This window comes from Pinus tabuliformis, chromosome 3_2 (assembly GCF_031772625.1).
Source record: "Pinus tabuliformis cultivar Carrire ecotype Pingquan chromosome 3_2, CPIR1, whole genome shotgun sequence".
Taxonomy (NCBI): Eukaryota; Viridiplantae; Streptophyta; class Pinopsida; order Pinales; family Pinaceae; genus Pinus; species Pinus tabuliformis.
This window is the reverse complement of record NC_142302.1, coordinates 1,140,274,932-1,140,419,110: the sequence shown is the minus strand read 5'-3', so window position 1 is coordinate 1,140,419,110 and position 144,179 is coordinate 1,140,274,932. Positions and strand designations below refer to the sequence as shown.

The 144,179-nt window shown below is 41.2% G+C and overlaps 1 pseudogene; it reads left to right on the top strand.

Moving 5' to 3' along the window:
* The first annotated feature begins 62,138 nt into the window (after nt 1-62,138).
* LOC149184749 (E3 ubiquitin-protein ligase UPL7 pseudogene) lies at nt 62,139-122,088 on the top strand (annotated as a pseudogene).
* The last annotated feature ends 22,091 nt before the right edge of the window (nt 122,089-144,179 follow it).

The window sequence follows — 144,179 nt, the reverse complement described above, 5'->3', positions numbered from 1 at the left end:
AAATCCGTGAACAGAAAGTTAAAGATACAGAAAAATAAATCCCCTAGTTTCCAATGCTGCCCCCCTTTTATACAATCAACGGTGAAGTTCTCCAGACGACAAAACGATTGAACATAGCGATCCCTCAGGATCGAAGATCCTGAGTGATCCGCTAAACTGTTAACGCCTTCCTTTACTTGGCCTGTATTTCCGAACTGGCAGTCCTTCATCTCGTTACGAACTGATCTTCCTTGATTTACTTGACCTGGTCTGAACCTTATTTAGAATCGGAGGGACAGCCGTTATCTTCTCATCAAATTCCCGTTTTGCGTTGCGCTTTCCTGCTTTTACCTTTCCCTGCATAGAGAAGACAACTATTAGTGATTGGATCATTTTGGACTCGTTCTTATTGCGTTTACCCTACTTTATAATAAAGAAAAGATTACAACTATTGCTTAAAACATCACTAAATTATTTATTAAAACATACCTTCCCAATGCTCTACACACCCCCCGACTTACTCTGTTTCATGGCCTCATGAAAACGTTATAATTAACGTGGAGAGCAGTAAGAGAATAGGCTAGAGAGGGTACTTCATGAGGGGATCTGTAACCATGATAGGCAACCAGATTATCAAAGAAGTAATGCAACTGATCTGCAGGCATATTATACAAGGCCTGGTACCCCGGTGCAGGGTGCCAGATAATTGGGCTACGGAACCGATATCCTAACCATGATGGTCCAGCTTGCAGAATGCACTGGCCATAAAAGGACAATCGTTCAGCAGCCAGCTCAAAGTTCTCGTATTTGAAGGGCTCCCTGAGCTGGATGCTTGGGGTGGAAATCCGATAACGGAATTTGGCAGCCTCCAAGGCGGAATCTTTAATAACCAGGAAGTATTCTAGGCTATTTCGGATCAACTCCTCATGCATGGGTCCTAGTAGTTCTATAACGCCAGGGTTTCTCATAAGGCTTTTGTGTGACTGCCATAGGCGAACTGGATCTTGAGGCTCAGCCCTGACCCATAGATCTAGGCTGTGCTCCTGCCTCTGAAAGGCATTGTAAGCCCTGAGCCACTTTAACTGGTTGGCCCCGAATGAAACAAAGGCTTGCAGCTGTATATCCCCCACAAAGGGACCAGGGTTTAGGTCAGTTTCCTGCTCAAGCACCATATTGTGCAAATAAAATTCGCATAATAATCGTTGGACCTTAACCCCATAATGTTTGCAACAATCAATGAAATCATTAACAGTATTAATCTGAATGGGGGCACCTGCCCTGACAGCTTTTATTTTCAATCTTAAGTATCTTTCAAGGAGGAATAAAGCATAATTCTTCGCAGGGGCCCTGCAAGTCAAAACATCATCATACAACGAACATACAGTGTCCAATTGTTTAATAACAGCATCTAGTCGACGTGTTACCTTAGCAACCTTTTCCTGTTCCTTCTGCCATCCTTCAAAAGCCTGACTCTCCGATTGACTCATGTTTCTCAGCTGCTGTTGCAGTTCTTCATGTTTTTCCAGAGGGATCCTTTGTTCCTCTAACTGCTCAGCCCTCTGCTGCAATTCTTCGTATTTTTCTCGAGGAATCCTCTGCTCAACTTCCTGTTGCAGCTCCTCATATTTCTCTCGAGGGATCATTTGTTCCCGTAGCTGTTCAGCCTCTTGTTGGGCCTGTCTTATCTCGCGGCGCAAGGCCTTGGTTTTTGGATCCCTTTCCCATGATTCCTTGGAGGCAGGAAATTTCACCTGGACCTTCACATTTCGTCGCTTAATTTTCCCTGAAGGTGGTGTCTCAGTGTGAACTGCTCTATTTTCCCCTTCCTTCTTAACATGTATAAAGGGGTACGGTGGTCCCTCGGTAAATGGGATGTCGTCTTGTGGCTCAGTTTTAATTGGAACGGCAGTTGGTTTTAATGGGCTGTTTGGAATATCAGCCTGCTCCTCTATGTCAATAGGAACGGCATTCTGGTGCTCTATTCCAGATGGAACAGCATTTTGTTCCTCAGTATTAATTGGAACAGCTGCAGGTTTGCTGGCAGAGTATCGACCTACTAGATGCCTATAGGTGCTCTGCCTTCTCCTCTGACAGGACCCAGCTGTATTTGTCCTTCTTTTTCTTCTTACAGTCCTCCTTATTCTCAAACTGGCTTTCAGACTTCGAATTTTCTGCCGAAGCTGGCCTATAATATTCAGCAATTTCTGCTGTTTTCTTCTCAACTTCGTAATTTCTCTCGCCTCGGCTGTGGGCACATGGGCGGCCCTCAGTTCTGCTCTGCTTTCATCAAGGTTTTCTTCTGTCATTCGGGGAACGTCCTGTTCCCGACAAACATTTTCATCCTCCACGCCATCAGCAGGTGGATCTCCTTCTGGAGTTTTGGGAACGGCTTGTTCCTGATTGGTATTCACATTTTCTTTATCAACGACAGGGGGGTTTTCTTCCCCTGCCATTCCATCATGCAATTCTTCACACGTTTCTTCCTCAGAGGGTTCTTCGGAAGGCTCTGCCGGACTGGAGGGTGAAGGATAACCTCTAAGGCTGGCCAAGATGGTGGCCAGCTCTTCTTCCTCCCCAGGGGTTTGCGGATAGCTACCCCCCAATTGTTCCATCTCCTTCTCCTGAATTGGCTGCTCAGTAGCTGCCTCTGGATAGCTGGTCTCCGCCGCAGAGTCATCATTCTTATTTCCTTCTTCAGCTTCTACTTCGTTCTCTGTTTGTTCCACGTTTTCCCCAGGTATTTGTTCTAGCGCTGGAGGGTCCTCTATTATTTCAATCGGCTGGTCAATGTTTGGCTGGATTTTTTCCAGCCTACCTCTTATCTTTGCCAACCGAGCTGACTTTCTAGGCCTCTCGGGCTGTTTGGGTGTGCTGGCCACCTGTTCTTCCACCTCCACCTTTCTGCGTTCTCCAAACTGTTCTGGCGTGCCAGAGGAATACCTTCGCTTTAAGGTAGCACGTCTTTCTTCGGGCAATTCCTTACGTTTTTCTGCATGTCTAGTTGCTTTAGGGGTACATTTTTGTTTCCCCAGCTCTATGCGTTTCTTCGTTTGCTCGGTTGTGCCCGAGGGTTGCTTAGGTTTTGGCGATTCTCTGGGTTTTTTAGGTGTTTCAGAGGTGCTAGCGGGGTGCTTCGCCTTTGGGGATGGTGATGCTGCTTCCCCTCCAATCGCTGTAATAAGTTCCCGCCAGCTACTCTGCTGCTGAGCGAGACTGTATGTCACTATCAGGCGGATTAACCCGTGGTGGCTAACCACTGCGTCTTCATGGTGTGCCTTTTTCAGGCTCCGAGAGGCATCATGCAGTAATGAATTTAACAATGCAGGGAGATTCACAACACATTTTCCTTTTAACACAGCTAAGAGCTTAAGGTGACGCGGCCTTACCACATCTTTTCGTCCTTCGCAGGTGATGTAGCTCTGTACTACCTTTGCCAGTTCGCTCCAAGGTTCTCCCAGTGTTGCCGGCAGCACTCCTTTTCCCTTCACTGTCAGCTTTTGCCCTTCATCTTGGAAGATTTCTACGATCTTTTGCAGTCTTTCTTTCTTTGTCGTCCATATTGGACCTGAGTCTGGTAATCCGGTTACTTCCGCGATTATTTCCTTCGTGACTGCTATCTGCTTCCCATCTACCACTGAGTGTTCTTCCTGCAAATTTTGCAGGAATTCCATGGCCACTATTTCGTTTGATTTGCGCAGGCGGCAAAAATAAGTTAACCACCCTGCCTTTTCTAAGATCTTCCGAGCGGCTTTGGAGACTACGAGCTCGCTCGGCTCGCTTCTGATAGACTTTCCCCCCATGGTTCTGTTTCAGGGTCTAGATGGAACAGCAATGCAAAGAACGTAATTGCGGCAAAAAAGAAAAGACACAGAGCATGCATGAATAATTGATCATAAATAACAACTTTTGCAAAAAATAGCATTGTCATGCCGTTAACGCATATCGTACCTTCGTATCATATCATTTCCGAATGATGTGTTAACACGTGGCCGGTGGAGTAATGAAGTCACCTCCCCCCCGCGCGAAATGATAGGCTGCCTCAGCCGTCAAATAGAAGAAGGCGGTCATCCCATCACCGAGTCATAATGGAACAACTTATAAAGTTTTGCCATGTTTCAGATTAGACAAAGAAATAGCGAGATCGATGCGACAGATAGATCGCGTTTAACATAAGCCTTCGTGATGTGATGCAGAACATAAGGATAGGACGTCTAGCACTCATGGAAAGTCTGAGATAGTCATAGTCGATACCTTTGCCATAATTGGTAATGATAGATGTTCATGTGACGTATCCATTAAGGTGTAAGATATAATTATTACGAGGATAGAAAGAAATATTTAATAAGATCCAAATTGGTGTATATGTTATGACTCCAATACCATTAACAGAGCTCTGCTGCCGACCAGTGTTTATAACCGTGGCAAAGTTGTTTATTTCACCCCGGAACCATAGTCCTTTGTGTAGTTTTGAAGAGCAATTCTTGTCAACATGCAGGCCATCATGCTGGCTTGGTAACCAGATAACCATGACGCCATTCACCAGAGAGGCGCGAAACGTGGGCAGGCTGGCTCGTGATGAGACCCCCTGTTCCAAGGTTTGTTTATATAATGAACCTGTTGGACCATATCCCTGGTGTGGTGGCCATGATGGGAATGCCACTTCGCTTCCAATCTTATGATCATAGTAGGCTGGTTCTTTAATGAAACCCCCTATCCTGCATTTGACAAATAATTTCTTTTGATTTTGCTTTTGCTTTTTTCTTTTGAGATGGACTTTTGCTCTTGTATAGTTACACATAAGGGTGGTTCAGCCCTCCTTAAGAGTGGGAATGGCGGAAGAAGTCTTGTTATCCCAATAGGAAGATATAAATTTTCTATTCTTATTTCCAAGTAATAGTAAAGAAAATTGTAGGAACGTAACATGATGAAGTTTTCCAACAGGGCAGAGGAGGTGAGACTTATGGCTGAAAAAATGATGAGTGTATGGATCCTTCCTTTGTTGCATCAATACTAGGGCTGTTATAGATAGTAATTTGTGATGTGCTGATCTCGATATATCATGCCTTTTATATTTGTTGCATATATAGCTGCTGCTTATGGCCTCAGGAAAAGGATAGACAACGCTTTCTTCTTATAGAAAGGACGAGGGCATACTATTTCTTTTTTACAAGGGAGGGTGGGAGGGTTCTTTTGATGCAATGTCCTAAGATAACAAAAGCACTCAAATGCTGCTTGCTAAAAAAAAGAACTGAAAAAAACACACAAATGTTGCTCCTTCTAAAAAGGAATAAAAAAATTCAAAAGTGTTGTTCCTTTTGAAAAGGAACAGCAAAAATTCAAAAGTGCTGTTCCTTTTAAAAAGGAACAGCAAAAACTCAAGGGTGCCGTTCCTTTTGAAAAAGGAACAACAAAAACTCAAGGGTGCTATTCCTTTTGAAAAGGAACAGCAAAACATGCAGGTGTTGTTCCTTTTGAAAAGGAACAGCAAAACACACTAGTGCTGTTCCTTTTGAAAAGGAACAGCAAAAAGTGTTGTTCCTTTTGAAAAGGAACAGCAAAAAAAATTCAAGAGTGCTGTTCCTTTTGAAAAGGAACAGCAAAACACGCAAGTGCTGTTCCTTTTGAAAAGGAACAACAAAACACACAAGTGCTGTTCCTTTTGAAAAGGAACAGCAAAACACACAAGTGTTGTTCCTTTTGAAAAGGAACAGCAAAAAGTGTTGTTCCTTTTGAAAAGGAACAACAAAAATTCAAGAGTGTTGTTCCTTTTGAAAAGGAACAACAAAACACACAAGTGCTGTTCCTTTTAAAAAGGAACAGCAGAAACACGCACTCGAAACATATATACAAAATTTACAATCTTATATACAAAATGTGGTAATAAAGAATGAACTGCTTACCAATCTATAGGGGAGGAAGTTTTTGCTTCCTCTCCCATCATCTTGATGTTAGTATCTTGGCGTAGCTGCTGGCAAAATGATTCCCGAGTGAGCAGTTTGCGATACAGACGAACTCGGTGGCCGTTTACCTTAAATGTATATCCAGATCCATCGATTGTAATCAAAGTAAGGGTCCCATTGTCATGGACTTTTTGAATCTCGTATGGTCCCAACCATCGAGTCTGAAGCTTCCCCGGGAAATCCTGAAATCTAGAATCATATAACAGAGCCCAGTCTCCTTCGTGAAATATCTTGTTTTTGATGAGCGCATCATGCCACTTGGCTCGCTGTTGCTGGATGAGTGCTGTATTCTGTAATGCAGCGAGCCTTGTTTCGTCCAACTCATTAATTTGCTGTAATCGATTTTTCTGTGCTTCACTTAAATCCAGTCCGACTTCTTGGGCAGTTCGCAGGGTTTGGATCTCAAATTCTATAGGAAAAATGGGTTGCTTTCCAAACACTAAGTGATATGGTGAATAGCCGGTGGTACTTCTCCATGTGGTTCGATAAGCCCACAGTGCCTCCGGTAGTCGGGCGGCCCAATCGCAGCGGTGTGAGGCAACATTTTTTGTCAAAATTGACTCTATTATCTTATTATTGTTCTCGACTTGCCCATTTGCCTGCGGATGGTATGGGGTAGTAATTTTGTTGTGGATGTGATGGTTATTGAGTGTTGCAGCTAATTTATGTCCCACAAATTGTTGTCCTCCATCTGTAACCACTTCCCTTGGAAGACCATAACGTACAAACAAATGGAACAAGAACTGTATTACTGACTCCTCTGTAGCTCTGGGTAATGCCTCCGCCTCAACCCATTTGGTAACATATTCAGTTGCCACCAAAATGTAGGTTTTTTGGTTTGATGGGGGGTTGATGGGTCCGACAAAGTCCAGAGCCCAGCGTTCGAAAGGTTCAATCACTAATTGAGGCCGCAAAGGCATTTCGTCTGCTGGGCCAGGTCGTCCTACACGCTGACAACTATCACAGGCCTGGACAAATTTTTTGGCATCTTTGAAAATTGTAGGCCAGTAATATCCCGTTTGTAATACTTTGTGTGCTGTTCTGCGTTCAGCGAAATGTCCTCCACATGGCCCGTCATGGCAGGCTTTCAAGATATCAAAGATTTCGTCTTCTCGAATACATCTTCTGATTTCCATATCTGCGCCTGTGTGAAACAGATAGCCCCCAACCCACGAAAATCGATTGCTTTTCTGGACGATCTGTTTCCATTCATTGGGAGTTAAATGTTTTGGAAGCTTACCTACTGCGAGATAATTAGCCACATCGGCGTACCAGGGAGTCTGAACAGCGACAACAAATAAGTGTTCATCTGGGAATTGGTCCTCAACTGCTGCTGTTTCAACTGATTTTGGTATTCGTGAAAGAAAATCAGCTACAGGGTTCTCCTTCCCTGGTCGGTCTCTGATTGTAATGTCGAATTCCTGCAACAAGATCAACCACCTGGTTATTCTTCCATTTGTAACAGGCTTGTTTGCTAAATACCTAATAGCAGAATGGTCTGTATACAAAATAACGAGATAGCCTGTAATATAGTGTCTAAACTTATTAATAGCATGTATCACAGCTAAAAATTCTTTTTCGGTGACAGTGTAATTCAATTCAGCCGGAGCCAAATTTTTGCTGATGTAATAGATAGCGTATGGTCTTTTCTCTTCTTCTTGGCCCAAAACTGCACCGATTGCTGTGTCTGAGGCGTTGGTTGAAATTTGGAATGGTAAGTTCCAATTAGGTCCTCTGAGAACTGGAGCTGTAGATAGCAACTTCTTTAATTCTGTGAAGGCTCAATCACATTTTTCTGTCCATAAGAAATCAACATTTCCAGTTAATGCATGTAGAGGTGCGGCAATATGTGAGTAATGTTGTATAAATCGTCTATAATACCCAGAAAAACCAAGAAAACTGCGTACCTCTGTTTGATTAGTGGGGGTTGGGATAAGCATGAGTATTTGAATTTTAGCCGGGTCTACCTGAATGCCAGCTGCTGAGATGTAATGTCCCAGAATGAGTCCTTCTGTCATCATCATGTAACATTTTTCGTGACTCAAGCAAAGCCTGGTAGCGATGCAGCGCTCTAGAACTTTTTCGAGAGTGTCCAGGGCTGGATCAAAGTCGTCTTCGTATGGTGTGAAATCATCCATATAGACTTCCAATCCATCATTAATTAAATCTGCGAAGATGCTAAGAACAGCCCGTTGGAATGTGGCCGGAGCATTACATAATCCAAAGGGTAAGACTCGGTAGGCGAACGTTCCCCAGGGGCAAGTAAAGGTAGTCTTGTCCTGGTCCTCAGGGGCAATCTGAATCTGGTTATATCCGCTGAAGCCATCCAAGAAAGAAAAAAATTTCTTGCCTGCTAAGGTGTCCAATACCTGGTCTATGAAAGGGATAGGGAAGTGATCTTTTTGTGTAGCTTTGTTTAATTCTCTGTAATCAACACAGATCCTCCATTTCCCGTTCTTTTTAGGTACTACCACAAGTGGGGAGACCCATTTGCTGTCAGAAATAGGATAAATAAAATTAACGTCTAATAATTTCTGCAGCTCATCTTTTACAACATCTTTTAAATGGGGATTGAGTCTTCTCTGTGGTTGGCGAACAGGTCTTGCATCTTTCTCGATATAGATATGATGTGTACATAGCTGGGGATCAATCCCTTTCATATCGGGATAGTCCCAAGCAAATGCCTCCTGATACTTTCGTAGGAGCTGGATGAGTTTGGTCTCTTGCTCTGGTGTCAGATTAGCGTTAATATTCAAAGTTTTGCCCGGTTCAATTTGTATTACTTTGCTGTTAGCAACAGAGGTTACAGGTATATTTGGGTCATGGTCATCTTTTAGAGGATCTTCCTCTAATTCGTTATCAAATGCCGCTTTTATCATAAAGCATTGTGTATACGATGTGGATTCTGTTTGATTAATGAATTTATTGATGGCATCATCTTCCGTTTGATCTTTAAAATCTAGCGCTTCCTGGACTGTTAATGGTGGTCTAATATTATCAGTAATATATGAGGCAGGGCGCAGATTGGTCAGTGATATATGAGGTGTGATGCTTGGCTGGGCTGGCGGGTACAAGATTAAATTTTTGATATCCGGCCCTCTGGTTATGGTCATGTTTCCTTGCCGGCATCCAATGTAGGCGTCAGCAGTAGCGAGCCATGGTCTACCTAGAATTAGCGGATGTCCATCTAGTCGGGTTTTTGGATTAATCACCAGAAAATCGGTCGGGTATTCCCAAGAGTCCACTGAAACCATGACATCATACAAGGTGCCTTCTGGTCTTATTACTGATCGGTCAGCTAGCTCTAGTAAAGTGGAAGTAGGTTCTACCGATGTGATTCCAAGCTTCTGGCAGGTTGATGTTGTCAGGATATTAATTGCAGCCCCTAGATCTACTAAAACGTTGGTCAGGGTCTGCCCACGGACTTGAACAGTGACAATTGGGTTTCCAGGATCCTCATATTTGATTGGTGTTTCTTTCCCTGATAAGAGGTCGGATAAGGTGCCGACTACCTGGACTCTATGGTTAGGGGTTATATTTCTTTTTGATTTTCTGCTACACAGGTCTTTTATGGTTTTTGCATATATGGGAATATCCTGTATAGCCTGAAGGAATGGAATTCTTATATACAAGTTTTGGAGTTCTCCCAGAATATCAAAATCCGGATATTGCATTTGTCTCGGAATGGCCAGTCGTTCTGGGAAAGGTGGAGAAGATGTGATTACTTTCTGATGAACCTGGTCTTTACTTACATCTTCTTGTTGTGACGGCTGTTCTATCGGTAACTGGTTTTCAATATGAGTGGTTCTATGTCCCTCAGTTTCTATTATTCGCCCAGATCTCAACTGAAGATCATTGCACTCCTGCAGAGCCGATTCAATCTCGGAAGATTCTATAATTTGAAGAGGTTGAACTGGTCGATTATTTGGGTTAGGGTTGGGTTGGGCTGGGAGCTGCGGTCTTAGGTTGGGCTGGGGATTTTGTTGCAAGGCTGGCAGAGTTGGTTGAGGGAGCGGAATTGATCCTGGTGTTTGATATGTCGATCTTGGCCAGTTGCTCTGCCAGGGTGAACTTTGCGAAGTGGAAGGGGTCCACTGCGGAGGATATGAATTATTTGGCCAATATGGCGGAGGATAAGGAAAGTTTGGCCAACCAGCTTGGTTCATCCAAGGGTTCGGAGTAGGAAACATTTGAGGCGACCAATTTGAAAACGGGTGTTGAGACTGATTTTGCCACATATTCTGTTGCTGAGCATTAAATTGCGGAGTTTGAAAAGAAGAGGAGGGATCTTGAAACATACCAGATTGCCTAGGCTGCCATTGACGACGCTGATTAATAAAATATGCTGATTCTGGTTCCTCTTCTGCTTCTTTGTACACCGCCTTCAAACCAGGAAGCGAGGGACAGCTTTTAGTCGGATGGTCCTTGGTGCAAATAGCACATATTTGAACTGTATCGAGCGTACATTCTTTCTAGCTATGTTTCTTTCTGCACCGAGGGCAGAAAATTGCCAGATTCTGTTCCGCCTCTGCTTGCTTTTGTTTAGCCTGCACAATATCAAGCTGTGTAGTTAATGTCCCCATGATATCAGTTTTAAAATTCTCTAGCAGATTTCCAAGTTCCACTCGTGATACTCCTTCTATTGATGTTCTATTGTCTCTAGTGGAGCGATCATATTCTGCTGGTTTGATCCTTGTGCTGCCTCTTGAGCTCCTGATACACAGATTAATAATGTCAGCAAAATTTTCCTGATAAATGTCTCCTTTTCCCATAATATTCAACGTTTCAATCCATTGCTCTTTCATACCTCTAATCAGTGCAGTTTTCAACACGTTATCGGGCAGAGGTAACGATGCATAGGGAGATCTTTACAAGTTATATTGGAAACGTTCTACATATTCTTCTAAAGTTTCGTTTGGTCTGGCTGACATTTGAAAGATTTCATCCTTTAGTTCTCTTGATCTACAGTAATCCTGATATTTTTTTAAGAAGGCCACTTTCATTTCTTCCCAATTGTTTATGACTCCACCACCTAAACCCATGAACCATCTCAGAGCTGCTCCCTTCAAAGTAGAGGGAAACAGCTTTAGCTTCTGGGGGTCGGTGGTGTAATCGTATCCCCTGCATAACACATCAAATTCGAATAAAAACGCATCAGGGTCTTCTGATGTGAGTCCATGAAACGTCGGGATATGTTGAAGCGGAATTGCCTTCATCGGTGCATTCACAGCGGAATCCACTATGGGATATTGCAAAGTAGAGGTTTGGGTATTTGGCTGATTCTGCGCCATGGAATCAAATATATGCCAGTAATCTTCAGGAATTTCTAAGAGAGTATCCCTTGATTGAGGAGGGGTAATCTTAGCGGGAACTGTTTTTACAGCACTCCCTTTATCAGGGATAATGATGGCCCCTACTGTCTGAGGTGAATGAATTCCTTCAACAAGGATTTTTGCAGCGCTCCCTTTATCCGGACTGTTTAAAGGCTGGTTTGGTTCAATAGGAGATCTAGGTTCCTCGATTTCCCCTGTTTCTCCTTCTCCTTCGCAAAGGTTGCTAAAATTTCCTTCGTGCACTGGTCCAGGAGTCGAATTGTCAAGTTCTTGAAAGTCCTGCTCCTCTGTCTGACTGTGCACCTCAACAAAGGCTTTAGATGGTGATTCTGAGGCCTAAAGGGAACTAGCAGGTTGTTTAGAGTTTACTTTCCTATAACCTACTGATGGCTGAGAGTCGGCTTTCTTATAAATTTCGTCTATAAAGGTCTTTCGTCCAAGGGTCGCCGACCCCTTGGCTTTTTCGGTTTTGGATGGAGGCTTTTGATTCTTTTCTGGCTTTTTCTGCTTAGTCATGCACTCCAATTAAATTACTAAATCAATTCTGCTAGGAAAGCGGACGGTGGAGCAGGGCTTTTACATGCTCCGCACGCAGGTTCTTACCTTCCGTTTTTAAAATCCAGTTCTCCCCTAACAGATTCGCACACTACCCTGTTAAAAGACAAATGGCTATACCCTTCCCCGGCAACGGCGCCAAAATGTGGAGCTGTAACAAGGGTCTTTTTCACCTCTAGTTATCTCACATTACAATTCAATCCGGGAGCGTTTTGTTATTGTAAAGGATATCTCAATTTGAGGCTATTTGTCAGGATAATGTTTCGTAGTATAGATCTAAAGAATACAAGAGTAAACGGATGCTAAGCTACACTAAATTACTTTTGCATAAAGAAATCACACACGCAGCAACTTCGTCAGTCGAGGGTATGGAATTAGTAACCTATCCCCCTAGAAACTGATGAAGGAGTATGGATCATGATCTGGGAGCATTATAGCGTCTGCTGTATCTCACAACAGCCTTGACCCTCCTCTCATGCCACTTCAATAAATGCAAGCGAAAGGAACAGCAAGAAAACAGAATGGAACAGCAACTTCAGAAATGGAACAGCAATAAAAGGAACAGCAGTAAATGGAACGGTAGTAAAGAAACTAAGTCTCGCGAGGTCAAAACTTCCAATCCTTGGCACACACTTACATACAAAGGGAAATCAATCATTTATACAAGTTTGCAGCTTAATCAAATGGAACAGCAAATTATTAAAGACAGGAAACGTCAATCATATATATATCAAATGGAACAGCAAATCATTAAAGACAGGAAACGTCAATCATATATACACGATCTGCGATAATCACCAATAGTCCATTACTCCAATCACCTGTAGCTGAGATATTCTACTTGTGAATTCTGTAATTGATGCAAACAACTCAGATCAACAGTATGCGAAGAATCCTGAAAGTATGATATGAACTTGTTACAGAGATTTATAACAAGAAAGCTACAGATGAATAAGTATGAGACGACATGCAATCATAACAGATTATAAGAAACAAACCACACAAAGCAGAATTGTAATGGTACAATCAGCCAGTGTCCGTTGGAGCCGGGCCCGAAGCTTCCAATGGCGCACTGCCGTAAACTACTTCAGACGCAGGGAGAAATTAACACCAAAGATATTATATTAACTCATCAATGAGAGTACAAAACTAAGTTTCAGATAGACTCAATAGTCTGAGTTCAACTGACAGTAAAATCCGTGAACAGAAAGTTAAAGATACAGAAAAATAAATCCCCTAGTTTCCAATGCTGCCCCCCTTTTATACAATCAACGACGGAGTTCTCCAGACGACAAAACGATTGAACATAGCGATCCCTCAGGATCGAAGATCCTGAGTGATCCGCTAAACTGTTAATGCCTTCCTTTACTTGGCCTGTATTTCCGAACTGGCAGTCCTTCATCTCGTTCCGGACTGATCTTCCTTGATTTACTCGACCTGGTCTGAACCTTATTTAGAATCGGAGGGACAGCCGTTATCTTCTCATCAAATTCCCGTTTTGCATTGCGCTTTCCTGCTTTTACCTTTCCCTGCGTAGAGAAGACAACTATTAGTGATTGGATCATTTTGGACTCGTTCTTATTGCGTTTACCCTACTTTATAATAAAGAAAAGATTACAACTATTGCTTAAAACATCACTAAATTATTTATTAAAACATACCTTCCCAATGCTCTATAGGTATCAACCTCAAGGATACCAACCTCAAGGTCAAGGTCAACCCCAGTACCCGTATTTACCTCAAGGTTATCAACCTCAAGGTCAATACTCAGGTCAAAGTTATCAACCACCTCAAGGGCAATCATATGGGACTGCACCTTACAATTATCAACCCTATCCTCAATCCGGCTATGGATCTCAGTACCCTCAACCTGTTATGGGTCAATACCCTGGAATGTTAGTGTGGGATCCGTCACAAGGTCAACAGATGTTGCAGCCAAGTATACAGTCGGTACCTCAAGCAGGACAACCTGTAGTTCCTGGTCCACCCCAGCAACCGCAACTTGTCCAGTCAAGTGTTCAGACCCCTGTAACTTCGGTAGTTACTCAGCCGCCAATTGCACCTAGTACTCCATCTCAAACGGCTGCAGCAACTACCGCCACATCTACCATACTTACTTCTGGAGTATCGACGGCTCTGGTTTCTACTGTCCCTGTAACCACTCCTCAGACATCTGTACCGTTGTCTGGATCTACGATTCAAACCACAATCCAGATGCCTGTAGGTCAACCTAGTATAAGTACGGTTGTTACTACTCAACCTCAATTTGTTCAACCTCCGTACTAGGGACAGTATCAACCTGGGCAAGCTGTCCAACAACCGGTTTACCAGTATCAACTGTATCCTGGGTACACTTATCAACAACCTCAGCAACCCCAGTACGGTCCGGTTAATCCTAGTTTTCCAGGAGGATATAATATCCCAAATGCGACTCCTGTTCCTAGTTATCCTGGATATCCTCCTCCTGGGGCCGGTATTGTGACCCAGAGTTTTAGAGATCCTAACCGGCAGTACCGTTTATCGCAACTTTGGATTTACCAGACTTGACGCGCCTAACAAACGATCCAATTCAATATCTTCCGTTCTGGCCGTCAATGCCAAATAAGTTGCCCAGCGATATACCCAAGTTCGAAGGTAAGTCTGGAGAGGATCCGTCCAATCACGTGATGACTTACCACCTCTGGTGTGCTTCAAATTCCATCTCGGATGATTCGATCCGTTTACGTCTTTTTCAGCGTACACTCATTGGTCTCGCGGCCAAGTGGTACATTGAGTTACCACGGGCCTCTTTTTACAATTTTAGCCAGTTAGCTACCTCGTTCTTAACTCACTTTCAGTTACCGGTCAGATACGATAACGGTACGGAGTTATTAACTTCACTAAAACAATCAACCTCCACGTATATTTCAGATCACCTTCATGAGTGGAGACATCGAAGAAGGCTAGTGAAAGTTTTTATCCCGGACCAAATCTTAGCTGAATGGTTTGTTAAATCATTATTACCAAGAATTAATGAAGATGTAGCTAAGGCCGGAGTAGTTACTGAGGAGCAAGTCATTGCTCAGGCACAATACCTTGACTTAGTTTACACGCAGTCGGGTACATTACACGAGAAGATTCCGGATCTTCCAAAGTCGAACCAAATCGCTGCTGCTCCTTCGGGATCTCATGCCGCTGACGGTATGATTGGTATCGTGAATACAAAGAGCAAGAAGAAGTCTTCCAAGGCTTCAACTACTCCTATTATCACTTTGCCCGATTCCCCGACAGGAGAGTCTTCTCCTGAACTTACCGCCGATATTCACGCTGTAGAATCATCTACGGCCAAATCAAAAAACGGTGGGAAGAAGAAAGGAAAGAAGAAGGCTAAAGCAGACAAGGCTCCAAAGGAGAAAACTGAAAAGTCGGAAACCAATGATGAAAAGCGCAAACCTCGATATCCTTGTCTTATTTGTGAAGAGGATCATTTTACGAGAGATTGCCCTCATCGGGCCGAGGTAGTGAAAATAGTCAAAGGTTCTCCCACTCCTGCTGTGTTAAAAAATCCATTTCCGGAGCAGGAGAATAAGATGATAGGTTCTTCCTCGAATGCCAGTGAAGAACCCATTTTGATGATGTCTCATGTAAGGATTGCGACTCGATCGCAAGATTATGGTAGTAAGAATCCTGTTGATGGTAAGGAAGCAGAATCTTCTCACTCTAACCCATCAACCTCAGCTCCTGGTTCCGATCCACTACAGATCGAGAAACCTAACCCAGACTTAGTAATTAAACCGCCCGCCAAGGGTGTACTTCGAAGGTCTGCTTTCAATCCACATGCGAGAGCAGCCCAGAATTACAACATTGTTGAGGACTTAGCTGTTTCACCCTCAGCAATGTCGGCGTTAGAAGTGCTGCAATCATGTCCAGCACAACGAAAATTGCTTTTGTCGGCTATAGGAGCTGTTGACGTTCAGGATCCGAATCTAATGATCTTCGATCTAGAAAATAGTACACCACGACTCCCCCATCAAATGGCTTTCCAAATTCCAGTGATAGTCAAAAACAGGCCTATTCATCGAACTGTGATTGATGAGGGAGCTTCTACGTGTATTATGTCAATTCAATGTTGGAGATCCCTTGTTTCTCCTTCGTTGAACCAATCCCCCACCATCCTTAAGGCCTTTGATGGCCGTGGGTTCCATCCGTTTGGTATTCTACAGGAATTGCCTATAGGGGTAGAAGGTAAAACTGTTAGTCTGGATGTGGAAGTGGTTGATGCCCCTCTAGACTACAACCTTCTTTTGGGTCGAAGTTGGTCATATGCTATGACAGCGGTCGTTTCATCGGTCTTCAGAGTAATTAAGTTTCCACACAACGGTAAGATCGTGACTATTGATCAGTTGACATACTTTTCATCCGACCCAGCCTCTTCAGAGAGTATCCAGCATGTCGGTAAGACGACAATCCCTTATAAGGACGTTGGTGTAGGTTTAGTTAAGGATTCCGGTTTACTGGGAACTTTTCCTCTCCCTCCACTCAGCGTAGAACCTTCGTTTGCAACGATTCATATGATTACGTCAGAAAACATTATTTATGATGATCCTTGGTATGTTCCATCTGACTCTGAGATAGACTCATTCGGTAATGCTATGCCTTTGAGTCCATATGAAATTGCTTATGAAGCTCTTATGTCTTTTACCGACTTTCATTCAACCGAAGTCGACCAAATGAATGTGGTCAGTGAAGAATCACTTTTCACCTCAACCTTAGAACGGATAGCGTTTCCCGAAGTCGTGTCATCTGACGAACAACTTCGCGAAATCCTAAGTGTAGACGATCTACCATGGGAAGATCTCCATCACAGATCTTCGTTTTTACCTAAGGTTGATGCATTTGAAAATGATTTTTCATCTATCTTTACCGCTGAATATGTCAAAGACGCTCAGGATCCAACGAAACATTCTGATTCAGAGTTGAATTTAGGGAATATTTCTCGTACTATTCCCATTGATATTTCAGTGAAGCCCGGAATTGAGGAGAACATTCATATAGGTGCCTCATGTACAGAAGAAGAAATCCAAACTTACAAGGCCCTATTCCAAGAATTCCGCGATGTGTTTGCATGGTCTTACGAGGAAATGCAGGGAATCGATCCTGCCATTGTTGTTCATGAAATCAAAACCTACCCGGATGCTAAACCCATTCGGTAACGGTTGCGTCAGATTCACCCTCGAAAAGCGGCTGCGATTAAAGCCGAAGTCGAAAAGCTGTTGAAAGCAGGTTTCATTTATCCGATCCCGTTAATGGATTGGGTATCGAATATTGTTCCGGTCAACAAGAAACAAGGAACAATAAGAATCTGTATCGACTATAGGGATATCAATCGAGCTTGTCCAAAAGACAACTATCCTACGCCTTATATCGATCAAATTATTGATGATTGTGCTGAAAGTGAAATGTTTTCCTTCATGGATGGTTTTTCGGGCTATAATCAAATCAATATTCTACCTGCCGACCAACCAAAAACGGCATTCATTTGTCCATGGGGGACATTTGCTTATTGCAAATTACCTTTTGGGCTCAAGAATGTCGGGGCCACTTTTCAACGGGCGATGTCTTACGCATTTCACGACATCAAGCACATTGTGCAACCGTATCTCGATGATTTGCCTGCTCATTCTTTACGACGAGCTGATCACCTTGACCACCTACGAGCAATCTTTATGAGGTGTAGGCATTATCGAATCCGTTTGAATCCCCACAAGTGTGTTTTCTGTATAGAAACAGGTCGATTTCTGGGATTTGTTGTTTCAAAAGCCGACATTCGCGTCGATCCCTCGAAAGTCGAAGCGATCATCAAATTGCCTCCTCCTTCGAGTTTGCACCAACTCCAAAGTTTGCAAGGGAAAGTGAACTTTTTACGTCGATTCATCCCAAACTATGCCGAGGTCACTAAAGGTTTTACACGGTTGTTGAAACAGAACGTTCAATTCTTTTGGGACGAGATTGCCCAACAATCTTTTGATGCACTTAAACACGCGTTGACCCATGCACCGTTTTTGCATCCTCCCAACTACAACCAGGACTACTTCTTATACCTCGCAGCTTCATATTCCACTATTGGAATGGTGTTAGTTCAAGAAGATGAATTCGGAGCAGAACATGTGATATATTATCTCAGTCGAACCTTAAATCCCACTGAGTTAAAATATTCGCATGTGGAGAAATTGGCCTTGGCAGCCGTTCAAGCTGTCCAGCGTTTTCGTCACTACATTCTTCTCCGTAAAACTACAGTTATTTCGGATTGCAACCCTATGATTTACATTTTGACAAAACAATTGCTAGGGGGCAAGTACTCTAAATGGATCGTTATCCTGCAAGAGTTCGACTTGGAGTTCGAGAAGTCCAAGTCTAAGAAATCCTTAGTCTTTGCGGAATTGATGTGTGATTTCCCGCGTACTGACACAGAAATTGTGGCAGAAGAGTCCATTGCGGACGAATCTTTGTTTCTTATCAGTACTTTAGATCCGTGGTTCGGGGATATAATCATCTATCTCCAAACCCAAACCTTTCGGCCTGAAGCTTCCAAAGAGGAACGGTGGAAAATTAGGTTTCAATCCCAGCAATACAAAATTATTGGAGATACACTTTATCGCTGGGGGGCAGACTTAGTTTTTCGACGTTGTCTAACTCACGAAGAGGCTGAGAGAGTTTTGAATGATTGTCACTCTGGAGCATGTGGCGGTCATATGCCTGGGTATGCCACAGCTCAGAAGGTGTTGCGCGCTGGTTACTTCTGGCCATCTATGTTTAAAGATTGTATCATTGCAATCCGGAAGTGCCACAACTGCCAAGTGTTTGATCGAAAGATGCGCGCACCACCTGCTCCTCTCCACCCTATAATTGCCGTTGGTCCATTCGCCAAATGGGGTATCAACTTTATTACTTGTAACCCTCACTCGGCCGGGGGGCATGCGTATATCATCCTCGCGGTTGATTATTTCACTAAATGGGCCGAGGCGATGCCTACATTCGACGCAAGCGGCAAAACAGCTGCAGTTTTCATATTCAATCATATAATAACTAGGTTTGGTGTCCCACAAGCAATTATTACTGACCATGGAAGCCATTTTCGAAACACCATGATGACTGAACTTACAAGCCAGCTTGGTTTGCGCCATGACAGCTCTACTCCTTATTATACGCAAGCCAACGGTTTGGTTGAGTCTATCAACAAAGTTCTGGTTATCATGATCCGACGAACCATTGGTATTCATCGGTCGAATTGGCACAACATGTTATTTTCGGCGCTATGGGCATACCGAACCTCAGTGAAAACCTCAACAGGGTTCACTCCTTTTCAGCTAGTTTATGGCTTAGAAGCAGTGTTACCCATTGAATGTGAAATCCCATCACTTCAAATGGCTGTCGAATTACTTCCAGCTACTTTCGAAGAGGAGAAACGTTTATTGTACTTAGCTAAATTAGATGAGACTCGACGTGACGCTACATTGGCAATTGAGACTCACGCGAAGCGAATGAAATCTCAGTATGATAGAAATGTGACCCCTCGAAATTTTTCGGAGGGAGACCTAGTGCTCTTATATGATCAAGCTAACGATAAGCTAGGTGCTGGAAAATTCGTTCCTATGTGGCATGGACCCTATATTGTAAAGCGAAAACTAGCAAAAGGGGCTTATGAGCTAGTAGATTTTGATGGGGACTCTTTGGATAAACCCAGAAATGGACTTTACCTAAAGAGGTATTATGCTTAAATGGTGGGTATGGAGAATTTTTAGTTAGGTTAGGTTTTCTTTCTAGCTAGTTTGATTGTTAGTTAGTCAGTGTGCTTAGCTTAGTGAGTGTGTTTTTCATCGTTATTCTGGCTTATCTTCGTTTTGCTCTTGATATTGTAGATGTCGACGCCCCTCCAAACATACATTGGATTTGCTGATGGTGCTTGTCGTAATACACGGAATATCTCTTCCGCAGCTTGGGTTATCTATTCACCCTCTGACGAGTTAGTTTCTATGCATGGGGTAAGCCTCGGTCAAACAACGAATAACATTGCAGAATACAGTGCAGTGGTTGAATTATTATCCGAATCTATTTCATTTGGAATTCGACGTTTGATAGTGAGGTTAGATTCTGAACTTGTTGTATTACAGCTTAATAGAGTTTATGCCATTAGAAATCCTGTGTTATTAAGGTTGTTTTTGAGAGTGCGTCTCTTGGAACGTGAATTTGATTACATTGAATATCAGCATATTCCAAGGTCCTTAAATACATTAGCAGATGCAATTGCTTCTCGAGTGTTGGACAGACATTTACGATAATCATGCAAGTAAATTTAAAAAAAAACATTTCATCATACATGTTAAACAAGATAAGCCGGTAATAGCGATATATATATAGATAGGAGTGTGTCAAAAAATATACATCGTCTTCGATCATAGGTTGAAAAACACCTTATGATCGGCAAAATGATAAGTACAAAAAGAAAAAAATGTCACATGTGTCTACAAAGTGACTAGCCAATCACTGGTGGTGCTCCCTGTACGACACCACTGCACGAGCTACTTTGCGCAAAAATCTCCTCAACGGTCCAGGGACCGCGACTACGTAGCGCTGAAGTCTGATAGGAATATCATCCATAGATGTCTCCGGTATATCCGCCGTCAGACGCTGTAGATCATGCTCCAACTCAGTTAGTACCTCCGCAGCCGCCGCGTCCTGTGGGGCCGGTAGCGGTGCAACTGGATGTCGCCTCTCGAAAAACCGGAGGTTGGCTGGACGCTGTGGACCAACATCTGCATTTTGAAAATTTTACTGTCAGTCTGAGACGATATATATAAAAAACAAAAAAAATACATAATTTGAAAACTCGTGAAAAATAAAGTACCTCTGTCATCCCATTGTTCTCCCTGTGGAAGAACCATGTCCGGATCACCTCGAAAATCTATTCCGGCATACGAAAAATCCTGGATCGCGAACACCTGGTCCTCTAACCAGTGAAAATAATTGTCAGTAAATCGAACAACTGCCGCACCCTCGTCTGGATGCCGGGCCATCATAGCAACCCATCGTACCAGCTTTGGCTCCTGAGGACCCGAAATATCAACAGTGAGATGCTGAGGGATCAGCATTGGTATCCTCTCTAAGGCAAAGCTCACGACTATAGGCCCATATCCAAAGGTCTTTAGTCTGCCGGTCTTTGCCTTGGTCAGTTGGACTTTCAAGTTAGCCAACAGTGCATCACACCAGTTGAAAATGGTGCCTTGGAGACAATCAATTGCCATCCGAAATTGAGACCCAGTAGCAATATGTAAAGTGGCTGAGCCACAAATCCTAGTCACAGTGAAAGCCAAGACCATGAGTTCACGTTGAGAGACATATTTGATCTCTATGCCTTTCTTGTGCTCTCGATCAGGTAGGCACCAATCTGCTCGGAGACTATCAAGGGATTGGCCACCCGGCCTAGTCCCAGCCAGATTGAGTTGCTCACCTCTGTTCGGCAAGCCAGTAAGAAAGTAAATGTCAGCAGGCTCTATCTCGAGTTTTTGCCCGCCGATATAAAAGCATTGTTCCTGAACGTTCCATCTCTCGACCAGCCACTCCAAGAACCTTACCTGAGCTCTCATACCGGGTATGGACCAGTATTTGTATAAACCACATCCTCTTAGGGCATCGAGGGAGGGTTGATGATTGATTGCAGCTTCATCAACCTCCTCATGCTCTCTTTCTCTCCAATCCAGCATGATAAGTGCCCTATACATGAATAAACAGGCATTAAAATTAGTTTTGAGGATTTTCAATGGTTGGTTTGGGAGTTTGGGGTTTCAAAACCCGTGTTTTGCGGAGGACGCACCCCGCGTTTGGCACACAGTGCGCCGGGACGCAGGTGGCCTGAAGGCAACCTGCGTCCCCCGACCTTTTCCCTGTGTAGGAAAAAGTCGGGGGACGCAGGCCAGCCTTTAGGAAAGCTGCGTCCCCCGCAGGGCGGTTTCCAAAACCTAAAACCCCCTAAAAATCAAAAATGAAACATAAAACAAAATTCTAAATGGATGAAATTGACAAGGAGGATGTTGTGAAATACCTGGAAGAGACGGCGTTCGATTCTAACGGTCGGTTTTTCCGCAGCGACCACGGGAAGTTTCTTGTCAAAAGCTCCTTTTTCAACCTCAACAGTCAAACAGTAAAAATGACATGGTAAAAAGTCTTTTTATAGGTTTTTTGGATGAATTTGTTCATTTTTCACCATGGAAAGATGTTTTTCGATGAATTTTTGCCTATCTTAAACAGGTATGAGTAATGTGTCGCTTTTGTGCAGGACAAAGGGACTTAGAGGGAAAATTGTAATTTTTCACAAACAAAATATCAGAGTCATCTTTTAAGCCCTTTTCTGACTCCTAAAACATGAAAAGATTGCCGAGCGTTTCTTTTACACTCGTTAAAACGGAATTAAAAGACGGTCCCCTTATAGCTCTTTTCTGACCGTAAAATCAGGAAAAGATTGCCGTGTTTTTGTCGTTTCAAACTCGATACGGAAATAAAACGACGTGTCCTTGATCGCTTTTTACTTTTCAGGTCAGTGACACTAATCATGAAAGTACTCCTTGGTCGCAAGATCAAGCGGTTCCCCCAGGTATTATTTTATACTTTTTCGGGCTTGAGGGACACAAATTTATGAAAAAGTTCAACTTGGAGTTTCCTTAAGTTTTTCAGACTCTCTAAAATTGAAAAACGCCGAGTTTCTCCTATACTGGGCTCGTTAAACATTTTACAGTAAAGGACCTGTTCAATTACAAACAGGAATGAACCACTCCTTCCTAGGGTTCGAATCAAAACTGGGTTGGACTCGTCCGAAGGATGAGCTTATAATCAAGCATATGTTATCCTCCTCAAGCTTGTTAAAAATAAAGAGGTACTTGCCAGAAATGGTGGGGGAAAAGAGAGAAGAATGAGCCTATTTGTTACCTTTTGTCTCAAAAGAAACTTTATTACCACTCTTGGACACGACACTTTTCATTCACCTGGGTTGGGAAATCTTTTACCTCACAGTCAATCAACCACTTTTGAAAGTCTTCAACCGGGTTCCGGGGATTAACTTTGAGTTATTTAGCACCAAACCATCTGTCGTGTCGTTATGTGTTCAAGAGGTCTGCAAACAAAACTTTCATCTGCAAAATACTTATCATCCATTTGACCATCCCTGAGTCAGTCCTTACAGCAATATTTCTTCAACTTGAACAATGATTTCGTGTTGTGGGCTTGCCTGCAACGAGTCTCTTTCTATCGACATCAACACATTATCTGGAGAGATGACTTAGAAATCATCAGTACCTTGAGGTCTGCATGCATCAATGGCAGGTTTCTCGCCTTTGACGTCAGTTTACATCATTGAATTTCGATCGAAGGATTCCGTGAAATGTTCGACACCAACTCATTCATTCACATCTCATGGATTGTACTGGGTACTTTGAGAACCATTGACATTATTGGTGGTCTCTCTCACGCTTGTTAACAGTTCACATCATCGACTGGTAATCAAGTGGTTTCTACCATGTTCGACATCGACTCATTTATTCGCATGGCTAGAATCGTACCAATTCGAGAAGTAAGAATGAAGACCCTGGATCAAATCTTTACCGTCCAGGCTACGAGGAGTTTTGTATTCATTATCTAAGTAGACTAATCATAAACAGATGGTTGCGCCCATACTGTGTCTACAAAAGTCTATGATTATGATGTACTACAAGATCATTTCTGTATCAGAGTAGTTAGTCTGTTAGTTAAAGTTTTTATCTGAGTATGGGAATGCCTACCTCAGTGATGATATAATCTTATCCATGTATTTTGTGTTGAAAATTGCAGGTTCCAACCAGGTTCTCCATAAGATAATCCTCAAAATGATAAAGCGCTTCACCCTTCCTAGATAATACAAAACCCTAATCTATTCCAGGCTTCACACTTTAGGGGGCAATCTGTTACACTAAAAAATGTCACCATGGCTATTTACAGTCGGTATGGCTCAATCAACAGTCATACTACCCTTTTGAGCAAGTCTTATGCCTCTACTATTCATATCAAACTCCAAGAAAGAGAGAAAGTCTTTATAAAACATGTTTATCTCTGGGTACGCAGGTTCTCTCAAGCCTTGCCTGCGGGTACGCACCTTTTGTTCAGAAGGTCTGCGTCCAAGGACGCTCTGTATCTAAAGGGGCAGGTGCGTCCCTCTGAAAAGGTTAAAATGCGCAAGTTTTATCTTCAAAAACTTACTTGTGGTCATTTCTAGAGCATTCTAGAAGATTCTTGGATGAGTATTGAGCGCCTCCAGATGGTTCATGCACTCCTATCGAAGAGGAACTTATCCCATCAATAAGGGAGTGATCCCATCCAAAGAGGGGACTATCCCATTGATGGTGGACCTGATTAACTTCCTCTTGAGCACTATAAAAAGAGGCATTGAGCCAGAAGGAAGAAGGTTGAAAGCTATAGATTTCTAAGGGTAAATGCTGCAGGAATTAGGACTCCCATTTAGAAGCTTGTGAGGAGAGATTGTCATCTTTACTTGTTCTATTTGGAAGTGGGTGAGCTTTGTCAAAGTAGAGGAAGACTCTTGTGGACCCTGGAAGGAGCTTGCACAACACCAAGGCTCAGGTTGTAATGGTTCCTTTTGATTACCTTTAATGCAAATTGGTCCATTCTTCTCAATAGCATGTTGTTAATGGGTTATTTCATGTACTCCTTGGTCTATATGTTGAATATGCTTTGTTTTATGTTATAATCAGGTGCTATTTAATTGTTTGACTGTTGGTGATTGCAGGTTTTGGAGAACGGGAGGAGCTCATCCGGATCAACAAAGCTTGGACTTCTACAACATCATTTGGACAGAGGTAAGAACGAAACACTTGATTTCTCATATCATAATGTATGTTTAGAGAAGGATAGCTCCAGTTTGTTTTGTTTGTCATTAGAATGTCTTAGACTTCTAGGAAGGTCAGCTGTGTCCGCACCCTTGACTGATTCCGTGTGACAAAGGGGCTTTAGTCCCTTAGTTGGGTAGGTGATAAAATTGTTTTGAGACCCGCATCCTTTTTAATTTAAGTCATAGCAAGTCTTAGAAGTTAACTTTTAATGAAGAATCATTATAAGGGAAAGGTGTTAAGGCAAGAAAAGTCTGTTTCCTGTAATTAGGCGAAACGGGAAGGCTCTGGCTGCTGAGTGCACAAAGACCTTGGTAAGTCTACAGGTTGAGTGCGCGGGCCCCTTCAGCTGAGAACATGGGATAAGAAGTCTATAATTGAATGTTTATACTTAATAAATATAGTTTTAGACGATTTTGTTGCAACTATGCCTTGTTATTTACTTTTGCTAAAGTTTATGTATCTTCACTCTGTGATATTTTTTATGTGAATTAATGCTTATTTACTGCGCGAAACTGGTAGATCTGTAATATTTATGCATGATAATATAATTAAGTACCTTCGTGAAGATTTGGAAGTCATTTCGATAGATCTGCCATAGTTACCTATTCGAAAGGATTAGAGCTGCGTGAAGGTAGTTCTAAGCCATAAAAGCTTCAGGAACACATCACACAGGCCCTTGGATGCAAAAACCTAGTTCTAGCATCCCCCAATACTGCTATGGGTGAGACTGCATCCTGTGTTATGCAGGTTGTTGCTAAAAGGGCTAGCAGTTAGGGTTTTATTGGTTGGTGCAGATAATTTTGAACCTGGGTTAGGCCCCATCAAACCAACAAATGGTTATGTTTCCAGCACTGGGATCTATCTAAGAAATGTGTGATGTTGAATAAATGGTTCCCTACTAAGAAGGAAATCGAAAAGTGGCTCGATCAGAAGTTGCACAGGTTTGCAGCTCAGGAGAACAGAAATCTACATTTATCCAAGGAGTAGTGGTTGAATAGATACCTGTACACAGATGAAACTGAAGCCTTTTTTTTTTCATCCCCTTCGAACTCCACGAAAGTAGGTCATTTCGCGCGTGACTGTCAGAACCCAATGCATCCATCTTGTTAATATTGTAGACAATTTTATCACATGACAGAAGATTGCCCAGTGCTGATAGACAAGATGCAGAAAAAATCACAATAGCCTACGAAGAATGTCCAGATGATGAGGTTGGAGCCTCGCAAAGAGGATCAAAGTATTAATATCATAACATGTAGTGGTATGGCCACAAGAGAAAATAAAGGAAAGCAGCTAGAGACTGAAGGATGGGTGCACAAGGCTGTTGAAAAGGAAGTTGGGTTTAACCTCGAACAGAATTGAGATACCTTCATGAAAGCTAAGAATAACTTTGTTGAAGCTTATACGTTAGGGAGTCAAGAGAAATCAACTGGAAACAGTGAAGTGCAAGACGTGGATCCCTCGCTATTAGCCACTTTTTTGAAAACTTGTATGAAGTTTTTGAGGGATAAGAAGGAAGTGGAAGGGCTCTAGGAGCTAATTGACAATTGTACGAGAAAAATTAAGATTCCTTCATAACATTGCGCTATGAGGAAACTAGGCAAACATAAGAAGAAAATAGGGCGCGAGATGAGGCTGACCGTGCAGATTGAAGAATATGAAATGGATCAAGTCATCCTAGATTTGGGTTCTGATGCGAACATACTACCTAAACAGAAATGGGAGAGGATGGGGAGGACTATGCTACAATGGTATCCTATACAGCTACGCATGGCTAATCAATAGAAAATCATTCCTATGGGGTGCCTATATGGGGTAACAATAGACAATGAAGGAGCAAATGCTCTGGCCGATTTTGAAGTAATTGAAACAGTTGATGACAACAATCCTTACCTTGTGCTCCTAGGAATTGATTGGGCCTTTGATATGGATGCAATAATTAATATGAAGAAGCAAAGAATGAAAATTGAAAAAAATACGCTTAGGGTTATTGTGCCACTGGATCCTATTGAAGGAGTGTGGTACATTGAACCGGTCTGCGACTATGTGGAGGAAGATGACTTAGATCAAATATACAAGATTACTACATGCAATGAAGATTGGATCAATCCCATTGCAAATGGGCGGATCATGTGGGATAGAGACAACTCTTGTACCTCAGACTTAGATGAAGAGCTCGAACATTGGGAGAATAGTTTGCATGAAGTATCTACGCTACGTTGCAATATGATGACAAAATCGTTGCGGTGCATATCAACGGAGGTAAGGAATATCCCACATTATGATGGATTAAATGATGTTAATTTATTCCTTGATGTGTTTGAAAGATACCTGATGAACATGGATTCCAAGCACTTGAACTGGTGTTGCTCGCTACGCCTACCCATTGGTGGGGTACGTAAAAGGATATCTTCGCTGATTGGAAGGAATACAGGCAAATGATGAAGTTGAGGTTTGGATTTGCTAATACCCATATGACTGAAAAATACAGTGGGAAGGATGATCCGTGTGAGCCCTTGGTGTAGTGGACTAAATGTTGGGGAGAAGAGACACAACTAGAATGGGCGCATATCATTTGTCACACCTTAGATACTATTCCAATTAATTGGTACTTGGAAGTGGAGCTACACCATGGGATGACCGAATGGTATATCTTGAGGGAGAATTTCTTATTAACCTTTAGCTTTGAGGATGGATTTGAATGCATTGATGAAGCGCTCAAGGAAATTAAGGCCGCTATCTTTAAAAAACCAGAAGTGTTGATATAATGGATTGAACTGGACTGGAATACATAGTTGTACCATGCGCTGGAATGCTACAATTGTTGGGTGTGGAGCCTGATTATCTTCTGTATTCAAAAGTATCGCCACATTGGACCCCAGTTCAAAATGGGGCGACAACGCTGCCCGAAAAATATTCGCTGCAGGGGGGGTCCAAGGGGGGCAGCTGTGACCCTAAGAATAGATGTAAAATTGCCTTGTAAAAGTATAGTAATTTCTAGTCAATTTGGGCCGTTCATTAGGCGGAGATCTGACGATAGAAGTTATGTTTAATTTAGAGCTTTTTTCCCTAGAAGGAAACCCCTCACTATATATGAGGGAATTGTATTGCGTCTATGTAGATCTGTATTCTTAGTGAGAAAGAGAGAGGAGATTGAGAGCGAAGAGGGTGTTACAGTGGATCTGCTGTAGGTTGTATCTCTTTAGTTTGCTGGATAATATAAAAGGAAGGACTGGTTGTTTCTTCGTGGACGTAGCCTAAACTGGGTGAACCACGTATATCTGTGTCTCTCTTGTTTTATGTGTTTTCTGTGTTTATATTTCTGCAATATTTTATGTATTGCATTGCTTCGTAATATATAATTTTCTAACAATTGGTATCAGAGCCGAAGGTCTTTTTTTGGTTGACAAACTTGCAAGAGAGAAGGATTCCTGGTTCGAGTGGGAGCAATGGCAGAAGATGGTAAGTTTAGGGTCGAGAAATTTAACGGTCAAAACTTCTCGCTGTGGAAGATGCAGATGGAAGATTATCTGTATCAGAAAGATCTGTACCTACCATTGGGTGGAAAATCAAAGATGCCAATAGGTATGACATATGAAGAATGGAACCTTCTTGATAGAAAGGCACTCAGAACAATACGGTTCTGCCTCGCAACGTCGGTTGCCTTCAACATTTCGAAGGAAACAACGACAAAGGGTTTGATTAAGGCGTTGGAGAAACTATATGAAAAACCCTTGGCCTTAAATAAGGTATTCCTTATGAAGCATTTATTTAATATGAAGATGTTGGAAGGTGGATCTGTTGCAGACCATTTAAATGATTTTAATACTGTTACAAGTCAGTTAAGTTCTGTAGGGGTAAAATTTGATTATGAAGTTAGAGCTCTGTTATTTTTGTGCTCATTGCCAGAAAGTTGGAATGGTTTAGTGATGGCCATTAGTAACTCTGTTTCTAGATCTAGTACTTTAAAGTTTGATGATGTTGTCGGTGCTATCCTTAGCGAGGAAATGCGATGGAAAAGCTCCAATGAGACATCGAGTAATGCTTTGAGTGCAGAGTCTAGGGGAAGAAAAATGGAAAGAGGAAAGAGCTCAGGATATCGTAGTAAATCAAGGAAAGGCAGATCCAAGTCCATATCGGGGATAGTCTGCTAGAAATGTGGAAAGAAAGGACACCTAAAGAAAGACTGTAGATATCGGAAGGAAAAAGAAGGAGATGCACATCAAGAAAACAATCATGAAGCAAATGTGACAGGTGAGGTGTTACAAGATGCTTTGATTCTTTCTTTCAAAAATATTACTAATTCCTGGGTGGTAGATTCAGGGGCCTCATTCCATGCCACACCTAATAAGAAATAATTTCATGCCTATGTTCAAGGAGATTTTGGACAAGTCCATTTAGGTGATGATAAACCCTGTAAAATTGTTGGAATGGGTAAGGTTCTTGTAAAACAGCAGAATGGAAGCCAATGGATACTAAAGGAAGTAAAGCATGTTCCATATCTGAAGAAAAATTTGATTTCAACAGGGCAGTTAGGCGGTGAAGGTTGTGTGACAACTTTCATAGATAAAGCTTGGAAGGTCACCCAAGGAGCCTTGGTAATAGAAAAAGGCGAAAAGGTTGGTACATTGTATTTATGCAATGGTATTTCTAACTATGTTAATGCTTTAACTTCGAAAGGAGCAGATGCAACATTATGGCATCATAGGCTCCGACACATGAGTGAGAAGGGGATGAATATCCTTCACTCAAGGAATTTGTTGCCGGGTTTGAAGAATGTTGATTTGGACTTCTGTGAGAATTGCATTTATTGAAAATAGAAGAGAGTTAGATTTCTCAGAGTTGGGAAAGAAAAGAAGAGCGAAAAATTAGAGCTTGTGCATACAGATGTATGGGGACCTGCTCAGGTATCTTCTCTCAGTGGCTCTCATTATTATGTTACTTTTATTGATGATGCAACTAGAAAAACTTGGATTTATTTTATTAAGAATAAATTTGATGTATTTGATACTTTCAAGAAATGGAAAGCTTTGGTTGAGATTGGGACAGGAAAGAAATTGAAGTGTCTCAGATCAGACAATGGAGATGAATATTGTAGCAACGAGTTTGATAGGTACTATTCAAAGCATGGAATTCGTAGAGAGAAGACAGTTCCAAGAACACCACAAGAAAATCGTGTGTCAGAAAGGATGAACAGAACAATCATGGAGCATGCAAGGTGCATGAGATTGCATACAGGATTGCCTTTACAATTTTGGGTAGATGCTGTAGATACTGTTGTTTATCTAATAAATAGAGGGCCTTCAAGTTCCTTGGATGGTGGTGTTCCAGAGGAAGCATGGACAGGTAAAAAGGTAAACTACTCTTTTTTAAAGCCTTTTGGTTGTGAGGCCTTTGTCCATATTAATAAAGAAAATAGAACAAATCTTGAGGCAAAATCAAAGAATTGTACCTTTATTGGATATGGTGTTAATGATTTTGGTTATTGCTTATATGATTATGAAAATCACAAAATCGTTAGGAGCAGAGATGTAATATTCAATGAAAAGGTCTTGTATAAGAATCAGTTGCAGGAAAAGAAACAGGAAAAAGAAAACAAGGAATACACAATTATTGATGAGATCACTGAAAAAGTAATGGTGCCTGAAAATAACAATAATCAACAACCACAACAACAACAACCACCAGAACAGCAACAGGCACCCCAAACACCTGAAAGTGGTGTTAGAAGATCTACCAGGATAAGTAGACCCCTGAACGATACTCTCCTTCATTATATTATTTATTGTTGACTGATTCTGGTGAACCCGAATGTTACGAAGAAGCAATGTAGGTTGAAAGCAGGAAGAAGTGGGAGCTAGCCATGGAAGAAGAGATGGACTCCTTAATGCATAACCAGACTTGGGACTTAGTCAGGTTGCCTGTAGGTAAAACTACGTTGTAGAATAAATGGGTTTACAGGCTGAAGGAAGAAGATGGAGGAAAACAGAGGTACAAATCTAGACTTGTGGTGAAGGGGTTTGCACAGAAGAAAGGTATTGATTTTGATGAAATATTTTCTCCTATTGTTAAAATGACTTCAATCAAAACTATTCTAAGTCTAGTAGCAGCTGAAGATTTTCATCTTGAGTAGTTAGATGTAAATACAGCCTTTCTCCATGGGGATTTGGAGGAAGAGATATACAACAACCACAAGGATATGAGGTAAAATGGAAGGAGAAACTAGTGTGTAGGTTGAAGAAGAACTTGTATGGCTTAAAACAGGCTCCAAGGCAGTGGTATCTAAAATTTGACAAGTCTATGTTTGAACAAGGTTATACTAGATTTCACTCTGATCATTGTGTCTATCTGAAAAAGCAAAATGATGGCAACTATATTATATTGTTATTGTATGTATATGACATGCTTGTTGCAGGGTCTAACATGTAGGAAATAAATGTGCTCAAAAGAAAATTGGTAAACTCATTTGCAATGAAGGATTTGGGAGCTGCAAAACAAATCCTTGGTATGAGAATAACTAGAGACAGGAAAAATCGCAAACTAACATTGTCTCAGAATGAGTACATACAAAAGGTGTTGAAAAGATTTAATATGCACAATGAAAAACCAGTTAGTACACCTTTTGCTAGCCATTTTAAACTTAGTAAGGAAATGTTCCCAAAGACCCAAGAAGACATGGATTACATGTCTAAATTTCCATATGCATCAGCACTTGGAAGCTTAATGTATGCAATGGTCTGCACAAAGCCTGATATTGCACATGCAGTGGAAGTTGTAAGCAGGTACGTGAACAATCCAGGAAAGGAACATTGGATGGCAGTGAAATGGATTCTCAGATATTTCAAAGGTACCACAAATCATGCATTATGCTTTGGTGGTTCTAACATTTCTCTACAAGGATATGTTGATGCAGATATGGCAGGTGACAGAGATAACAGGAGGAGCACTACAGGATATGTATTTACGATAGGTGGAACAGCGGTGAGTTGGGTTTCAAAAATCCAAAGTGTTGTTGCACTTTCAACAATAGAAGCAGAGTATGTTGCTGCTACAGAGGCTAATAAAGAAATGATTTGGTTACAAAGGTTTATGGGTGAATTGTGTAAGGAGCATGATATGGGCACGTTATACAATGATAGCCAAAGTGCCATTCATCTTGCAAAGAACTCAACATTTCATTCTAGGACAAAACACATACAGCTCAAGTACCATTTCATATGATCATTGTTGGAAGATGGAGAGTTGAAGCTGGAAAAGAAACACACTAGCCAAAATGTTGCAGATATGCTAAAAAAAGTTGTAACCAGGGAGAAACTGAGAATATGCTCACTTTCAATTGGTATTCAAGTATGATGAAGAAGGTGAGAAACAACCAAGTCCAAAGAGGAGTCATTTTCCAGCAAATCAAGCAGCGGTGGAGTTGCTATAATCAGTCTCCAAGTGGAAGATTGTTGGGTGTGGAGCCTGATTACCTTCTGTATTCAAAGGTATCACCACATTGGACCCTGGTTTGAAATGGGATGGCAACGCGGCCTAAAAAATATTCGCTGCAGGGGTGGTCCAGGGGGGACAGATGTGACCTTTGGGGAGCCCCCCCCTGGTGGGGGGTTTCGTGGGTAGCGCCCTCGAAGCTAAGAATAGATTTAAAATTGCCTTGTAAAAGTATAGTAATTTCTAGTCAATCTAGGCCATTCATTAGGCGGAGATTTGGTGATAGAAGTTATGTTTAATTTAGGGTTTTTTTCCCTAGAAGACAACCCCTCACTATATATGAGGGAATTGTATTGCGTCTATGTAGATCTGTATTCTGAGTGAGAAAGAGAGAGGAGTTTGAGAGTTAAGAGGGTGTTATAGCGGATCCGCTGTAGGCTGTATCTCTTTAGTTTATTGGATAATATAAAAGGAAGGATTGGTTGTTTCTTCGTGTACATAGCCCAAACTGGGTGAACCACGTATATTTGTCTCTCTTGTTTTATGCATTTTCTGTGTTTATATTTCTGCAATATTTTATGTATTCCATTGCTCCGTAATATATAATTTTCTAACAACAATGTGACTACAGAAGACAAAGAAGAGGATCCACAAAATATCAACATTCTAGAGACCAAAGGACAGCGTGAGGTTGAAGGTCCTAAAGCAGTGAACCCTGATATATCAAAACCTTTGAAGACTAGGAAAGTAAACATTGGGTCTGACGCGCAACCTAAGTTTGCAAAGATATGTGATTATTGGGATGAAGATACAGTTGATAAAGTTGTGGAGCTGTTGTGTGAGTACTAGGACTTGTTTCCCACCAAGTTCTCAGATGTGAAAGGAATAGTAGGGGATCTGGGAGTGATGAAGATCACCTTAAAACCTGATGCGAAGCCCGTGAAATAGAGACCCTACCGCCTAAATCTAAAGTATAAGGAGAAGGTGCGCAAAGAGTTGGACAAAATGCTGGAAGCTAGAATTATTGAGCCAGTAGAAGATTCTAGTTAGGTGAGCCCTATGGTTGTTCAAGAGAAGGAGTAGCAGGGTGAAATCAAAATATGCGTAGACTTGAGAAAGTTCAATGATGCATGCGTTCATGACCCATTTCCAACACCATTTAAAGATGAAGTTTTGGACAATGTTGGAGGACAGGAAGCTTATTTATTCATTGATGAGTTCTCAAGGTACCATTAGATTAAGATCACGCTGGAGGATCACAGCAAGACGACCTTCACAATGGAACGAGGATGCTTCTAGTACACAGTGACGCCATTTGAACTGAAAAATGCGCCCACAATCTTTTCAAGGGTTGTAATTGCAGTGTTTAAAGAATTCATCCATAAATTATTAGAAGTGTATTTTGATGACTGGACTGTGTTTGGATTGGTAAAGTGCCACGTTGCAAGTCTACGCCTTATGTTGGATACTTGTCACAGATACCAAATTTCTCTAAACTTGAAGAAATGTATCTTTTGTGTGCCTTATGGGATATTGCTAGGCCATGTGGTATGTAAGCACAGACTAATGGTACACCCTGTGAAGATAGCAATGATTGCCAATTTAGAAGCTCCAAAGAATGTAAAATAATTGTGCACAAAATTGGGCCACACTGGCTATTATAGAAATTTTATCAAGGCTTATGCAGAAATACTGCGCCAATGGAGAAATTACTGAAGAAGGATGCGACTTTCTACTAGGATGAAGAGTGTCAATGCAGTTTGGATGTATTAAAGGAAAATATGGTGATTGCGCCCATTTTATTATTCCCATACTAGAAGAAATAAATTCATGTTCATGTGGATGCCTCTTATATTACGTTGGGTGCGGTATTGACCTAGCCAGGTGAAGGCAAGATAGATCACCCTCTAGCCTTCGTGAGTAGGAAACTGTCAAAGGCTAGGAAGAACTATTCAATTACAGAGTGTGAAGGATTTTCGATGGTCTACATGATGTAGAAGTTTCAATATTACTTTGCTCTCAAGTACCTCATCAACAAGCCTATGTTGGGGGGGAAGATCTGTAGGTGGTTATTTTTGTTTCAGGAATATGACTTTGAGGTGATTGTTAAGCCTGGAAAATTGAATGTGGGTCAAGATAATCTATCCAGAATTGAGATAGGAGAAGAACCTACTAATTTGGAGGAAGGATTTTTGGATTCACAACTCTTCATTGTACGGGTCTCAGATGATCATTTTGTTGATATAATCCAATTTTTTACTACTGGAATAGCCCCGAAAGGATACTTTACAAAGTAAAAAAAGGAGTTGGTGGTCCACACAGCTGAATTTTTTGTGATTGCGGGACGCTTATATAAGATGGGCACTAATGAAATAATGCAACGATATGTTGTGGAATTCGAACGCTCTAGCATCCTCACCGAATCACATGGAGGAGTGGCGGGAGGACACTATGCATGCAGAGCAATCGTGTAGAAGATTATACACAGAGGATTATGTGGTCAACAATGCGTAAGGATTCTAAGGCATATTGTAGGGCATGTGATGCATGTTAGAGTATGGGAAATCCATTGCGAAGGGATGAATTGCCTTTAAATCCTTAGATTTCATTATGGGTGTTTGACAAATGGGTAATTGACTTTGTGGGTCCATTAAAACCACCAAGGAAAAAGACAGGCGCGCGGTACACTATTACTGTGACGAAGTATTTGACAAGATGGGAAAAGCACAACCGATGAAGGAATATAACACTACTATAGTTGCGAAGTTCTTGTTTGAGTACGTCTTGACAAGGTTTGGGTGTCCTAAGATACTCATGAGTGATAGGGGTATGTACTCTCTAAATGAAACTATTTTTGCGATGCTTGAATAATTTTAGGTTTATCATCAAAAGAGTATGCCCTATCATCCTCAACAAAATGGTATGGTTGAAGAATTCAATAAAATTCTGGAAAAGGCATTGGCAAAGGTTTGAAACGCACAGAGGAATGATTGGGACATGCACATACCAGTGGTCCTATGGGAATATAGGACGATGTGTGAGAAGTTAACGGGGAAAACCCAGTTCAGGCTGGTCTACGGGATAAAGATTGTGATGCCCATGGAGTGTGTTGTGTCGAGATTGCTAATTGCACCATTGATTGATATGGTAGATCACAAGACTATGGAGGAGTGCCTTGCGTAGTTGATGGAATTAGAAGAAGATTGATTTTTAGCAGGATTTCACCAACAGGTGAAAAAGGAGTGTGAAAAGGCATGGCATGATCAACATATTAAGTTGTGCACCTTCAAGGTGAATGATTTGGTCTTACTTTTGGATAGAAAATTCACGAAGTTTCCTGGGAATTTTCAAATGCACTGGCTAGGACCCTATGTAGTCAAGGATATTAAATATGGTGGCATGGTTTAGCTCGTGAAGCTGAATGGGAAATTATTTCCACGAGGAGTCAATGGAAGTCGATTGAAGTTGTATCAAGGGGATCCTTCCCATGCGCAATGAATACATGATGGCAGGACAATATTAGTACTCCAATTGGCTGCAAGGAATTATGGGACTATAAAATACACTGCCCAAAGACTAGGAAAACAAAGTAATAGGGTTGCGCGAGGGAAGCCAGAAGTGCATCAGGAGGAGCTGCGTCATGGAGGATGGTGCTGCATAGATGAATCTAAAAATAGCCGTCGGATGCACTGTAGCTTATTGGATGGCAAAAATACCATTAGGAGGAGTGGGTAGGATGCATTTATGGCACAAATATTTGGCAATATACTGCCAAAGATGCATTTATGATCATAAATTTAAGGGAACGGTCGGATTTGAATTTGAAATCGCCCATAAATATGGCATGTTGGCCTGTAGTAGAACACATTACTTTCTGAAAATTGCTTATGCATTTTATTTCTTTAAGTGTATGAACCAATAATATTGGGAGGAAATTCTTTCATGGATGGAGTTCACAAACTTGCCTTATTGGGGCTGTAAGATCATCCTTGAGAAAATGATTGATCCTGCAGAAGTCGCAAGTTTTGAAGCCACAACCCCTGAAATTGCATCGGAAATGGAAGCTACACCGTTTATGCCTATGGCGTTGAGGTCACCTAGGCCTAAACCATCCACTACTAAGGAGAAATAGAAGAAACCATAGGTTGTACCAGTGAGGTAGTCAACAAGGAAGATCCCTATAGAGGTTCGGCAAAAAGAGAAGATGGACAAGTCGAAACAGCCACACGAACCCCTAGATCTTGATGAAGAGGAGCTTCGTGAAGGGGTTGAAGATTTGGATGTTGAGGAGGGAGAGCCTATCACTAGGCTCCCGAAGTATATCCCTCCATGGAAGGGAAAAGTGAAGGTACCCAAGGATCCCGATTCTGGCAAGTTTATGGTCTCTACACTGCTATTGCCGGAGAAAGTTCCCTTTGAAGGCACGCTCTTAGGGCACATTCCCGCACTCAAAATGGAAGATTGGGATCTAGCTGATCACAATAAATTCCTAGATTTGGTGAGAAAACAAATATTTAGAGAAGATATACTATGAGGATAGCGGAGTCACGTGACTGGAATCCATGAAGTGGGTCACAAGGGTTGAGAAGGTTGGGTTACTAAATTTGCTATGGGTACCAAATTTTAGTACAACCACTATCAACATGGTTTGAATGTGATAATTGCTTACACTTGTTCATGATGGTTTCTTTAGTTGGGAGAGCCCATCCCCATCACAAATATGTTGATCCACCGTATCACCAAGTTTCCCTACCAAGGAGTGGATCTAGCTGAGGAGTTTGGAGGCAAGAGTAAAGAAAAAAAAACTTGCAGATAGAATGAAGAATGAGCTTGGATTGATAAATAAGTCATGTGGATAACCCATATACTCCATCATAGACAAGGCGATGCAATTTTCCACTCATATTTTGGCTTGCAAGGTCACGAGAAAGTGTCACGGGGATGAGGTGCTAGCACCAGTCATTTCATTGGCTGCACAATGCACGAAGAGGGTGCAATACAATAAGGCGTAGTATCTCTGCAAAGAGGTTTTGTTGAATTGTCACAAAGCATAGGACGATAGCAAGGTATTCCATTATGCTTGGATGTTGTTGTTAATTTCCCTAGTTGCATGGAGACTGCCAGAGGATAGTCAGTTCGCTCCACAAGATGTCGATTTACCTAAGGTCGCGAAATTTTCTTCGCTATGGGCAAAAAATGATCCAGAGAGGGTCATGGAGACGAAGATATTCTGGGTGCTAGTCGAGATGGACCTCCGCATGGTGATCAGCCAGAGGCCGAGGCTGTCACCTACCCTATTTGAGTAGTTGGAGGCCTACACGGAGTTTAAAGTGGATTTTTAGAATGTATCCATCCATGTGAGGTGTGATCCTAAGAAAGTATGGTACAAGTTGTCACACTTAGTAATTGACGCAGATGTACAGGAATTCATGGGAAAATGTCCAAGTTAGCGATGGTAGCAATTAGATCTTAGCGCAGGCACAAAAAAGACTGGGGAAATTTCCTCCACCCATGCCATAGTAGCACAGAAGCAAAAGGAATCTCAGTAGACTACCACTCGAGAGAAAGCAGTGTAGAAAAAGAAAGAGGTTGAGCAGGAAACAACCCAAGAAAAAGTAGCATAGAAAAAGAAGGAAGTTGTTGCTAAGGAAACTGCTGACAAGGAGCGCATTGCGAAGGAGGTGTTACACAACATTTTGTCACTGTCCCTGTACTCCCTTTTCCTTGATCCTGGAGGACCTCTACAGTGAACCCCACATTCTTTGCCTCCATGAAGAAACTCCCATTGTGTCCCTCTTCATGAGTAGATCAATCCCCTTTTGCACCATTTCCACTGAAACTTCTGGTTTTCCTAGTTTACAAGACCGGCGCTAATGAATGTCATCTTGTTGGGGCCTGACCCAGGTTTAGAGGTGATTTAGCCAAACAAATTCCCGTACTACTGGCCCTTTTGGCAACAGCCCGTTGAGCACGGACTGAGGTCTCACCTGAGGTAGTATAGGAGGCTGCTAGAACTAGGTTTCTGCACCCTAGATATGTCTAATGATTTTCGGTGGTCCGCGGTTTGACCCTGCGTGCACGTCACTACGCGCACTTATCAATACTACGCAGCCTGCGATGCTGTCTTCGCGTAGCCCAACTCGGGGCCCAATCTATGTTATTACCCAATTCCTTACTATTAAACCGATATTGGTCAATCACTTGGCTTATTAGTATGTGTCTAGTTATATTTAACAATGTTCAACATTCATATAAGTGCACGCGATAAATAAAACAATATAATTAAATAGGAAATAACACAGGAACGGATACACAAGATTTGGAATCAAACTTCTCTTTATTATTCTTCATCCTTGGTTACAGACTCGACTCTGCCCTGTGCACTTAACTGCAGGGGTCTACGCACTCATCTACGGACTCTACTAGGTCTCTGCACAATTAGCTGCAGAGCCTATTCCTACTACTACGACCCCAAGCACTTAGACTTTACTCTATGCTCGCTATCTTCTAGACTCCATTCATTTCCATGTATCTCTAATTATCTTTACAACTTAGAGCCTCGCTCTATTTATACAATCCCATGGTATGCGGACCATGGGTAGGCCGACACTACATTCAAAACTTAGGGCGGACAACCCTATGACTCTAACATACAATTTGCGCTCTGCGCCCACAATTCGCGAAGTTTTTACAACAATAATACTCAAAACATGGGCTTTGATCCCCAAAACATGCTGTGGGGGGGATTCCATTTCCAACAGGCCCCCAACACAAACATCATGACTCATCCTCGAGTCACTCTTTCAGCACGGTGATCTTGGTGCGGAGTCCCTCCAGCTAGTCCCAAATGGCCTGAATGTCGACAGCACACTAAGCTGCTGCCTACTGAACCTGATGCATTCTTTCTTATAAACCCTCCATCTCCAGAGTGTTGTGCTACATCTGTGCATTCATTCCTTGAATCTATGCAAGCTTTCTTTCAATATTTGCCGTGATTGTGAAGGCTTCATCAATCCATGGCTGGACGCGCGCTTTTAGAAATGCTTCATTGTGGCATGCCGCGTCCACTTGCTCTTTTATAGCCTTGGCCTGCTGCATCCTTGCAATTCATTGAGTAAGGACTATTTTCTATGTAGTCCCTCTAATGCGATCATATTGTTGCTGGAGTTTGCATGCCTCGGTCTCCAGACGTTGAATGTTGGGGTCCTCCTGCAATGTAGTGAGGACCTCCAATGCCTACTCTAACAAGTTGGTACAATCGCGAACTGCACCTCCAATCTCATCCATTCCTGCTACAATAGAGCTGGTGCATTGTTCTCTAACTTCTGGGGGAGTGTAAGGCTGCACCTTTAGCCACAGCTCGGCAATTTGGAGATTCAGCTCCAACTGCACTCTTGTTATTTCCTCACACGCGTTACGGACTCCACTTGCCAAACAGTGGATCCGCACTTCTGTTGGTAGGTCAGTTGCAATGGACAATGTGGGGACGCACTGGAAAGTGTCATCAATTGTCTGTACCAACTGTTGGTTCTGGGACACCAACTTGTCCTGCTGCAAGATAAGCTATTATATATTAATCTTTTGCTCACTCAGAACCTGGATCGCGCAGCTCTCTTTGGCACGGAGTTATGCTATTATCCCATCCTGCAGCTGATAAAGTGTGTCACAGGGAAGGGAAACGAAGTTAAGGCTAATGCCTTTCATTGTATTAAGCATCACCCGATCCATTGTGCTCTCCGAGACTAGCCCTCCCTCTGGCAAGGTTATCGTATTGGCCATCTTCGCGTGGAGCATCTGTTCTGCTACTGACATGCCAACTACAACGTGGGTAGACAAGGTACCCTCCTACAAGAGCCACACTTGTAACTCGTGCAGCTGTTCCCTTAGGGCCCCCAACACAGTCTGCTGCTCCGTCATAAATTCTTGGAGCACTTCACTAGTGACATCGCGAACCTTCTTGCCGATGTCATGGAGATCACCTTCAGTTAAGGTGATTGGGTCGATGGCTAGCTTTGAGGCCTTGACATTCTTTCTTGGGCCCGATTTTTCTACGATGTGTGACCGCTTGAGCTGTGTATAGGTGGTCCCTGGGTCTGCACTCTCTTCTGCAAGTTCTATGTCCTCTACCTCTTGCCCTGCAGACATTGCTTGGCCTTCCTCTACCCGTATTGCGGCAGCCTTTGTTGTCTGCGGTGCTACTACTGCTTCGGTAGCCTTCTTCTACTCCACGGCTGCCTATGCCTCTTCGCGGATGGCCCTAACCTCGACTTCTACTTTTTCGTTCCACCTTCTCTCGGCCAGTTGGGTGACGTGCAACTTGGCATCATCCTTCCTTTTCTACACTGTTGTCTTCTCCAACTCCGCCAAATCTAGGGCACGCCACTAAGGAGGCCATGTCTCTAACACCATAAATATCACATCATCAGTGGCTATGAATGTATGCTTTATCCACTGTTGCACAGAATCTTTTCACGCCCTGATGTAGATATTGTGCATGTTCGCCTTGAAATCTGCAAAACTCTGTAGACCGTTGTGCACCATGGGGAACAAGTGTGGCCTCCTATTAATGCACATTCGGATGCTCGCCTCCATGAGCACCCAAATAATCTTGGTATCACGAATCCATTTTGCGTCCTTGGTGGCCCAGAGTGAAGCATACCTTTCGGTCTCTCGTAAGTCTTGGTCGATGCTTGGGAACGGGCTGTCCTCTGGCAGTTCTCCTACTACCAGCAAGATGGATAAGAGAAACCACGTGTAGTGGAAGGTCTTACCTTGTTCCCTGGCCTCCTGATAGTTGAGAAAAAACTCTTTGCAGAGGAACTCGGCTGAGTTGAACTAGACCCCCTCCGCACACTATTCGGCCAACGCAACCACCGGCATTGGTACTTCATCGGTGCGACATTTTCTCATTACTTTACCGACCATGATTTGGGTGGCTACACGCACCCCTTTATCCTTGATATTGGTGATAACATAACCCCTCTTTTTCTTCTCGAGCTTATATTTTGTCTTCATGGCCTCTGCGAGAGCCAAGTCGCTACTTTTCCCTACTATCATCGCGGGGTCCTTTCCATTACAAGGAAGCCGAGAAATTTAGTGGATGAGATTTGTCATGATGGGAATAGGCTCCTCCATCCATAAGTACCCATCATGCACCAGACAAAGCAGTTGCCTGATGATGAAAATGGTGGTGGGTGCGCGGTGGAAATGTGGTATCCATAGCAGATGAAGCAACCCGGCCTTTTCCACACCGCACAACCATTTTCACGGCTCTAATGTTATTGTCGACCCTTCCATATTCTATTTCATCAGGTACGCCATTTCTAAGTATGGGAACTTCTTGCTGTCCGTAAGGTCCCAGTTGTTGAGTATGGAGCATGATTGTTTAGAGGTCTTTGTTTCAATCGGATGTATACCCCAAGAATTTTATAAACCCCTCCACGTGGGGGGGGTGCGAGGGCTAGCGGTCCCCCAGCGGGGGTTCGGGGGTAGTGCCCCCGAAGCTACAAACAGATGTAAAATTGCCTTGTAAAAGTATAGTAATTTCTAGTCAATCTAGGCTGTTCATTAGGCGGATGATCTGACGGTAGAAATTATGTTTAGTTTAGGGTTTCTAGAAGGAAACCCATCTCTTTGTATGAGGGCATTGTATTGAGTCTATGTAATATATGAGTATTCTTTGAGCGAGAAGCAGAGAGGTGAGACTGTGAGAGAAAACAGAGGATATTACAGTGGATTTGTTGTAGGTTGTGTCTCTTCATTTTGCTGGATAATAGAAAGGAAGGACTAGCTGTTCGAGGTGGACGTAGCCTAAACTGGGTGAACCACGTATATCTGTGTCTCTCTTGTTTTATCTATTTTCTGTGTTAATATTTGTGCAATATTTTATGTGTTCCATTGCTCCGTAATATATAATTTTCTAACACCAGTCTTCAAATTTCAGGGTGGGCAAGCGTCCTAGAAGCGGACCCTCAAAGGTAATTCCATTGGGAGGAGCGGGGTCTAGAGTGCACTCTTCGTTGCATCTAGATCCTTTGGTATTTTGGTTTTCCCTTTCCACGGAGGGACATACTCGAGCAATTTCACTGTAGAGTGAAACGGTTGGATGCCTTCCTCCACGTCTTCTTCTTTGTCTAATGCGGCAATCAGAGCCTACAATTCCTCCTCCTCTTCATCTGTTTCAATGGTGACTATCTTGCCTTTTTCTTCCATTGATAACTTATTGTGCCACAGATTCCTCGAGGACATGCGTATCGGTCCCATTGCCTTCTTATCTTTCTTCTGTCTCAACATTTGGGGTGATTTAGGGATTTCTGTCATAGCCCCAGTGCCTTTGGGAACATCGTGGACCATGGGGGTCTGCGTGGCCTCACTGATGGTTCCTTCTTCAATGCTGAACCCATCCTTAGTGGCTATCATCATTTATTCACTGTATGTGGTCTTTTGCGAACTTAAAGGTTCTATTATCGCTCGGTTCTCAACGCTTTGTGCTCTATTCAACCGTTCAAATCTCAATTGACCAAGTGTTATCTGTTGGCTAGCCTTTGGAGCTTTATAGTGCCTTTTGAATTCAAATTCGACTGTTACCCCCAATTCCAGGCCATAAATTCTTTCTTGGTGGCATATTTTCCGAAATCTTGCCCATAACTCCTGTCGTAAATGCCCGCCGCCTACTCCATTTGGCCTCAAATTGGATATCTCGTCATGAACAGTGACACCAATGGTATCTTCCCAGCCTATCCGTGCGGTAGCGTACCCTCCCCCTGCACGAGTGTGAACCTTGTGATAGGCTATTCCTGCACACACCCGTCGTAGTGTGCAGCTCCCAGGCATAATAATTTATAGTCCTGCACTCCCTTTCAACTGCCTGGAGTGCTAAGACAATTCTTCCGACGACTAGTTAGGTAGTTGCACCACCTATGCGAGGCTCCATCTCCCCCCCCCTCCCGTATAGTCCACGAAAAATCCTCATTTGTCCTCGTGGCAGTCAGCACTGCGCGCTCTACTATATTTAGTGTGCTCCCCTGGTTACTGCGTTTTGTGATATGCAGTCCTAGCCATGGCAGCAGACTAATTAAATCTCAGCGATAATCTTCTAGTTCATTAGTATGATCATCCATACCTTGCCTTGCCATCCTTGGTTTATCAACAAGAAATGCTTGCTTGATCTCATTTTCCAGCCTTTTTACCTCTGCGTCCATCAAAATGCTTTTATTTCTTAGCCATACCCGGTCCTTTTCCAGTTAGTGAAGTCTAAGATTCCCTTGCCGAATGGCTTCCTGAAGCGTTTTGTGTTCTATTTTGCGTAGCTATGTGATTTCCTTGTCCTGGGCTTCATGCACTGTCACACCTGTGGGTACTATTATGTGTGGATTCATCTTCGCATGCTCCTCAGAGATTACGGATCTTACTTCATTCCGCCTCCTTGGAATTGTTTTCATGGTCAAGGTTTTGCATATGGTCCCATAGGCCCATCGAACCGCTAGTACGCGTAGGTCCCAGTCAGTGCATCTCACTTGGTGAACCTTGTTCAACACGTCACACATCTTGTCGAATGCTTCTCCATGGATAACCTTTAGTGCGCTTTGCCTTTCCTACCATTGCATTGTGTTCCGATTCTTTATCCCTGGAGTGGTGTGCGCTTGGGCGGGCTACATGTCATATTTTTATACCCATCGAGAAAGGTGGGCGCATACGTTGTTTTGCCCCTCATAACTGGCTCTTATCCATAGCTGGGGTTTTCCAAATCGTAGGCTCATCCTCCTTCTACATTCACGCAAATCCTTGAAACTCTGCCAGTGCGTACCCCACCATCTTGTGGGCGTAGTGCGCAACGCCCATTTCAGAGCATCAAAACGCTGTTGTTCCGATACTTCGCTCTCAAATTTGTTCAGAAAGTCATCCATTGCTATCAACCCATCATACCTTGGTAGATCCCTTATCTCCATGGTTATGCAGCATAGTGGTCTTATCATCATGTTGCAATTAAGCGTTGTTACTTCTTGCAGCTGATTCTTCCGTCGCTCTATTTCTTCATCCAAATCCGAAGTGTAGGAGCTTTCACGCTCCCACGAAATCCTACCATCTGTAGTTGGATTCACCCAATGTTGTTCTCACACGATTATCTCATAGATGCAATCAAGATCATCATCATTGTCATCGTCGTGCACCGGTTCAGTGTATCACACTCCCTCGGCCGGATCTAGCGGTACATATACACGTAGTGACTTTTTCTCAAAGATCATTTTGCTCTTCTTCAGATTTATGACTCCGTTCATATCAGTGGCCCAATCTATGCCCAGTAGCACAGGATAGGGATTGCTATCGTCGACAATCTCTATCACTTCGAAATCCGGCAACGCGCTCAAACCTTCAATATCCACTGTTACCCCTTGCAATCTCCCCATGGGGAAGATCTTCTGTTGGTTCACCATTTGCAATTGAATATTAGACCATTGTAGTGTGGTTCTGCCCATGTGTTCCCATGTTTGTTTTGGAAATACATTTGCATTTGATTTGAGATTCAGGATTACCTAATCCATTTCATACTTGCCGATTTGCGCAGTCAACCTCATTTCCCTTCTTGTGAGCAATGCATGCTTTCCAATTTTCCAGACCACACGTAGTTCTCTTGACCCCATGCACCTAGTGATAAGTTCCTATAGTCTTTTTACTGCCTTGCTGTCACGCAGCAGTTTCATGCATGTATCTAGAAAGGTAGTGAGCATTGAAGGATCCATCCCAAGAGATTTGACATTTGTGGTTGGATTTACCCAATCTTGCTCCCGTGCGGTTATCTTGTAGATGCAGTCCAAATCATTGTCATTTTTGTAGTCGCGCATTAGCTCTATGTAGTGCGATCCTTCTGTAGGGTCTAAAAGTACCACTACGCGTAGTGACTTTTTCTCAAAATCATCTTGCGCTTCTTTAGATTTATTACTCCATTCATGTCAGTGGCCCAATCTATTCCCAATAGCGTGGGGTATCGATTGTTGTTGTCAACAATATTTATCACTTCAAAATCTGCTAGCACGCTCACTCCTTCGATATCTACTGTGATTCTCTGCAATATCCCCATAGGTAGGATCTTTTGTTGGTTTGCCATCCACAATTGGATAGGAGACCATTGCAGCATAGGTCTACCCATGCACTCCCATGTCTGCTTTGGAAGGAAGTTCGCATCCGATCCCAGGTCCAGAAGCACTTGATCCATCTCATATTCCCCGATCTGCATGGTTAATCTCATTTCCCTTCCTATTCGCGTCGTGTGCTTCCCAAGCTTTCGGACTATGCATGGTTCTCTTGGCGTGGTCCCAACGCATCTAGTTATGAGTTCTTGTAGCCCCTTTATAGCCTTGCTGTCGTGCAGTAGCTTCATGCATGTCTCCAAGAATGTATTGAGCATCGATGGGTCCATTTCTCGCTCCAATCTGTCTTTACTTCCTGAAGTGGAGGCATCAGCGAAGCTCCTCTTGGCTTCCATCAAGGTCTCCTTAGCGCACTCCAAATCAAATTATGGTTCCTTTGTTGGGGCCTTGCGAACCCAAGTACTTTCTTCAGGATCCTTTCCTTTGTCATCCCCTATCATAATATCACTCTAGAGCACGATATTTACATTAGGATCTTCCTCGTGCGGCTCAGAACTCATCATTTGTAGGTTTTGAGTCGGGGGAGGTTGGAGTGCTCCTTTATCGCACAACCTCGCTATCAGTGTTGGACAGTCCTCTATCTCATGATCAAACAACGTACATTACAAGCATTATGGTCATGTTGAATTCGTACAATCGTAGGCATAATGTCCTGGCCCTCCGCAATTGTAACATATCAGTTGTCCGTGACCTCTTCCTGGTCCCATTCCACCTCGTCCTCCTCCGCGCCCCTAAAATCTAGTGCGCGCCATTCCTGTGTTTTTATTGAGGGCCCATGTTTCAGCCTGAACTCTGTAGGTAGGATTTCGATCCATCATTATTTCATAACTTCTATAGGGGCGCTCATCATGTCCTACTAACCTGCAGAAATTACAAAGCAACTGCTAGGAATTCTACGTATACTTTTGTAATAAATGGTAGTTATCTGTAGCATGCTTTCCTCCTATCTGACAAATCGTGCACCATAACACAGGCACCGCACTTGGTCCTGATTGTGCCTCTGGTCTTAGTGGAATTGGCCCTCCTCTCGGCAGGTAATTCGTGAACATCGGGCAGTGGTCCTTGTCGTGCCCCTGGCCCTTGCATTTTATGCACCATACCTCGTCACACACTTTGGGGTGAGTCGTCCTGTCTTGTTTCAAACTCTGCATCTCAAGGCACAAGCTTTTCAACTACACGTGAATCTGCTACGCTCCCAAGTTAGGATCATGTATTGGAGTCTCATGTAATCTCATCGCGACCTCCAAAGCCTCAGCTTGAGTGGTTAGCCTTTGTTGCAATAGTGCATTTCGTAGATGCAGTGTTAACGATGCTACAAACCATTCACGTGTTTCCCATTTATTAATGTCATGTTTGCTTTGGGAATTGTGCACTTCAGTATTTGATCCAACTCCCACGTGGTTTCTCCATGGTAGCATTATGATTTCCTTGAATCCAATGATCGATTGTGCCTCTGATTTTGGCCTGCTAAATTCTTTGTTTAGCATACCGTGGATATCTGCTATCCCCGCATTTGGTTTGTTATTAGAATGCTTAATGTACCAAGTCAGCGCGTGATCCTACAGAGCATTGACCAATGTTGTTATTGTCGTCTGTGACACCCTGTTCTTCCTATACAACTTTTATCACGAACCAAAACTGGTCTAGATCTTCATTCCCTACTCCCTTGAACACCGGTAGCTTTATCACGCTAGCCATATTGCTTCGCAGTGGTGGTGGAGGTGGTATGGGCGAAGTTAGGGGTGAATATGGTGAAACTGGTGGTGATGTGGGTGGGGGTGGTATGCGCGGAATTCTCTGCCTTATCAAATTGATCGCACTTCTTGGCGAAACCTTCGTGAGCTCTTCTTCACCCCCTCATGGAGGTGAAATCAAGGGGCTAGTTTCTAGTTTTGTGCTACTTTCATTTCTATAGATTCTCCCACTCCACATAGCCCCAAACATCAATTTATTCACATAACCCGTTTTTCACACAGTAGCATTTTAATCCAAGTGTTCAAGGATTTAACGTACTTACCTCGTGGTCCCTTGAGGAAACTTCGTTCTACCTCGCTATAGCTTACTGAAGTATCTACTGCAAATTCAGTGATGAATCCTCCTATGATTTGATCAATCCAGTGATCGACAGCATGCACGATCTTATCTTCTGATGCTTCCAGTCTGCGGACCAATTCTGGAGTTCACACAATAGGTTTGTCTAGTTTACACCTTCCTTGGCTATCTGCTAGCTTCACGATCCACTCATACAACTTAGTAGGGAAGGATGCAAAGAAATATTTGTGGATCTCCGTATACAAGTAGCAATCTAACCACTCTTCCTTTGATAGTCGCAGATTCCTATTTTCCTGCGTCGCGAACTCGTGAATCTTTTTGTCCAACCACTCTTCAATTCCTTTCTTTGTCGTATTCCAGTGATACAATATCAGACATTTCTATGCAAGTCCTGGTCCTGGCAACAGAGCCATTTGTTGGATTGTTGGGACCTAACCCAGGTTTAGAGTTAATTAGCCAAACAAATCCCTATATTACTGGCCCTTTCGATAATAGTCCGCGGGGCACGGACATAGGTCTCACCCGAAGTAGTATGGGAGGATGCTAGAACTAGGTTTCCACACCCTTGAGATGTTTGAGAGGTTTGACTGATCCTTTGTTTGTTCCTATGCGTAGGTGGCTTCGTGCACCTTCTGTTCCTCATGGCCGGATACCCTGTCTTTGTGCAACCCTAACCAGGGGCTGTGCCGCTCTTTGTGTTATTACCCGAGATCTTATTTATCTTCCTATACTAATTAATCCCCTTCACCTACTTAAATGTCTTAAGTTATACTTAATAATAGAAAGCATTCATACATGTTCACGTAGTAAATAAACAATATACTTGCAAATTATATCCAATCATGCATTAAACCAGGAAAAGATACATAGAATTATAGCAAAACTTCTCTTTATTGATTCTTCCAATGGTTACAAACTCAACCTACCCTGCACACTCAGCTACAAGGGTTTTTTCACTTAGCTATGGACTACTAGGCCTCTGCGCACTCAACTGCAGAGCCTTATCCTACTCTATGACCCACAGACACACTTTACACTTCGACCCAATCACTTAGACTTCTCATGCTTCTATTTTATTCTTTTTTCTTAGTTCTCTTTCACACTTAGAGCCTCGCTCTATTTATACAATCCCATGGTCCATAGACCATGGGTAGTGTTATAGACATTTTTGTGCGTTACAGCTATAAGCATGAAATGTCCATAATCCAAGGGATCCAAAGTCCCTAAACATGTTTCTCCTACCCCTAGAGGAACAAGGCTAACAAACCACAGCAATTCACAGAAGTTCTCCACTAGAAACTGCTCAAAAACAAGTCAATTCAGGATCAATTCAGAAGCTCCACTAGTTGCCTACGTTGAAATGCAGAGGTTACACTGGCCAGTTGCATTGCAACGCAGGTGGAAGCACTACCAAGGTGCGTTGAGCGGGAAATGACAAATGTCAGGGTCTCTTGTCAGAGGTGTCAAGACTGTGGAAGCTTCCAGAATCTTCCTCCATGACACTTGCCTTGCTGAGTTCGACTAAGTGATGAGTAAGAGGCTCTGAGCCTCCACGTGGAAGTAAGAACTGACAGAGAGAGAGGACACTAGTCAGATCACAAGCTAACTCATCCTCACTCCAAACATCTATATATGGATCTCTTCTTCATGAGATCTAGGAGGCTGGAATTTTGTTATTGCAAAGAATTGCTATTGGTTTGAGATTGGAATCATTGGGTGCTTAATGCTTTGAAGGGAGGTGAAGATAGGAATTTCATTTGCTGGGAAGGAGATGCTGGATTGGAACTCTCTTGGTTGTATCTCCTCCTGAACCTTGTTGTTCATCAATAAAGCTATCTTGGTTTCTCCTATATGCTGATGTGTCTTTGATGTATGATTGCATTAGTGTATTTGGTTTACTTCTAATCCTGAACTAGTTATGAATATGAATCTATGTCTTTGTGTAGTATTCCGTTCTTGTGATCTTGCAGGAACCTGTTGAAGCTGGGCGAGTGAGAAGGCAAGTAGCTGGGAACTCCCAAAGAGAAGAGAAAACTGGATCGAGGGACAAACGAAAGACACTGGTTAGTCCATCTATCTCTCTTCATTCTCAGTTCATAAAGGAAGAATACTAGAATAGTTGTTTCTGTTTGTTGCTAAGGCACTGTCACACCTTAGGTGGATAGGATCGTCCTGCATAGGAATTTTTCCCCACAACAAATTGGTGACTCCACTGGGGAGATCTGTTTAGTCATTTTATTTGTGTTTCTATCATTGTTTGTTTCATAGACTCAACAACAACAATCGAACTGCATCTGCTATTCTCAGATGCAAAGTAGACAGCTGCTGCTTTGATCCAATCACTGGATTTGTCTATGATCTGAACAATGGACTCACAAATGATTTGATGATCCTTTGTGATAGATCTTAGCCCTCCTTCAAAGCATCCCTTTGATTGTACCTTGCTTTTTGCTTTGATTCGGCCTGAAACTGTAGATTAAATAGCAAACCGTGACCCAGAACCCAGTGAGAACTCTCGTTTATCCTTCAGCGCAGACTCTGTGAAGAGACTCTGCATTTCAACACAGTTCCCGTGAAGGCTACCTGCGTTGAAATTCAGTTTCCCTGTTATACAGGTGCGCTGATCTAGTTAGGCCTTGTGCATCTGGGGTTCTCTGCTCTGTTTTGCCTTGTTTTGATCTCTGATTTTTGCATCCTGTAACCAGCATAGGTACCTGTCTAATAGCCCCTTTTCTCTGCTTAAATTCCGCCTCCTTTTGTACAAAAGACTGTGAGTGTTTTTATGTGTTTGTGACATCATTTATAGTTTCCCTTTGTAAGAGTGAAATAATCATCCTGTAGCCCTTGATTCAGATCTGTTGATTGTGATCTTAGGAGAGAGTTCATTGGCTATTTGCAGTTGGTTATACATTCATTTTTGCTTTTGGTTTGAGTTTGTCTCTTTTGAGTGTCAAAACAAGTATTCATTTCGAAAATTGTTAAGTGTTGTAATCTCTTCTACCCTTTCTGATTTTGAAAAAGTAAACTTCTTTGTATTTGTCATTTAAAAGCAAATTCAAAGTTGTGCAAAAAGATTTCTTTTTAGGCATCAATATTAAGAAAGCGGAAAACAAACACCTGCATTGTGCATTTGCATCTTGATAGTTTGCATGATTGATTTAGGGAAAGTGCGTTTAGAGTGTGCTGATTGCTCTCTGAGAAAAGATGGTGTCTTTCTTTTCCCTTTGTAGCTAGGATTTTCATTGTTGAAAAAGAGATAAAATTTGCTTATCATCTTTTAGATTGCATTTAGGAAGTTGTCTATACATCTCGTGGTGAACCTCAAAAGGCAAACTTCTAAGAAATATCAACATAAAATAAACTAAATGAACTTAATAACGCTTTGTAACATAACACACAACATAGAGGTCTAGGCTAGAGACGTGTTCCGGCGTCGTAAAGTCTGGTGACTGTCGATCTCGCTGATGGTGGGTGATTCCTCCTGAGGGATGATAGCGCTAGTATGGATTGTGCTCCCACGTACCGTCGAGTATATATTGGGAGTCCCTTATAGGCATAAAACCTTTATCCTTAGGAAGCCGTGTCGGCCGCCCTACTGATCGCAATGCACTGAACACAGCATTCAGGAAGATTGACCGCCCGTACCTTAAAAATTATTTTGCGGTTTTGCGAAAAGTTTGGTACACCCTCTACCTAGAACTCCAGAGCAGTTCCTTTTGGCCTTTTTCAGACTCTATAACGGAAAAAGTCCATCCGAGCATTTGTCACTTCGGGCTCGTTAAAACATCGAAGGTGACTAGAGTCATCTTTAGCTTTTTCTCGACTCTTTAAAATTGAAAAATCAAGTTGTGTCTAAAGCGTCATTAAAATTTATTTTAACGGAATAACAAATCACCCTTATTCCCGCGTTGATCTTTCAGTTGAGAAAATGGATCCCTCCAACCAAGGAATTCCCCTTGGTGGAAATCCTAGTCCCTTCTCCTCTTGGGGAGATGTTGGAGCGCCCCATATGGCCACATTGTCACTTCCAGGATTGACAATCGGCTTGCCTGTCTGGCTCTTCTCAACTAATGTTGTTCAAAACACCACTGTTCCTGAACAATCGAATCAGCAGTTAGACTAGTCCAGAGCTGCCCACCAGCCTTCCACTTCCTATAATTCTTCCTCTCCTCCTTCCTCTTCGCATAATGGAGCTGGCCAAGCCAAAAGCCAAGCTCCTAAGGAGAAGAAGGAGAAAAAGAAGAAAGAAAAGAAGAAGAAGGAGCCAAAAGCGACTGGGGGCAAGTGAATGGCGTCTAATGAAAATCCACACACTGCACTGACCAGGCCTAAATCGCCATGTGTCATATGCAAGGGAGACCACTTTCACAGAGATTGTCCTTGCATCCCTCGGATACTAAGGGACTGGTCTCCCCACTTGCACAATTCGGTGGCGTCAACCTCTGATAGCCATGTTGATAGCACACCGTCAACTAGTGAAAGTGAAGCCACAGGAGAGAGAGAGAAAGCTAAATTTCCCTGCAAACTGTGTGAAGGCGACCATGCCATCCACCGTTGTCCCTTCTTAGACGAGGCTAAAAGAGTTTTGGAAGATCGCCTAGTTTTACCAGTGCAACTTCCTCCTGGATATCAAAAACTCCTGCCAAGTCCTTCACCAGTTGAGAACCCGGCTGGCCCGCTCAGGTGGTCAGCCGAAGCACCTATCATTGAGGATGAACCGTCTGAATCCATACCTGACGAAAGTCAAAAGGTTGAGGTGGCAGTTGACCCGGTTTTTCCTTCAGAGGCTCTATCTTCGAATGATACCATCACAGAGGAGAATAAAGACGACACCGTCCAAATTCTCTTCATCAACACAGACTCCGACGAACAAGGGGGCAATTTTCCCATTCCTTTATCGCAGGAAGGAACTTCGTTAGAGTCATACCCGGCCGTCTATTCGGTCCCACCACCAAGCAACCTAGTTGTATCCTTCGACTGGAACCAACTAGGTAGACCCCGGTTGCCGGCAAGCATACCATTCAGAATTATCATTCAAATATAAAGAATGGTAATGGCTGGCACCATCATTGATGAGGGGGCATCTGTGAGTATCCTTTCCTCTATTGCTTGGAAAGCGCTTGGTTCGCCAGCGTTTTTGCCTGAAATGAGAAATCTGACAGGCTTCGATAAAGGAACCAGTCGACCTTTAGGGATCCTCCCCAATGTACCCATAACATTGAAAGGGAAGACCGTTCAAATGAACGTGATGGTCGTTCAAGGACCCTTGGATTATAACCTGCTCCTTGGACGAGACTATATATATTGCATGGGAGCCATTGTCTCCTCACTCTTTAGAGTAATGTGTTTTCCGCACGAAGGAAGAGTGGTCAAGCTCGTGGACCAGCTTTCATTTCCCAGATCACGCATCGCAAATAGTCATATACCATCCCTAAATGGTCTCTTCACACAAGAAATGTCTCAATCCATGGTCCGTCCTCCCGATGAGCGCGAGTAATTCGGAAGGATATGACTGGAACCCAGGGGGCATGCATCCTGGTCTGCTTCGACAGGAAAACTTTGGGTATAAGGTAGGTTTCCGTGGGAGAATATGACTAGTCCATACCCCGTCCGTGGTTGGAAGTGGGGTTGTTCTGGAATAATATTCTTTTGTTAAAGTTATGTGTTTGGCGCTCGTTGTCACTCACCTTTTTCTATCTCGGTAGATATCGCCGAAGAAGTGTTTTGTTTGAAAGATTAACAGAACAATCTTTGGGTAACCTGAAAGAGGTAGGTCTCTCTCGGTAAAACAATTGTTTTAGCAGAAGTGAAGTAGAGGTAACCTTGAAACTCTGTTTTATGCCTGGGGGCATGCGAACCTTTTGGAGTGCAAGCAAAGAACGGTTATTTATCTGTTTTTTGGGTTAGCCATTTCCTAACTTGCATAAAGAAAGGATGCGGAGCATAGCTTTGGTAAGGCGCAAGCTCCATAAAAAATGGGATCTTACATGAGACATTCTTATCATATGGCTGGATAATCGAGCAGTTTTAGCACACAGTTCATGCTCGTTAAAAAATAAACGCAAGATCCGAGCAGTTTTAGCACATAGTTCATGCTCGTCAAAAAATAAACATAAGATCGAGCAAATGTTTCGACCCGCGTTTAAGCTCGTTAAAAAATGAACTATTCCGATAAATAACCACCGTGAATGTAGCGACATCAACCATTAAAGCCTTGGTCGTGTTTGCCCACCACCTCCACTTTTCCATTGGCCGATCATTCACCTCCATATGATTGTTTACCCATTTTGAAGAACAACTGCGAAGAGTGATTTCACTAGCCATCCTTGTGACACTGCCGTGATTTGGAAATTCCAATCCTTCCCTGGAATCAACGGCTACCCCTTTTTATCACTCATTCCTTGAAAGATGAGTCTTATTTAAGCTCTTTTCATCTGACTCGTAAAATATGAAAAGATTGCCGAGTTTTGGCCTTCCAACTCGTTAAAGTGACCGGAAGAGCTATCCCTCCTCTAGATTTTAATCTTTTTGGACTTGAGGGATTATTGCACAAAACGATCGAGCGCTTGTTTTATTTGGCTCGTTAAAACTATCGAAAATTCATCCCTTCTGTATTGTTTTATACTTTTTCGGACTTAAGGGATTAGATGACGAAAAAGGACTTTTTGAGTTAACTTTATGTACCTTTTTAGACTCTCTAAAAATGAAAAGGACCGAGTTATCCTTGTCGTTAGACTCGTTAAATGCATTAAATAGCGACAAACTTGTCTTTAGACGAGAACGAGTTTCCCTATCGCTAGGCTCATTAAAACATAGCGATGGGCTTGCCCGAAGCGCAAGTTATAGAACAAGCATATGTTATCCTCCTCAAGCTTGAAAAAAATAAAGAGGTACTGATCAGCAATGACTGGGGAAAAATTGGGAGAAAGTCAAGAAAACTTTGATCGTAGCAAGTCACTCTTGAACATGACACTTTTCCTCCGTACCACAATCGGGTTGGGTTGTTTCATTCACCGGTCACATCACCATGGTCTCGCCATACCATCCATACTTGGGGTAATGCTACCAATCCATCGCATCAGTGTCGCCATATGTTCAAGAGAAGTCGTTCAGAGAAGTCACCTGTGTCCCATCCACTACCATACATTATACTCTTTCATGACCGCCACCCTGAATCATATGTCATCAGATCGTTTTCACCTCCATCAAAATCATTAGCTCCGTTCCGTGTCATCGATGTGGGATTCATTAAGGCCCTCCTTTGACAGATCGCTTCTTGTCGACATCAGCTCATTATCCAAGAAGTTGATCTAGGAACACCCCCTTCAGTACTTTGAAGCTTGCATGCCTCAATGGCAAGTTTCTCACTTCCGGCGACAGGTATACATCAATGACCTTCGACCGAAATATTTTGCGTGGTGTTCGACGCCAAGTCCTCTATTCACACCACGTGAATTGTACTGCAGTACCTTGAGGGTCATCTTCATTATTGGTGATTCCTCTCGCGCTTGTTAACAGTTTACATCATTGACTGGTAATCAAGCGATGTCTTTCCATGTTCGACTTCAGAGCAATTCTCACATGGATCGACTTGTACTTAGAGTGAAGATCGGACGAGATTGAAGACCCCGGATCTAGTTTCATCCATCCGGGCTGCGATATATATTTAGAAAATAAAGAAATGGAAATGTACAGCTTTGCAGCACAAATAATCATCCTACCAAAAGGATGATGGCTCTTTCAGAATCATCAGTCTATCATCAGACGATTGTCTGTTATATGTACATGAAAATGAATTTATAAAGCTGAGCATGGGAATGCCCGCCTCGGCTAGATCATGAAAAAAGTATGAAAATAATGGATTGTATTGTATTGTATTGTATTACAGGTCTCCTCCCAGCATTGAAATAACTTTGGATCCTCCTAATAAAGCATTTCACCCGATAAACGGCCTCATACTTTAGGGGGAAACTGTTATAGACATTTTTGTGCCTTACAGCTATAAGCATGAAATGTCCATAATCCAAGGGATCCAAAGTCCCTAAACATGTTGTTCCTACCCCTAGAGGAACAAGGCTAACAAACCACAACAATTCACAGAAGTTCTCCACCAGAAACTTCTCAAAAACAAGTCAATTCAGGATCAATTCAGAAGCTCCACTAGCTGCCTGCGTTGAAATGCAGAGGTTACACTGGCCAGTTGCATTGCAACGCAGGTGGAAGCACTACCAAGGTGCGTTGAGCGGGAAATGACAAATGTCAGGGTCTCTTGTGAGAGGTGTCAAGACTGTGGAAGCTTCCAGAATCTTCCTCCATGACACTTGCCTTGCTGAGTTCGACTAAGTGATGAGTAAGAGGCTCTGAGTCTCCAAGTGGAAGTAAGAACTGACAAAGAGAGAGGACACTAGTCAGATCACAAGTTGACTCATCCTCACTCCAAACATCTATATATGGATCTCTTCTCCATGAGATCTAGGAGGCTGGAATTTTGTTATTGCAAAGAATTGATGTTGGTTTGAGATTGGAATCATTGGGTGCTTAATGCTTTGAAGGGAGGTGAAGATAGGAATTTCATTTGCTGGGAAGGAGATGCTGGATTAGAACTCTCTTGGTTGTATCTCCTCCTGAATCTTGTTATTCATCAGTAAAGCTATCTTGGTTTCTCCTATATGCTGATGTGTCTTTGATGTATGATTGCATTAGTGTATTTGGTTTACTTCTAATCCTGAACTAGTTATGAATATGAATCTATGTCTTTGTGTAGTATTCCCTTCTTGTGATCTTGCAGGAACCTGTTGAAGCTGGGCGAGCGAGAAGGAAAGTAGCTGGGAACTCCCAAAGAGAAGAGAAAACTAGATCGAGGGACAAACGGAAGACACCGGTTAGTCCATCTATCTCTCTTCATTCTCAGTTCATAAAGGAAGAATACTAGAATAGTTGTTTCTGTTTGTTGCTAAGTCACTGTCACACCTTAGGTGGATAGGATCGTCCTGCATAGGCATTTTTCCCCACAACAAGTAGGTCTATCTAGCCGACATTACATTACAAAAACTAGGGTGGACAACCCTGTGAGTTTATTATACTTTCGTGCCCCGCGCCCGCAATTTGTGGAGCTTTTACAACAAAATTTAGTCAAAACTTGGGCTTTAGGTCCCAAAACATGCCTTGGGGGGATTCCATGCCCAACACATTTACTTTACCTTTTCTGGCTACCTTTCTCATGATTTCTCTACCACCGCCCATTTACCTCAATGGACCAAACCAGCCCAACCAACTATCATAGTCTTACCTTCTGTTGCACTTAATTATGCATAAAGATTCATCTTAATCTTACATTACCTTTTGGGTACCACAAAACTCTCCCTAAGCTCCATTAATTTTTCTCTTTCCCAACCAATTCCCAAGACTAAAAACATAAAAGGCAAGACAAGAAACAAATGAGAAGAAAACCATGAAAACAAATAACAACATGACTCCACAACAAAGTGGCATGATCATGCACTAGACATAACAAAAATGAAAATCAAGCACAAGAAAATAACAAAGACCAAAATCACAATACTAAAAACAAACACCATGACTCAATCCCCATGGTTCCCAAGGAAATCTCAACCTGAGCCTTCTTCAAGATTTAGTGGCAATTTCCTTTGCCATGCAATCCCCTTGCATCATACTGCCATAAATACATAATTGTAAGTGCATATATAACATAAAAATACACCAACTACCTTATCTTGTTGTGCCAATCACATTACCTTGTATCTGATCACATTTGTGCCATGTCTGAAGGGACTCCAATTATCTTGACAGATCCACCTATAACTAGAGACTAGCTAATATACCTGTCAAGTACATGTTCATGAATATAGCACATATCCACATAATGTCAAACAATATTAAGGTTAGGAAGACTCCCTGTATGCAAAGCACTTGTTTGTTTGGAATTAGGGTTTCCAAACATAACCAAAGGAATTCATGCCTGATTCCTTTCCTTTACCATTTTACTTTGTTGCAATCGAGGCTTACTATGTGATGTCACATCACCCAACTGTTAGGTATGTAAACACATCAATTATTACCTTGTCATACTAATGCCAAGCATATTACCCTGCAACTGCTCACACATGTCAACCACATGTTCCAAATATCAATACAATCATATCTGTCAATTTGAAATCAACTTTTAGCAAGACTAATAAACATGTCATAACCCATAGTCAACTCATAATAATTAGACATAATGCTACAACTATCACTTACTATACTCAAGTACATATCAACTATCTCAACACATATGTGTTAGTACAATCATCTTAAAACAAGATCATTCAAACACATATATTATGCAATTCATCAAACATTATGTTGTCGCTAAATATTGCACTTACAACCAAAGTGGAGTAGGAAGCAAGGAAAGCTCCCTAAAGACAGCCAATGTGTTGATTGTATACCAGTGCATAGGACATCTTAAATAGAGGAGTGCTTGCAATATGGTATGAGAGGGGTTTGCAGCACTCCAATTGTCACGAAATGAAGATGGTAGTAAGAGGGTTGGGTTCAATATGCCTTTAATGAGGGAGATTCAATCCAACTCATGAATCCAAATGTGGGGGTTATATGGAGTAATCTCAAAGAGAAATGGTTTCTTCTTTTGGTGGCCTATACGTGGAAATGAGACAGTTTGAGCTAAAGTTTAAGTGGTGAAGGAAAGGGGGAGGAGAAGGAGGAAATAAGGTGCAGAGGGTTGTAATAAACATAGTCCTCAGCCACTGTATTTCAACAAAAACATGAAAGAGTAAGAAGGTGGAATGGCAGCAATAGGGGGAGTTGATGTAAAGATTCAGGATGCATATTAATGGGTATCAGACTCTATTTAATATTTGAGGTAATTATAAGCCACCACAGGTACTATAGGCTACTCTCACACACGAGTAAATATGAAGGAATACAGGTACTACATGCATACAGATAAAAAAAGTAATTCTATGGTCTTGTGCAGGTACTCTCTTCTATTAAGCAGTGAAGACAAATCCATTTGTCAGCCATAAACATAATAGCTTCCTTAACATCGTTTTAAGGAAGAAATACATAATGAAATGAAGTTACAAGAGGGAAAACTTACTGCACATCAACCATGTTTGGAATCAATAGAAGAATTTCCATTAGTCTCAAAGGTCCAATAACCATTTCGTACATCTAGTAATGAAATCAGTGAAGCCCTCCCATAAATACAACAAATTGAGCCCAAATCGACCTCACAAAGATCAACCCTCACAGGTCCGAGAATCTCTATAACTCCCCAGAACCAAAACCCCCTTTTTTCTAATATTTCTTCCCCCGTTTTATAAGAAGAGAGGGGAACTATCATTATAATTTACAAAAAGATTTGAAACCAAACCCCAACTATCATGCTAGATTGGTTGTCTAGGCGCTGTTATAGGCTACGATTCCCCCATCAAGATTACAATGGGATCAAATCCATTTCTTTAATAAATACATAAATAAATGCACAGAGAAGGAGAATCGAGAGAGAAAGGAGGAGGTGTCCCCTTGCTGCTTCAGTGGAGGCCTTTGATCAAGCCGTGTTCCTACTGTCATAGGCTCTTTTCGGCTGCTTGAGGCGGTTTATTGATGTGTCGACCGACTTAAGTCAATTCTACCTTAAATCGCTTTGGCGCTGACTGATAGAAGTGTGTTGTAGGTCATCTTTATATAAATCTGCCCATACTCCTCGTTAAACACGTAGTTGTTGACCCATTAATCTTTCAAAACTCTTTGTATAGTGCTATCAGTGCATCATGGCGTGTGATTCAAATTTATTTAAAACAGGAAACAGGCGGGCATTTAATTAACTCTTAGACCAGATTTATTATATCCCCTTTGTTATTTCTTCATATGACCACAGGTAGAGACCAGGGGCTTATCTTTAAAGTGCTTAGGCTCTCAATAACCGCGTGGTGGGGATTTTTTCTTTTATCACACAAAATGTCGCATTGGCCGATTTCCCAAATGCGAAATATTTATAAACTATAGCTCATGAAATATTGTATCCGAGGCCCTTCCTTATCGCATCACAATCATCGATAAGCCTGAGACCTGATAACCTGTTGACCACATTACTGCCATGTGTCACCCTGTGAGTGGTGCCACATGGCACCCAGAAATAGCCAAATAGGACCCTTAAAAACACCAATAACGAGTGACATGTGTCCACCTGCCACGTCATCTCTAAAATTAGCTACCATGTCAGCTTGGTGGACCAATCAGAGGCTACCACGTGGCTCCCTAGAGGAGAGAGAAAGAGGCCCGCCGAGCCCTGTTTTTCCCATGCTTTCCTTTTTATTTAAAAATCAGCCCTCCTCGATGACTTTGGTCCATATCGTAATATCAGCAATTTTTTATAGTTTCAGAACTATGACCCTGCCGATTGTTGATGCCACGTGGAGGGGTGAGAAGGGGAGGCCTGGCCCTTGGTTTTTGCGGTCATTTCCTTTGTAAATCAGACTTGGCCCCTCCCGATGGTACAACACTATATTGCAATCGGCCACATTTGTGTTGCCTTAAGCCTTAAAAACCTGTTGATCATCAATCACCGATATGCGATGTGTCTAGACCCACCAACTGCTGATATGTGATTGCGATTAACTATCCCAAGTCCCGATTGCAATTTTTCTTCAATTCTTAGCCATTTTTTGGGTTTTCTAAGAGTTCTAAAGGGATTCTTCAACATGTTCTAACTTTTGATCCTAGAACCCTTTTTTGGACTTCTATATACCACTGGAAATATGCACTAGAGAGGGTCCCATCTACTTCTCATATCTCCTGTGGCTCAAAATTTGGCATAAAAAATCACTACTATTTTGCTTTTGAATCCACTGGTGACTGAAAAAGTAGTGAGTGACAACATTGGCTCCTACTGGGGATAATGCCTTTCTTGCAAGGTGTTGAGAACCTACAGACGAGTATCCTTCACCATTGGGCATGGAGTCAGTAATAAATGCATCTTTGTAATTATAAAAATATCCATGGGACCCTTCTTTATCCATATACATGCAAAAAATAAAAACTCTAACAACTGAAAGTAAATGTTCAACTGGTGAGCTTATTTATGTACAGTGCTTAATTTAGCCAAGTATGTTCAACTCTCCAATAGAACCAGACCAACATTAGAGTACTAGACCACATGCCTTCATACTGCTGAAAAAGAAAGATTAAAAAAGCATGCAACATGAAAAATCTGCAGATATGGAACCTGATACATGCTGCTGAAATAACCTTTGTTGTTGGCTAAAGAATAGGTTCATATACTTAGCCACAGGGTCATGGAATAGACAATGAATGTTTGCAACAACCTCTTCTTCACATACAGTTTGTTGACCAATATCCTCTTGGCTAGGGTAGCCACAAACATTATCCAACTCCTCAGCTTCAGCCTTTTCAAGAAAAATTGGTTGTTGATCTTTCACTGCCTGGTTTTCAATGGAGCCATATTCTTGGAAATCTGCAACAGAATCTTCAGTATCTAAACTTTAAGAGTCGTACATTGGAGGGTCTATTGAGAATTCTTGGCAGGCATATTGCTGCAGTAAGCAACAATAGACTCTACGTGGAATTTTATCCTTGAGTTCTTCTTGAAACACTTGTTGTTGGGAGATTTCTCCCCACTTGTTGGTAAACAACTCCTTCTACACCTCCATGACAATTTCTTCCTCCTATGAATCATATGAATCATAGATTGGAGGGTCTATTAAGAATTCTTGGCAGGCATATTGCTACAGCAGGAAGCAACAAACTCTGTGTGGTCTTTTATCCTTGAGTTCTTCTTGAAACACTTGTTGTTGGGAGCTTTCTCCCCACTTGCTGGTAAACAACTCCTTCTGCACCTCCATGACCATTTCCTCCTCCTATGAATCATATGAATCATAGATAGGAGGAGGTCCTTGATCCTGCTCTTCATGTGAAAGATATGCATCATGGACTAGAGCCTCTTTGTTGACCTCCTGATGGGCCTCTTCTTCTTGTTCAACTTCCCATAACTGGGAGTATGGTAGCTCTGCCTCACTAGACTCTCCATCAGAGTCATATTCATCATAAGAAGGAGAAACATTAGACTCAACTGAATAAGCCCTCTGAGAGTTTATTTTCAGCTCAATGGTGTTTCCTTCTTCTCTTTCTGGCTCATAGGGTGATGCTTCTTGATGTGAGTAGATGCTTTCTTGGAGAGGAGCTCCACCAACATCTTCAGTAGATTCATCAACCTCAGGATTGTTTTCATCATTACAAAGTGTGCAACAATTTTCAAGTAGAGAATTTTGTGGATAAAATATCTTATAATATTGATAGAATTTTGTATGGAAATATTTCAAGGAAGATATGCTTCCATGAGGTAGTGTTTTAAACCAGACCCTAGCATCTCCTTCTAAAGACAATTTGAATAACTTCATTTGTACATCTTCAAGAAGAATACCTCGTTCCTCCATGCATTCATGAAAGTCTTTGAGGTGTTGGTTAGGTATTTTCTCTGAGTTCTCACTAAATTTAGGCAAATAGGTGTTCCACTCATGATATGGAGGGACATGATTGGGAAAACCAACAATAGAAGAAAAATCCAGTGGTGCAAATTGGTTGGCCAGGAATGCAGGAAGGGCCATCTTGAAAACCTCCCTATATGATTGATTTCAGCTTCAAAAGTAGGGAGAGTTTTGGGATTTTGTAGCATCAGAGTGAGTATGAGGATGCTTAAAAGGCTATGATGATCATAACAGAGATATGGACAGTGGAGTCATCAGGTTGTTTACCATAGATTTGACAGTGGAGTTGCTAAGGTGAGAGATCTTCAACCCACACTTCCTATGCTCACCTAACAAAGGAAATGAAATGTTTTGTCATACCCATAGAAAAATATTCTAATCCATTCCCTCGCGATGGCACCCGAAAGATTTTGGTGCTAAATCTTGCACCTACAACACAACTACAGCAGGAGGCAAGGAAAGCTCCCTAGAGACAACCTAGGGGTTGATTGTAGACCAGTGACTAGGACATATTAAATAGAGGAGTGCTTGTAACATGGTATGAGAGGGGTTTGCATCACTCCAATTGTCACAAAATGAATATGGTGGTAAGAGGGTTTGGTTCAATATGCCTTTAATAGGGTGATTCAATCCAACTCATGAATCCAAATGTTGGGGATATATGGAACAATCTCAAAGAGAAATGGTTTCTTCTTCTGGTGGCCTACACATGGAAATGAGACATATTGAACTAAAGTTGAAGTGGTGAAGGAGAGGGGGAGGAGAAGGAGGAAATCAGGTGTAGAGGGTTGTAATAAATAGAGTCCTCAACCACTGTATTTCAGCATAAACATTGAAGAGTAAGAAGGTGGAATGGTAGTAATAGGGGGAGCTGATGTAAAGCTTCGGGCTACATATTAATGGGTATCAAACTTTGTTTAATAGTTGAGGTAAGTCTGAGCCACCACATGTAATGTAGGCCACTCACAGACACAAGTAAATATGAAGGAAGATAGGTAATACATGCATAAAGATAACATAAGTAATTCTATGGTCTCGTGCAAGTACTCTCTTCAATTAAGCAGTGAAGACAAATCCATTTGTCAGTCAGAAACATAATAGTTGCCTTAACATCATTTTAAGGAAGAAATACACAATGAAATGAACTTACAAGAGGGAAAACTTACTGCACATCAACCATGTTTGGAATCAACAGAATAATTTCCATCAGTCTCAAAGGTCTAATAACTAGTCTGTACATCCAATAATGAAATCAGTGAAGTCGTCCCATGAATACTAAAAATTGAGCCCAAATTGGCCTCATAGAGATCAGCCCTCATAGGTCTGAGAATCTTTGTAGTCCCCCAAAACCAAAACCCCCCTTTTGCTAATATTTCTTTCCCCTTTTTATAAGAAGAGAGGGGACTATCATTATAGTTTACAAAAATATCTAAGCTTGAGCCCCAACTGTCATGCTAGACTCGTTGTCTCGGATCTATGACAGGACATGTTTCCCCCAAAAATATTACAACAGGATCGAATCCCTTTCTTGAAGAAATACAAAAATAAATGCATAGAGAAGTAAAATCGAGAGAGAAAGGAGGAGGTGTCCTCTTGCTACTTCAGTGGAGGCCTTTGATCAAGCTGTGCTCCTACTGTCATAGGTTCTTTTCGGCTGCTTGAGGCATTTTATTGATGTGTCGATTGACTTAATTCAATTATGCATTAAATGGCTTTGGCACCGACTGATAGAAGTGTGTTGTAGGTTGTTGGCTTGTGGGGGCCTGACCTAGGTTTAGCATTAGTTAGCCAAACAAATCCCTACACTATTGGCCCTTTTGGCATCAGCTCGTAGAGCATAGACCGAAGTCTCACTTGAAGCAATATGGGGGGATCTGGGTGATGAGCCTCATCATTGAGTAATTATATGCGCCTTAATTGACCTTAATTCACCTCCTAGCTTAGTCAAACCAACTATTCTCACAACTTACTGCATACTTTTGATTATATTTTGTTTATGAGATGATTAGAGTTGGATATTTTTATTTGTGGTCTGCTATGCATTTAATGCAAGAATAAAGGATAAAAGCAAGGAAAATGCAGGGATAAAAGATAAAAGTAAAGAACTATGGTAAAGACCTTGGTAAAAACTCTAATGGGACAAGGGAGAGGAATTATAGGAGGTAAATCCTCCTCAATTACTGCCCCTCCATTCGAATATGCCTCCATCAGCTGAAAGTACAAACAACCAAATCAGGAGTACTAGAAGGCAACTAACCAAGTGAAGGCACAAACAACCAAATTAGGTGTACTAGAAGGTAGCCAAGCAAGTGAAAGTATGAGTTTATCTTGAGTTGGGAGACAAGCCTCCCTACTAGAAGGCAGTCGAGCTAGTGAAAAGGACATCACGATTTTATCATTGAATTGGGAGTTGTGCCTCCCTAATTTTGAAAGAATTCATTGGAGACGTAGATGTATAAGTAGAGAGGCTTAGGACCTCAGTTTTTTTAGTCACTCGTAGTCACCAAGAGTTAGGAAGAATTTGGACTTCTCACTGTAGAACTCTACTTTGTTTTCAAGCTGCAAGTCTTGTAACAGTTTCTGATTTATAATGAATATGAGTTTTATTTTGAGCCAACACTAAGTTAACTCAATGGGCTGAAGCTCTTGGGTTAGGGCCCAACCCTAGCAGCCAAAGCTCCTCTTTATTGTATTGTTATGCTAGCATAGATTCCTATTTTCTATTCATTTTCTTAATTAGATGCATGTTCATTACAACAATAGCACAGATTCATGGTTTCCTGTTCATTTGCTTAAGTAGTTTATTTCAATTATAGCACTAGCATAGCTTCATGGTTTAGTTGTTTATTTGCTTAAGTAGTTGCAATATCATTATAGTAGTGTAGAGTAGATTAGTTGTATTTCAATTTGCTTCATTTATGCTTTCATTCAATTAGCAAGTTAGAAAAGAAAAGATGCACAAGGTTTCCCACAGGTGTCTCGGCCTCACCTCCTCCCTCTGGGACAATGATGTGAGGAAGAATCCCTGGAGCAACCACAAAAACACAGGGTTTTGGTTTTCAGAGGGAGTTTTTTGTTTAACACAGTCACTGGGTTCACTACATTGTTACTCTGTTCCTTTCATGATCATCTTCTCCTTCACTCTCTTCATGTCATTTGATCTCCTTCATATCCCTTTCATTCCCCCTCAGCATGAAATACTTGGGTGGAAGCTGTTAATTCATAGTTTAACTGGTTTTTACCCATAGATTTCCTTTCATATCAAAACCCGACCAATCACTTCCCGACTCACTTTTAACGCAAACTTTTTGCACTTTAAATCCCCACCATCAATTTTCCTCGTCAGACCCGACGGTATTGCACACCTGCTCACCTACTAGCTCAGACAAGTCTCCATTGTTGATCTTCCTAGCCAGATCTGATCCCTATCATGCCATATCGTGTGGATTTATATCCGATCGTTATCCGCCCAAGGGCACGTGATAAAAGTGGTTCCCCATGCTACGTGTCGCCCGAGGAGGCTAATCACGTAAAATTATAGAAAACCACTTACAACGTTAAGGGCACATGATAAAAAACTTATCACCCTCTAAACCCACTCCGTCATTTCCACACATTTTCTTCTCCCCCTTTAACCTCCACCGCTGATCTACCCCTTGATCCGATGGTTGTCGCTTCACCTGATTGCCAACTAGCTTGGCTGATCTCCACCGTTGATCAGCCCCGCGTGATCTAACAGTTGTTGTGCCATATTGCGCAGATTTCTGTCTGATCGTTATTTGCCCGAGGTCACACAATCAAAGTGGTTTCCCTATGCTACATGTCGCCCGAGGAGGCTAATCACGTGAAATTTCAAAATAAAGCTTATGGTTTTGAGGGCACGCAAAATACAGCTTGCCACCTCCGCCAACCCGCTACCATTTCCACATGTTTCTTTTGCCCATGATCTAATCTCCATCGTCCATCTACCGATTAATCATGTCCATCCATCTCTTGACTTAGCCTCCATAATATAATCTCAGCCATTCATCCTGTTAGTTAACCCTGTTCGCCCATCTACTACATCCCCTCCTGTGATCCGATCTTAGTCGTTTGTTTGCCTTTCACCCCACTGATCCAATGGCTCTTATGCACAGTTGCTCATTATGTCCTCTTTTGACCAATTTTCATCTCTAACTACTCTTCTTCTTAAATACAGACTTAGCTTAGTTTCCTTTTCTTACCCCTTAGTCTATTTTTGATTCTTTTACTTCTGTAACTTAGAGAATTAGCATTAGATTAGTGATTGATCTAGTACTTCTGCTTAGCATAGTTGTTTAATTGGTTAGCTAGGGTCTGGTGTGATTTTAACATTAAATGATTGTTTTCTTCATTACTACAGTAGAGTAGCTCTCCCTTAGAATAGATTTTCTCTTCTTCCATCAAAATCAAGCTTCTTATGACCCTATAGAAGTATGGCTTGGAACTCCTGGGATCTCTTGCCAGATGAGTAGTGACAATAGGCAGTGCTTTCACTTCTACTTGTGCATATAGCACTGTCACCTACAAGTTTGTACAAACCCCAGGTTGATAAGTAAAGCTGGTAACCCTAGGAGTTGCAACATTCTTGCTGCAATACTTTAGGCTCATCACTTTTTGGTGCCATTGCCGGGGAGGTGTCAGAGTAGGATGTGAATTACTGCCCCTTCTTCTATTTCTAGTCTCTAACTTTCTTTTCTTCTACTTCTAATCTTCAATTTTCTTCCATTAGTTTATCTATGCAAAAGTAATCTAGTTTCTTTCCTTCGTTTGTCATTTATCTGCTTTCCTTTCCATTCTGCAATCAAAAATTTTTATTTAGCAAGTAGTTTCCTTTTTGTTAGTAGTTTTTCATTCAATTAAGCAATGTCATTCTGCAAGAAGTTTTCTTTCTGTCAGGAGTCTTTCCATTCAATCAACAATTTCATTCTGCAAGTAGTTTTCATTATGTTAGTATTTTTTCATTTAATCAGCTACTGGCTTATTGGGGCCTGACCCATGTTTAGAGTTAATTTAGAAAAACAAATCCCGATACTACTAGCCCTTTTGGCAATAGTCCGGGGAGCGCAGACTGAGGTCTCGCCTGAAGTAGTATGGGATGGTGCTAGAACCAGGTTTCCGTACCCTCGATATGTCTGATGAGTTCAAGTGGTTCATGGTTCGACCCTGTGCGCAAGTCGCTTCACATACTTTCCCGTACCTTGCAGCTTGATATACTGCCCTCACACAGCCCTACTCAGGGTCCAAACACTACAATTCTATGTTATTAACCAAGTCCTTACTAGTATTCCAATGTTAGTTGATTATTTTAGCCTACTTGCATGCTTTAAGTTATACTTAACAACATAAACCATTCATATAGGTGTGTGCAGTAAATAAACAGTATATTTGCAAATTATATCAAACATGCATTAACCCAAGAATAGATACATAGAATTATGATAAAACTTCTCTTTATTAATTCCTTCCTTGGTTACAAACTCAACTCTGCCCTGCGCACTCAGCTGCAGGGGTCCGCACACTCAACTGTAGACTACTAGACCTCTGCGCACTCAGCTGCAGAGCCTTCTCCTACTCTATGACCCAAAGACACAATTCACCTTACTTCCTTAGATATTTTTCCTCTCTACCCTTCTATATCTCTTTACACTTAGAGCCTCGCTCTGTTTATACAATCCCATGGTTCGCGGACCATGGGTAGGTCTATCCAGCCGACATTACATTACAAAACTTGGGTGGACAACCCTATGACTCTATCATACATTTCGTGCTCCGTGCCCGCAATTTTCGGAGTCTTTACAACCATATTCGGTCAAAACTTGGGTGTAGGTTTTAACCCCGTACATAAATTACCTGCATACGAATTATAAAACATAGAAAATAAATAATGCGAGAGCATAACACATAAAACACATATACACAAAGATTTTCCCTTGGATCCAAAAACCAGGACTACCAGCTTGATTTTTCATTATGTTCCTTTCAATGTTACAATACATATTTATACATGTCAAAGCATCCAATACCATGGACTAAAAATCATCATGTCCAAAACCATGGACTGAAAACCATCGCGTCCAAAATCATGTGCGAAAATCATGCACAAAACCATAGGTAGGTGCCCAACCTAACATAGAGTCCAAAACCAAAATTTTCCGGGGCAATCAGTGCAACCCCCCTATGACTCCCCCCGCTACGCAATTCGTGCAACGTGGGGGGACTCTGGCCCCCTTCTAACCCCCTGGTTAACTATGTGGGCTAGCTGTGGAAAGAATATAACACAACCCAACATTCTCCCACTTGTTGTTTTCTTTCCACATGGGGCCACAAGAGAGCTTAGTCATTTATCCAGCCCTGCAATGCCCATTGTTTCTCTACACCAAGAGAACTTCTCTAAGGTCACAGATTTTGTCAATGCATCTGTAGTATTCTTCAAAGTGTCCACCTTTACCAGCAACACCTTTTTGTCTTCTATCGTATCCCTCACAAAGTGATACTGAACATCAATGTGCTTTGTCTTTGAATGGTAAGCAAGGTTCTTTGCCAAGAAAATTTCACTTTGGCTATCACAGTCTATCCTTATAGCTCCCTGTACTAACCCCATACTTGAACACAATCTCTTCAACCAAACTACTTCCTTGATTGCATGAGTGGCTACCATGTATTCTGCCTCTGTAGTTGATAGTGCCACTACAAATTGTTTCTTACTCATCCAACTGATTGCACCTCCAAATAGGTTAAGCACATACCCACTTGTAGATATTCTTTGATCCAGATCTCCAACCCAATCTACATCAACAAAGCCACGAATATCCAACACTCTGTCCAATCCTAGTCTTCCTTGGTAGCAAAAATCATAATCACTAGTGCCATGCAAATAGCTGAAAACCCACTTCACTGTTGTCCAGTGCTCCTTCCCCTGTTTTGACATAAACCTGCTCAATACTCCCACTACATGTGCAATGTCTGGTCTAGTACAGACCATCGCATACATCAGGCTACTAACTGCACTTGCAGATGGAACACGGGACATGTCCTCTTCCTCTTCTTGTGTCTTGGGACACTATTCAATAGATAACTTTACACCTATAGGAATAGGAACCTTCACTGGTTTACTATCCTGCATATTAAACCTCTGCAATATTGTCTCGACATACTTCCTCTGGTTTAACCATAGCTTCTTATTTGTCCGATCTCTTTTAATTTCCATGCCCAAAATATAGTTTGCAACACCAAGATCTTTCATGTCGAATTTGGAGGACAAATGGGTCTTCAAATCCTGGATAATTTCTTTTTCATTTCCAACCAGCAACATATCATCCACATAAAAGACCAGATGAATAACACGGTCACCAGTTAATTTAAAATACACACAGTGATATACTTTTCTTTTGGTGAAGCCAAGTCCCCGTATAAATGTATCAAATTTATGATACCACATCCTTGGTTATTGTTTTAACCCATACAGAGACTTCTTTAACTTGCATACCAGTTCTTTCTTACCCTTCACCACAAAGCCTTTAGGTTGCTTCATGTAGATCTCCTCTTCTAGATCCCCGTGATGAAATGTTTTCTTCACATTCATCTGTTCTACCTCAAAATAAAAAGCAACAACAACAAATAAAAGTAATCTAATAGATGTTACCTTGGAAACAGGAGAAAAATATCACCAAAATCAATTCCCGACACCTGGGAATAACCTTTTGCTACCAACCAAGCTTTGTATTTCTCCACCTTTCCTTCTGCATTTGTCTTCTTCTTGAACACCCATTTTCTGCCAATGGGTTTCCTTCCAAATGATAACTCCACCAGATCCCAAGCCCCATTTTTGTGCAAAGATGCCATTTCATCAACCATGGCTTCTGTCTAGAGTTTTCCATCCTCTGAATCTATTTCTTCCTTCATAGTTCTGGGATCATCATCAGTAATAGATAAAGCAAAATTTTAATAGAAAGAAAATGGACTATACCTTTCTGACTTCCTTCTTTCTTGAACTGATCTTCTCACACCTAGAGTTTGTGGCTCTTCATCTTCTGATTCCTCCTCTACTGTAGAGTCTGATTCTTCCTCCTTTAGATAAAACTCTATCTTATCAGGTTCCTTTGGTTGGACTTAATGTTTAATAACACATTTCACCTCTCTGAACACCACATCTTGGTTGTACAAAACCTTCCTTGTTACTGGATTCCAAAGTTTATAACCCTTTAAACCATCCTTATACCCAATAAAGATGGACTTTTCAGATTTACTATCCAACTTGGTTCGTTTCTCCTTTGCAACATGTACATATGCATCACATCCAAATACCCTCATATGTGAAGGAGAGGATTTCTTACCAGTCCATATCTCTTATGGAGTCTTATCCTCCAACACTAATGAAGGTGATCTATTGACCAGGTAACATGTTGTCTTCTCCGCCTCTGCCCAGAATTCCTGTCTTAACCTAGCACCACTGAGCATGCTTCTTTCCCTTTCCATCAACGCCTTGTTCATTCTTTCTGCAACTACATTTTGCTGAGGTGTATATGGAGTAGTCTTTTGCCATGCTATACCACACTTCTTACAGAATTCTTCAATTTTGTTACTGCAAAACACTCCACCATTATCTGTCCTCGGCACCTTTATCTTCTTCTCTGTTTGGTTTTCCACCAGAGCCTTAAATTCTTTAAACCTTTCAAAGACTTCCGATTTCTTTTTAAGGAAATATATCCATGTATTCCTTGAGAATTCATCTATAAATGATACATAGTACACAGACTTACCTAGTGATGGAACCTTCATATGTCCAAACACATCACTATGAACAAGCTCTAATATTTGTTTCGCCCTCTTACCACCAGAGGGGAAACTCACTCGATTATGCTTCCCATATACACAATTTTCACAGAAATCAAAATCCAGAGATCTATTACTCATACCTTCTACCATACCTTCACCATGAAGTATTCGAAGGCCCTTCTCTCTAATATGTCCAAGCCTTTGATGCCACAACATGGTATTCTCTCTAGAGACCACTAGATTTGATGCACCACTTTTAGGAACCACAGAACTATTGCACCCATGAACAACAGTGCTACCTTGCAGCTTGTACAGAGTTCCAATCTGAACTCCCCACATCAATACCAGTGCTCCCTTAACCATCTTGCAGGTATCCTTCTCAAACATTGTTTTTACACCTGCATCATCCAGCTTGCTTACAGAATCAGATTTCTGGCCAATGCAGGAATATGTATAACACTCAGAAGTGTTCTAACCCTTCCACGACCAACTATTCTAGCCTTCCTATCATCCCCTAAGAAGACATTACCACCATCGTATTTCTCATACTCGTAGAACCACTCTCTATGGGGAGTGAAGTGAAAGGATGCACCTGAGTCAATCAACCATGCCTCATGATCTATATGTGTACTTGAAGAAGCCAAGTACACATCCCCACCTTCATCTGAGGTGGTTTTCGCCTCTACAGAAGGAGCATCATCAAATCCCTTTCCTTTGTCAAAAGCTTTAAATTTATAGTCACTTTTGTAGTTTCCTTCCTTTCCGCATTTCCAGCACACCACCTTTACAGGTTTTCCTAGAGATTTAGATCTCCCTCTAGATTTAGATCTCCAACTCCATGAATTATTTTTGTTTCTTTTATGGGACCGTCCTCATACAAACAAGGCATCACCATTCTGGCTCTCCATATTTTTCCATCGCATCTCCTCCATCAGCAAGGATGAGACTATTTCATCAAACTGCAAGGCAATTGCATTGCTACCTATTGCAATAACCAGACTATCCAACGAATCTGGTAGAGAACACAACAAACTAATGCACTTAGCTTCATCTGAAATTTTGATATCAATGGATGATAACTGGCTTACCACAGTATAAATGCACTCAGATGCTCTGTCACCGAGTCTCCATCTTTCATCCTTAGGTTATACAACTTTTTCCGTAGGAACAGTTTATTCACCAGAGACTTAGATCAGTACAAAGTCCCTAACTTGTCCCACAAAGCCTTCGTTGTAGCTTCCCCTGATACATTCAGCAAAAATGAATCTGAGACACACAATCGTATTGTGCTCTTTGCCTTCCGATCCAACTTCTTCCATTCTTCATCAGAAATTCTCGTTGGTTTAGTACTTGAATCTACTGCGATCCACTGATCTTCATCCACCAACAGATCCTCCATCTTGAGTTTCGACAACTGAAAACTCTAACCATTAAATTTCTCGATCTATAGCTTTCCAATGCTCGCCATCTTCTTTCACTACCAGAATCGATCCCGTAGATCTTCCACTGAATACGATCTACCACAGGCCCAACTGAAACCCCTCAGCAACAAAGGCGTCCCCTTGAAGCCAAAACAACTTTGATACCAAATGTAGGTTTTAACCCCATATAGAAATTACCTGCATACAAATTCTAAAACATAGAAAATAAATAATGCAAGAGCATAACACATAAAACACATATACACAGAGATTTTCCCCTAGATTCCAAAACCAGGACTACCAGCTTGATATTTCATTATGTTCCTTTCATTGTTACAATACACAGTTATACATTCTGAACCATCCAATACCATGGACCGAAAACCATTGTGTCCAAAACCATGGATTGAAAACCATCGCGTCTAAAACCATATGCAAAAATCATGCACAAAACCATAGGTAGGTCTACCCAACCTAACATAGAGTCCAAAACCAAAATTTTCCGGGGCTTTGCCTCGGACCCCATAGAGTGGGGTTACCTACAGCCCTCAAACCCCCTATGACTCCCCCTACTACGCATTCAGTGCAACGTAGGGGGGCTTTGCCCCCCTTCGTACCCCGCGGTTAACTACATGGGTTAGCCGTGGAAAGAATATAACACAACCCAACATTGGGTGTTGAGCCCCAAAACATGTCTTGTGGGGGATTCCATGCCCAATAGGCCCCCAACACAAACATCGTGACTCACCCTCAAGTCACTCTATCAGCACAACGATCTTTGCACAGATTCCCTCCAACCATTCTCGAACTGCGCAGATGTCAGCAGTGTACTGAGCTACTGCTTACTGGATCTACTTCATGTGTTGTTCCGAGACCTATGTGTCTGAACCGCTTATCTACATCTGTACCGATATCTGCTGCATATGTTTATAGTCTTGCGCCTTTTTCTGGATCCTTGGAGTGCAAAGATTGTGCTTCCACGGTTAGTCAGATATTCGGGCCACCCATGTAGGGCTTTAAGTTGCTGTCATTCACCTTGCTTGGGAAAGGTTCTCCATTTAGTTTGACCAGTTGTACTGCACCTCCATCTGTGACCTCCTTAACCATGTATGGTCCTAGCCAATGGATTTTGAACTTTCTTGGTAATTTTTCAAACTTACTGTCATATAGTAGCACTAATTCATTTACATTGAAGGTGCGCAACTTAATATGGCGATCGTGCCAGTCCTTTTCACGCTGCTTTTGTACCTACTAATGAAAACTAGCGAGGAACTGTTCCTCCTCAAGTTCTTCCAATTGCATGAGCCTTTCTTCCAGAGCTTCGCGGTCCGTCATACCTGTGAGCATGGCTATTCGTAAACTAGGCACAATATACTCCATCGGCATGATGACTTCCTTGCCATAAATTAACCGGAAAGGTGTTTGTCCCATCAGTTTCTTGCATGTTGTCCTATAAGCCCATAGTACTATAGGTAGGCGCAGGTCCCAATCATTTCGATGCATGTTGCATACTTTGTTTAGCGCAGTCTCCAGTATTTTGTTGAACGCTTCTACTGTCCCATTGGCTTGTGGGTGATACGGTGTGCTTTTCGGATGATACACCTAGAACTCTTCTGTGAGCGCGCTGATGTTTTTATTCAGGAAATTTGTACTGCGATCACTCATTAAGATCTTCAGACAGACAAATCAGGTCAACACATGTTCAAGCAAAAACTTCACAGCCGTAGTGGCCATGCAGTCTTTGACCAACTACATTTCTGCCCAACGCGTCAGGTACTCCGTCGCAATGATGATGTAGTGCGCGCCCATTTTTCCCTGGGGTTTGATAGGTCCCACAAAGTTGATTGCCCACTTTTCGAAGGGTTGTAGCATCATTTGTGAATGCAAAGGCATCTTGTCCCTTCGCGATGGTTTACCGGTCCTTTGACATATACCATAGGCCTTACAGTGTGCTTTTGAATCCTAATGAAGGGTTGGCCACCAAAACTCTTTGTGGAGAATCTTTTGTGTTGTTGCTCGTCCTGCACAATGTCCTCCTATAGCGCCCCATGTGCTTCTGCGAGGATCTGACTTCATTCAAATTCAAGTACATACCTTCGCAATATCTCATCATTTCCCATTTTGTATAGGTGCCCTGCGATGGTAGAAAAATCCTCCTCGTGCACCACCAATTCCTTCTTCTGTTGAATGGAGTACTCCTTCGGCGTAGTCCCTGTTGTTAGAAAGTGGATTATATCTTTGAAGTTTTTGTCTGCAACGTGCACAACAAAGAGTTGTGCATCAGGTAATCCTTCCTCCAGACTAGTAGGTTCCTCACCTATCTCAATATGCGACAAGTGATCTGGTCCTACGTTTAGTCATCCAGGCTTTACCATGACCTCAAAGTCATATTCTTAGAACAATAAATGCCACCTACAAATCCGTCCCCCCGACACAGGCTTATTGACCAAGTATTTTAGCATGGAATGGTCTGTATACATCTTGAAATGTCCTCCCAGTAAATAGTGCCAGTATTTTTGGAGCGCATACACCATAGCCAATCCCCCGCGTTCGATTGTGGAATATTTCATTTTGGATTTGGAAAACCTACAACTTGCAAACACGATAGGGTGATCTAGGCCCTCTCCACCCTCTTGTGTTAGCACTTCTCCCAGCGCTATGCATGATGCATCAACATGAACATGGAACTCCTCATCCCATTTTGGGAAGACCAAGACTGGGGTGGAGGCCAATTTCCTCTTTAGGACATCTAGGCTCTTCATGCACTCATCGTTCCAGCAGAATGTGACATCCTTTTTCAATAGTTTCTCCATTGGTGTAGCGATCTGGGCATAGCTTTTGATGAACTTTCTATAGTATCCTGTGTGTCCCAAGGTAGCATGCAACTGTTTCACAGTTCCCGGTGCTTCCAAATTCAGAATTACTGCAATCTTTGCGGGGTCTACCATTAGTACCTGTTTATAGATCACATGTCCTAGTAGGTTCCCAAAGGGAATGAGGAATGTAGACCTCTTAAGGTTAAGTGCAATCTGGTGTTGTCAGCAAGTATCCAACATCAAGCGTAAGCTTCCTACGTGGTGCTCAACCAATCCAAAGATAGTCCAATCATCTAGATAGACCTCCAGGAATTTGTGGATATATTCTTTGAAGGCAGCAAAAATTATCTGCGAAAATATGGCTAGTGCATTTTTTAACCCGAACGGCATGATGGTGTATTGAAAGCAGCCCCATTCAATGGTGAAGGTGGTCTTGCTCCTATCTTCCGATGCAATTTTGATCTGGTGGTACCCTAAGAACCCATCAGTGAAAGAATATGCTTCTTGTCAGCCAACATTTTCCAATAGTTCATCTATGAATGGGGTCGGGAATGGGTCATGTAGGTAGGCATCATTCAACTTCTTGAGGTCCATGCATATTATTATCTCACCCTTCTACTTTTTCTCCTATACTACCATAGGGCTTACCCAGTCGGATTATTCCACCGGCACAATAATTCCGGCTACGAGCTTTTTGTCTAGTTCTACATAGACCTTTTCCTTGTCCTTCAGATTCAAGTGGTAAGGCCTCTGCTTAACTGGCTTCGCGTCAGGTTTTAGGGTGATCTTCATCATCCCTAAATTGCCAACAATCCCCTTTAAGTCCATAATCTTGGTCTGGAATAAATCTTGGTACTCACGGAGTAACTCAGCGACCTTATCCATCGTGGCATCATCCCAATAGTCACTGAGTGTTTTATACTTTTGTTCAGCCTCCATCCCAATGTTTACCTACTTTCTTTTTACCGGTGCAGTGATGTCAGGATCTTCAATCAATGGTCCTTGAACCTCACGATAGCTGTTATTTTCTAGAATTTTGATTTTTCATGGATCTTCATCATCCTCCTCAATGTTTACATTGTAACGCTCCAGCGTGCAAATCAGCTGGGTTGCCCATTCTGGCTGCAGCACTTCCATTGGCTCCCGAGGTATTTTGAAGATAACTACTTTTACTGCTTGCAATGCATCATCAACAATATCCCACCAACAATCCTCAAACATGAAGGTTAACAGGAATCCTTCACGAAATATATCCCATTCGCTCATGCCATGGCAGAGCTCTATCTCAGTATACTAGTTCATGGGTATGATATCCAGGGTGTGACAAAACAGGTGCACCCATTCAAGTTGTGTCTCTTCCCCGTAGACCTTGGTCCATTTCGCGAGGTGCGCATGTGGATCATCCCATCTGTCATACTTGTCTGTTAGCAATATCTAAGGCTTTCCAAATTTCGTGCGCATCATCCTTTTGCATTTGCGCCAGTCCTCAAAACTTCTTTGATGTGTACACCAGCATCTTATGGGCATAGCGCACAGTGCCCATTTCAGAGCGTTGAAACGTTGTTGTTCTGGTACTTCTCTTTCAATTTTTTTCAAGAAATCATCCACCTAACTCAACCCATCATACATAGGTATATTTCTTGCCTCTGTTTCCATACAACGCAACAACCTTGTCATCATGTTGCAGTTAAGCGCGGTTACCTCATGCAACTAGTTCTGCCATTGTTCTATCTCCTCGTCCAAATATGAGGTGCAAGAGCTTTCACGCTCCCACGAAATCCTACCATCCACTGTTGGATTCACCAAATCCTACTTCGGAGCAATTATATTGTAGATATAGTCTAGATCATCATCATTGTCATAGTCGCGCATAGGCTCTATGTAGCGCGATCCTTCCGCAGGGTCTAAAGGTACCACTACATGTAGTGAATTTTTCTCGAAAATCATCTTGCGCTTCTTTAGATTTATCACTCCATTCATGTGAGTGGCCCAATCAATTCCCAGTAGCGTGGGATAGGGATTGTTGTCATCAAAAGTCTCTATCACTTCAAAATTTCCAAGCGCACTCGCACCTTCGATATCCACCGTTATTCCTTGCAATCTTCCCATGGGTAGGATCATTTGCTAGTTCTTCATTTGCAATTGAATAGGAGACCATTGCAACGTGGGCCTACCCATGCGCTCCCATGTCTGCTTTGGTAGGACGTTCGCGTCCGATCCTAGATCTAAAATCACTTCATCCATTTTGTATTCCCCGTTCTGCGTGGTCAATCTCATCTTCCTTCCTGTTGACGTTGTGTGCTTTCCTAGCTTCCAGACTATGCATGGTTCTCTTGGCGTAGTCCCAGCACATCTAGTGATGAGTTCTTGTAGTCCCTTCACAACTTTTCCGTTGCGCAACAACTTCATGCATGTCTCCAAAAAGGTAGTGAACATTGATGGGTCCATTTCCGGTTCCAGTTTGTTTTTAATACCTGATGTGGAGGCCTCCATGAAGCTCTTCTTAGCTTCCATGAATGTCTCCTTAGCGCGCTCCAAACCAAATTCTAGTTCCTTTGTTGGAGCCTTGTGAACCCAGACACTTTCTTTGGGTTTCTTGCCTTTGTCATCTCCTATCCTAATACCACTTCGGAGTACGCTATTTACATTTGGGTCTTCCTCACGCGGCTCAGACCTCATCATTTGCAAGTTCTAAGTCGGGGGAGGTTAAAGCGCTCCTTTTTCACGCAACCTCGCTATCAACGTGGGATAATCCTCCATCTCATGACCAAATTGGGTATAATATAAGCATGATGGTCTTGTCAGATTTGTACAATCATGGGCATAATGCCCTAGCCCTCTGCAATTGTAATAGATTAGTTGTCTGTGACCCCTTCCTAATCCCATTCCACCTCGACCGCACCCGCGCCCCTGAAATGTTGTGCATGCCATCCCTACATTTTGATCGAGGGCCCATGTTTTAGTCTGAACTCTTTAGGTAGGAGTTCGATCCATCATCAGTTCATAACTTCTACAGGTATGCTCATTATGACCTATTGACCTGCAGAAATTACAGAACAACTGCTGGGAGCTCTGCGTATTCTTTTGTAATAGATGGCAGTTATTTGTAGCATGCTTCCCTCCTATCTGACAAATCACGCACCATAATGCAGGCGCTGCGCTCGGTCCTGCTTGGGCCTTTGGTATCAATGGCATTGGTCCTCCTATCACTAGGTAGTTCACAAATATTGGACAATGGTCCTTGTCATGTCCCTGGCCTTTACATTTTATGTCATGTCTTGTTTCAAACTCTGCATCTCAAGGCACAAGTTTTTCAACTACACTTGGATCTTTTGGACTCCCAGGTTAGGATCTTGTATCGGGGTCTCATGCAGTCTCATTGCAATCTCCAAGCCCTCAGCCTGAGTGGATAGCTTCTGCTGCGATAACGCATTCCTTAGATGTGGTGTTAGTGATGCTACAAACCATGTGTAATGTTGCCCATCCGTCAAGGTCATATTGGCTTCATGAATCATACACTTCAGTCTTTGATCTAGTTCCCAGGGGGTCTTGCCTGGAAGCATTGTGATCTCCTTAAATCTAATAATCGACTGTCTCTGATTTTGGCCTACTAAATTCCTTGTTTAGCGCAGCTTGGATATCCATGATCCCTGCATTTGTATTGTCATTGGAATGCTTAATGTACCACATCAGTGTGCGATCCTACAAGATGCTGACCAACGTTTCTTTCTTTATATTGTCATCTGTGAATCCCTGTGCTTCCCATATAGCATTTACCATGAACCAAAATTGGTCTGGGTCTTCGTTCCCTACCCCTTTGAACACCAACAACTTTATCGCACTTGCCATATTGAATTGTGGTGGTGGCAGAGAAGGTGTGGGTGAAGACGGGGGTGAGGATGGTGAAACTGGTGGTAGTGTAGGTGGGGGTGGTATGCGTGGAATTCGTTGCTTTATCAGACTGATTTCAGTTCTTGGTGAAACTTTTGCGAGCTCTTCCTCACTCTCCCACAAAGGTGAAATCAAGGCACTAGACTCTAATTCTGTTCTACCTTCATTTCTGTAGATCCTCCCACTTTGCGTAGCCCCAAACATCAATTTATTCGCATAACCTTCTAATCACCCAGTAGCATTTTAATCCAAGTGTTAAAATATTTAATGTACTTACTTCGCGGTTCTTTGAGGAAGCGTCGTTACACCTCGCTATAGCTGACTGAAGTATCTACCACGAACTCAGTGATAAACCTTTCTATAATTCGATCGATCCAATGGTCCACAGCATGTGTGATCTTATCTTCTGATGCTTCCATTCTACGCACAAATTCTGGAGTCCACACAATAGGTTTTTCGATCCTACACCTTCCTTGACTATTTGATAGCTTCACGATCTACTCGTACACCTCAGAGGGGAAGGAGAAAATTTCATGGATTTCCATATATAAGTAGCAATATAACCACTCTTCCTTTGATAACTGCAGATTCCTGTTTTCCTGTGCCATGAACTCGTGACTCTTTCTGTCCAACCACTCTTCAATTTCTTTCTTTATCATATTCCAGTGACACGACATTAGACATCTCTTATGTAGATCCCAGTCTCAGTAATGGAACCATTTGTTGGCTTATTGGGGCTTGAACCAGGTTCAACGTTAATTTAGCCGAACAAATCCCAGTGCTATTGGCCCTTTCGACAACAGTCCATAGAGTGCGTACTGAGGAATCACCCGAAGTAGTATGGGAGGGTGTTAGAACTAGGTTTCCACACCCTGGAGATGTTTGATGAGTTCAAGTGGTCCATAGTTCAACCCTGTGCGCAAGTCACTTCGCTCACTTTCTCGTACCTTGCAGCTTGATATACCGCCTTTGCATAGCCCTACTCGGGGTCCGAACAATGCGCTTCTATGTTATTACCCAAGTCCTTACTAGTATTCCAATGTTGGTTGATTATTTTAGCCTACTTTCATGCTTTAAGTTATACTTAACAACATAAACCATTCATATAGGTGCGTGCAGTAAATAAAGAGTATACTTGCAAATTATATCGAACATGCATTAACCCAAGAATAGATACATAGAATTATGATAAAACTTCTCATTATTAATTCCTTCCTCGGTTACAGACTCAACTCCGCCTTGTGCACTCAGCTGCAGGGGTCCACACACTCAGCTGCGAACTACTAGGCCTCTACGCACTTAGCTGCAGAGCCTTCTCCTACTCTATGACGCAAAGACACAATTCACCTTACTTCTTTAGACCTTTTTCCTCTTTACCCTTCTCTATCTCTTTAGACTTAGAGCCTTGCTCTATTCATACAATCCCATGGTCCGTGAACCATGGGTAGGTCTCTCCAGTTGACATTACATTACAAAACTAGGACAGACAACCTTGTGACCCTATCATACATTTCACGCTTCGCGCCCGCAATTCTCGGAGTCTTTACAACCATATTGGGTCACTTGGGCGTTGAACCCCAAAACATGTCTTGGGGGGATTCCATGCCAAACATCAGTAATTTCCTTTCTACAAAGTACTTTCCAACTTTAAATCTTACAAAAACCAACCCAAAAACATTTCCTTTCATGCCTCGTAGGAATAGGGATAATTCAGGAAAATTCTTGCCAAATGCCCCCACTACCTCTAACAGTCAACCTTCTCTATTATTCGGTGAATGTGAATTGGAAGAACCTTTAGATGAGAAACCTGACATATTTGAAGAACCTATAGGTGAAGAAGAAGAGGAAGAACCCATTCCTATTAACCAATGGCTGAAAACCAAGATAACAGAGGAGATAGAGAGAGAATTGAGGGTGTCTTCCCCATAAGAGAAACCAATGGGGACACTAAAATGAAGAATATAAGCCCCTCTGCTCTACCTCATTGCTATGGCTTGACCACAGAGGACCCTGACACTTTCCTATTTGATTTTTCTATTATATGCCAAACTTATGACTATACATAGGATGAGCAAAAGTTAAAACTGTTTCCATCTACCCTCAAGGATGCAACATTGCGCTGGTTCATGGGTTTACTTGGAGATAGCCTCATAACTTGGGCTCAGATGCAATAGGCCTTTAACAAAAAATATAGGGACTATTGTAGGTCAAAGGACACTAAATAAGAGATTTTTAGGATGACCATAGGCTAGGATGAATCCTTAGAAGACTATGAAAAAAGATTCTAGCTCAGTTACAAAAAGGCCAGGTGCACACTTGACCCTGAGTCGCTGAAGTTGGTCCTTCTTAGAGGGGTAAGGGAGGATATCCTAGATACCTTGCTGTTGCACAAAATATTATCACCATGACATTCTGAAATTGGTGTGAGTCTATCACCACTCATACTTTCCTCCTTTGCAAGTCTTAAACCTCAGTTCTTCATGTCAAGCCTTGAAAATAAGAGAAAGCCCTTAAAAGTCTCTAAAACTCTGGTTCCGCACTTTCTCTTAGCATTACCTATGGTCCCTCACCTAATGGTCATGTCCCCTGTGCACCTGACTGCTCTGTCTCTGTGTAATGGGTGCAAACCCCTGAAAAAGTCAAAAAGGCGCAAGTGCATTCTTAAAAACTCACATTGAGTCATTTCTAGAAGCTTCTAGAAGGAATCTTGAGGTGGCAAGTTCGCTCCTTTAAGGTTCATGCATCCCATACCTTAAGGAGCTAACCCCTTGATGTGAGGAGATTATCCCTTGGAAGGACGACTCTATCCCTTCATAGGTGGACCTATAACCTCCTTCCTTTGCACTATAAAATGAAGCATTGGGCTGGTTACTTGGGAGGTTGAAAGCTGAAGATTTTTGAGGTGAAATGATGTTGGAACTTAGTCTTCCTAATTGAGCTTTTGTGAGGAAAGATTACATACCTTGTTGATCTAATTTGGAAGAGTGTGAGGCTTGTCAAAGTAGAGGAGGTTCCTGTTTCGGACCTTGGGAGGAGCTCGTACAACATCAAGGCACCAAAGGTTGTAAAGTTCTTCTATATTCAAAGTTAATACAATCAAGTTTATTTTTCTCAATAAGCTGTGTTTTATGGTTTATTTCATGGATTCCTTGATCACCATGATGAATATGATTTATTATATTAGCTATGCAGGTGTTATTTTATGTGTGCTTTTTTGTGATTGTAGGTTCTCAAAAGGAAACTCTTTTGGATGTTTGAAGCATCGCTGCCACAAACTAGCATTAGACTTAAGGTAAGGTCTAAAACACCTCTTTAGTTTTTATTAATGAATCACAATATGTTTAGAGAAAGGTAGATTTGCTTGTCCTGCTTGTTGCTAGATATCTGTTGATACTAGGGAGATCGGTCTTGTCCACAAGAATGATTTATCCGGCAAACAAATTGGCAACGAGGAGCTGAATTTGGTTTTTTTATTTTCCTTTTTCTTTGACTTGAGAAACTTGTCCTTGTTTTTGGTTTTTTCTTGATGTGTGTGGGATTGGGTAGTTTTTAGGATCTTGATTCTTTTTGTTTTTTCCAAAGTTTACAGGGAACCTCACTTTCTTTTTACAGACAGTGCAGACCTCTCCGCATTTTTCCTTTAGTACACAGAGCGGTACCACATCGGGTTCTACTGGAAGCCTACGAACCCTGTTAAAATTTTTGAAAAACCTTTAATGTTTTCATCCAGTTAAGTCTAGTTTTTATTTTCAGCTTTTAGTGTCTACCCAGATCTGCATGTGTTCTATCAAGAATTTCTTGTGAGTGAGTTCCAATGGCATTTTTGTTTTAGGTGATTTTCTAGAAGTTTTGCGTGCCTGGATTGATTTTCGCTTGGTATTTGTAGTGACTCAGAGATTAGAAGCCTAAGAAACCTTAGATTACCCTAGTCTTTTTTGTCTTCTTGATGAGTCTGACTGATTTTTGAAATCTTCCCTTGCTGAGAAATAGATTTCGTTTTCTCTTTGCAAAGCTTTGAACAAACTTGCTTGTAAGTTTTGAATTTCATTTTTATAAAAGAAAACATAGTTGGGTGTTTTTTGATTGATTTGTTATTCTAAACGAATTAATCCTTAGTTTACTGAATAACTAAGTAAAACGTCCTCAAAATGATTTAAAGCTTTTATTTCAATTAGGTTTTTAGAAGTTTTTAGATCTCAAAATTAGTTTTTTATAGTTTTGAGTGTTTTCTAGAAATTGTAGAATCTCTTTTGAAAGAAATTGTTTTCTATAGTTTTTTAGTGTTGAAAAGAAAGGGATTTTTTGTGAGCATAGTTAGTAGTCTCGTTTTGAGTTTATTGAAAAAGACAAAAAATATTTTCTTTTCATTTACATGTTGAAGGAAAGATTTGTTTTTCAAAGAATTGCATTCTCAACTCTTTCTTTTAGCTAGAAATTCATTGAAGGAAAAATGATTGTTTATCATCTTAGGTGCATTTTTTTAGTGTTTTTGGAGTCGAGTCTTCACACCATCAAAGTTTCATCTCCATACCTATTGACTTGAGAAACAACCCATAAAAATAACGCTTAATTAAAATTGATCTAGCAATCTTTTTATTTCTATGGCTCTTATCACCAATATAGCTTAGGCTAGTATCTTGGAGTGAGGAGTAATTAATTATATCTTGCGGTAGGAAATAAATCCAATTGTAATTGATATAATTTGGGAAGATCCTCTTAAAGGAGTCAATCACAAGATCATGTTCGAACCTTTGAGACAATCAAGTCTGTCTCATTGGGAAAGATAGAAGATTTATGCATATTAAAAATGGTAAACCTCAGATTAACCATTGTCGAGGAGCCTGGGGTCACTTGTTGGTAAACCTCGGATTGATCATGTCGAGGAGCCTTCAAGGGGATTGAGCTTTGTTACTCTACCCTTGCACATAGATCGGATCTTAGACTTTTCCCCCAGTTGTATTTGTTACTGTTGTTATCCTTAGTGACCATAATCTTAAGATTCTTTCCTAAGGTGATGGTGAAGGACAGGTCTCACTGTACCTGGAGCAGACGTCGACTAGACTCACTTGGACTCTTTGGGGGGTTCTCTTCACTCGAGATGGTTTTGTTAAGAAACTTATACCAGTCTATTTCATTAAGAAGGTTGTCGGGGTAACTGTTCCAACTTCCCTTTCTATATTGAATTCTGCGACGTTGGATTTCATCACCAACTGGTGTTTTTGGTATGGAAAGTTACTGTTTGTGTGTGGCTTGAACTCTTAGATTTTTTAGGCATGTGATTCAATTGTTTGGTTCTTTAGAGACTTTAGGTGGTTTTATTGAGATTTTCTTTGTTTGCGTGTGAAGTAATTAAATATTTAATCGAGGTTGAATTACCGAGACACTCCCGTAGACTTCGGGGGCAACCTCCCAAGTATACACCAAGCCAGCTTGAAGGGCTACGAGCTCTTGTATCACCTAGTGACAGTAGAGTTGGGTCACCGGAAGCCGGAGAGTCTTCTTTAATTATTCATCCTGATTATCAAGTTCAAGCAACAAAGTATATTTCTAAACCAATTTCATTTTCTGAAGTTACTGGTAGTATTTCTTCTACTAGTGAATTAGCTGAAGAACCTGAAATTTCTAAACCTGAAACCGAACCTGCTGCTACTCCATCTTTAGGATTTACTTCTCCAACTTCTAGTGGTCCTAGTTCACCCAGGGTAGGAAGTATCATTACCCAAAATCTTCCTTCTGGACTCATTTCTATTGAAGAACTTGTTAGTCCGGAAGAAGATATAACTCTCCCTGAAAATCAATCAACTTTAGAACTTAGGGAGCGTGAATCAATTTTCTACAATCCATTTAGAAGTGATGCTTGGTACGTCTCATTGACCAACTTTTTATAAAATCTTGGTCTTAGTTTTTCACCACCTCGAATTCCTTTTCATCCAACACCTAGAGGTTATTATCCTCCATTAAATATGTCAAGACAGTCATCCATGTTTTCCCAAACACCGGAAACATTTTTATATGGCAGTCCTTCTGTTCCTTCTGGGTATCAGCCACTCACTGGTACTTTTTCAGGAGCATCTCCTCAAACAATTGAATATGGGATATCAACTGGTAATAACGGAACTCAACCGTTGAGCATAGAAGAAATCCTTATGATGTCTGGTACTATTCCAAAATCCACAACCTCAAGGTAGTCAGTTACCACCTGGAGGGCAACCTCAAGGTAGTTAGTTACTGCCTGGAGGACAACCTCAAGGTATTCAATTACCGCCTGGGGAGCAACCTCAAGGTACTCAATTACCACCTGGGGGGAAACCTCAAGGTAGTCAGTTACCACCTAGGGTCAACCTCAAGGACAGTACATACCTTCGGGACAATACATACCTCAAGGTCAACCTCAGACTCAGTACATACCTCAAGGTCAACCCCAGTATCAATATATACCTCAAGGTCAACCCCAATTTCAGTACGTGCCTCAAGGTTATCAACCTCAAGGTCAGTACCCAACTCAAGGTTTCCAACCACCTTCTGCTCAATCATTTGTACAAGGAGCTGGAAATGTACCATTTAATTATCAGCCCTATGCTCAACCCGGTTATGGCCCTTCATATTCTCAACCTTTTATGGGTCCATACCCCAGAATGAGCATGGTGTGGGATCCATCTCAAACTCAACAAATTTTGCAACCTAATGTGCAGTTGTCATCTTAATCTAGACAACCTTTGGTTTTCGGTTCAACCCAGCAACTTGTCCAGCCTACTATTCAAACTTCTGCACCTGGTGTGGTTATGCAGTCTGGGCCTAGTTCACCTCGAACTCCACCTCAAACAACTGCTGTAACTACCGCAACAACTGCTACAACTTCTGTTCAATCTACCCCACCTACTTCTGGAGTATCGGCAGCTTCGGTTTCTACTGTTCCTGCATCAACTCCTCAAGCCTCTTTACCACAGTCGGGACCTAAAATTTAGACTTCGATTCAGATACTTGTAGGACAACCTGGTCCAAGTACGGTTGTCACAAGTCAACTGCAATTCAATTATCAACCGTACTAGGGACAGTATCAATTCGGTCTTGCTGTGCAAAGCCTAGTTTACCAATATAACCCGTACCCTGGATATACTTATCAACAACCTCAACAACCCCAGTTTGGTCTGGTTAATCCTGGTTTTCTGGGAGGATATAATATTCAAAATGCAAATCCAATTCCAAGTTATCCTAGATATCCTCCTCCCACGGCTGGTCTTATGACCCAAGGTTTTCACGACCCTAACCGTCAGTTACTGTTTATTGCAAATTTGGACTTGCCTGATTTGTCGCGCCTTATGAACGATCCAGTTAATTATCTTCCGTTTTGGCCGCCAATGTCGAATAAGTTGCCCAGTGATATCCCGAAGTTTGAAGGTAAATCAGGAGAGGATACGTTAAACCATGTGATGACTTATCACCTCTGGTGTGCATCTAATTCCATTATCGATGATTCAATTCGCTTACGTCTTTTTCAACGCACTCTGATTAGTCTTGTTCCCAAGTGGTATATTGAGTTACCACGAGCTTCTTTTTATAATTTTAGTCAGTTAGCCACTTCTTTCTTAACTCATTTTCAATTTCCTGTCGGATATGACAATGGCACGAAATTATTAACTTCATTAAAACAGTCAACATCCACATATATTTCAGATCATATTCATGAATGGCGACGTAGACGACGTTTAGTGAAAGTTTTTATTCTGGATCAAATTTTAGCAGAATGGTTCGCTAAATCATTACTACCTAAAATCACTGAGGATGTAGCTAAGGCAGGAGTTGTTACTGAAGAGTAGGTAATTTCTTAGGCTCAGTGCCTTGACCTCGTTTATATGCAGTCGGGTACTTTGCACGGAAAAATCCCCGACCTTCTGAAACAAAATCAAATAACTGCAGCTCCTTCAGGGTCTCATGCCGCTGATGGTATGATTGGTTCAGTTAGTACAAAATCAAGAAGAAATCTTCAAATAATTCTTCTCCTATTATAACTTTACCAGATTCCCCGAAAGGAGACTCTTCCGCTGAAATTCCTGCCGATATTCATGTCGTAGAATCATCTGCGGCCAAATCAAAATCCGGTGGTAAAAAGAAGGGGAAGAAGAAAAATAAACAAAACTCAAAAGAGAAATCAGATAAAACTGAATCTGCTAATGAGAAAAGTAAACCTTGCTATCCTTGTCTCATTTGTGACGAGGAGAATTTTACAAGAGACTGCCCACATCAAGCTGAGGTTGCCAAAATCATCAAAGGGTCTCAAATCCCTGTTGTCTTGAAGGATCCTTTTCCTAGTCAAGATAGTAAAATGATTGGCTCTTCCTCAAATGCCTCAGAAGAACCCACAATGATGATGTCTCATGTCAGGATTGCGACGCGATTGCAAGATTATGGTACTAAAAATCCTATTGGTGGTAAGGAAGTAGAATATTCTAATTCAAACCCATCAACTTCAACTCCTTCTGGTTTTGATTGGCTATAGATCGAGAAACCTAACCCAGACTTCGTAATCAAACCACTTGCTAAAGGTATACTTCGGAAGTCATCTTTCAATCCTCATGTGGGATCTGCTCAGAATTATAACATTGTTGAAGACTTAGCTATTTCCCCTTTAGCAATGTCGGCTTTGGAGGTGCTGCAATCATGTCTAACACAGCCTAAAAAACAGACCTTGCTTTAGGACTGTAATTGATGAGGGAGCTTCTACGTGTATTATGTCGATCCAGTGTTGGAGATCGCTTGGTTCTCCTACACTCAACCAATCCCCAATGATTCTAAAGGCTTTTGATGGCCGTGGGTTCCATCTTTTTGGAGTTTTATAGGATTTACCTATAGGGGTTGAAGGAAAAACTGTAAATCTAGATGTGGAAGTGGTTGATGCCCCTCTAGATTACAACCTTCTCTTGGGTCATAATTGGTCTTATGATATGTCTGTTGTTGTTTCATCAATATTTCGGCTTATCAAGTTTCCTCATAATGGAAAGATCGTTACCATAGACCAGCTGACTTATTTTTCATCCGACCCAGCCTCTTCTAAAAGTATTTAACATGTCCGTAAAACAACTATCCCTTACAAGGATGTTAAGGTAGGATTGATTAAAGATTCTGGTTTACTAGGAACGTTTTCCTTTCCTCCTCCTAATGTATCGCCTTCTATTGCAACTATTCATATGATTTCATTGAACACTATTGGTTTTGATGGTCCTTGGATCGTACCTTCCGATTTTGAGGTGGATGCATTTGGTTTTGCGATGCCTTTGAGTCCCTTTGAAATTACATATCAGGCTGTACAGTCATTTTTTGACCCTTTTTCAACCGAAATTGATCCAATAAATGTGGTCCATGGAGAATCACTTTCAATATCAACCTTAGCTTCAACAAATTTTTCTGAGCTTGTTCATACTGATGAGCAGATTTGTGAACTTTTGTCTGTTGATGATTTACCATGGGAAGATCTTCATCATCGATCTTCATTTTTACCTGAGCTTGATCATTTTGAAAATGATTTTTCATCTATTATTACTACTAATTATGTCAAAGAACCACATAATCCATTGCAAAATCCTCATTTTGAGTTAAATTTTGGAAATATCTATCGAACGGTTCCTATTGACATTTCAGTTAAACTCGGAACTATTGAAAACATTCATATAGGTGCTTCCTGTACGGACGATGAACTCCAAACTTATAAGCCCTATTTCAAGAATTCCGCAACATGTTTGCCTGGTCATATGAAGAAATGCCAGGAATCGATCCATCAATTGTTGTCCATGAAATTAGAACTTACCCAGATGCTATACCTGTCCGGCAATGTTTGCGTTAGATACATTCACGCAAAGCTGCTGCTATTAAAGCTGAAGTTGAGAAATTATTTTGAGCAGGTTTCATTTATCCAATTCCCTTAACGGATTGGGTATCGAATATTGTTCATGTTAACAAAAAGCAAGGAACGATGAGAATATGTATCAATTATAGGGATATAAATCGAGCTTGTCCTAAAGACAATTACCCAACCCCCTATATCAATCAAATTATTGATGATTGTGCCGGCAGTGAAATGTTCTCCTTTAAGGATGGTTTTTCTGATTACAATCAAATCAACATACTCCCTGTTGATCAACCAAAAACGGCTTTCATTTGTCCATGGGGAACATTTTCTTATTGCAAATTACCTTTTGGATTGAAGAATGATGGAACAACTTTTCATAGAGCTATGTCTTACGCATTTCATGACATCAAGCACATTGTGCAGCCTTATCTTAATGATTTACCTGCCCATTCATTAAGTAGATCCGATCATCTCACTCATTTACGAGCAATCTTTATGATATGTAGACATTATCGAATTAGGTTGAATCCACAAAAATGTGTTTTCTGTATAGAAACGGGTTGTTTACTGGGATTTGTTGTTTCAAAAGCTGGCATTCATGTCGATCCCTCAAAGGTGGAAGCTATTTTCAAATTACCTCCTCCTTCGACTCTTCGCCAACTCCAAAGTTTGCAAGGGAAAGAAAATTTTTTACGTCGTTTCATTCCTAACTACGCCGAGATAAAAAAGGGCTTTACCAATTTGTTGAAACAGAATACTCCATTCTTTTGGGATGAGATAGCTGACAAATATTTTGATGCACTTAAACACGCGTTGACCCATGCACCATTATTGCATCCTCCCAACTACAACCAGGATTACTTCTTGTACCTTGCCGCTTCTCATTCCACCATTGGGATGGTTTTAGTTCAGGAAGATGAATTCAACAATGAACATGTGATTTACTATCTTAGTCGAACTCTAAATCCGACTGAGCTTAAATATTCGCATGTGGAGAAATTGGCCTTGGCAGCTGTTCAAGCTGTCCAAAGATTTCATCATTACATCTTATTACGCAAAACTACAGTAATTTCTGACTGTAACCCTATGATCTATATTTTGACCAAAAAATTGCTAGGGGGTAAGTATTCCAAATGGATAGTTATCCTATAGGAATTTGACTTGGAATTTGAAAAATCCAAGGCAAAGGAAACTTTGGTTTTTTCGGAACTGATGTGTGATTTCCCGCGTGTTGATACTGAAACTGTGGCGGAAGAGCCCATTGCGGACGAATCCTTGTTTCTTATCAGTACTCTTGATCCATGGTATGGAGATATCATTGTTTATCTCCAAACCCAATCTTTTTGGCCTAAAATTTCACGATCTCAGCGACAGAAAGTACGTTTCCAATCCCAACAATACAATATAATTGGTGATACACTCTATCATCGTGGGGCGGATTCTGTTTTCCGACATTGTCTAAACTCATGAATAAGATAAAAAGGTTCTTAATGACTGTCACTCTGGAGCATGTGGCGGTCATATGTTTGGGTATGCCACAGCCCAAAAGATATTGCGCGCTGGTTATTTTTGGCCATCTTTATTTAAAGATTGTATCTATGCAGTCCGGAAATGCCACAATTGTCAAATTTTTTTATCGTAAGATGCGTGCTCCACCTGCTCCTCTCCACCCTATAATTTTCGTTGGTCCTTTCGAAAAGTGGGGTATTGACTTTATTACATGTAACCCTCACTCGACTGGGGGGCATGCGTATATCATCCTTGCAGTATATTAATTTACTAAGTGGGCCGAGGCGATGCCTACATTTTCGGCAGACAGCAAAACTGCTGCAAATTTCATTTTCAATCATATAATTATTAGATTAGGTGTTCCTCAAGTGATTATTACTGATCATGGGAGTCATTTTCGAAACATCATGATGAATGAACTGATAGATCAACTTGGCTTGTGTCATGGTAGTTCTACTCTATATTACCCACAGGCTAATGGTCTGGTTGAAACTATCAATAAAGTTCTAGTCACTATGATCCAACGAATCATTGGTATTCATAGGTTGAATTGGCATAACATGTTATTTTCAGCACTTTAGGCATATTGAACCTCAGTAAAAACATCAACTGGTTTACGGTTTGGAAGCAGTGTTACCCATTGAATGCGAAATTCCGTCATTGCAAATAGCGATAGAATTACTCCCAACCTCTTTCAAAGAGGAGAATTGTTTGTTGTACTTATCTCAGCTAGATGAGAATTGACGTGACACTACATTAGAAATTGAAACTAATGCCAAACAAATAAAAGCTTAGTACAATCGAAATGTTACACCCCGTAATTTTTCGGAAGGAGACCTAGTCTTACTATATGATCAAGCAAACGATAAGCTAGGGGCTGGAAAATTTGTACCTATGTGGCATGGTCTTTATGTTGTTAAGCGAAAGCTGGAAAAAGGGGCCTATGAATTGGTAGATTTTGACGGTGTCTCTTTGGGTAAATCCAGAAATGGTATTTATCTGAAGAGATATTATGCTTAAATCTAGGTGTGGAGATTTTTGTTAGATTAGTTTCTTTCTAGCCGGTGTGTTTAGATTAGAAATGTGTGCCTAGTTTAGAGAGTTTTTTTATCATTATTCCTACTTATCTTGATTTTACTCTTGATATTGCAGATGTCAACGTCTCTTCAAACATACATTGGTTTCGCTGATGGTGCTTGTCGTAGTACATGGAACATTTCTTCCGCGGCTTGGGTTATCTATTCACCCTCTGATGAGTTGGTATCTATGCATGGGGTAAGCCTCGGTCAAACAATGAATAACATTGCAGAGTATAGTGCAGTGATTGAGTTATTATCTGAATCCATCTCATTTGGGATTCGGAGTTTGATTGTTAGGTTAGATTCTGAACTCGTTGTATTACAGCTTAACAGAGTTTATGCCATTAGAAATCCAGAGTTATTAAGATTATTTTTGAGAGTTCGTCTCTTGGAATGTGAATTTGAATACCGTGAATATCAGCATATTCCAAGATATTTAAATACATTAGCAGATGCAGTTGCTTCTCGAATGTTTTGGACGATTTGAAAACAAAAAAAAAAATAGTTAAAACTTAGAAATTGTTGAGAATGATTTTACCTGAATCATCCCACTGCTCTCTTGGTGGAAGATTCATGTCTAGGTCACCACGATAATCCATCCCAACATATGGAAAATCCTGAATCACGAAAAGTTGGTTCTCCAACCAACGAAAATACTTAGGTGGAAATCAAACTACCTCTGAACCCTCCTCAGGATGACGGGCCATAACTGCAACCCAACACATTATCTTAGGCTCTCGGGGAAGTCCAACCTCAATGGAAAGCTATTGTGGGACCAACATCGGGACCCTCTCTAGACCAAAGCTCACAACTAGGAAACCATATCCAAAGTTTTTTAGTTGTACGTTCTTTGCTCTAGCTAGTTGGCCTTTTACATTCACCAACACAGCTTCACACAAGTTGAAGATGGTGCCTCGATAACAGTCTACTGCTATTCGCATTTGGGATCCAGTAGCTACATGCAGTGTTGTGCTTCCACAGAGTCTCGTGACAGTGAACGCGATAACCTTAAGTTTAGGACGGGCGATAGTATCGATCCATTTGTCCACTGTTTGTTCATTGTAAAACTCTAATCGGAGACTAGCGACAGACTGGCCACCTGCCCTAGTCCCGAAAAGAGATAATTGTTCGCCTCTCTTGGCCAAACGAGTCAAAAAATATATGTCCTCCAGCTCAATTTCGAGCCGATGGCCACCAATCATGAAACACTGGTCCTGTATGTTCCACTTGTCTACCAGCCATTGCAAAACGTCTACTTGGGCCCTCATGCCGGGTATGGCCCAGAATTTAAATAGTCTGCATGCTCTCAATGCATCCAATGTGGGTTGATGATTTATTGCGGCTAGGTCCACATTTTCGTGCTCATGTTCCCTCCAAATAAGCATTTTGTATGTCCTACATTGCGGAAATGGAAAAAATTGAAGTTTTAAAACCTATTTTGCGGGGTCCACACCCACTAGTTAGGGACAGTGCATAGGTCCACACTTGTCCTTAGCGACAGGTGCGAACTCTGACTTTTTCCTTTGTAGAAAAAAGTCACGGTCCGCAAGGTCCACATGTTGCACCTGCAGACCCCCGCGAGCGGATTTCTAAACTAATTTTTCCCTCAAAAACCAAAATTGAAGCCTAAAAACGAAATGAAAATAGTTGAAATGCAAGATAAGGATGATGTGGATTACCTGGAGCTGACGGTTTTCGATTCCAATAGACGGATTTTCCGCAATCTTCATAAGAAGTTTCTTACCCAAAAGCTCTCTCTTCTCACTCTGAAGTCAAACGGTAAAAATGAATTTAAAAAAGCCCTTTTTATAAGCTTTTTTGAATAAATGAATTTTTTATTTATTTATTTATTACTTTAAAAAGGTAACATTTTGATGCATTTTTATTTATCTTAAACATGTATGAGTAATGTTTTGAGTTTTTGTGCAAAATATTGGATTTTTCAGGGAAAATTGGTCATTTTCAACAAAAATCCATTGGAGTCCTCTTTAAGCTCTTTTTTGACTCGTAAAATATGAAAAGATTGCCGAGTTTTTCTTTTTTAAACTCGTTAAAATGGAATTAAAGGGACGGTCCACTTACAACTCTTTTCTGACCATATAAACATGAAAAGATTGTCAGGCTTTTATTGTTTCAAGTTTGATATTGGTTATAAAATGACGTGTCTTTGATCGCATTTTTACTTTTTCGGATCAGGGACACTAATTATGAAAATTACTCCTCGATCGTAATGGTCAAGCAGTTCTCTCAAGTATTATTTTATACTTTTTCAGGCTTGGGAGACACAAATTTACGAAAAAAGACATCCATGGAGTTTTCTTAAGTTTTTCTTCTGACTCCCTAAAATTGAAAAACACTGATTTTTTCCTATACTGGACTCGTTAAAATTTAACAGTAAAGGACTTGTTCAATTTTAAAACAGGAGCGAACCACTCCTTCTTAGGGTTCAAATTTTAAACTAAGTTGGACTCATCCGAAGGATGATCTTATAACCAAGAAAATGTTATCCTCCTCAAGCTTGTCAAAAATAAAGAGGTACTTGCCAAAAATGGTAGGGGAAAAGAGAGAAAAATGAACCTGTTTGTTATACTTTGTGTTTTAGAAAAGCATATAACCACTCTTTAACACGACACTTTTTGTTCACCTAGGTTGGGAAATCCTTTGCCTAACAATTAATCAAACTATATTGAAAGTCTTCAGCCAGTTTCTAGGTATTAGCTTTGGGTCAATTGTCACCAAACCATCTGCAGTGTCATTATGTGTTCAAAGATCAATTCAAATAAACCATTCATTTGCAAAATATTTGTCATCCATCTTGACCATCCCTGAGTTATTCCTTGCCAAATATATTTCTTCAAACTTGATCTATGATTTCGTGTTGTGGGCTTGCTTACGACAAATAGCTTTTTATCGACTTCAGCTCATTATCTAGAAAGATGATCTAGAAATCGTCAGTACCTTGGAATCTGCATGCCCTAATGGCAGGTTTCTCGCCTTCGACGACAGGTTGCATCATTGACCTTCGATCAAAGGATTCTATGACATGTTCGACATCAGCTCATCTATTCACATTTCATGGATTGTACTGAGTACTTTGAGAGCCATTGACATTATTGGTGGTTTCTCTCACACTTGTTAACAGTTCACATCATTGACTGGTAATCAAGTGGTTTCTACCATGCTCGACTTCGACAAATTCATTCACATGGATAGAATCATACTAGTCCAGGAAGTAGAAATCAAGACTCTAGATCTAGTTTCCACCATCCAGGCTGCAAGGAATTTTGTTATTCATTATACAGTGAACTATTCATAAACATATGGCTACGCCCATACTATGTCTACATATGTCTATACTTGTGATGTATTACAAAATCATTCCTGTATCAGAGCATTTTAGTTAGTTTTCTAGTCACTTTTGATCTGAGCATGGGAATGCCTACCTCAGCGATGATATGTTCATATATATATTTTGTAATGAATGTTTTTACAGGTTCCGACTGGGGTGTCCACAGGATGATCCTTGAAATGATAAAGTACTTCACTCTTCTTAGATGACAAATGCTATCCTCATCTATTACAGACTTTGCACTTTAGGGGCAATTTATGCACAAAATATTGTCACCATGACATTTTGCGATTGGTGTGATTCTATCACCACTCATAATTTCCTCCTTTGCAAGTCTTAAACCTCAGTGCTTCATGTCAAGCCTTGAAAATAAGAGAAATCCCTTAAAAGTCTCTAAAACTCTGGTTCCACACTTTCTCTTAGCATTACCTGCGGTCCCGCACCAAATGATCATGTCCCCTGCGCACCTAACTGCTCTATCTCTGTGTAATGGGTGTGGACCCCTGAAAAAGTCAAAAAGGCGCAAGTACTTTCTTAAAAGCTCACTTTGAGTCATTTATGGAAGCTTCTAGAAGGAATCTTGAGGTGGCAAGTTCGCTCCTTTAAGGTTCATGCATCCCATACCTTAAGGAGCTAACCCCTTGATGTGAGGAGCTTATCCCTTTGAAGGAGGACTCTATCCCTTCATAGGTTGACCTGTAACCTCCTTCCTTTGCACTATAAAATGAAGCATTGGGCTGGTTACTTGGGAGGTTGAAAGCTGAAGATTTTTGAGGTGAAATTCTGGTGGAACTTAGTCTTCCTAATTGAGCTTTTGTGAGGAAATATTACATACCTTGTTGATCTCATTTGGAAGAGTGTGAAGCTTGTCAAAGTAGAGGAGATTCATGTTTCGGAACCTGGGAGGAGCTTGTACAACATCAAGGCACAAAAGGTTGTAAAGCTCTTCTATATTCAAAGTTAATACAATCAAGTTTATTTTTCTCAATAAGCTGTGCTTTATGGTTTATTTCATGGATTCCTTGATCACCATGATGAATATGATTTATTATATTAGCTATGCAGGTGTTATTTGATGTGTGCTTATTTGTGATTGCAGGTTCTCAAAAGGAAACTCTTTCAGATGTTTGAAGCATGGCGGCCACAAACTAGCGTTGGACTTAAGGTAGGGTCTAAAACACCTCTTTAGTTTTTATTAATGAATCGCAATATGTTTAGAGAAAGGTAGATTTTCTTGTCCGCAAGAATGATTTATCCAGCCAACACTTGCATTTGTTAGCAAGAGGAGATATCTACCAGCTACCCTATGAGGATATCAAGACTATCTTTAGAAACCATTCTAGGACAACCAGGAAAAAGGGTAGGAGTAGTCAACCTATGGCTAGTACATCATCTTCTAACTCATCCATCAAGGGTGAAATTAGAAATATGTTGGAGGACTTCAAAAGTGAGATGCTGCAAACCCTTTCCTTGCAATCGGATACCAAGAATATCAAAAGGAAGCAAGAGGAATTAGAGAGAGCCTTGGCCATCTTTTGTCCTAGATGCACCAGAAGGCATCTTAGGAATGAATGTCCATTGAAATATATTGATATTTTCTCAGTCTGTGAAGAAAACCACTCCACAGAAAAGTTCCCTTCTTTACCTGGACTCAAAGCTGTATATCAAAGATCTGAAGGGTCATGGAGCAGCTTTGCTACATCAACCAAAGGAGACCTCCTGGGCCTAGACCATACTAGTAGGGTATGCAAGGATCATCCCATGCATATTACATACCCAACCAAACCACAACTATACCTTCTTGGGGACCCCCTGCTCATCCTTCCTAGTCTGCACACCCTCCTTGGTCCTATGCACCTTAGTATCATCCCCATCCATCCAGCCAACCATTTCAACCTTACATTTAGCCACAACATCAGTGGAATACCCCACCCCAGGGGCGTGTTGAAATGTGGCAACAAGAATATTCCAATTTAATTTGTCCTTGAATTAAATTGTGAATTAAAATCGAATTTAGTCTTAATAGCTACTTGAAAATAATTGATTAATTCATTTTGAATTAATTAGTTGGAGAAATTCAAGTTATAAGTCTTTCTAAATTCATGCAAGAGTTATCCCTTAAATTAAGGAGATAAGATTGAGTTATATTTGAGTTGTAATTAGTTAACTCAGTTTACTGAGTTAATTCTAACTAAATTAGTTCCGAACTGTTTGAGGAACTAATATAGAGTTAACAGTCAGTTGATGCATGCATGCACTCAACTAGTGTACTCTAGTTAACTGAAGATTCCCTCATCAGAAACTCATGCATGTCTATTCTAAGAAAGACCCGGTTGATATTAAAGACAAGGACAGTTTACTATCAGTTGCATGTGTTTTCTTATAAATAAAACTCATGCATGCAGTCAAGGCATCATTCCTTGAGGATTGCACAGTTCTGACAGTGTGTGAGATTAGAGTGTTCCACTTGGTTGAAGGTGAATCATCCCAGAGGAACAACACAAGGAAATAGGAGCTTGGAGGGCAGAGAGGAAGGATGGAGAGAAGCCAAGATTTCCTGTGAGCATCTGTGAGGATTGTAATGAGAGCTGGCTAGCTGCGAGAGCTAAGGCTTTGTATAATTCCTATGTATTTCCACCCTGTATGAGAATATAGATAGTGGGGTTTTTAGCTGATGCTTTCCCCAAAGTATTTTCATGTGTATTGTGCATTGATTCTTCTTCTTCTAGTTATATTGTTCAGCTCGATATTTAAGCTTCAACAAATTGATAGTAGAAGTAGGTTATAGTATTCTACTTTGATTTATATTGTATTATCGGGTTAACTTGCACCAGATTTTCTACATGGTATTAGAGCTGGATTTGTAGAAATTTTCTACAAGGTATCGGAGTTGTGAACAATATAATGAGAAGAGAATTTGAAGTTTGAAGTTCAAGGTTGCAGGTGCAAATCAAATTCATATCGTACTTCAAGGTTGGCCAATGACGTTCTATGGCTTGAAACTCGAGTATGCCTTGGAAGGTAGCTCGAATTACATAGCATGAAAAGATAGAATGGAGGTCGTATTAGAAGACAATGGCTTGAAGGAATTCATTGATCAAGAAATCCAAAATTCAGCTTCAACTAATGCACAAGAGTTGGCTGAGTGGAAGAAGTGTGTGGCGAAGGTGGGATGGATCATCCTTGAGGGAGTTTGAGACCATATTGTCTCGAGTCTCCATGGGAAGGATACTCCATTTTCAATGTGGAAGACATTGAAGGACCTCTACTAGAACAGTAGCAACCAGAGGAAATTCGCACTCAAGGATAAGCTTCGAAGAATCAATATGTAGAAGGGAGATACTATTTTCACATATCTGAACAAGCTCACCACCTATAGAGATGAGCTTGGCAGTGTGGGAATAACTACTGTCGATGATGATATGGTGAGCCTTGCTCTCCTTAGCCTTCCAAAGAGTTGGAATAGCTACCAGGACTCTGTGAATGGAAGGGAGAAACTTTTGGATTGGGAATGACTGTGATCGGATCTAATGCAGGAGGAGATCAGGAGGAGCACACGAGATGGTTCTTCATCTAAGAATTATGATGAATAAAATTTGGCTTTAGCGAGTAAGGCAAGGAAAGGGAAGGGGAAGGCTTCCAATTCCAAATCGAATTATTCTCATGGAGGGAAGAAGGGTGACAAGTCTAAAGTGAGATGCTTTAATTTTCATGAGATGGGACAGTATGCGACTAATTTTCCATCGTAGAAGTCCAAGAAGGGATCCTCGGAAGGATCGGAAGGTGAGGCATTAGCCTCTTAGTTCGAAATGGGCTTTACCCTCATTGCATGCATGGTGTCATCGATGATGGGTTGTGTCTAGTATCTTGACAGTGGATCCTCATTCCACATGACCAGTGATAGAAATTTATTCAGTGCCTAGGAGGAGAAAGACCTCAAGATGCGCATAGAGATGGGTGGTGATGGAAGGTATAGTGTTTGAGGAGTGGGAATAGTTGCTTTTAAGAGGGAGCATGGAGCTCCTATCACCTTGATAGATGTGAAGTATGTGCCTGGACTGAAGAAGAACTTGGTATTGGTCGCAATGTTGGAGGACAAAGGCTATGATGTTGTCTTCAATAAAGGAAAGGTGTTCCTAAGACACATAGCCATGGGTTAGACCAAGGGGATAGGACTTTGGGTGAAGAATATTTATAAAATAGAGGTAGATGATTGTGAAGCATTGAGCATGAAAGAAAAATTGGTGCAAAGCCAAGAAATTAGCGAGTTGTGGCACATGCGGTTGGGCCATTTGCATCATGGGGCTTTGAAGATAATGCAACAGATATCTACAGGACTTCCCGAAGGTAAACTTGAGCAAGTTAACACATGCAAAAGTTGTACCTTGGGAAAGTACACCAAGTGTTCCTTTCATGGTCGAGACAATCAAGCAAAGGCTATCTTAGAGTGAGTCCATACTAATGTGTGTGGACCATTCTTGATGGCATCCATAGCTAAGCAAAGGTATTATTTGATTTTCATTGATGACTATTCTCCTAAATGTTGGATTTATTTCGTGCAAAAGAAGGAACATACTTTCACAAAGTTTTGTGAGTTCAAAGCTTTGGTCGAGAAAGAGTTAGGAAGAAGATCAAGGCCTTGAGAAGTGACAATAGTGGAGAATACGTCTCTCAAGAGTTTAAGGACTTCTGTGCAATGGAAGGAATTAAACGAGAGTTGACAGCACCCCATAACCCACAGCAGAATGGGGTGGCCGAGAGGAAGAACAGAACTATTGTAGGGGCAACACAGGCAATGTTTCATGACCAAGGCCTACCACTTCACTTGTGGGTTGAGGCATGCAACACAGTGGTCTATTTGCAGAATAGAAGCCAACATTGCATACGTGGGATGAAGACACTAGAGGAAGCTTTGTCTAGTAAGAGATCAAATGTGGGTCACTTCAGGATCTTTGGCTCATCTGTATATTTCCACGTGACAAAGGATGCACAGAAGAAGCTTAAGCCGAAAACAGAGTTGGGGATACTTGTGGGGTACCTTGATACACCTCACAACTATCGGGTGTACTTGCCTACCAGTCGCAAGATAGTAGTTCGCAAAGATCTCAAGTTTGATGAGCAGAAGGCCATGCGATTTTCCCTTGAGAGGGAACTCCAAATACAGGATGTGGAGGAACTGTTGGTTCCTGAGGAGGAGGAGCCTTAGACTGATGTGGAGCAGCCACATGCAAAGGTTCCAGGAGTGGAGACATCCACTCAAGCAGAGTCTTCCAGAGATGGACGAAAGAACACAAGAGAAGCTGACAAATTGTTGGAGGATGTGAGAGAGAATATGGGAGCACCATCTTCTTAGAGCAGACAGAGGAGGTCACCTGAGAGGTACACTGGATACATGGCCCTTTCTAGGGAATGTGTTGAGACTGAGCCATCTTCCTTTGAGGAAGCAGTGCAACAACCGATTTGGGTTGATGTTATGGTGGAGGAGTATGACTCCATATTTTGTAACAATGTTTGGGACGTGGTTTCGAGACTGGAGAACAAGTCAATTGTGAGTTCCCGTTGGCTTTACAAGGTAAAGCAAGCTTCTAATGATGGGAGGATCATGTTGCTGTAGTATATTTTGACAGAGGAGCAAGATGATGACATTTTGACAAAGGCATTGTCAAAGTGTAAATTCGAGTTCCACAGAGACGGGATAGGGGTGATAGATAATCCTTTCTTGTTGAGAGGGAGTGTTGAAATGTGGCAACATGAATATTCCAATTTAATTTAACCTTGAATTAAATTGTGAATTAAAATCGAATTTAGTCTTAATAGATACTTGGAAATAATTGATTAATTCATTTTGAATTAATTAGTTAGAGAAATTCAAGTTAGAAGTCTTTCTAAATTCATGCAAGAGTTATCCCTTAAATTAAGGAGATAAGATTGAGTTATATTTGAGTTGTAATTAGTTAACTCATTTTACTAAGTTAAGTCTAGTTAAATTAGTTCCAAACTGTTTGAGGAACTAATAGAGAGTTAACAGTTAGTTGATGCATGCATACACTCAACTAATGTACTCCAGTTAACTGAAGATTCCCTCATCAGAAACTCATGCATGTCTATTTTGAGAAAGACCCAGTTAATATTAAAGATAAGGACAGTTTTCTATCAGTTTCATGTGTTTTCTTATAAAGAAAACTCATGCATGTAGTCAAGGCATCATTCCTTGAGGATTGTGCAGTTCTGACAGTGTGTGAGATCAGAGTGTTCCACTTGGTTGAAGGTGAATCATCCCCGAGGAACAACATAACGAAATAGGAGCTTGGAGGGCAAAGAGGAAGGATGGAGAGAAGCCAAGATTTCCTATGAGCATCTGTGAGGATTGTACTAAGAGCTAGCTAGCTGTGAGAGCTAAGGTTTTGTATAATTCCTATGTATTTCCACCTTGTATGATAACACAGATAGTGGGGTTTTTAGCTGAGGCTTTCCCCAAAGTATTTTCATGTATATTTTGCATTGATTCTTCTTCTTTTGGTTATATTTTTTAGCTCGTTCTTTTATCTTCTGCAAATTGATAGTAGAAGTAGGTTATAGTATTCTGCTTTGATTTATATTGCATTATCGAGTTAACATGCACCAGATTTTCTACAGGGTGGAGGTCCCAATTCAAAAATGTTCCAACCCTATTGCCTCCACCACCTACCCAACCACAAATCCTGCACTTTTCTCCACCTAAGAAACCCCATGTTATGAACCCAACTCAAGAAAAGATAGAAAATATAGATCAACGCCTTAGAATTCAGCCTCTTCGAGGGGGAAACCTCCTTTACATTACATAAATGAACAATTCTTGGGTGATACAAATGACAAAACCTCCTTTCTATATATAGAAGTCTAAGGAGTCAGAATATAACCCAACTGACCTAACAATAATAATATAAAGCCACAAAAATAACAATATAGGGTTTCTATGGGGAACAATAATAACAATATGGGGATAATAGGGGCACAACAATATTAATAAGGGATACAACTACAATAGTAATGGGGTAATCACTAGTATTATAGGGATCTAACATGCCCCTCTCCTTCAAAAAAGTGTTGTCCTCAACGCTTGAGTAGTTTTGGATGCTTCTGTATAAAATTCTCATCCTCCCATGTGGAATCTTCAGCGGATAAGTTCTTCCACTTGATGAGATACTCTGAAATTGATCAATTTCTTAGCTGTCTAGTTCTTGTCTCTATGACTGCTTCTGGTTCCAATATAATTTCTCCTTCCTCGTCAAGTTCTGGCAATATTGTTTGAACTGGGAGCTTGTCGCCTATAACCTTCTTTAAACATGAAACATGGAAAACTGGGTGCACTCGAGAAGCTGTAGGAAGCTCCAATTTGTATGCCATAGTACCAATCTTTTGCAACACCTTGTACGGACCATAATACTTTGGTGATAATTTATTATCCTTCCTAGCTTGCTTCAGGGACATTTGTTTATATGGCTGTAGCTGTAGGAATACCCAATCACCTACATCAAAACTTCTTTCGCTGCGATGTTGATCTGTCTGTTGTTTCATTCTATTCTGTGCCAACACGAGGTTATCCTTTAAGAGTTGGAGGACTTGTTGTTGATGTTTGATGTGATGTTCCACTGCTTGAACCTTAGAATTTTATCTTAAATATGATGTGATGGATGGTGGCTGATATCCATAAAGTGCCATAAGTGGGGTCATTTTTGTTTTTGTATGGAAGGATGTGTTATACCACCATTCAGCTAGAGGCAACCATTTGACCCATTGTGTCTATTTGTCAGAGACAAAGCAATGAATATATCCTTCCAGAAATTTGTTTACTATCTCAGTTTTCCCATCAGATTGAGGATGATAAGATGAACTATGAGCTAACTAAGTACCAAGACAAGAAAATAATTCTGTCCAAAAATTTCCAGTGAAGATGGGATCTCTGTCACTTACAATAATCTTTGGATTTCCATGTATCTTTTGAATTGTTTCCATAAATGCAGTAGAAACTTTACTGGCTTTAAATGGATGTGATAATGCACAAAAGTGTGCATACTTGGTAAGTTTGTCAACTAGCACCATGATGACATTCTTTCCCTCACACTTGGGTAAACCTGTGATAAAATCTATTGAAACCTCCTCCCAACGTTGGCTTGGAATGGATAAAGGTTGTAATAGACCCAGGGTCTTAATTGTTTCAACTTTATTTTGTTGGCAAACCAAACATTCTGCCACAAAATTTTGAATATCTGACTTAAGGCCATCCCAAAAAAATTCCTTCTTAACCCTGTGGTAAGTTTTTAAAAATCCTGAGTGCCCTCCTAAGGGAGAAGTGTGCAATTCAATAAGAATCTTTTGTTTGAGTTGGGAATTCTTACAGAGGTATAAACGATCTTTGCACCATAACGAATCATTTTTCCAGCTAAATGTATCAAATGTACTGGAATCTTGTTGTAACTTTCGAATAAGTGCCCACACTTCTTCATCATTCTTCCATTCCTCCCTTACTTCGTTCATCCAATCGGGTTGGATAATAGAAATGGCGCACAACAATGCTTCCACATCCTCATCCTTTCTTGAGAGTGCATCTGCCACCACATTTTGCTTCCCTTTTTTGTAGATGATTTCAAAGTCATAACCCAACATCTTTGTGACCCACTTTTGTTGCTCTTCCAAGGATAATCTTTGTTCTAAAAAGTATTTAAGGCTATCATGATCCATTTTTACCTTGAAGTGTCTTCCCATTAGGTAGGGTCACCATTTCTTAAGTACATGTAATATTGCCAACATTTCCTTCTCATAAATAGCTTTGTGTAAAAACTTTCCCTTGATTGGATGACTTTCAAAAGCAATGGGTATTTCATCTTGCATTAAAACAACACCAATTCCATTTCCTGAAGCATCACATTCCACAATAAAGGTTTTTGTGAAGTCCGATGTAGCTAAGACTGGTGCTTGGCACATTTCCTCTTTAAGATGTTCGAAGGCATTTGTTGCTTCTGGAGTCCATGAAAATGCATCTTTCTTCAATAATGTTGTTAGAGGTGCTGCTATTCTCCCATAATTCTTAACAAACTTGTGATAATACCTTGTCAACCCGAGAAATCCTCGAAGATGCTTTATGGATGTGAGGATTTTCCATTCCTTAATGGCTTTAATTTTGCTAGGGTCTACCTTAACTCCTTCATGAGATAAAATATGACCCAGATATTCCACCTCTTGTACTCCAAAGAAACATTTGGATCTTTTTTCATATAATTGTTTCTCCTCCAATAGTTGTAGCACCCTGTCAACATGTTCAACATGATCCTTCCAAGACTTACTGTAGATTAGTATATCATCAAAAAATACTAACACAAATTTTCTAAGGAAGGGTTTGAAAATGGAATTCATCAAACCTTGAAATGTAGAAGGTGCATTGGTAAGGGCAAAAGGCATGACCAAAAATTCATAATGACCCTCATGAGTTCTAAATGTTGTTTTTGGAATGTATTCAGTCTTCATTCTGATTTGATGATATCCTGAACGAAGATCCAACTTGGTGAAGTAAATTGATCCATGCAATTCATACAGTAATTCATCAATGACAGGAATAGGAAACTTATCTTTGATAGTGAGCTTGTTGAGCTCCCTATAATCCAGACACATGCACCATGATCCATCCTTCTTGTGCACCAATACTACTGGAGCAAAGAAAGAACTTTGACTAGGTTGAAGTATACCAGCCTCTAGCATTTCTCCAACCATAGGTTCAATTTCACTCTTTTGGGCATAGGGATATATGTACGGCCTGATGTTTGGAGGAACACTTCCTGGAATTAGATGAATAGCATGATCATTATCAGGAATAGGTGGGAGACCTTTGGGAGTCTCAAATACCTTGGAATGATTTTCTAAGACTTTTTGAAGATCTGGAGAAATATATGATTCTGATGTGGAAACATCTAGCAAACATAATTGTGAAATTACACCTCTTTGTTCCCTTTTTACAAGCTTTGTCATACCGTTAGAGCTGATTATCTATCCCAGTTTCCCTACAATACCCCTTAATTCAACTTCCTTTCCTTCCGCATAAAATTTCATGAAAATTTCTTGAAAATTAAAAGATATTGTACCCAAGGATTGTAGCCATTGGACTCCTAGTACAACATCAGCACCTCCCATTGGAATGGAAAGCATTGGGCTAGTCAATACATATTCTCCCATGGATAGCTTGATATTATGACATTTTCTATAGAAATTTATTGTTCCTCCATTTGCAACCATCACTTGACACTCTGGTCTTGGATATAAGAAGCAATTCAATTATTTTTCTACCTTACATGAATAAAATTGTGGGTACTTCCTGAATCAATCAACACTATTACCTTTTTCTTCTTGATTTGTCCTTCTATCTTGATGGTTTGAGGAGTGGTAATTCCTGCCAATGCATTACAAGATATGGTTGGATTCATTTCTTCTTTATCTAGGCTTTGTTCCTGGAGTATATCCTCTTATTTTGACCTTTCTTGCTCCTTTTCTTCTTCCTCTTCACAATCTATGTAGAATAATTTCTTCTCAGCACACTTATGACCTTTAGTGTATTTGCTATCACAACTGTAACAAAGCCCTTTTGCTCTTTTTTCTTCCAATTGTTGTGGTGTCAACCGTATAGGTTGTGGAAGACTAGGGGCAACAACACTTCCATCTTTATAGTTGTGAGTGGTATGCTTCCTGGTTGCCATAATTTTGCTTTCCATTTTTCTTTCTAACCTGAATGCCTTCTCTAATGAATCAGGTTCCAAAAGGAAAACATCATGTTGGATATTATCCTTTAAAGTCCCTATGAACACATCAGTCCTATGCTTCTCTGGAATATCTTTTACCCTTATGTTCAATTTTTGGAACTCCTCAATGTGCTCCATTATTGAACCCTTTTGTTTGAGACTTATCAATTGGCTAAAAAAAAGTGTTGCTTTTTGTATCCTCATAATGTGCTGTCAATTCTTCCGTAAAAATTGCCCAAGTGATAATTTGTTTACGAGAGCAAATCCATTGATACCATAAGAACTGATTTGGTTCCAAATATAAAGTTTCAATACGTACCTTTTGTGTGTTTTGCACATTATTGAGATCGAAAAATTGCTCCATCTGTAATATCCATGTTGCGGGATCCTTGCCATCAAACTTCTTCATATCGATTTTTGGAATATGGTGGGTCTTTGATCCAACATTAGAGTCTATGAAATCATGATTAACATTTCTTTTGTTCTCACCATGAGTTTCCTTTACTACCCTTTCACCATTAGTAAGCATTTCTTGTAGAAACTTTGTCAGATCTGTCTTCAAATCTTCCATGCTTGTCTTTAAAAAATCCATCTTGGCTTCTACACCTTTCTTTAAACCATCCATCTTAGCTTCTACATCTTTCTTTAAACCATCCACCTTAGATTCTGTTGCTCTTTGTGCAAGTGACACTTGTTGCACTTGGCCTCATAATTTTGATATATCATGTTGCATTTCTTCTTGGTCTTCATGAGTCATGCTAGAGCTTTCAGGTTTCCTACTAGGTGTTTTCATTTTCTTCCCTCGGGTCATCAATTACTGATAATAATGCTTTACTATTCCCTTTTAATTCCTTCAAACTAAATTTTTAGACCAAGCTTATGCAAAAATTTAAAAAAAACTACACACCTTTTTTCACTTTGTAGGAGCTTGATATTGAATTTGATGTATCTCTGTAATTTCGAATTATCTAGTTCTGAAATTGCAACCTGCAATAGCCCTCTATGTCCTATTTCTAATGCCACCAGTCTGATCCAAATTGGATTCTCCAGGGAAGATTTATACCAAATCTCCCACAGTGACCTGATTATAGACTAGTTCAGCAGAGTGAACTTGTACGACGTGCCACGAGTCATTATTTCAACCTTTGGCTCTAAAAAATATATACAGGAAAACTACAGTCTGACCTATTTTTGTACCTTCTTACGAAATTTCAATCCAATGCTTAGAGAGAAAGTTATGATGATTTTTCCCAGGTCACTTGTTTGGAATGTAATTCAGGGGTCTGCAAAAAGACCAACTTCCTCAAATCATATCTCCGCAAATATAGCACGAAAAGCTCTTAAATTCAGACCCAAGATTCAGCACGATGTCTTCTCAAATGGGTTTCTTTTAGCTTCTGAAACGTCGCACAAAAAACGTTATAGCGAAAATGCCACGATGACCTTTTTGGAGCAACGAAACCCTAGAATCCAAAGCTCTGATACCAAATGTTATGAACCCAGCTCAAGAAAAGATAGAGAAGATAGATCAACGCCTTAGAATTCAACCTCTTCGAGGGGGCAACCTCCTTTACATTACATAAATGAATAATTCTTGGATGATACAAATGACAAAACATCCTTTCTATATATAGGAGTCTAAGGAGTCACAATATAACCCAGCCAACCTAACAATAATAATATAAAAGCCACAAAAATAACAATAGAGGGTTTCTATGGGGCACAATAATAACAATATGGGGACAATAGGGGCACAAAAATATTAATAAGGGATACAACTACAATAGTAATGGGGTAATCACTAGTATTATAGGGATCTAACACCCCAGATGCCTGCCCAACCAAATCCAAACCCAAACAATACACAAGCTCAACAAGGATACAGTGGAGAGACATCATACCCAGCTTATGCTGTAGAAATCTAGGAGATCAACCTAAGATCTGGGAGAATTCTCCCAGATAACCAACCTCCATCTCTAGATAGGGAGGTTGAGGAAGAAAGAGAGGAAAGTAACCTTAAAGAAAATCCACTCTTTCCTGAAATATTAACCCAACCACTCCAGCCTACCATAGAAGAAACTAAACTTCTGGGAGAATTGAAGAATCTATGTGTAAACATCTCCCTTCTCCAAGAAATCAAAGATGTTCCTATCTACGATAAGTTGATTACGGAGAAGTGCTTCAAGCATCCAGGAAGAAGAAAAATGGATTCCCCTACCATTAATGTTATTGGGCAATTATCTAACTTAATGTTGGGGAAGATAATATGTCCAAAATACTTAGACCCTGGAAGCCCTATAGTAGATGTGCACATCAATGGCACCATTTTCCCACACACTCTAATTGATATTGGGGTTGCCATTAATGTGATGACCAAGGACACCATGCTCAAGCTTAACCTCCAAGGGTCATTAAGGAGGACCATATCAGTTCTGCAACTTTCAGACCTTTCCACAGTCACCCTTGAGGGAATTGTGGAGGATTTGATGGTGTCTATTGACTCCTGGGAGTACCTTGTAGATTTCCTAGTTCTCCAACCTAAGGCTAAGCTTACTGGTTACCCTCTCATCGCTGGGAAGCCATGGTTGGCCACAACTGATGCCTACATTAGTTGCAGAGCTGGGAATATGACCATCAGGAATGGGCGCATGTCGAAACAATTAGTCTTATACCCTCCTACTCAACCCTCCCTAGAACATGATTTACCTTTATGGTTGGAGGAGGAGGAAGAAGATGAGATTTATTCTGCTCAAATTTATGCTTTGGAAGCAATCATTAGAGGAGGACAATAAGAGGAGGATGACTTCATTGAACACCTGCTCCAAAGTGCAACTCCTATTTCATTACCATTAGAAGGAGAAGTAAAGGAAACACTAAAAAATCATCAAATTGACTTATGCTTGCCTAATTTCAACCCACTCCGAGTCAAAACCATAGAATTTAGCACAAAGAAAACTTTTCAAATCAACCCATCTCTGTCTGCTCTTGAAGAGGAAAAGCTATGCAATATTTTGAAAGAAAACCTAGAAGCCTTCGCTTAGAGATACAAGGAAATGAAGGGAGTACACTCCTCAGTGTGTACTCACTACATATACATCAAGGAAGGTTGCAAGCCAGTCAATCAACCACAAAGGAGAATGAATCCAACCGTTAAAGACATAGTCAAAAAAGAACTGCAAAAACTATTAGATGCAGGGTTCATTTACCCTATCTCTGACAGTGAGTGGGTCTCTCCTTTAGTGTTAGTTCCCAAGAAGAATGGTAAGTGGGGGATTTGTGTCAATTATAAGGAGTTGAACAAAGCCATAAAGACGGATCATTTTCCCCTATCATTCATTGACCAAGTGCTAGATGACCTAGCAGGGAAGAATTTCTTTTCTTTCCTAGATGGATTCAGTGGGTACGACCAAATCCAAATCTGCCCAGAAGACCAAGATAAAACCACATTCACCTATCCTTGGGGTACTTTTTCCTATAGGGTCCTTCCTTTTGGCTTATGCAATGCTCCTGCCACTTTCCAGAGAGCAGTCTTGAGTATTTTTGCTGAATTAGTACATGATGCTGTAGAGATCTATATGGATGATTCAACACCTTATGGTTGTGATTTTCAAGAAGCCCTAACTAACCTAGGCAAAGTGATGCATTGAAATGAACCTATCTATCAATTCAGAAAAATGTGAATTCTTAATGACTGAAGGGATTATGCTAGGTCATTCCATATCTAAGCAAGGACTACAGGTGGACCTAAACAAAATAGCCATCATCCAAAGGGTCCAACCTCCACAAAATCAGAGAGATGTCAGGAGTTTCTTAGGGTTAGCTAGATGCTATAGAAGGTTCATAAAGGAATTTAGCAAGTTGGCGTCTCCTTTGTTTGGTTTTTTGGACAAAGTTTCTAAATTTATATGGTAAAAGAGCTGTCAAGAGGCCTTACACATTCTAAAGGGGAAGTTAACCACTGCACCAATTCTCAGAGGCCCAAACTTGGCCCTCCATTTTCATATTCATGCTGATGCCTCACACAAAACTATAGGAGAAACCTTAGGTCAAGTAGAGGATAAATTTCCCTACACCTTCTATTTTACCATTAAAAACCTGTCAAAGGCTGAGTTAAAGTATACTGTGACTGAAAAAGAACTCCTGGCTATTGTGCATTCATTGAACAAGTTTAGGCATTACATTACAGGCTATCAGACATTTGTGCATATTGATCATGATGCAATTAAATATTTAATGAACAAACCAAATGTAAATGCTAGAATCATAAGATGGTTACTTTTATTACAGCAGTTTGATCTAACTATTGTTGATAAGCCTGGTAAGGAGAATGTTGTTGTTGACTTTCTATCTAGGATGAATCTTCCTGCAAGTGAAGAAGGAATGGTGGATAATTAGTTACTAGACAAGAATTTGTTTGCTATTTCAGTGCTCTCCCCATGGTTTGCTGATATAGCAAACTATTTGGTATCAACACAATTCCCACCAAACCTACCCTCTAGAGAAAAGAGCAAAATAATCAAGAAAAGTTCCCCCTTCACCTGGATTGGGGGCAATCTATTCAAAATTGGCCCAGATCAGATCTTGAGAAGTTGTGTCAGGGAAGAGCAAGTTTTTGACATCCTTTTGACCTATCATGATGGGCCTTGTGGAGGTCACTTTGCGGCAAAGAGGAAAACATTCAAAGTGCTGCAAGCAAGCTATTATTGGCATACTCTTCATCAGGATGTGAAAAAGTACATTATTCATTATGATCGGTGCCAGAGGATGGAAAAGCCTACTCCAAGAGATGAAATGCCCCTACAACCTCAAGTGACTTTCGAGCCATTTGACAAGTGTGACATCACCTCATTGGGCCTATCAATCTTCCCTCAAAGAAAAAACAACACATTATTGTGTGCACTAATGACTTGACTATGTGGGTTAAAACCAAGGCAATTAAGGCAACAACACAAGAGAAGGTGGCCGAATTCTAAGGGAGAATGTATTCTACACATTTGGGTACCTTAGAGAGCTGCTCACAGACCAAGGCAACCAGTTTACCTCCAACATGATTGAAGAACTGCTCAAGCATCACAAAATAAAGCATAGGACCTCCACTCCTTATCATCCACAAGCTAATGGGCAAGTGGAGGTGACCAACAGAGCACTGGAGAACATCCTAACCAAGGTAGTGAACAACAGTAGAAAGGATTGGGTAGAAAGACTAGTTGAGGCCACCTGGGCCTATAATATGACATGGAAGACCACCACTGGATTTACAACCTATGAGCTGGTCTATGGGAAAAAGGCTTTGTTGTCCATTGAATTTGAATATAATACATTGAGTATGGTAGCCCAACTAGATTTGGATCTTAGTCATGCACAGAAAGAGAGACTGTTCCATTTAAATGGCTTGGATGAATTCAAAATGCAGGTCGTCCTCCATACAGAGATAGTTCAGCTTCAGAGGAAAATCGGGCATGACAAGCATATTAAGAAGAAGCAATTTCAAGAAGAAGATTGGACATTTTTATATGATTCTAGGTATAAATACGTTAAGGGAAAGCTAAGGACAAGATGGTTGTTACCCTATGTGGTGGAAAGATGCCATGACAATGGTTCAGTGCAGATCAGAACTATAGATGAAGAAGTCATTCCATTACTAGTTAATGGACACAGATTGAAAATATACTAGAGGCCTTTATCTAAACAAGAGTTCATTGACAGTATCAATAAGACAGTGATGATGGTGGAGCAAGTTTAAGCTCCTCCCTCATTAGGTAATTGAAAAATAAAGAAAAAAAAATAAGGATTCAGGTGAAAACCTCCATGAGGCACCTGAGTCCCATCTTTGGGTTGAAAACCTCCATGAGGCGAACCAAGGATGAGAAAAATGGAAAGAAAAAGAAGATCCCTGGGTGAAAATCTTCCTTTAGGTGCCCAGGGCCAATAGCTAGGGTGAAAACCTCTTTGAGGCAACTTAGGTGTTTTTTTTTTTAATAATATAATAATAAATAATAAAAAAACAAACAAACAAACAGAACAAACAAACAAAAACAAAAACAAAAAACAAAAAACAAAAAAAGCAAAAAAAAAAAACAAAAAAACAAAAAAACAAAAAAAACAAAATTGTTATTTGCAGGAGGATGAGAAAGACAATCAGGGAGAAAAGAGAAAATCCAAAGGGAGCCCTACCTCACATATGTTCATCTCCTCCACTCCTTACCATGCATCCCTCCATAAATTCCATTGTTTTTCACTTCATTGCTCCAATTCATGTGAAAATTGTGTTTTTCTACAGGATCCCCTGACTCATAGATTAGTTAGATCCCCAAAATTCATTCTAGACATGATCTAACCCCTCACCTCATCCATTACCATCATCCCTACATCCACACACACTCCTACTCTCTCTATCCATTTAGCAGCATCAGCTCTACAGTCACAGACACCATCAGTAGTCTTCAGAGGATGAAGAAAGATGACCATATTGTAGCAGCAGTAGCATCAGATATGCAGTCAAGAAACCATCAGTAAATAGCAGAGGAGGAAGAAGAATGACCATCAAAAACACCTCTGATATTTGACAACTGCAGTGTGGCATTAAGGCCACAAGTAAGTATCCTACTCACTCACTCATATGCATCATTTGATCAAAAGTTGTAAAGGTTAAGAGGTAGTTGGTTTGTAAGTAAAAAGGTGGCCAGTTTCCTCTAGAAAGCTAGTGGATTACATACACAGGAAACTCTATTTTTTTCTCAAATAATTTTCTTATTTCCTCCTCAAGCCTCACAAGCAAGATGCTCATCAAGTATATCTCATGTGAGGGTAGATACAGTGTCGTTTATGGCTACCATTTTAGAGAGCTTGAAGAATTAAGATTTGGGGTAGAAACACCAGTTCACCAAAGACTCAGCATACCCTATTTTCTGATGCAATCACTCATGGACTCCAGCAGCAAAGAAAAGACAGGAAATTCCCAACAGTTAGTTCACCATGGGTTGACCAGAATCCTCATTGAGGATGCCCTACAAAACCTCAAGATCCCTATAACATGGTTAGTATTCAAAGACATAACATACCAGTAGAGGTTAACATCAAAACCCTCATCTATGAAGTTAGTCCTTTTGTCAGTAAGGAGGAGGCAAAACAAGAAGAAGCATATACAGAGCTAGATGGGGATGAAATGGATGAGGAAGGAACTAATACAAAGGATGATGCTGAAACAAAAGAGAAAGAAGGCATTGGAACAAAGGAGGAGACAAAGTAAGAAATTGATAGAGATGAGAAAGAAAAAATAGAGAGGAAGAAGGCATTGAAACAAAAGGGGAAGAACAAAAGGAGGAGTCACCTAGGGTGTCTCCAGAGGTCCTTGAGTAGAAGGCAGTAGCTACCATCACTGCTCTCAGCACACCAGTCAAGCAAAAAAGGGAAAGGAGGAAAACCCCTCTACATTTCAGAACAAGAAAGAGAAGCAAGAAACAAAAGAGCTAAGTGGCTTCAGGGATAGAGAAGCAACTGAACAATCAAATCCCATGGCCCTAATTAGCACCGATAATCTAATTGTATATAATCCTTAGCTAGCACCTAGATATCTTGCTGCTCAATGGCAAGTAATTTCACATTTTGAGGATATGTTTAGGCTACCAAGAATTGATAATATACATGCCTGCATAAGGAGATGTAAAACACTGCCACATAGCTTGAAGATCAGAGAATATCAGTGGGAAAAAGTAGAAAGGAAAGCAAGCTTCTATAAACAAGAAGTAGAGACCACAGCAAAAGCATGAGATGTCAGAGATGCTACCAAAGCCACTAAGTTGCTCAGAGGATGAGGAACACTTTCAGTAGCGGGTGATGATGAGCATCATCATTGAGTAATTATATGGGCCTTAATTGACTTTAATTCACCTCCTTGCTTAGTCAAACCAACTATTCTCACAACTTATTGCATACTTTTGATTATATTTTGTTTATGAGATGAGTAGAGTTGGATATTTTTCTTTGTGGTCTAATGTGCATGTAATGCAAAAATAAATGATAAAAGCAAGGAAAATGCAGGGATAAAAGATAAAAGCAAGGAACTATGGTAAAGACCTTGGTAAAAACTCGAATGGGACAAGGGAGAGGAATTACAGGAGGTAAATCCTCCTCATTTACTACCCCTCCATTCGAATATCCCTCCATCAGCTGAAAGTACAAACAACCAAATCAGGAGTACTAGAAGGCAACCAAGCAAGTGAAGGTGCAAACAGCCAAATCATGTGTACTAGAAGGTAGCCAAGCAAGTGAAAGTACGAGTTTATCTTGAGTTGGGAGCCAAGCCTCCCTAATAGAAGGAAACCGAGCTAGTGAAAAGGACAGCACGAGTTTATCATTGAATTGGGAGTTGTGCCTCCCTAATTTTGAAAGAATTCGTTGGAGACTTCAGATGTATTAGTAGAGAGGCTTAGGACCTCAATTTTTTTAGTCACTCGTAGTCACCAAGAGTTAGGAAGAATTGGGACTTCTCACTGTAGAACTCTACTTTGTTTTCAATCTGCAAGTCTTGTAATAGTTTCTGATTTATAATGAAGATGAGTTTTTTTTGGAGCTAGCATTGAGTTAACTTAGAGGGCTGAAGCTCTTGGGTTAGGGCCCGACCCTAGCAACCAAAGCTCCTCTTTATTGTAATTTTATGCTAGTATAGCTTCCTGTTTTCTGTTCATTTGCTTAATTAGATGCATGTTCATTACAACAGTGGAAAAAAATTCATGGTTTCATGTTCATTTGCTTAAGTAGTTCATTTCCATTACAACACTAGCATAGCTTCATGATTTAGTTGTTTATTTGCTTAAGTAGTTGCAATCTCATTACAATAGTGTAGAGTAGATTAGTTGTGTTTCAGTTTGCTTCATTTATGCTTTCATTCAATTAGCAGGTTAGCAAAGAAAATATCCACAAGGTTTCCCACAGGTGTCTTGGCCTCACCTCCTCCCTCTAGGACCATGACATGAGGAAGAAACCCTGCAGCAACCCCAAAAACATAGGGTTTTGGTTTTCACAAGGAGTTTGTTGTTTAACACAGTCATTGGGTTCACTACATTGTTACTTTGTTACTTTCATGATCATCTTCTCCTTCACTCTCTTCCTGTCATTTGGTCTCCCTCATATCCCTTTCATTCCCCCTCAGCATGAAATACTTAGGTAGAAGTTGTTAATTCATGGTTTAACTCGTTTTTACCCATAGATTTCCTTTCACAGCAAAACTTGACCAATCACTGCTCGATTCACTTTTAACGCTGACTTTTTGCACCTTAAATCCCCACCGTCGATTTGCCTCATCAAATCTAACGACTTTCGCACACCTACTCACCAACTAGCTCGATCAAGTCTCCACCATTGATCTGCCTAGCCAGATCCGATGGCTATCATGCCATATTGTGTTGATTTATGTCCAATCGTTATCCGCCCGAGGGCACACGATAAGAGCGGTTTCCCCATGCTACGTGTCGCCCGAGGAGGCTAATCGCATAAAATTCTAGAAAACCACTTACAACTTTGAGGGCGTGCGATAAACAGCTTACCACCCTCTAAACCCGATCCGTCATTTCCGTACATTTGCTTCTCCCCCTTTAACCTCCACTGTCGATTTTTCCCTTGATCTACTAGCTTTTGCTTCACCCAATTGCCAACTAGCTTGGCCGATCTCCATCGTTGATCAGCCCCACCTGATCCAACGGTTGTCGCGCCATATCGCGTAGATTTCTGTCTGATTGTTATCCACCCGAGGGCACATGATTGTTGGCATTATGATACATGTGTTGTACTTGATGGAAACCCACTTGTAGCATAACAACTCACCTATATATGGTAACTAGATGAATCTATGTAACTAGATGAATCTACAAGAGAGATATCAGGTGTGACAGAATGCATGGTAGTTGTGTTTACAGATGTGACAAAATGCAGGGCAGTTCAAAGGAATCAATTCAGAAGTAATATGGAAAATCACATTATAACAAGTCTATTTAGAGGGAACAAAGTAATGGTACAAAAAAAAAAGGATGAAGGAACAAAGGACTACAGATCAGAATCAAGAAATTGAAGAAAGAGAATGGTTTAAGAAGTATACGTTGGTTCACCTTGTCCAACTAGCATATACACACGGGCTCATGGAAAAAAAGAAGTGTATATGTATGCATGCACTTTCACAAAAGGAAAAGCGCATATGGGATGGAAAATCAAGGTTTTGGTCTGAGGTATTGGTCCGAGGTATTGGTCCGAGGTTTTGGTCCAAGGTATTGGTCCGAGGTATTTGGTCCGAGGTATTGGTCTGAGGTATTTGGTCTAAGGTATTGGTCCTAAGTGTTTTTGGCCCAAGGTATTGAGAAAGCCCTAAAACTATATAAGGAGGAGAAGATCAAAGGGATACGTGCACAAGTAATGAATATCTTATGAAGTGTTAGATCAAAACCAAATATGCATGTTATGGGTTTCTGATGCTTTTCTTGATCTACACTAAATGTGCACTTGAGCATTTGATGATGGATGATATCTAATGATGGATCAGGATCATAATGAATTATCATTATGTGATTTGATAATGGATGGGCTAGATCTGATTTCTATCACATGTTTTATCCTTTATATGTGATGATCTGGGTATGTCTGAAGTCGAGAACTGTAGCGAAGTTATAAGTAAGTATTTGCAGATCTATATGCTGGTTCGCTTTGGTGAAGGTGCGTATACACGTTGGTTCGGCTCTTCCAAGTAGCATATACAAAAGAAAAGCTTGATTTTCAAGGATGACTGGTCTATCATATCAGTGTTGCTATATTACTGTTGTCTGTCAATGAAGTCTTCTCAGATCTGAAAGTAAAATTGAATGTGTTAGAGTCAGTCCTTTGGCCTTCCTTCAGTGATCAAAATGGGACTCTTATTATGTTTATTCTGTTAGATGTTTTGTACATGAGTTTCAATACAAATCATATCCTAAGCATGTTCATTAGAAGAAGCTAGGAAAGAGATTTCCAATGGTATATCACACTCCCAAAACCAGCTCCTGGATCAGAAGATATGACTGAATGAATGATTGACTCAAAAATCTCCCATGCAGTAGTTCATGTATTGAATGATGGCTCTAGTCAACTAATGGAAACAACATACATGGCTCAATATCCTCTGGTGGCTCTTCTATTACTGGCTCTTCTATTTCCTTTTCTTGCAACTTGGGAAGAATAGGTGTGGGAAGAATCATACCCTTTAGTCTCTGATCTAGCTCCTAGGGGGTCTCACTTGGAAGCATCATTATTTCCTTAAACCCGATAATCAATTGTGTCTTTGATTTTGGCCTGCTAAATTCCCTATTCAGTGCAACCTGGATATCTGCGATCCCCGCGTTTGGATGGTCATTAGAATGCTTAATATACCATGTCAGTGCACGATCATATAATGCGCTTACCAATGTTTCCTTATTTATATTGTCATCCATGACTCCTTGTGCTTCCCATAAATCTTTTACTATGAACCAAAATTGGTCTAGATCTTCGTTTCCTACTCCTTTGAACACCAACAATTTTATTGTGCTCACCATATTGAACTGTGGTGGTGGCAGAGGTGGTGTGGGTGGAGATGGGGGTGAAGATGGTGAAATTGGTGGTGGTATGCGCGGAATTCGCTACCTTATCAGACTAATCGCACTTCTTGGTGAAACTCTTGCGAGATCTTCCTCACTTTTTCATCGAGGTGAAATCAAGGGGCTAGTTTCTATCTCTGTGCTACCTTCGTTTCTATAGATCCTCCAATTTCACGTAGCCCCAAACATCAATTTATTCGCATAACCCACTTTTCACATAGTATCATTTTAATCCAAGTGTTCAAAGATTTAATGTACTTACCTCGTGGTTCTTTGAGGAAGCATCGTTCTGCCTTGCTGTAGCTGATTGACGTGTCTACCGTGATTTCAGTGATAAACCCTCCTATAATTTGATTGAGCCAATGGTCCACAACGCACGTTATCTTATCTTCCAATGCTTCTAGTCTACGCACCAATTCTGGAGTCCACACAATCGGTTTGTCGAGCCTACCATTGTTCCTTCGATACTCGCGGATTCCTATTTTCCTGCACCACGAACTCATGAATTTTTCTATCCAACCACCCTTCAGTTTATTTCTTTTTCAATTCTAATGACACAACATCAGACATCCCTTATGCAGATCCCGGTCCCAGCAACGAAACCATTTGTTGGCTTGTTGGGGCCTAACCCAGGTTCATAGGTGATTTAGCCAAATAAATCCTGGTACTACTAGCCCTTTCAGCAATAGTTCACGGAGCGCGAACTGAGGTTTCACCCAAAGTAGTATGGGAGGGTGCTAGAACTGGGTTTCTGCACCCTGGAGATGTCTGATGAGTTCAAGTGGTTCGCGGTTTGGCCCTGTGTGCATGTTGCTAAGCGCACGTACCCATACCTTGTAGCCTGTGATGCGGCATTCACGCAGCCCTACTCGGGGGCTGAATGTTGTTATTACCCAAGTCCTTACTAGTATTCCACCGTTTGTTGATTAACTTAGCTTATTTTCATGTGTAAAGTATAATTAGCAATATAAATCATTCATACAAGTGCATGCAGTAAATAAAAAATATATTTGCAATTGATATCCAACATGTAATAACTCAAGAAAAAATACATAGAATTTGGATAAAAATTCTCTTTATTATTCTCTTCTTCGGTTACAGACTCGACTCTGCCCTACGCACTCAGCTGCAGGGGTCCGCGCACTCAGCTGTGGACAACTATGCCTCTGCACACTCAGCTACAGAGCCTTCTCCTACCCTACGACCCAAGATACACTTAGACACTTGCTCTGTGCTTCTACTTCCTTATCTCATACTTCGCTCTCCTTCCTTTTCTTTTACACTTAGAGCCTCGCTCTATTTATACAATCCCATGGTCCGTGGACCATGGGTAGGCTGACATTACATTACCAACTAGGGCGGACAACCCTATGACTCTAACATACTTACACGCTCGCAATTCGTGGGGCTTTACAACATCATTTAGTCAAAACATGGGCTTTGAGCCCCAAAACATGTTGTAGGGGGATTCCATGCCCAACATCCCTTTTGTTAGATAGATCTTGTTGATCTCTGATTTTATCTACGAATATTTTAACTTCTGCCTCTATGTTTCTTTCACGATCACTTCCAATATCTTCAATATTGCATGAACAAAGAAAAGTATCACTAGAAGACCAAAAATTTGTACCTGATACTTCATTTGCTTGTTCATCTTCAATCTGAGGTGATTCTGAATCTGAATACTTACTTCCACCTAACGGCCAATTGTCTCTCCTGCTATCATTGTTCCTTTGAGATGTCTTCTTTTTCTGAGGCGCTTTCTTCTTTAGCTTCTTTCCCATTGTTTCTATGGATCTCCTTCAAGTGATCAAGCTTCTACAAAAGGACCTACTCTGATACCAATTGTTGGAAATAATACTGAGAGGGGGGGTGAATCAGTATTAGTCAGCTCTATAACTTTTTCTTTTCATACTCAAATTTATATATGCTACTTCAATGAAGGTAACTCGCGTGTACACTATACATTGCTGACCGTGATATTGTGGGTGAAAGGTCTCACTGTGCGACTGGAAATATTGCAGAACAACTTCGATATCAGTGGGATGCACATTTAACTCAGTCGGAAGATATTTCTTTGAATGCAAAACAAATATCAGAAGATATTGTAAGACCCTTTCTTTTCTTCATATGTCGGCCAGCCAAACGATATTAGAAGGTTGATGGAAGAGATGATGATCAATGCATGGTGATGTGCTTCAGAATACTTTTGCAAAGCATTAACTATGTTGATCCAAAGAAAAACTTTTTCTCACTAGCATTTGGATCTGCTGAAGAGTGTACCAGATGGTTTTACCAAGCTCATAAATTGTTTTCAATTTGCTCCTCTACTCTAGCCAAATATAGATCTCTATCTTCTAATGTGGGAGGTGAAATAGCTTTGGCTATCACCCTAGAAATGCGTTAATGGTTGCCCTAAACTGACATAAACACTTGGAAGAACTTTTTAAAAGAATGCATGGGAGATGGAAGGCTTGTTGTATGGAATCTGATAAACTGGATAGAAAATAGAAATGTCGGCCTTTATTCTTCAGTTCGTCAATACATTATGACATGAAATAGTGCAATGAATAGGAAAAACAAGGATATTGTATAGACAGATGAAACTTTTATCATTACTGCAAGTGCTATAACCATGGTCCTTTGTCCTTTCCATTCTATGCCATCAGATTTATGTGAAAGTGTCTTTTCTACAAATCAAACAAATTGTCTCGAAGGTTATGATGCTAGAGTTAAAAGTGTAGCAGAACATTTTTGTGTATATATACTTACAATTTCTTATCTCACACAGATGCTTCATGTTGCATTGTTACCTGCTCTTAAACATTCATAAACTTTCTCTCCATGTTTGAGAACAATGGTGGTAATGGCAGATTTAAAAGGAAGTTATCTTCTTGGAAATGACAAATTTGGATCTACAAAAGTTTATGGAGATTCCAAGTTCTGCTTGGGCTCTGACAAATGTTGTTAATTTGACATTAGGTTCTATCAAGAGCCCTGAACATTCTGGATAGCTTGTGGAGGGCTTATGTTGTAGAGAATATGTGTTCGCTCTTTCTTGTATTTTAGAGAATTTGATGCCATGGATTGAGAAAAAACGACGATCAAAGCGGAAAGTAAATGAGGATGAGGAAGAATATGATGACCATAGTTCTAGTGTTCCCAAGCACCATTTTTGAGTGGCATAGAAAATGGGGATGGATTTACTGAATTGACTTCATCGCTCATCAAGTATTTGAGGCCAGTCTCTCAGTAGTGGCATCTACACTAGCTTCTAGCTACAGTGAAAAGGGAGGGTTCTTCTATGCATGAAGTATATCTGGGTCATGGGGGCTTAAAGACAAAATTGGAACTGCAAGATGTTGCCCAATTGTATTCATACCTGCTTGCTACCTTTTCTTCCTTGAATTACTTTCGTGGACCTTTGCCTATTCTCAGTTTATTAGCTTTCACTCAAGGATTTTTGTCACAGTTGTGGGAGTGGTTAGAGAGATTTCTTATTTACAAGAAGGATGGATTTACAAGAGTTTAGAAGCAATTCCAGACCAATCTAAGTGTTGGTGAGAACCAAATTCATGATATAGTTGGCAGAAAAGAGGAAATTTTGATCAGAAATGTAAGCAATAAATGGGCCTCTGCCTTTCTAAGAATGAAAAGGAAGTCTTCAAATGGAGATAGCAGTACTGATATGTAAATATGACTCTCTTCAGAAATATACTGATAAAGATGATGCATGCATAGTATGGGACTTGGAACCTATGAAGAAGGGTCCTCAGGGCATTCCAAAAGATAATTCAACAATGTTACTTCTATTTTGTGTGACTTATGCCCACTTGCTTATGGTTCTTGATGATGAAGAATTCTATGAAAAATAGGCTCCTTTTACACTAGAACAACAAAGAACAATTGCGGCAATGCTTAATACAATGGTATACAATGGCTTTTTGAATAATTATGGGCATCATAACAATCCTTTGATGGATGCAGCTGTTAGGTGTTTTTACTTTTTATATGAAAGAGATTGTAGATGTAGTTTCTGCCCCCCATCTCTATGGCTTGCTCCTGCTGTCAAATATCGTCCTCAAATTTCTGCAGCAGCTAGAGCACATGAAGCTGTGTCAACTTGCTTGAAGTTGGGAGACTCATCCATGCCTTCAACGATGGGTTATTTGGTCACAACTACTCCACATGTGTTTCCTTTTGAAGAAAGGGTACAGATGTTCCATGAGTTTGTCAAAGCTAATAAATTGGCTCGAAGAATGACAGGGGAGGTTGTTGGACCTAGGCCAGGATCAATTGAGATAGTAATGCTTCGTGACCATATAGTGGAGGATGGATTTTCACAATTGAATCCCCTTGGGTCAAAATTGAAGTTCTGTGTTAATGTTTCATTTGTTAATGAGTGTGGCCTTCCAGAGGCAGGGTTGGATTACGGAGGTCTCTTTAAGGAATTTCTCATGGATATGGTGAAGTTTGCTTTTGACCCTCGGTATGGACCGTTCCTGAAAACTTCAACAGATGAGAGACTGCTATTTCCAGACCCATCAACAAGAATCCTTGCAAATGGGGTGCAGATTATTGATTTCCTCGGCAAAATTGTTGGCAAAGCTTTGTATGAGGGAATTTTACTAGATTACTGTTTCTCTCATGTTTTTGTCTAGAAACTGCTAGGCAGATATAGCTTCCTTGATGAGCTTTCTGGCCTTGATCCAGAATTGCATCAAAATCTTGTGTACCTGGAGCATTATGAAGGGGATGTTAGAGACCATGCTTTGGATTTCACAGTAACAGAGGATGTTTTCGGAAATCTAGTAGTTATTGAGTTTAGACCGGGTGGTGCTAATATGACTACTACAAATGAAAATAGGCTACAATATGTACATGCAATGGCAGACTATAAACGTAATCGGCAGATCCAGCCACTAATAAATGCATTCAATAGAGGATTATCAGATTTGATTTCACCATCGTGGCTGAGCTTATTTAATGCAAGGGAGTTCAATCAATTGCTTTCTGGGGGAGAGCATGACTTTGATGTTGATGACCTAAGAAACAACACTCGGTATACAGGTGGTTACTCTGAGAGCAGTCGAACTGTTAAATTATTTTGGGGAGGATAAGTTGCGGCCTAGTTTTGAAAGAAACCTTGCGTATTGGTTCCAAGGATTCTTGTTTGTTTTGTCATGCTTACAATGAGAGCCGAAGGCCCAGCTCAGCACCCCTACGTCCACAACACACACAAGGTCAAGAAATCAAAATCCAAGCCAATCTAGTTGTGGCGTTGTGCTTCTGGAGTGTGGCCCTACGCACAACGCTTACACATGGGAAACAAACAGAACAACAGGTCGATCAAACAACTCCAAAATTCGTGCAGGCAGGTGCAAGGTGGTAGTCAAAAGGAAGATTTTGTGGAATATGGTTCCACACCTGAAGGAGTAGATATAGTAATATTAATCCACTTGGAAAACCTTCACATAATTTGGGTTTTCAAAAACTATTTCTCATGGTTCTCGAGATAGTTTGGGATTTTAGTTGAAAATTAGTTTATAATAGAGTTTTATGATAGGATTTTGTTTTTAACTTTTTATTTCCTATGTTAAGGAAATAAAAATAGATTTGTAATTTAGTATTATAGGATTATTTTTAAAAGATAGTTTCGATTTTTGTAGCAGAAGGAGGTTTCTTGGGACTGTGAAAAGTTTCTCCTGAATATTATTTTAATAAAGCAGTTATTACCTTTTGGACCTGGGATCCATCATGGTGTTAATGTCTAGTATGTTTTTCCTATAATTCTCTTACCCATTTTGTTTTTATACCTTGTTAGAGCATTATCTAAGAGATGTGTTAGGAATTCATCTGTACATGGTGCCCCTTTCATGATGATTTTGTTATTATATGTAATGGTTGTCTTTGTAGAATTCATCCTTTGCTAGATTCTCTGTTGAGAAACCCCATGTTCCTCTTTTGTCTAACACTGCTACTGTAGATCCATCCCCTATTTGATGCCTACAGGGCAGCAGGCTTTCTCTCCTATTCTTCTCACATTTTCAATCTTTAATCTAGCTAAACGTTTCACTTACGTTACCCCAAGTTTTTCGGCAGAAACTGGCATCGACTCCAAAGCCCAATGGTCCTTTCTCTTGCTGTATTCAACCCAAAAACCTTTTAAACAAATCCCCGCACTCCATAGTTAGCCTAAAATTCATTTATTTGTAGCCATATCTTGTTGGCAAAGAGAGATACCTCTCTGGTCTGGCAGGGCTAGATGCCATATCAAAAGCTTGGTCTGTGGTTACCTCGGAATTGCCTCTTCTCAACCTTGAGGTTCATTCTGAGTGATAACAGAATGCATAAAGAGTTTGTGTCTCATTGATTAATTGATTGAGAAAGAAGGGTGATCCTTGTTGCTATCTATTTAGAATTCTGTAATATGATAGTAGATCTTCATAATGTCACTGATTGCTACAGTTTTGGTTCATAGGTTTTATGATTCAGTATCTTTAGAGGTATATGCAGGTTGGGCAAAAGGAAGTGGCGAATACGCGCAAGTTTCTTCATTAAAGGAGCATATACATTCTGACACATGACTTTTGAGGTTACAGTTAGTTCTGGTTGTTGGTGCAAGTGTATGGGTTTCTAAGGAATACTTATATCTAAAGTATATTTTATGATGCAAGGGCTATGTTTGTGATTTCATCTAAAATAGTTTGTGCACCTTGAATTCAATGTTGGATCAGGATCATGAGACCTAAAGTGACTTATTATTAGATGATCTGATATTGGTTGGGCTATATCTGACTGTGTACACCTGTTTTATTCTTTAAATGTCGTGATCTGGGTTTGTCTAAAGTTCGGAAGTGCAACAAAGTTATGAGTTGATATTTGTATATATATACCCTAGTTCGTCTCTTCAAAAGTGCGTGTACACATAGGTTATACCCTTCAAAATAGCATGTAAAAAAGAAAAGCTGCTTTTTTAGATCTGACTGATCTATCTGATCAAATTTTGTTGTTCTACCGTTGTCTATCAATGAAGTCTTCTTAGATTTGAATGTAAAGCTGAATGCATAATGAGGCTGGTATTTGATTGATTGATTGTATAAGTGAGAAGAAGTGATCTTTGTCGCTGCCTATGTAAAGCTCTGTAAGTTGACATTAGATATTGAGTGTATTGCTAGCTGGTATAGACTTGATTCAAAATTTTATGTTTGCAGTAGTTTTGAAGGTATACGCAGGTTTTATTAGGGGAGGTAGCATATACACGCAGTTTGGGTTCATCCAAGTAGCGTATACAATCTGATGCATGGTTTTTGAGGTTATAGCTGGTTTTGAATGATGATGTAGGTTTCTGGGTTTAGCACAGTGTTTTGGTATTAGTGATCTGATTGATCATATTAACTGAATGTCGGTTGATGCAGTTTAAGTTTAAAAAGTTTTTAATGGGTCCAGTATGAAAATTGGATGAAACGTGGCCTTCAGATTGTGGTGTTGTGATCCAGGAGTATCTGGTCTGAAAATTTATGAAACATTGTCCCTAGAGGAAGAGAGAAGGTCATAGCCTTTTGTAGGTTGGCGCCTATGTAGTGGTAAACATATCGGCCAGTACAAAAGCTAGAGGGGTTGTAGCTCCCTTCCAGTAGCAGTTGGAAAACAAGAGAAGGTTGTAGCCTTCTGTAGGTGGGTGCCTGCGTACTGGTATGAGTCTACACCAGTACAAGATTGTAAACAGATTTTTCTTATATTAAAAGAAGACAGCGGTAGGTGGTTTTTGTCCCGCATTGGGTTTCCACCTTAAATCTTGGTGTTCATGTGTGTTGCTTATATGTGATGGTTTATTTAATTATTACTGCACATGGTTACTATTTGTATGGTTAATGAAATACTGATGCATTGATTAAAGATCAACATATGATGAATTAAATGAATCCTAAGTCTGTTGGATATTCATTCGTTGCTTTAAAGACAGTTGCGTGTACACGCGAGTTACCTTCATTGAAGTAGCATATATAAATCTGAGTATGAAAAGAAAAAGTTATAGAGCTGACTAATACTGATTCACCCCCCCTCTTAGTATTATTTCCAACAATTGGTATCAGAGTAGGTCCTTTTGCAGAAGCTTGCTCACTTGAAGGAGATCCATAGAAAAAATGGGAAATAAGCTAAAGAAGAAAGCGTCTCAGAAAAAGAAGACATCTCAAAGGAACAATGATAGTAGGAGAGACAATTGGCCGTTAGGTGGAAGTAAGTATTCAGATTCAGAATCACCTCAGATTGAATATGAACAAGTAAATGAAGTATCAGGTACAAATTTTTGGTCTTCTAGTGATACTTTTCTTTGTTCATGCAATATTGAAGATATTGGAAGTGATCGTGAAAGAAAGATAGAGGCAGAAGTTAAAATATTCGCAGATAAAATCAGAGATCAACAAGATCTATTTAAAAAAAGGGATGTTGGGCATGGAATCCCCCTACAACATGCTTTGGGGCTCAAAGCCCATGTTTTGACTAAATGATGTTGTAAAACCCCACGAATTGCGAGCGTGGAAGTATGTTAGAGTCATAGGGTTGTCCGCCCTAGTTGGTAATGTAATGTCAGCCTACCCATGGTCCACGGACCATGGGATTGTATAAATAGAGTGAGCCTCTAAGTGTAAAAGAAAAGGAAGGAGAGGGAAGTATGAGATAAGGAAGTAGAAGCACAGAGCAAGTGTCTAAGTGTATCTTGGGTCATAGGGTAGGAGAAGGCTCTGCAGCTGAGTGTGCAGAGATCTAGTTGTCCATAGCTGAGTGCGAAGACCCCTGCAGCTGAGTGCGCAGGGTGAAGTCGAGTCTATAACCGAAGAAGAGAATAATAAAGAGAATTTTTATCCAAATTCTATGTATTTTTTCTTGAGTTATTACATGTTGGATATCAATTGCAAATATACTATTTATTTACTGCATGCACTTGTATGAATGATTTATATTTCTAATTATACTTTACACGTGACAATAAGCTAAGTTAATCAACAAACGGTGGAATACTAGTAAGGACTTGGGTAATAACAACATTCAGCCCCCGAGTAGGGTTGCGTGAATGCCGCATCACAGGCTATGAGGTACGGGTACGTGCGCTTAGCGACATGCATGCAGGGCCAAACCGCGAACCACTTGAACCCATCAGACATCTCCAGGGTGTAGAAACCTGGTTCTAGCACCCTCCCATACTACTTCGGGTGAAACCTCAGTTCGCGCTCCATGAACTGTTGTTGAAAGGGCCAGTAGTACCGGGATTTATTTGGCTAAATCACCTATGAACCTGGGTTAGGTCCCAACAAGCCAAAAAATGGTTTCGTTGCTGGGACTAGGATCTGCATAACGGATGTCTAATGTTGTGCCACTGGAATTGAAAAAGAAAGAAATTGAAGGGTGGTTGGATAGAAAAATTCATGAGTTCGCAGCACAGGAAAATAGGAATCCGCGGGTATTAAAGGAACAATTGTTAGAGTGCTACTTATATACGGAACTCCATGAAATTTTCTTTGCATCCTTCCCCTCTGGGTTGTATGAGTGGATCATGAAGCTAGCAGACAGTCAGGGAAGGTGTAGGCTCGACAAACCGATTGTGTGGACTCCAGAATTGGTGCGTAGACTAGAAGCATTGGAAGATAAGATCATGCGCATTGTGGACCATTGGCTCGATCAAATTATAGGAGGGTTTATCATTGAATTCATGGTAGACACGTCAGTCAGCTACAGCGAGGCAGAACGATGCTTCCTCAAAGGACCACGAGGTAAGTACATTAAATCTTTGAACACTTGGATTAAAATGCTACTGTGTGAAAAGTGGGTTATGTGAATAAATTGATGTTTGGGGCTACGCAAAATGGGAGGATCTATAGAAATGAAGGTAACACAGAGATAGAAACTAGCCCCTTGATTTCGCCTCGATGAGAAAGTGAGGAAGAGCTCGCAAAAGTTTCACCAAGAAGTGCAATCAGTCTAATAAGGTAGCGAATTCCGCACATACCACCACCAATTTCACCATCTTCACCCCCATCTCCACCCACACCACCTCTGCCACCACCACAGTTTAATATGGCGAGCGCGATAAAATTGTCGGTGTTCAAAGGAGTAGGAAACGAAGATCTAGACCAATTTTGGTTCATAGTAAAAGCTGTATGGGAAGCACAAGGAGTCATGGATGACAATATAAAGAAGGCAACGCTGGTAAGCACATTGTAGGATCATGCACTGACATGGTATATTAAGCATTCTAATGACCATCCAAACGCGGGGATCGCAGATATCCAGGTTGCACTGAACAGGGAATTTAGCAGGCCAAAATCAGAGACACAATCGATTATCGGGTTTAAGGAAATCATGATGCTTCCAGGTGATACCCCCTAGGAGCTAGATCAGAGACTAAAGGGTATGATTCTTCCCGCACCCATTCTTCCCGAGTTGAAAGAAAAGGAAATAGAAGAGCCAGTAATAGAAGAGCCACCAGAGGATATTGAGCCATGTATGTTGTTTCCATTAGTTGACTAGAGCTATCATAGCTATCATCATAGTCGCCAATCACTGCCAGAGATAGGCTCATTTCCAACCAGTCTACTTACTCTGAGGCATGCCCCATATCTTTTTGGGCAGGGTCCATTTATCCCGAAAATAAGGCGTGGTTCATTTAGCATAAATGCTCTTTTCCCTGAATCCAACATGACCGTGATGGATGGATAGCATCGCACATGGTTTGTAGCGTCACTAATTCCGCATCTAAGGACCATGCTCTCACATCAGTAGTTATCCACCCAGGTCGAAGCTTTGGAGATTGCAATGAGACTGGATGAGACCTCGATACAAGATCCTGGCCTGGGAGTCCAACAAATCCACGCACAGCTGAAAAATTTGTGTCTGGAAATGCAGAGTTTGAAACAGGATAGGACAACTTGCCCAGAAGCGCATGAGGAGGTATGGTGCATAAAATGCAAAGGCCAGGGGCATGACAAGGACCATTGTCCAGTCTTCACGAACTACCTAGAAGGAGTGTTATAGACATTTTTGTGCCTAACAGCATGGAGCATGAAATGTCAATAATCTGAGGGATCCAAAGTCCCTAAACATGTTGTTCTTACCCTTAAAGGAACAAGGTCAGCAAACCACAACACTGAAAATCAGTTCTCCACCTGAAAACACTCAAAAACAGGCTATTTTTGGATCATGTCAGCTGCTCCACTGAGAATCTGCGCTGAATGTCAACTGCTCCTCTCTGTACCTGTGCTGAAGGTCAAAATTAATGAAGGCTACCTGCGCTGGGCGAGATTGGCCAAGTGGCACAGTCATTCTGCAAGGTGTCAACTGCCCAGGAAGCTTCCAAACTGACACTTGGGTCAAGGAATTCGCCTTGTGATGAGTAAGAGGGTCTTGGTCTCCAAGTGGAAGCAAGAATCTCCAAGTGGACTCAGGAACTAAAGATTAACTAAAGTGGGAGAGGACACTAGTCACCTTCATGCCAGTCTCAAGATGACTCATCCTTTCTCCAAAACCCTATATATAGATCTCTCTCATGAGGTCTAGGGGGGCTGGAATTTTGTGCAAGTAAGGAAGTGCTGTTGGTTTGAGTATAGAGCTATTGGGTGATTTGTTTGAAGGAGGTGAAGAGGAGATTTCTTTCTGCTGGGAGGTGTTGCTGGATTGGGCCTATTATGGTTGTAACTCTCTCAGAACTTTGCTTCTTCTATTAATAAAGTATTTGAGGTTCTTCTATATGCATGTGTCTTGATGATGAATTGATGCTTGTATATTTGATTTATGCTAATCCCTGAATCGATTATGGATGTATGCTTCTTGTAGTTTCCTTTTCTTGTGCTTTTACAGGATCTTTGTGTAGCTGGGCCGGTGAAAGAGCAAGGAGCTAGGAGCAAGCAGCAAGGAGTGAAGACTGGATCGACTATTAGCGCAAGATAACGGTTAGTAGATCATCCTTTTCTTCCTTCTCTCATCTCATAAAGAAGTAATCTTGAATAGCTTTGCATTCAGTTGTTGCTGAGGTACTATCACCCTTAGAGTGGGATAGGGTCATTCCGTATTGGATACTTTTCCCAACAAAAAATTGGCGACTCCGCTGGGGATCGTATCTTGTTGGTTGTTTGTGTTTTTGCTATTCATTTCATAAACAAAGGGAGTACCGAATCGAACTGTATTTGGATCTATCAAATACAAAGTAGAGGGCAGCTACTCTAGCTCAGTTTCTAGGCAAGTTTATGATTTGAAGAGCTGATCCACAAGGACTCTAATAAGCTCTTAGTGATAGCTTTTCATCCTCCTATCCATCCCTTAGTGTGTCCTTGACTGATAGCTTCTGATTTGAGCAAAAACTGTGAATTTTTGAGCAATCTGTGACCCGGAAACCAAGAGAGATGAAAGTCTCGTTCTTCAGTGCAGGCTGTACAAAGGTTGTCTGCATTTTAGCGCAGTTTCCGAAGGGGCTACCTGCACTGAAGGTCAAACAGGCAGTGTTCCACCTGCGCTGGACCAGTCTTGGCTTGTGCTACTGGGGTTTCCTGCTATGTCTTGCCCTGTTTTCACTCTTGTTTTTGTTGTTTGTTGCTAGTCAGTGTGCCTATCTGAAACCAACTTCCTTTGTCACTATTCTGCCTCAGTTGTATAAAGAAACTGTGTTTGTTCTTTTGTATTTCTTGTGTCATTTACAGTTTCCCATAACGAAAGTGAACCAGTCTTGTTGTAGCCTCTTAGATCTAGACCTGTGATTAAGTGTCGTTTTGATCTTAAGAGTTAGTTTGTTTGTTGTTCATAGCTGATTGAGCTTGTCTCTTTTGTTATATGGTTTGAATTTATATATTTCTAGTGTCGAAACAAGTAAATCTTAAGGTGTCTTTCGATTTTGGACAAACTTGTTTGCTATCGCTTGAAATTAAAATCAAAATTATACAACAGCTTTCTTTTTGTATTGCACAAACATTAAGGAAGAGAAAAGAAATACTTGCATTTTTGCATTTTGCATTAAGTTTGTATGTTGATTTAGGGAAAAAGTGCATTAGCGAGTGCTCTTTGATCTGTGTGAAAAGGTTTTTTATCTCTCTTTTCCCTCAGTAGTTAAGATTTTCATAAGTCGAAAAGATTGAAAAAGCTTGCTTCTCATCTCAGACTGCATTTAGGAATTTGTATCAATACATCTCGTGGTGAACCTTGAAAGGTAAACTTTAAAAAAGATCAACTCAAAATATATTGAATGAACCTAACAACGCTTTGAAACATAACGCAAACATCTAGAGGTCTAAGCTAGAGACGTGTTCCGGCGTCGTTAAACATAGTGACTGTCGATCTCGACAAAGGTGGATGATTCCTCCTGAGAGTCGGTGGCACTAATACGGACTTGTGCTCCCACGTACCGTCGCGTATATATTGGGAGACCCCTGTAGGATCAAAGCCTTTATCCATAGTAAACCGTGTCGGCCACCCTACTGATCGCAATGCAGTGAACACAGCATTCACGAAGATCGACCACTCGTACCGTAAAACGTATTCTGTGGTTTTGCGAAAGGTTTGGCACACCCTCTACCTAGATCTCCAGAGCAGTTTCTTTTGGCTTTTTTCAAACTCTATAACTGAAAAAGTCCATCCGAGCATTTGTCACTTCGGGCTCGTTAATACATCGAAGGAGACTAGAGTCATCTTTAGCTTTTTCTCGACTCTTAAAAAGTGAAAAAGCAAGTTGTGTCTAAAAGTGTCTAATAAAATTAATTCAAATCGGAAACACAAATTTCCCCTTTTAATATTTTGGTTAATCGAGTAATCCACAATCGTGGAAGAAAGTCAATTGAAACCCCGTCGTTCGCGGAGGCTTACGAGTCAACCGTCTTTGTCCCCGGAATCGAAAACAGTACGGGCAAAGCGAACTCGTTTAACCGGTTCAAAATCTCCTTTGAAAGTTAGAACAAGTGTTCCGACTACATCTTAGGTTCCGGTTACTCCTAACATTTCTGGAAACCCTGCCTCTATAGAAGAAGTTCAACAGCCACAGAAGGACAGTAATACTGATCCTAGTCTGGGGGCAAACACTTGTGTAACTGAACCAGTTCCATCTGTAACCGGTCCAGAGAGTTTTGCTCCTCAAACAACTGTCGCTGTCGAAGCAACCACTTCTTCGGCACCAGAAATATTTTACGGACCTGACGGTTTTCCTCTTCCACCGGGTTTGATTGCGATAGAGGAAATTGCAGAGGATCTGCAAGCAAGTACTCCAACCCATTTTGGAGTCGGGGTCACTCTATTTCCTTCATCAGAAGTTAATCCACCACAAGTGGAAGTTCCTGTAGAATGACTAGGCAATCTATTGGACAGACTTAAAATGTCTGAACAACCATCATCATCTAGGACTGTGTCAAATGACACATCGACAGCAGAAGCTCCTGTCGTCACTCCGACGATGTTTGCCGGCATACCAGCTGTCCCAACTAGTTCTCAACAGCTAGAAGGAGTCCACCAAGGGACTATTTCGACAGTGTGGTCTGTTCCAGTTTGTTCATCCGGAGTAATACCCGGCAACTCTTATGTTGAGACTCAACAGATTGATCCTCATGGAGGTCAATCTGGGCCATCAATCCCTTTTAATTCCGGATTGCTACCGTATGGGGGGCAATATGCCCTTTCATTACCCCCTCTGGGAGGGTATCCATACGTGAGTTCACAACAATGTTTAGGTTATACTGGAATTGCATCAAGTAGTTGGGTACCTATGCTACCTCAACAACCAAGGATTGTATATTCTATGCAATAGTGTGTACCTGTGACGAACATCCCAACCACACCGGCTATTGTAACCGTGTCGCAAGTTCAAGCGATACCTGTTACATGTCAACCTCAGATTTCTCAGGTTGTAATGCAACAGTCGCTTGACCATGGTTCACAACCACAATCGCCAACTGGTGGGTCAACACAAGTACAAACAAGTACAATTACCCCACACCTTGGTCCAATGGTTAGCATGGCGTAGCAGAACATGGCGTCACAACCATGGCTTGTACAATACCAACAACCGCAGTCCCAGCAAGTATACCAAGGTTCTGAGCAGCAGATCTTTGCGAATAGTGGACAACCGTATATCCAAAACAGTCAAAACCAACCACTTTACAGTGGTCAAGTCCACCAACCATATCAATCATACCAACATCAATTACATTATGCTGGTATGCAAAGACCCACTGCTCAAGCGATTCCATCGTACCCTGGTTACGCTTCGCCTAACCTGAACCAGCAGTTACCATTCGTGGCAACATTAGAGTTACCTGATTTACATCGGTTAACGAATGATCCGATTGCTTATGCCCCTTGGTGGCCAGCGATTCCTCATAAACTTCCATCTGACATTCCTAAATTCAATGGAAATCCAGGTGAAGACCCGTCGAATCACGTGATGACCTTTCATCTGTGGTGTTCGTCGAACACCCTTAACGATGATTCGATAAGACTTCGCCTTTTTCAGAGGACATTGACAGGTCCAACGGCTAAATGGTATATTGAATTGCCAAGAGCCTCTTTCGACAACTTTAGTTCCCTAGACACGACCTTCTTAACCCACTTTCAGTTACCGATAAGGTATGAAACGGGAACAGAAATATTAACCAACTTCAAGCAGACAACTGCTACCCATATATCTGATCATATACATGAGTGGCGTCGTCATCGTAGGATGGTGAAAACATATGTTCCCGATCAGCTATTAGCTGAATGGTTTATAAAGTCGTTACTTCCGGCTATTACGGAAGATGTGGCCAAGGGGGGAGTCGTAACAGAGGAGCGAGTTATTGCTCGTGCAAAGTATTTGGACTTGGTGTATACCCAGTCCGGCACACTCTATGACAAAATACCTGACGCCCCTAGACCGGAATTTTCAATTCCTCCCCCTCCTAAATCAAATAGTGACTCTCATGCCGGTGATCGCGTGATTGGCACCGCAAACACGAAATCGATAAAGGCTTCCGCAAAGAAAGCCCGTAAGAATTCGGATCAAAATGCAAAAGGAGAAATTCTTGCTTCGAAAGTAAATTCCGTATCGGAAGATAAAGGCAAAGAAACCAATCAACCAGGAAGCAAGAAGAAAAAGCAAAACAAAGGGAAGAAGAAGAAACAGGGTGAGTCATCCCCTGGAAAAAATTCTTCAAACCCTCCTGGAAAAGGGAAACCAAACAGTCCATGTATGATATGTGACGAAGATCACTGGACAAGGGATTGTCCTTACAAAGCTGAGCTTAAAAGGTTCTTTAAAAGTTCCCAAGCCTCAGCTGTGCTGACTGATCCGTTTCCCAACCCAGGTCAAAATCTGGTTGATAGCGGAAATGCTTCCCCGTCGCAAGTCCTTATGTTGTCGGTTTCGAAACAGCAGAATGATGCTTTGATTTCGACAAGGAACAAAGATTATGGGAATCCTCAGGTGTCGAACGAAAAAGGTAAAGATCAACCAAGTAGTTCGACAACGACTTCGACGGAAGTTGTACCACCAATCATACCTGAATTAACAATAAAACCGCCAAAGGGTGTAGTACACAAGTCGACATTTAATCCTCGCGCCAGAGCGGCGCAACATTATAACATAGTGGAAGATTTGGCCCAATCGCCATCCGCTATGTCGACTCTTGAGGTGCTACAAAATTGTCCAACCCAAAGGCAGGCGTTGTTATCAGCAATTGGTGGAGTAGGTCCTAAGGATTCAAATCTAGTATCCTTTGATCAAAAGGGATATGATCCTCAGTTACCGGCTCAACTAGCTTTCCTTATTCAAGTGAAAGCCCTCAACAAGACTGTTCACAGAACGATTATTGATGAGGGGGCATCGACATGTATTATGTCGATGAGCTGCTGGAAAACTTTAGGATCTCCAACCTTGTCTCGATCATCGACGACATTAAAGGCTTTCGACGGAAGGACTTATAACCCCTACGGTATCCTTAATAACTTGAAAGTTGAACTTGGAGGAAAAACAGTAGAAATTGATGTTGAAGTCATTGATGGAAATCTTTATTATAACATCCTACTGGGAAGACCATGGATTTATGCCATGGCAGCTGTCGTGTCGACTTATTTTAGGAAGATCGCATTCCCATTTGAAGGAGGGATTACGATCGTCGACCAATAGAATTTCCTCCCAAATGGTTCACAAGTTACAGGAAGCATTCCCATGATTCATGAAAGTAACCATTCAATTCAAGATATCGGAGTAGGATTATTGAAAGACCCCATTTTGATGGGAATTTTCGCGCTACCACCTCCTGTTTATTCAGGAAATGTACCGTTTGTAGCAACTTGCAACATGATATCTTCCACGAAGGTCAACATGGATCATGCAATGGTATTGTCCCCAAGCCCTTTGGAAATATTGTAGCAATCAATGTTTCAGGCATGGGAGGCGAGCCCAAATCAATGCTCATCAAGCGTTTGGGTAGATAGGTCTAGAGAATATGGAACCCCATTAGATCCTTGGTCAAAAGTACATGGGACTGACGAAGGAATCTTACAATCAATGATGATTGAGGGGGCACCATGGAATGATCACCACCATCGTTCCCTTCTTCTGGAATATGAAGAAGAAACTCAAAGTGACCTTTATCACCCTTCAGTATTTGAATTCCTAACAAATACTGTAAATATGGTGGATTCCAAGCAAAAACTATCCAATATTGAAGAGACTATAGCCATAAATATCTCGACCAAAACAGATGTTGTAGAGAATATTTATGTCGGCAAAGGTTGTTCCCCTTCAGAACTGGAAATATATGACGCTCTTTTTCGCGAATTTAGAGATGTCTTTGCTTGGTCATATGATGAAATGCCAGGCATCGACTCAAGTATAGTTGAACATGAAATTAAAATGTATCCCGATGTCAAACCAGTAAGACAACGGCTTCGACAGGTGCACCCGAAGAAAGCCGCTGCCATTAAGGCAGAAGTTGAAAAACTTCTCCATGCTGGATTCATCTACCCAGTTCCTCTAACTGATTGGGTATCGAATATTGTCCTTGTTATGAAGAAACAAGGGACGATTAGAGTGTGTGTCGATTATAGGGATGTGAACCATGCTTGTCCGAAGGACAACTACCCTACACCCTTCATCGACCAGATAAATGATGAATGCGCCGGATGTGAAATATTTTCATTTATGGATGGATTCTCCGAGTATAATCAAATAAATATCCGCCCACAGGACCAGTCAAAGACTGCATTTATTTGTCCGTGGGGCATATTCGCTTATCGAAAATTACCCTTTGGTTTAAAGAACGCAGGGGCGACGTTTCAGAGGGCGATGAATTATGCCTTCCATGACATCAAGAACATTGTTCAACCTTATCTCGACGATCTTTCGGTTCATTCGCGAAAGCGTACTGATCATCCGCAGCATTTAAGAGCGATATTTCTACATTGCCGACACTATAAGATAAGACTCAACCCACACAAATGTGTGTTTTGCGTCGGTTCTGGTCATTTACTTGGCTTTGTAGTCTCTAAAGATGGGATTCGTCTCGACCCCTGTAAGGTTCAGGAAATCATTAATTTGCCTCCACCTTCAAATTTGCTTCAGATTCAGAAACTCCAAGGGAAAGCAAACTTTCTGAGGAGGTTCATTCCAAATTACGCAGAACTTGCTAAAGGTTATACTCGTCTTTTGAAAAAGGATGTAACTTTTGTCTGGGACCAGGTGGCGCAAGCTTCCTTTGATGCTCTGAAAGATTGTCTAGTAAAAGCATCATTAATGTACGCCCCAGACTATCAAAGAGATTTTAACCTGTATCTGGCTGCAGCGGATACGACCATTGCGATGGTTTTAGTTCAAGAAGTCGATGGAATTGAACATCCTATCTATTATTTAAGTAAAAAATTAAACGATACGGAAAGTAAATATTCTTATGTTGAAAAACTAGCGCTTGCAGCTGTTCAAGCGATTCAAAGGTTTCGACATTATGTCCTCTTTCGGAAAACTACCGTCTTGTCAGATTGCAACCCCATGACTTATATACTGTCGCGACAGTTGCTTGGGGGCAAATATTCAAAATGGATAGCGATCCTTCAAGAGTTTGATCTGGAATTTGTAAAATCCAAATCAAAGAAAGCTCTAGTTTTCGCAGAATTATTATGTGATCTCCCATCGTCGTCCAACGATGAAACATCAGAAGAGTCAATCGTGGACGAAAATTTGTTTCTGATATCTGTAAGTGATGAGTGGTATGGAGACATCGTAGTTTATCTCCAAACCCAAAAATTTAGGTCTAATACCTCTCGCTCCGAACAAAAACGTATACGATACCAAGCAAAAGACTACATGATCGTCGGTGATACGCTTTACCGTCGTGGTGTCGATACAGTTCTGAGGAGGTGCCTTACCCATGAGGAGGCCGAAAAAGCCCTGAATGATTGTCATTCAGGCGCGTGTGGGGGGCATCAGTCTGGATATGCAACAGCACAAAGAATCTTACAAGCAGGATACTTCTGGCCAACAATGTTCAAAGATTGCATAACAACAGTCAGAAGTTGCCATGCTTGTCAAATCTTTGATAGCAAAACCAGACGACCACCCGCACCCTTGCAGCCTATAGTTGCTGTTGGGCCCTTCGCCAAGTGGGGCATCGATTTCATGCAATGTAACCCCACCTTGACCGGGGGGCATGGGTATATAATAGTCGTTGTTGACTATTTTACCAAATGGGCCGAGGCGATGCCTACATTGGATAACACTGGTGAAACAGCTGCCCTTTTCTTTTTCAATCATGTAGTCGCTAGGTTCGGCGTACCACAAGCTATAGTTACAGATCATGGATCGCATTTTCGCAATCACATGATGGTCGAATTAGCTGCCAAGCTAGGGCTATCTCACGACAGCTCTACCCCATATTATCTGCAATCCAACGGACAAGTTGAGGCAATCAACAAGGTCCTGAAGCTTATGTTGCAAAGGATGATCGGGGTCCATAAAAGAAGATGGCACCTAATCCTGTACTCAGCTTTGTGGGCTTACCGGACCTCGGTAAAGAACACAACCGGGTTCACACCTTTTCAATTGGTGTATGGCCTGGAAGCAGTCTTGCCAATCCAGTGCGAAATTTCGTCGCTTAAACTCGCGATCAACCTCCTCCCCGGAACTTCAGAGGAAGAGGCTCATTTCTTGGAATTAATCCAGTTGGATGAAACCCATCGTGATGCCGCTTTGGCTAACGAGGCCCATAAGAAACGAGTCAAGGCTCAGTTCGACAAAAATGTCAAACCCCGTGTCTTCTCAGAAGGTGATTTGGTCTTGCTTTATGATCAAGAATCCGATAAATTGGGAGCAGATAAATTCAAGTCCTTATGGATGGGCCCCTATATTTTTAAAAGGGTGTTAGCAAAAGGAGCCTACGAGTTAATGGATTACGATGGAATTCCACTGGCGCAGCCCCACAACGGGTTGTACCTCAAGCGTTACTATGCTTGAATAGTAACCTGCATGCTTTTGTTGTATTTTGTTTTCGCTAAAGTATTTGTTCTGGTCGAGTGATCCACCCTTTTTCATTTATGGCAGATGTCGAACCTTATGGAGACATGTGTTAGATACGCCGATGGAGCGAGTCGTAGTTCGCGGAACCTGTCTTCCGCGACCTGGGCCATTTTTGATCCAAGCGGCGAGTTAGTAAGTTTCAGAGGTGTATGTATTGGGAAATCAACGAATAACATCGCTGAGTATAGCGCATTGATAGAACTACTCTCTGATGCCATCACACGTGGCATACGCCGACTAATTGTCAGGCTAGACTCACAGCTCGTGATACTACAACTCAATGGTATATACTCTGTTCGCAATCCAGCTATTTATCGCATGTTCCTAAGGGTTAAGATCTTGGAAAGGCGATTTGATTCGATTCAATATCAACATATTTCAAGAAATTTAAACACGTTAACCGACTCATTAGCAAACTATGTGTTAAATAGACATTTGCAACATTTATAAAAAGGACACATCATCAAACATTGTACATATGGATCACGTAAATCAACCAGAATAAAATCCGAAAATCAAAATATATAAGCTGTTTATATAAGTTCATACATAATGTTCTGTAACCAAGACAAAATTGGTCGTGTGACCTAAAAACTCAAAAAGATGCTAGGGGGCACCCTAGCCTAGTGGTGCTCATGATAGTACGTCACGGCCTGTGCAATCATACGCAAGAGACGAGTCCATCGTCTAGGCACGCCAATGGTATGACGCTGCATCTGTAAAGGTAACTCGTCGATCTGTACATTCGGAAGGCCGCGAGTAAGGCTCTCAACCTGCTCCTGCACAGCTGTAAGGGTCTCGGTGTCGTCAAGATCGCGGATAACAACTCTCCTAGCAGGCTCCCCTGCTGGGGCAACAGCTGGCGATCTCGGACGAACTGCTGGACGAACAAGACCAATATCTGCATGCGCCCAAGAGTACAATTAAAAGTCTTGATAGAATAAAGCACAACAACGTTATGAATAAGAACAATAAACAGTAATGTGGTCAAAGAGTTTACCAATGGCACCCCACTGCTCGCCATCCGGTAGAACCAAATCCGGATCACCTCGGAAATCCATACCCACATATGGATACTCAGAAAACGCCATCTCCTGGCGCTCGAACCACCTAAAGAAGGCCTCAGTGAAAGTAATCTGAGGTTGACCTGCATGCCTAGACATATGGTCAACCCACCTCTGTATGCGTGGTTCGGTCGGAGAAGGCAAGTCAAGTATGATCTACTGAGGCTGCATCAGTGGGATTTTCTCCAAGGAAAAGGCAGTCAGAATAGAACCAAATCCAAAGTTCTTCAGCTTCCCGTCCTTTACCTTGGTCAATTGACTCTTCATCTGAACAAGTACTGCATCACACCAGTTGAATACTTTCGGTTGGAGACACTCCAGGGCGTGCTGCATATAGGACCTATTGGCAACATGTAAAGCTGCGCTGCCGGCCATCCTACCAATAGTGAACAGAATGGACCTGAGAGCCCGATCAGTAATCTCACGGATAACAATCTTGCCGTCTCTGCTCGGCTGAGAACCCTCCCTGCAATACTGGCGGACATAATCTCTGGTGGAATCAGTCCCCGGGTCATACCTGATAAGGAAACGAAGGCGCCACGTCTTGACAACCCAGTCAAGAAGTACATGTCCTCTATGGTCAAGGGGATGGTCTTCCCCCTAATCTAGAATACTTGGTTAACAGGATCCCAAGCATCAAGCATATACTGCAGTAAAGAAATCTGTGCTCTCATACTAGAGATATGGAAGAACTTCAGCAGGCCACAGTTCTGCAGCGCGTTCACCGTGACCGGGTCATGGAGGGAAATCATGTCCTCCTCTTCATGTTCTCGTTCTCGCCATGTAAGGGACATTTTGCTCAAGTCTCCCTGCAAAGCAAACAAGAGAGAGAATGAATTCCTGTTTTGGTGAAAAAACTGGCGAAAAAATCATCAAAATGACCTGGAAACTCAGTCCTTTTGAGCCCAGCGCAGGCAGAAGGTCCTCTACCTGCGCTGAGGGTCAGACTCCCTTAAGGCAGGTTGACCTTCAGCGCAGGTTTCGAATGGGGAACCTGTGCTGAACCTAGGGCGCCCTGGCAAAACCCCAGGGGCTCAGAAAGACCGGAAAACAGGCAAAAAACAGGGAAATAAAACCGTGAAAAGAAAGAGCTACCTGGTCCAGACGGCGCCGAAAATCGTCCGCAGAATCTCCCAGAATCAGCTGGTGAAAATCAAGGGGAAGAGGCACCTCCAGAGCTCCAACAAACCAAATGCAAATGAAATGGTAAATGAGAGGTAAAAAACACCTTTTAATGGCTTTTTACATAGTACAAAGTGAAATATTAGGGTTATAATCTCATTTTCATGAAAATATTATTCATTTCTAACATAGTTTGTTGCAGCAATTGAAAATACAGTACTGCATTTGAAAAGAGAAAAGCTAGTAATGGTAAAAAATCAAAAAATTTGACCACAGAACGAGCAGTTTTAGCACAAAGTTCATGTTCGTTAAAAAATAAACGCAAGTCCGAGCAGTTTTAGCACATAGTTCAGGCTCGTTAAAAAATAAACATAAGATTGAGCAGTGTTTTGGCGCATTCAAGCTCGTTAAAAAATGAACCCATCCCCGTAAATAACCATTAAGTATGTAACCTGATCAACCATAAAAGCCTTGGTCGTGTTTTGCACCTGCCACCTCCATTTCATTTGGCCGATCGTTCACCTCCATATGATTGTTTACCCATTTTGAGGAACAGCTGCGAAGAGTGATTTCACTTAGCCATCCTTGTGACACTGCCGTGATTGGAAAATTCCAACCTGTACCTAGAATCTGCTGCTATCCCTGCTTATCACTCGTTCCTCAAAAGACGAGTCTTCTTTGAGCTCTTTTCAACTGACTCGTAAAATATGAAAAGTTTGCCGAGTTTTGGCCTTCCAGCTCGTTAAAAGGACTGGAAGAGCTATCCCTCTTCTAGATTTTAATCTTTTTGGACCTGAGGGATTATTGCACAAAAAGGTCGAGCGCTTGTTTTATTCGGCTCGTTAAAGTTATCGAAAAATCATCCCTTTTGTATTGTTTTATACTTTTTCGGACTTAAGGGATTAGATGACGAAAAAGGAATTTTGGAGTTAACTTTCTGTACCTTTTCAGACTCTCTAAAAATGAAAAGGACCGAGTTGTCTTTGTCGCTAGACTCGTTAAAATGATTAAATAGCGACAAACTTGTCTTTAGACGAGAACGAGTTTCCCTATCGCTAGGCTCGTTAAAACATAGCGATGGGTTTGCCCGAAGGGCAGGTTATAGAACAAGCATATGTTATCCTCTTCAAGCTTGACAAAAATAAAGAGGTACTGGTCAGAAATGACTGGGGAAAATTGGGAGAACCTCAAAGCTTTAATGGTAGCAAGTCGCTCTTGAACATGACACTTTGTCCTCCGTACCACATCGGGTTGGGTTGTTTCATTCACCGGTCTCATCACCATGGTCTTCGCCAAACCATCCATATTTGGGGTAATGCTACCGATCCATCACATCAGTGTCGTTATATGTTCAAGAGATGTGTTCAGAAAGAGTCAACCGTGTCCCATCCACTACCATACATTATCCTTCATCCACCCATGATCGCCACCCTGAATCATATCTCACAGATTGTTTTCACCTCCACTAAAATCATTAGCTCCGTTCCATGTCACTGATGTGGGATTCATTAAGGCCCTCCTTTGACGGATCGCTTCTTGTCGACTTCAGCTCATTATCCAAGAAGTTGATCTAGGAACACCCCCCCAGTACTTTGAAGCTTGCATGCCTCAATGGCAAGTTTCTCACTTCCAGCGACAGGTATACATCAATGACCTTCGACCAGAAGATTTTGCGTGGTGTTCGACGCCAAGTCCTTTATTCACACCACGTGAATTGTACTGCAGTACCTTGAGGGTCATTATCATTATTGGTGATTCCTCTCGCGCTTGTTAACGGTTTACATTATTGACCGGTAATCAAGCGATGTCTTTCCATGTTCGACTTCAGCGCAATTCTCACATGGATCGACTTGTACATAGAGTGAAGATCGAACGAGATTGAAGACCCCGGATCTAGTTTCATCCATCCGGGCTGCGATATATATTCAGGAAATATAAAGACATTTGATATGTACATTATTGCAGCAGATGATCATCCTACTCAAAGGATGATAATTTCAGCAGAGAATTATCAGTCTATCATCAGACAGTCGTCTGTTATATGTACCAAAATGAATTTATAAAGCTGAGCATGGGAATGCCCGCCTCGGCTAGATCATGAAGGCAGAATGAAAAATAATGTATTGTATTGTATTTTATTGCAGGGCACCTCTCAGTGATTGAATGAACTTCGGATCCTCCTGATAAAGCATTTCACCCGATAAACGACCTCATACTTTAGGGGGCAACTGTTATAGACATTTTTGTGCCTAACAGCATGGAGCATGAAATGTCAATAATCTGAGGGATCCAAAGTCCCTAAACATGTTGTTCTTACCCTTAAAGGAACAAGGTCAGCGAACCACAACACTGAAAATCAGTTCTCCACCTGAAAACACTCAAAAACAGGCTATTTCTGGATCATGTCAGCTGCTCCACTGAGCATCTGCGCTGAATATCAACTGCTCCTCTCTGTACCTGCGCTGAAGGTCAAAATTAATGAAGGCTACCTACGCTGGGTGAGATTGGCCAAGTGGCACAGTCATTCTGCAAGGTGTCAACTGCCCAGGAAGCTTCCAAACTGACACTTGGGTCAAGGAATTCGCCTTGTGATGAGTAAGAGGGTCTTGGTCTCCAAGTGGAAGCAAGAATCTCCAAGTGGACTCAGGAACTGAAGATTAACTAAAGTGGGAGAGGAAACTAGTCACCTTCATGCCAGTCTCAAGATGACTCATCCTTTCTCCAAAACCCTATATATAGATCTCTCTCATGAGGTCTAGGGGGGCTGGAATTTTGTGCAAGTAAGGAAGTGCTATTGGTTTGAGTATAGAGCTATTGGGTGATTTGTTTGAAGGAGGTGAAGAGGAGATTTATTTCTGCTGGGAGGTGTTGCTGGATTGGGCCTATTATGGTTGTAACTCTCTCAGAACTTTGCTTCTTCTATTAATAAAGTATTTTAGGTTCTTCTATATGCATGTGTCTTGATGATGAATTGATGCTTGTATATTTGATTTATGCTAATCCCTGAATCGATTATGGATGTATGCTTCTTGTAGTTTCCTTTTCTTGTACTTTTACAGGATCTTTGTGTAGCTGGGCCGATGAAAGAGCAAGGAGCTAGGAGCAAGCAGCAAGGAGTGAAGACTGGATCGACTATTAGCGCAAGATAACGGTTAGTAGATCATCCTTTTCTTCCTTCTCTCATCTCATAAAGAAGTAATCTTGAATAGCTTTGCATTCAGTTGTTGCTGAGGTACTATCACCCTTAGAGTGGGATACGGTCATTCCGTATTGGATACTTTTCCCAACAATAAGGAGGGCTGATGCCATTGAGACCAGAGGCACAATTAGGACCGAGCGTGGTGTCTGCATTATGGTGCACGATTTGTTAGATAGGAGGGAAGCACACTATAGATAACTATCACCTATCACAAAAGTATACGCAGACGTCCCAACAATTGTTCTATAATTTCTGTAGATCAGTAGGCCATGATGAATGCACCTGTAGAAGTTATGAATTGATGATGGATAGGACTCCTACCTACAAAGTTCAGACTGAAACGCGAGCCCTCGATCAAAAATGCAGGGATGGCACGCACTGGATTTTAGGGGCACGGATGAGGTCTAGGTGGAAAGGGACCAGGAATGGGTCACAGACAGCTGATTTGTTACAATTGCGGAGGACTAGGGAATTATGCTTGTGATTGTACAAATCCGATGAGAGAATCATGTTTATATTGTACCCAGTTTGATCATGAGATAGAGGACTACCCTACACTGATAGTGAGGTTGGCAATAAAGGAATACTCCAACCTCCCCCAACTTAGAACCTACAAATGATGAGGTCTCGATCGCGTGAAGAGGACTCGAATATAAACATGCTCCAAAGTGGTATTAAGATAGGAGATGACAAGGGCAAGCAACTCGAAGGGAGTGCTTGGATTCACAAGGCTCCTACAAAGGAACCAAAGTTTGATTTGGAGTGCGCGAAGGAGACATTCATGGAAGCTAAGAAGAGCTTCACGGAAGCCTCCACTTTAGGTAGTAAAGACAAACTAGAACCGGAGATGGACCCATAAACGCTTACTACGTTTCTGGAGACATGCATGAAGTTGTTGCATGACAACAAGGTTGTGAAGGGACTACATGAACTCATCACTAGGTGCACTGGGTCAGGAGAACTGCGCATAGTCTAGAAGCTTGAGAAGCACACAACGCAAACAGGAAGGTAGATGAGATTGACTGCGCAAATTGGGGAATATGAAATGGATCAAGTGATTTTGGATCTAGGATTGGACGCAAACGTACTGTCAAAGTAGTCATGGGAGCACATGGGCAGGCCAGCATTGCAATGGTCTCCTATTCAATTACAAATGGTGGCCCACCAGTAGAAGATCCTACTGATGGGAAGATTGTAGGGAATAATGGTAGATAACGAAGGTGCGAGCGCGCTTGCAGATTTCAAGGTGATAGAGATTGTTGATGATAGCAATCCCTATCCCACGCTATTGGGAATATATTGGGC